We start from the raw sequence: 107,366 nt of genomic DNA, 5'->3' as shown, positions 1-107,366 counted from the left end.
AATCAAAGTATGATATCCCCCTTATTAGTATCATCAGCAGGACTCTGTTAATACATCTCAATGGACCTTATTACATATTTACCCTCTGCCAGAGGACAATTCTGTCAAATGGTTTTTGCTACACAATTTTTCTAAAATGCAAATACTAAATCAAAATATGCGCAAGTTCAAAAAGCAGCAATTAGTAGAATCCGAGCAATCACCTTAAAAACTTTCTGTATGAAAGAAAAATTAATAATTCAATGTATATACTCTAAGGAAATGAAATAATTAGGGCATAATATTAAATTCAAGTAGATGTTAGAGAGAGAGCCTCAACCAATTACTCTACTTAGGGGGATACTGCATATTCAAGGGTGTGTGTGTGTCATGCGAGGTCCCTGCACCCACATGACACATAATTCTCACAGCCTCTCGGGTGCCGTTCTTTACGAGAAAGGGACGTATTTTGCAAATAACGATGACACTCCTGAGGTTTAGCAAAACAGTCAACATGAAATTAAAAAGCCACCCGGTGGTACTTGTTCCCGTGTTGCTTTTTCATTTATTATTGACTGCTTTGCAAAACCTCAGGAGTGCCATCATCATTTGCAATATGATTGGAAAGATGGCACTGGGGGCAGTGGCTGGGAGGAAGTGGCTGGTGTCAGACAAGCCGGGAAGCAGGTGAGGACAGTCCGGGCTGTAGTTACCCTATACACCCGGCCAGCAGTGTGCAGACATATCTCCCTTGGGAGCTGCAGTGGCGGGTGGTGAGCAGCGCCACAGCGGGGATAAGGGTCAGCGCTGCAGCAAGGATCTGTGCAGCGCTGGCGGCTCGGAGCTTGTAGTAGTCCGCACTGTCCGGGAAGCGCTGAGTAAGTGAGCGTCGGACACCTCGGACAGCGGCCGCAGAATTTGATAATTCAAAAGATAGGCCAGACGCAGATTGGCTGCTCTCTCAGCCAATCAGCGTCCGGCCTATCAAATTCTGCCGCCATTGTCCACAGTGTCCGACCCCCACTCACTCTGCGCTTCCCGGACACTGCGGTCTGCAGACTACTACAACCTCCCAGCCGCCGCTGCCCAGTACCTTGCTGCGGTACCTTGCTGCGGTGCTGACCGGATCCCCGCTGTGGCGCGGCTCGCCACCCGCCACCCTCCACTGCAGCTCCCAGGGGAGATATAGCTGCACACTGCTGAGCGGGTGTATAGGGTAACTACAGCCCGGATTTAGACTATATAGTGCAGATCTGCACTATATAGTCTTGCCTGCCCTCTCTATCTGGCTGCCGATTTGCGCTCACACGGGAGCCCTAAAAAATTATGCAATTTGTATGCGATATGGCTTCCGATGTTCACTATATCAGGAACATCGGAAGCCAAATCTTACCATGTGAACACACTATAAGAGAAATAGAGCCTGCAATTTCATACCTGAGATCCCATCCATGCAGATCCAGTCCAGGTGTTTGAGCAATCACTTCCAGCAATCTGGCACATACGTGTCACGCTTTCTTAAAGCTCGTTAGTGCAAGGGCTCAGGGCTCCTGATGCCAGCAAGTGGCAAGGCGATAGAAGGTGGTAGGCCAGTGGGCTAGAGACAGGGAGCTGTTTGTGGACCGGTGCCTGGTTAAGGTACCTGGTAAATTTGCTGTGGAAAAGACATGTTTCATGTGCTGTAGAAGTAAACGGACTGCTTTTCCCCACTACTGTGGGAGTCTTTTCTGGTGGAAGGTCATTTGTTACAATATATATATATGTTAACAAGATATTGATCATACACACTGTGCGATATTATAAATTATATCACTCAATAGGGTCAAAATTAGCAATATTTTTTATAAAGTGGTGAGAGGGGGCATGGCGGGGCACTGCTAATACTCTGCATTATGTATAAAGGACATTACTTTACACTACTACTACTCATGCACATAGGGCCCTATTCAGATCTGAGCTCAGTACAAATTTGTTTGGAAAATGGGTAAAACCATGTGCACTGCAGGAGGGGCAGATGTAACCTGTGCAAAGAGAGTTACATTTGGGTGGGGTGTGCTGAAACTGAATCTAAATGGCAGTATAACCATGACGTGGTGTGGGCGATGACACGCTCCGGAGGCTTGATGACGCGCTCCGGAGGCGCGTCCATATTCCCTTGCCACCATTGGACCTTACTCTGTACACGCGACATAGGCGCGCCCTTACAATTTCGCCGTGATTTGATCGAACGCTATACGATTAGGTATTTAAACCCCCACAGGAACTGAGTCAGGTTGGCCCTGAGGGAGCTAAACTGCGAAGCGCGTGCCGGCTAGTGGTGCGCAGGCAGTTTGTTGCTGTTTGTTATTTTTCATATATTGCATTTTGATTATATGTGCTTACAGTGTGATGTCTTGGAAGCCCTTATAAGGGCTCGAGCTCGCATTTGTGCTCCTGAATGAATACCCTGTACTTAGGTTTCTGACACCCACCTACCAATACCCTAATACTTGGGCGATCTCTTGGGGCTGAGATCTCTCTGATTCATATGCAGAGAGACACCCCACTCCAGAGACACCACCAGTAGCTATACCTGTTTGTATTACTAACTGTTATTTATCTATTGGTCTCTTGGGGTCGAGGTTTCTCTGGTATACACACAGAGTGACACCCCATAATAGTGAGACCAGTCATAGCTACTTCTGACTGTGATCAATCCATCGCGCACAGCGCCCCACTATATTAAGTCAATGTCCTTTTCACCAACGGTGATCAGACATTCTGCCATGCATTGTAGGAGTTTTGACACTTTGAGCGACTAGAGGTCTCGCAACCCAGTCCCTCTGGGCACCCGATATTAGGATCTGTCAGCAGGGAGTGATTGGATCTTATTTAGATCACGATCTACCGCACAAACCTGGGTAGCCACACACTGTACAATCACGATACATGTTCATAATAATAAAGAATTGTTAAGCAACATCTGCCTGCCACCTTTGTTTTAATGTGTGCAACCCCACCCATAATTCAGCCAATATTTACCCTGCACAGAAACAAAATAACTCACACAAATCTAATTCTCCCTATACATATTACATCTGCCCCATGGTTTTGCCCATTTTCTGAACAAATTTGTACTGAGCTCAGATCTGAATAAGGCCCATACTCTGTGGCAGTGACCTATTCCTAGGAGCGCACACATATGCAAGAGCATATGTACATGTCCCCCCCCCTTCCCCTGAGAAGGTGATTGCCAAATGGCTATACCCAGGGCTATTTTTCAGCAGGCTCCAGCAGGAACTGTGGCCCTTATTCTAGTTCACTCTTTCTGACAAAATATTTCTTAGATGGACAAAACCATGTGCACTGCAACGTAGCTCTACAGTGCACCTGCAGAGTATATTGGCTGTATCTCAGGGGCCCTGCTAACACCTGCAATACAGGAGCCTCCCACCTCAACCTGTGGTGCGGCAAGCGATGGTGCACTCGCCACTGCTGCTGGACTGTGAGATAGGACCCACTGGTGAATGCTGATCCTGACCCTCCGGCCATTCTCACAGAGTTTACCTGGAGCCCTGTCAATTAATTGTGGGGTCTGACACACAATTTTTTCCCATAGCTGCCTACCCTCCTGCATTTACAGGAGACTCCCTGAAATAGCAGCAATCTCCCTCTCTCCTTTATTAGTCTAGCAATCTCCCTCATTTCACCTAGCCCACATTACACGGTTACATTTTTGGTGAAAAAAGGAATTAGAGCTAGATACATTTACATTGAATCATCAGCGCCATTTCCCAGCACTTTACCAAGTATAGTAGCTCTTACTAACTGCTTTGGGCTCATCTACATTTGGATATAAGTCATTTTAAAATATTCCTCTCAGATGTAGCAGTGCACACCCACGCTTCTAGGTGCCACGTTCAAAATCTCTTTTCACAATCTCTCCATATATGGAAATAGACATGCCCTTTGGGTGGAGTATGACACGCCCCCTCAATGGGGCGCTGTATAAAAATCTATTACCAACTATAATCTCCCTGAAACTAGTTTAAAAAAAAAGGCAAGTATGTTTTTCCCCCATTTTTTTTAAAGGCGGAGAGGTGCCAAACTCCAACTCTGGGTGATGGGGGGGGGGGGGGGGGGGGGTGTGGACTTAAAATATATCAGGAAATTACTTATTATTAGCCTTGGTGTCTATGGGGACCGTTTATCAATGATCGCATTAGCTATATGATTTGGGCATGATATTAGCACCCAGGAACATATTGCAGAATACAATTATATCGGGTGGATGTATAACTTGACATTGGAAGGGACATGGTCTCTGAAACAGCGGCATAACTATAAATTTTGCTCCCCCCTGCCATAAAGTTTGTGGCGCCCCCCGGGCTCCTCTCCAGCATGTTTCCCCAGCATGTGAAAGGAGAAGCTGAAGCAGAATAGAGGAAGAGAGAACAGCAGACACTGCTGTTTCCCTTGGCTCCAACGCATCCCAGACCACCCTAGCATGCCCATCTGCCCACCCATCCTGTACACAGTAGCCAATAGCCAGCTCTGTGTATAGTCAATTGAATCAGTAGGGGGATTTGTCGTCTCTGCCATGGCCGCACCTGGTCTGCGGCTGACTCACCTCCGGTGCTCAGCCAGTGGGCAGCGGCAGGCAGCAGCATGTCTGTGTGTCGAGCGGGTGCCGGCGCCCACACAGACCCCACTGCCGCTTGCTCCCCCAAGCGGCAGCTGGGGCTGCCTTACAGTAGTTACGCCACTGCTCTGAAAGGAGCTGTCCCTGCAATGTGCTGAGTGGAACATACAGTAGCTGTGGATCGTTAGCAATATAGCCAAAAATTTACCTGCCTGTTCAGCAGATAGTATGTATGTGTGTGGGGGTGTCCTTAGCAATGCATGGGAGTACCCATCGTTACCGATACTCAGAGTACATACTAGGGTCCATATGTATCAACCTTCAAAAGATAAAATGGAGAGTGATAAACAGCCAGCAAATCAGCATCTAACTACAATGTTACAGGCTGGATTTGAAAAATGACAGGTAGGAGCTGGTTGCTTATCACTCTCCACTGTATCACTTTTTGAAGCTTGATACAGGCCCTAGACAAGAATGTAAAACATATTGCTCAGAAGTAGGAATGGTGCCCATTGCAGCTGACTGGCATGAGCCACAGCCAATCCAGTCAGTTGTATTATACACCATATCAGCGGCGGCTCTTACCTCTTTGGAGGAGCGGGGCTGCTGCAACGATGCCAGTGAGGACCAGCACCTGTCAGACTGCATCTGGCTTCACACAGCGTCAGATTTTTCATAGGTAAATACCGCCACTGCACCACATTGTTTCCTTCATTCTATTAGCAAGAAAGAGTTTGGGAAAATACATATGGGATTGTGATGTAGAAATATTAAGGTTTATTCAGAAAGGAACACCGATGGCTGATTAAGCTAGAGGTGACATAAATCACCTAGGGGATTTCATGCTGGGAGGATCTAGCAGTGGGGACAGATAGGACTGCGGCTGGCAGCCAATGGGTGTCAAGGGAGGAGTTTTAGCAGGGTAGAGGGTCTTGTGACCAGGAGTCAGCTTCCTCTCTGGAAAGTTTTTCCTCCCTGGTAGGTCGCTTTAGCTGCTGCTCCCGCGGGGTTAGTACTAACCTTCCTTTCTCTATTCACATCTCTTTTTCTAAAATCTGTTTCCTTTATCTCTAAGCTGTCCCTCACACTTTTTACTCTGTCCCTAAGTTAGTGTAGCATCAGAGAGGTTTAAATTGTGAGAGCAGGGGGACGGAGCTTGGTGAAGGATGCCCCGTCCAACGCGCGCTGTTAGGCCCCCCGCCCGCCTGGCTGACGGCCTGGACTCACCTGCGGTGCTGCCCGCTGCCAGAGCCGACCAGGGCTTGCGGCGGGGTGCCGGGAGGGGTCGGGCGTCAGCCCGGAGTGCTGGCGCGGGTGCTGGACGGTCGCGCGTGTCCCCCGCTTATGACGCGGGCGGCAGCGCTGACGCGGCCAGGCCCGGGCGCTCGGGCGCGGTGGTGACACAGCGGGGACAGGGCGGGAGGGGGGCTCGCAGCCGTGCTGCGCGAGGCAGTAATATAACGTCGAGGCGGTCAGGGAGAGGCGCCGCTGCGGGCGCTAGGCCCGTGGCGGCGCATGCGCAGTTGGCGCAGGGGGATAATTCAGATCTGTCAGACGGCGGCACTGTAGATCAGGCGCCGGGGGGCAGGCAAGGGCAGGCACTGTGGGTTACCCCAGGGCAGGGGGTCCCAGGGCATGCTGCAGGGCGCCCTTCAGGCATTCCCCTGCTGGCTAGCCGGCTGGCTAGAACTAGGTCCACAGCCATGACAACTCCCCCACCTGCTGGCCGCCCATCGCAATTACCTCTGTTGGCCAGCAGGTTGAATAGTAGAGGGTTTAGGCTGCATCAGGTCCCAGGGGCCGCAGGGGTTACGGGGGAGGCGGTGAACCCGCCCCCCTCCTCGGCTAGTGTGGGGGTGTCACCTTTGCAGGCGGCCAGGCGACAGTGGTTGAGGAGAGCTAGGCTATTGTCCAGGCGCGGAAGGGGGGGGGGTACCCTAAGGCCACCTGTGCCACGGGCTTTGGCTCTGCCGGCACAGCAACCCAGAGAGATAGTTCCGGCGGAGGATAGGTGGCAACAGTTGGTGTCCGTACTAGTCCCGCTGCTGAGCCACAACTCATCGAGATCCCCCCCAAGGGCGCCTAGTTCCCCTACGCTGCTTTCCAGCGGGTCCCTACCGCGGAGCGCGGTTGCTACCACTTCCACGGCTGATCGGGTGACTCCGCGAGAGGAAGACGTGGCTACGCCTGGTGTCCCGGCCGTTTCGGGGGAAGCATCCGGCCCGATGGAACAGACGATGGCTGTCGCTGTGGCAGGAACAGCAGGTAAGACTGCGAGTAAGAAAAAGCGGCGCAGGCGGAAGTCGCGCACGTCCTCTTCTTCCTCCGGGTCCAATTCGGTGACGTCGGAGGAAGAGGGGGGCCGTAGGTCTAGGCGTAGACATCGGCATTCTAGGCGGCGACGCAGATATTCTCGGTCAACCAGCGGAGCTCTGGTTCACCATTTTTCCCAAAAGGGAACGTAGTGCGCTGCGAATACACGGCGGTATGCCGCGGTTTGCGCCAGAGCGTACGCGAACGGATTAATGAGGGAAAATATGTGAATTTTTTCACTCTGACTGCGCAGGCGGAAAAAGACTACCGCACGGCGAAGCGAAAAGGGGGTATAGGGGAGGCCGCCTATTGTAGTTATCAAAGATGGCAATCGGGGCTGTTCATGTTTGCCGCCTGCTACCTAGAGACAAGGCCGGAGGAGCACATGAACATGGTGCGTTATATGCATATGATACACGAAATGTTCATGTCGGATGGCGGCACGGCGTGGAAATCCTATGATGAGGACTTCCGACACAAGCAGTCGGGGTCGTTCATCATAGATTTCGGTTGCAAAGATGTAGAGCTGTGGGTTGGGAAGAGACCGGTATCCTCCGAGGCACCTCCCCCTCCTACCCCTCCCCCTCCCCCCACGCCGCCAGCTACAGGCGTGGTGGCTCGTCGGGCTAATGCGCCCTTTCGTGGTGGCGCGGGTGGCGCACCCGCGGGCAGATGTTTCGGATTTAATGGGGTGGGATGCAACTTGGGAGCGCGCTGTAGGTTCAAGCATGCCTGCGCCCGCTGCTGGGGTCCTCACCCGGTCAGGGATTGCAACAGGGGGCGGCAGGGGGGAATCCCACCCAGGCCTGGTGCCGGGGCTGCTCAGCAATAAGGCCCCCTCCCCGGTCCGGGTAGATCGCATGGCCAGATGGCTGAGCGAATACCCGGACAAAGCCAGTGCGGCCTTCCTGGGGGATGGTTTCCGGTTTGGCTTTTGCCTGCCCATTAGAGGCGAGGTTAACACGGGATTCCCCAGGAACTTGAAGTCCGCGGTGGACATGCCTCAAGTGGTGCTGGAAAAAGTGGCAAAAGAAGTTGCTTTGGGGCGGATGGTGGGACCTTTTGCGGCTCCCCCCGTCGGGGAGCTAGTGCTTTCCCCGGTGGGGGTGGTCCCAAAAAAGGAGGCGGGTAAGTTTCGGCTTATCCAACATCTGTCCCACCCACCGGGCTCATCGGTGAACGACGCAATTCCTGAGGAGTTGTGCCGAGTCACCTATCAGTCCTTTGAGCAAGCTTTGGACATTGTGAGGGGTTTTGGCGCAGGGGCGTTGCTTGCAAAGATCGACATGGAGTCGGCCTTCCGACTCATGCCGCTGCATCCGGATTCGTTCCGGTTCATGGGCTTTCGGCTACCCACGGGTTTTTACGTGGATAGGTGCCTGCCCATGGGCTGTTCGATCTCATGCGCATACTTCGAACAATTCAGCACCTTCCTGCATTGGTGTGCGCAAAGGGAGTCGGGGGAGCAGGGCCTAGCGCATTACCTGGATGATTTCCTATGCGTGGGTTCGGCTGGTTCACCACGTTGCGGGGCGCTGCTGGGGATAGTCCAGAGGTTGTTTGGGTTTTTCGGGGTGCCCATTGCTGCCGAAAAAACGGAGGGGCCGGCCACTTGTCTCTCTTTTCTAGGCATAGAGATCGATACGCTGTGCGGCTGCTGCAGGCTCCCCCTTGATAAGCTTGAACGGCTACAAGGGGCAGTCTCGGTAGCTCTGTGCGCGGGTAAGCTTAGGTTGCGCCAGCTGCAGTCGCTGCTAGGTTTGCTACATTTTGCATGCCGGGTGATCCCCATGGGTCGAGTTTTCTGCAGAAAGCTCGAACGCGCCATGGCGGGCATCCGGATCCCGATGCATTTTGTACGCTTATCCGCTGAGCTGAAAAGGGATCTACGAATTTGGAGCTCCTTTTTGGAACGTTTCAATGGAGTATTGATATGGCCGGCTCCGCGCCGTAGCAATGCTCAGTTGGAACTGTTCACGGATGCGGCCGGCGGGATTGGTTTTGGGGCCTACCTGCACGGGGCATGGTGCGCTGAACCATGGCCCGTGGAGTGGTTTGCCGAGGGCCTCACAAAAAATTTGCTGCTGCTAGAATTGTTTCCTATAGTGGTGGCACTTGAACTGTGGGGGGATAGCCTGAAAAATGCATCCATAGTTTTCTGGTGCGATAATTTAGGAGTGGTCCAGGCCATAAATCGTCAGGGCTCCTCCTCTCTTCCAGTGCTGCGGCTGCTGTCGCGTTTGGTGTTACGTTGCTTGCTTTTGAACATCCAGTTCGTGGCCAAACATGTGCCGGGAGTAGAGAATTCCATAGCGGATGCGCTTTCTAGGGGGGATTGGGCACGGTTTCATGCCTTGGCCCCTGATGCTGGCATGTTTGGTGAACCCTGTCCCCCTTATGTTTGGCAGATGATCAGGCCGGCATGGAGGGCTTAGCCATGCGGGCCATCGCACCCAGGACTTTGCGATGCTACCAGGAAGGGTGGCTTGAGTGGGAGAGTTTCAGGCTATCCTCCGAGCAGGCAGGTAAGACGCCTAGGGCAGCTATGGTGTCTTTCGTTTGGCATCTGTATTCATTGAATTATTCTGTTGCCGCTGTTAGGCGGGTGCTTTCGGGGGTTTCCTTTTTCTCTGCTTTGTATGGTCGTGCTGACCCGTCTAAGTCATTTTTGGTTTCTAGGGCTTTGAGGGGCTGGCAGCGGGCCACTCCGGTAGTCTCCGACCGTAGGCGTCCGATTGATATTGCACTGCTCCCACCGCTGCTGGGTGCCCTCCGGGACATATGCTACCCACGATACGAGGTGATGTTGTTCCGGATGGCATACGCAATGGCGTATCGCGGGGCCTTTCGGATAGGGGAGCTGGTGGCACCGCGTAAGAACGCCCCGTCGCCTTTGGACGTGGCCGATGTGGTGGTCCAAAGGGATTCTGTGCTGTGTCACATGCGACGGTCCAAGACTGACCAGGCTGGGAGGGGGCGGTGGCTGTCCCTGCTCCCATGTCCGGTGGAAGGGGTATGTCCGGTGGAAATGGCCCTGGCCTTCCAGCTGGTACGCCCCGACCACACGGGGGCGTGGTTGATGCATGAGGATGGGTCACCGCTTACTAGGTACCAATTTTGTCATGTCTTGAGCCGGGCGCTGGGGGCCTTGGGCCTCGATCCAAAGGAGTTTGGGTCTCATTCCTTTAGGATCGGGGCTGCTACGTCTGCAGCTGCGGGGGGCCGCTCCGACGCAGAGATTCAGTCTCTGGGCCGATGGCGCTCCGCAGTCTTTCGCAGGTACATTCGGCCAACTCTTGCTGTCACTTTACCGGATCATGGTTCACTGGATGCATAAGCACTCGCCAACCTACTATGGGGGTCTTGAGGTGTGTTCACATTTCCCCCGGGGGCACAATTCGGCTGATCTCTAATTTGTCAAGGCGTACCTGATAGATTACTCCGGGGGTTTGTGTGTTTTGTGCCTCAAGATCTGGTGCCATGGTCCAAAAAACTTTTTATCTTTTCCCCTCTCGAATGCTTGTGTTGAGTTTTGTATTTGTCGGTGATGTTCAATAATGTTATACGCTGTTGCAGGTTGGCGAGATGTCAGGAGCGTGTGGGTCATGGGCCATTCGTATGTCTATTGGGCAGCAAGATCGCCCGGGGCCTCAGACGTGTGCATGTATCCGGAAGCAAGAATGGTGCGGTGGCTGGGCGTGAGAGGCATGCGTTGGTGTGCCTTGCAGGAACACCTGTCAAGGGCCATGCAGAGCTATGGCACCCCCAGGGTGCTGATCGTACATTTAGGTGGAAATGATGTTGGGCAATGTACGACTTTAGAGCTGCGGTCCCTTATCATCCGGGACTTGCATATTGTGGCACAGGCGTGGCCAGACTGCAAACTAGTTTGGTCAGCCATGGTGCCCAGGCGCGTATGGAGGTCGGCACGATCTTGCCCTCGGGTGGATAGCTCTCGCAAAAAGGTGAATGCAGCTGTAGAGAGATATGTTTTGGAGAATGGAGGTGGTGTCATCCGGCATGATGGCATCATTTTTCGGAGGGAAGAGCTTTATAGGGAGGATGGTGTACATCTGAGCCCAGAAGGAATGGCTATGTTCCTGGCAGATTTGTTTTTGTGGTTAAGAGTTTGGTGCTGAGCGTTTTCTTGTGTTGGTGGCGGTGCTGCGGCTTAGGGCCTGGCTTGGCGGTAAAAAACGGTCAATTGTGTAGATGGAATGTGTGTAGGTTAGTGGGTGAGCTCTCCAGGCATCGATTGTCACGAGCCATACTTCTATGCACGGAAGATGGCTGCCACCACCGACCCGGGTGGTGGCTGGGAGAGTTGGGCACCAGCGGTGTGTGAATGGTATGGTGATCCTAACCCACCCCCCTTTTCTTTAATCTGACCGTTCTTTAGTGCCGCCACCAATATATATATATATATATATAGTTTAGTCTGTTGTCAAAAATAAATTTGACATTCATTATTTTGAAACGCCAGCACTTGTGTCCGTGTCGTTATTTTTAGATAAGTTAGCAAATTAAGTGTTAAGGTCTGTTAAGCATGAGAGTACCGATGGTGAATTTACGGAACACCGATGGCTGATTAAGCTAGAGGTGACATAAATCACCTAGGGGATTTCATGCTGGGAGGATCTAGCAGTGGGGACAGATAGGGCTGCGGCTGGCAGCCAATGGGTGTCAAGGAAGGAGTTTTAGCAGGGTAGAGGGTCTTGTGACCAGGAGTCAGCTTCCTCTCTGGAAAGTTTTCCCACCCTCCCATCCCTACTTTCTGTCTCTATTTTCTTCACCTGGGCGGCGGTAAAGAACGGTCAATTGTGTAGATGGAATGTGTGTAGGTTAGTGTGTGAGCTCTCCAGGCATCGATTGTCACGAGCCATACTTCTATGCACGGAAGATGGCTGCCACCACCGACCCGGGTGGTGGCTGGGAGAGTTGGTCACCAGCGGTGTGTGAATGGTATGGTGATCCTAACCCACCCCCCTTTTCTTTAATCTGACCGTTCTTTAGTGCCGCCACCAATATATATATATATATATATAGTTTAGTCTGTTGTCAAAAATAAATTTGACATTCATTATTTTGAAACGCCAGCACTTGTGTCCGTGTCGTTATTTTTAGATAAGTTAGCAAATTAAGTGTTAAGGTCTGTTAAGCATGAGAGTACCGATGGTGAATTTATGGATTTTCATCTTTTCTGCTACAACAGATTTCCCAAGTGCCTAATTTATAAGTTGATGTTATTGTTAATAAAACCATTTTAAAGCGTTTACATAGACCAGTCTATTTCTGCATACATAGATTAAACCCTGTTGCCAAACATTATGATCAGTGGCTATATAGAATTATGACTAATTTCCATATGATAGAAACTGTCAGAAATCCTTTTGTACAGCCTCAGCTCACTGTGCGTCCAGCATGACTGCCGTCTTGTAGCCATGAATTACACAACCCACGCGCTTAGAGATCCTGCAGCTCAGCTCTCACACATGGCTGGCTAAATTGGATAAGATCCCGCAGTTAAGACGCTCATGCTGACCCTCTGGATCCCTTCCAGCTGCAGTGCTCTTGCAGGATAAACCTACGTGTTTAGAACATTAACCTTATCTGTGAATTTGTGTTAAAATCAGTGCAGCATAGCAATGAAAGTATCAGAGCTAGATCGTGTCTATTGGAAGATTACATTTCCCGACAGTCCTTTATCAGATGTTGGCCAGGGTGGCTAGTCCGTTCTTACCCACACTGGCTTCAGTCTATGCTAAACCAATTAAATTCACTGTACACATTGATGACTGTATAGGGCAGGCATGTCCAAACTATGGCCCTCCAGCTGTTGTGGAACTACAACTCCCACCATGTATTGCCACAGTTTTGCTATAAGGGAATGTTAACACTATGGCAAGGCATGCTGGGATGTATAGTTTCACAACAGCTGGAGGGCCACAGTTTGGACATGCCTGGTATAGGGCTATTACATTTCCTTTTTTCAATAACTTATACTTTGACCTGTGACATTTTTTTGGACTGACCATGTTTCATTTCAATTTGGGGGGGGGGTCCCTGGTGGGGGAGATTACAGCTTCCCTGTGTGGTTCAGACCGTTACGGTTTTTATTACACCCCCGGACAACGCAAGGAGGCTGTATTCTCCCCCTTCTCCTCTCCCTGGTAACAGGTGTCAGAGCAGCCCCACTGGACGGAACACCCTTTGCAAAGCACCCACACAGTTTTTACCCATACCACAAAATCCTGTTTCCGTCCTCTGTAGCTCTGCTTGCTACTGCATACTCCTCCTTGCTGGATGTTGTTGATGGACAACCCGCTGCCTGTCTGAAAAAAATACTTTGGCACCTGTTGATCAGTGATAAAAAACCATCACCATGGATCAGCAAAATCGATTTAATGCATAATTGTTTGTTCACACATGGAATAAACATCGATGTTGTGACGATATTTGACCAATAAATAATTCCTGACCCATGCTGGGTATGCCTACACCAAGTGTTCCGTTTTTCATGGGACCTTAATGTTTTTTTGGGACTGTCCCTCTTGGGGCCATCAGAGCAGTAGTGAATAGATGCTGTGTGCATGTGCACAGCGTCTATTCCCAGATACAGAGGGGCTGGGTGCTGGCCATGCCCCCATAGCAGCTAAAATTGGGGCAAAGCCTCGCGGGAGTGAGGTCATACACCTGATCGCTACGCAGGCACGCGGCGATTTCCACAAATCAGATGTTGAGAGGTACACCAGCAGGCAGAATTTATATACTGATCAACATTATGACCTGTCTATGGGCCTGATTCAAAGTTGATCACTGTTGTGCGAATTTGTAAACCATTCGATTATTGGTATAGACCATAGTCTACATGCGCGATCCAAAATAGCAATTTGACTGACAGAAAGTCGGGTTTTGGAGGGTGGACACCGATGGCGAGTGAACTTATTTATTAGCTCTCTGGAAGGTTGCTGGTAGGGAGGCCAATCCCGGGGCATTTTTTCAATCCCGGGATTCGGGATTGAAAAATGCTCAATCCCGGGATCCCGGGAATCCCGGGATTGCCTCCCTAATAAATAAAAAAATGACCCGCCCCCCCCCAAATATCAATATAAATGCCCTCTTATTCGCCCCGCCTGCCCGCCCGCCACTCTTCCCCATCCCCCCTGCCCTGCACTGTCGCTTACAGAGGTATGGTGACAGGCAGCAGCAGGAGCGATGTCCGTCCATCCATCCATGCAGCGGCCGGGCGGGCGGCTGAGTGACTGTGCTTGTGCTGAAGTGCACTGACAGGCATGGCGGCGGACGGGCTTCGCAGCGTGGCGTGATGTCAGGGGTCACGCTGCGCAGCCCGGGCGCCGTCATGACACTGACAGCGGAGCGGACCAATCAGCCACCGGGGGGTACGCAGCAGACAGCCGGGCAGCATCTGAACCATTCTAAAGTGCTCAGCGCTGCCCGGCTTTGAAAAAAAAATTACATTTAGCACTGGGATACTAATCCCAAAATCCCGGGATTGAAAGCTTCAATCCCGGGATTCATATCCCGACGATTTTATGCCTAAATCCCGGGATCCCGCCGATCCTGATCCCGGGATTGGCCTCCCTAGTTGCTGGGGCACCATGTAAACCAAATGGGAGCACTGTATACGGGAATAAGCCCTCTGGGGTAGAGAAGGCTGTTTTTGCCTTATGGCTGTTAACGTAAACCTTTTGTCAAATCAAGTGTAGTGAGTTACTATTGGCTACATTTTCTACCAACTCTTCAACCCAGGACATAGGGAAAGAATCAAACTGGGACACTTGATTATTCCACTCACTGGTGGATTCCTCTATAACCCCTAGGCATAACATTTCTTCCACCTCCTGCTTTACCATTGCCCACTTTGCTTCAGGTATGCGATATGGCCTTTGTTTAATGACCACCCTGGGTGGAGTCACAACATCATGTTGGGTGATCTGTGTCTTTCCTGGAATGGCAGAAAACACATCTTGGCAGGGGCGGATTGATAAAGCGATCACCGATGCCGAGTCCTGCCACAGGAGCTGTCCCAGCCAGCTCCAGGTCCCCACTGATGCAGGAGTCGGGTGACGTTATCCTATGCGGACGCAGCATAGCCGCATAGGATGACACCAGCACCGGCCCTGATAGCAGGGTCGGCGGGCCGGCCAGGTGGCAATCTGGACCGGCCCACCGGGAAATGGCCCGGTTTCCCGGTGGGCCAATCTGCCCTTGCATCTTGGTAGCACTTCACCAAGTTCACCACTTCCTGTTTCTTTCCAGGAGTAAGGGTGACTTCAGTTGGTACCTGGCATTCTAGAACCTTTTTAGCTACCAAAGAGGGCTGACTGGCACTTTCCTTCCAGGGCTTTAACAGGTTTACATGATATATTTGTACCTCCCTCCTTCTACCCTCCCGTCGGACCCTGTAATTGACCGGTCCTGCTGCCTCTATGATCTCATAAGGGTCCCACCATTGTGTATACATCTTGCCTTCTGTGGTGGGTACCAGAAGTAAAACTTTGTCTCCTGGGTTAAAGGACCAGTTAACTGAGGCAACTTCATACTGTACCTTTGTTATTATGACGTTGGGCCCTTTCCATGTGTTCATTCAGGAGTGGCGCAATCTGCCTTAGACAGCCGTTTTCACTGTCAACATTTGGCCCTAACGACCTTTTGGCTGTCGACCAATAGTGGCCAACCTTATGAATGTGGACCTAGAGTCAATCTATCATGAGTCCGGATACCATGCTACTGTATCCCCTTGAAACTGATCTAAAGTTGAGTTTTGATACAAAGTTATTCCTGAATCTGGCAGTATGCCTAGAAGCTGTCTACATTATATAAATAATGATAAATAATCAGTGAAACACAACGTCATTAAGTTTTCTCATTTTTATTTAAACACAAATAAGACACAAATATTTCTCAGTTATAACAGTTTTAAAGATGTGTAAAAAATGTTACATTTTATTGTAATTAAATGTTATTTAAAACTTTCTATACTTACCTCTGTGCGCCAAGGAGACAATCTTTCCTCTCCCGTTTTTGACTGCTGCCCAGCTGCAAGTTCAGCAAACTTTATAGTAATTCCTCCATATTACCCTGCGCTTCCACTTTAAGGGCAAACCTTAAACCTTATTGCAAGAGCTGCCCTTTGCGATACTAATCACATATATTAGTACATATGCAACTAGTATCAATGCGATGCACGGTGGGATCTACTGCAATTGCTTGGTGCATCTGGGCGGCAGCTATTCTCTCACAGTCGTCTGCAAATTTGAAGATGAGCGATCAGGTCTGAATTAACTTTTTTTCTCTCACGTTTGATCATGTCAGAGTTAAATCCCTGACAGTATTGTGACTATCGACATATCGTTTGTTGATGTTTTGTCCCGACCATTTTGTTTTTCTTCTGTAGATGTTTTGAACATGTAGATGTATTGGTGTCTATGGGGTACATTTACTAAGATGGGAGGAGTTCTATTGGAGATCAGTTGGTCACCAGCAAGTTGTTAGACAGTCATACGTAGACACCATTAGGTCGACATGCATTTAGGTCGACATGTGTCTAGTTCGACATGCAGGAAGGTCGACATGAGTCTATGTCGACATGGGTTAGGTCGACAGGGTAATAAGGTTGACAGGGTTATTAAGTTGACAGGGTCTTTAGGTCGACATGGGTAAGGTCGACAGTGAAAAAGTTGACATGTTTATTTTATTATTATATTTTTTGAAAAAATTTTTACCCTTAAGTCGACACAGTCAATATAAACACTAAAATGTACCACTCGATATGCTCGGCACACTATTCTATCCTGCCACGCCCTAGTGGATGGTAGGGCATGAAATACTGCCTGTTGGCACATGTCGGCTCAGAAAACAGTAAAAAAAAAAACATGTCGACCTCTAATGACCCATGTCGACCTAATGACCCTGTTGACTTAACCCATGTCGACCTAATGACCCTGTCGACCTAATGACCATGTCGACCTAACACATGTTGACCTAAAGTCTTGTTGAGCTTACTGCATGTCGACCTAAAGTCATGTCGACCTAAATTCATGTCGACCTAGTGATGTCGACGTAAAGCTTGTCGACCTACTTGGTGGTGACCCAATGACCGTATCCCATATTCCTTGGGAGAAACAAAATCCAACTGATGATTCAGCAAGTGTAGATCAAGTGGCAGATTGCCTCCAATGCATTCAGTTTAGAGGTTAGTTATGCTTTTATTTGACAAATGTATTTATCATTGTAGTGTCCGGTCAGAATATGTTTGTTCTGTAATCATTTGTGAGAGTGCTCTACAGAGCCAGAACAAAAGTACAAACCAAAACATTTCCCAAGCGTAAAGGTGCATACACACTGGACAATTTTGAAAATCGCTAAATGCATACACATTGAGCGATTTTACCAGGGGTGGAGGACTTTCCATAGCAGGACACTATGGAAAGCCATCCACCCCCCCACTCATGTGGCGGCCCCTGGCGATGATGTGGGAGCGTGCATCACCACTCACCGCTGGCCCGTACACAGTGGCGTAACTATAAATTTTCCTCCCCCCTTCCAAAAACTTTGTGGCGCCCCCCCACATGCATAACGGAGAAGTTGCAGCAGGATAGAGGAAGAGAGACCAGCAGACACTGCTGCTTCCCTTGGCTCCGACTCACCCCAGCATGCCCATCCGTCCGTCCATCCTCTACACAGTAGCCAATAGCTGGCTCTGTGTACAGTCAATTGAATCAGTGGGGGGATTTGTCGTCTCTGCCATGGCCGCACCAGCGCTGCGGCTGACTCGCCTCCAGTACTCAGCCAGTGCTGGCGCCCACATAGACCCCGCTGCAGCATGCTCCCCCAAGCGGCAGCTGGGGCTGCCTTACAGTAGTTACGCCACTGCCCGTACACACTGGGTGGCTTTTGAGCTCAAAGCAGCTCAAATGCCAAAACTGAGCTGCTTTAAGTTAAAATCTCCCAGTGTGTATGGGCCTGACTGCTGTGCACACTCTTATATTCACACATGTACACAGCTCTGTATAGCTTTGGACTGATAATGGTATAAGGCAGGCATGTCCAAACTATGGCCCTCCAGCTGTTGTGAAACTACACATTCCAGCATGCCTTGCCAGTTTTAGCATTCCCTAATATCAAAACTGTGGCAAGGCATGCTGGGATGGGCCATAGTTTGGACATGCCTGGTATAAGGATTCCCTTTCTATGGTGAGATTTATTTTTGTTAACAGTGATGAGAATCCTGGGGCCTGGGACATGGGACCCAATTCAGACCTGATCGCATGGGTGCAAGTTCACATGCGTGCAGCCCATAGTACGCATGTCCGAGGCCATCCTGCGATAAAATCCTGCTACTTTTTTTTATCACTGGCCGAATGCAAGTTGATTGACAGGAATCTGGTGTATGAGGGAAGTAACCGCCCGTTTTCTGGCAGTGTCAGGTGATGTCAGCTCTGGGCTCTGATCAGCCTGTTTCTATCGCAGCCTCTGAGTAAGTCCTGGGCCATACACAGACTGCACACAGCCGATGCAACTAGTTTTCTCAAGCCATGGTAAGCAAATGCGGCAGCGTATAGCTGATCGCAGGGCTTCAAAAATTAGCAGCCCAGTGATCAAATCTGAATTGAGCCCATTATTTTAAGGAGTAATGCTGGGTACACACCAGGACGACAAGGGTCCGATCCCATCAATCTAGATCCAATTCCGACCGATTGGATGTAGATTGTGTGGTGATTGGGCCCTTTTCTGTCCTATTCTGATCCGATTCCGGTCAGTCGGTCGGTCGTTAATCAGATCCTACCTGCAGCAGGTAGGATCTGGACACAACCATACACCCAGGTGCGGGTCACGATCGGATCGGTACCGCTCACGGTGCACATCGTGTGCGGGTTGGACGAGACACTGAGGACCCGCTCACAATGTGCATCGTGAGCGGGTCATCCTGGTGTGTACCCCTCATAAAACTAGGAGCTCTATTGAAGATGGGATGTTGCTCATAGCAACCAATCAGATGCTATTATCTTTTAGAAGGTGCTAAACCAGTGTTCTTTAGCTAAAAGTAAGTAAGCAATGATCTAGAGCAGGCCTGTCCAACGTTGGCCCTCCAGATGTTGTGAAACTACACATCCCAGCATTCTTTGCAATAGTTTTAGCATTCTCTAATAGCAAAACTGTGGCAAAGCATGCTGGGATGTGTAGTTTCAAAACATCTGGGGGGCCAACGTTGGACATGCCTGATCTAGAGGACAGTGTGTGCCTACGCTGGCTCCTACTACTAACAAGCAACAATGTGGCCCTTATTCTGATTGACGCAGACTTTACCGCGTACTTACGGATCGCGTCTTTACGGCGTCTGCGCATGCGTGGAGAACGCTACGCGCATGTGCCACGCCTTGACTCGGTACCAGTTCGGGCAAATCCCGTCCAAAACTGTTCACCGCTATCAGTCGGGAAATAGGGGCGTATTATGGGCGTCATGCGGAATGACACATGGGCGTAGTTTCAAAGTGGGCAAAACGGGGCGGAAACATGGGCGGACACGGGGGAGTACACTTATGTTGGGGGGCGTACATTCGGAAACCACTCCGAATGCACGCGATCAAAAAGGGCAGAAATGTGCGGTGTCCACAAGTGTACTATTGCTTTGCGGACACCACTCGTTCATGCGGTAGGCGAACGTACGCCTAATGACTACAACCATTAACACCTGAACCCAATAGAATCTACTCCTTTACTCATTACTCACTAATAGGCCGCTTGTCAGTGCTTTAATTGAAACCATTGCTGCTTCAAGGAAACCTTACTAGTCCCCCACATATGCTGTACTTGTCCCACACTTAAAAACTGCTAACAATGGACATGACTGAATATTAATACTATCAATACACATGTGTATTAGACATGTATAATAAGTGGGTCATGTGATGTATTGCAGAAGATACTTCATAGTGGGTTGTTTGGCGTAAATACTCCGCTTACGGGCGGTAGCACCGCTTGGCTCCCGTTCGGATGCGGCATTTCCGAGCATACTCTGTAATACTCTGTAATACCGTGCAGAATCGGAGTGTTTCTCCCGCACACGCATGGTTTGTATGTCGTCCGTAAACACGCCCTGTTCTTAAAGAGTGAGTCCGTCCGAATGCGGAGGACACGTGGGCGTTTCTACGGACGATGGCCGCACGCGGCAAAACACTGTGGCGTGCGGACCGCACCGTAAGAATGCGGGAATATCCGCACCAACCAGAATAAGGGCCTGTGTGAGATGTGCTCAGGTAATGCGCTTTTCCCTGCATCCAAAAAACACCCTTACATGACTCAAGCAGCAGCCCACAACATATGGCAACAGAAAACAATAGAGTGTAACATCGGTGCTGGGTCAGATGTAAGATTCTAATGTGTCTCTCATATACCAGGAATAATCCAGTCAATTTCTAAAATAAAGTTTTTGTATTCAATCCAATTAGGAAAAAAATGTCCAAAGACCAGAGGACATTTTGTTTATAATCCACAATCTATAAAAGTATAATCAATAAAAAAAAATCATCACCAAGATCCCTTGCTGCATGTTGGATATCGAATATGATATAGGTAGGGAGGATTAACCCTTCTGGTGTCTGGAATTAACCCAGAGGGGGTTGGACATGGAGATTGCTCATTAATCCCAATAAATTCCAATAACTCTGAATATTATGTCCGGGACACTGCTCACCTCTATGGCTGGTATTAATGTGGGGAGTTGGTAATGCAGGGAGACGTAGAGGAGGGTATAGGTCATTAGGTTGACCAAATTAAGGTCAACGTACATTGGGTTGACCACTGAAGGTCGACAGGCTTAGGTTGACACAGTCAAAAGGTCGACATGCTTAGGCAGCAGGGTCAAAAGATTGACACAAGCATTAGGTTGACATTAGGAAGGTTGACCTTGTCATCCTCAATGGTGTCAACCTAACGACCATTTCCCGAGACAGAGGAAAGTACCGGAAATTACCTCCGCTCCTAAATCCCGATGAGCTTAGGGCAGTGTTTTTCAACCACTGTGCCATGGCACACTAGTGTGCCTTGAGTTGTTCTCAAGCGTGCCCCCAGATTTAGAGATGCCCAAACCAGTTTACAGCCACCACCAGTTCAACTGTTATTTACTGGTCTCTTCTTTTCATGTAAAGGGCCAATGTATTTTATTTGTGTTATCTGTGGGGACCAGTGTGATTGTTTTTTATATGGGGGCCAATAGGTTTGTTTTTATCTCAGTGGGGGACAATGTGTTTTGCCCTATGGTGATCTCATGGTGTGCCTTGGCAATTTAAAAATCTTATTTAGTGTGCCGCAAGGTAAAAAGGTTGAAAATCACTGGCTTAGGGTATCTGTGTACCGCCCAATGATGTGCAGGCCCCTACATTCTGCATGCTGTGTCCTCTCTGTGATGGAATAGAAGATGGCCATCTCCATGTGACTGTCAGCGGAGATGTGCGGCTATGCTCGTACAGCAGCCTGGGGAACTGGTGATGAGGCCCATAGACCATGTCCACCTGTAGAACCTGCCGACACGTTTCAATCTGCTAGGTATCTTTGTCAATGATTTTGTCACTGTTCTTTCATATCATTATTGACATATAATATATGTATAGATTGAGTCTACAGTAAAACAAATGTACTTCCATTTGAGAGTGTTATTTCATATCTACAAATGTACAAATACAAATTTTGAGTTGAATAATGTTACGGATTCAACTTTGAAATCATTTTTTCATGTTTCTCCCTTTCATCTTGGCGTAACAAGCTCCCAGCTGGTGCGGGGTTGATCTGCAATGAATATAATGAGTTTAGAGTGACCTTATAGCTGTTATGTAAAATGTAACTGAAATATTCGGAGTAAAGCCACAAATTCGTAATGAGTGGGGCGTATCATGCTATGCCGCTTCTGTCCCCAAAAGAAATAGTTTTACAGGGCTTTAATCTGTCACATAAATTTGATATGGGTGCAAACCGTGACTGTTAAGACATGTTAGTCACAGTTCAGGAACGAAATCGGTCATGTTCTCCTTCTGTGCAGCTGAATTTAATGATGCAGGAAAAAATGAGTAGACAAACCGCATATATTCCCATTTAATTGCTGTCAAGACGGTTCCTTTATTACGGTTGGCAGTTTATCACAGAAGAATGTTAACTACAGGTATTCAGTTTCTTATAGTTTGTAGGCAGAACAACAAATTATATTCTATAAACATTAATAAATATCGCTTACAGCAGGCATGTCCAAACTATGGCCCTCCAGCTGTTGTGAAACTACAAGTCCCATCATGCCTTGCCATAGATTTGTTATTAGGGAATGCTAAAACTATGGCAAGGCATGCTGGGATGTGTAGTTTCACAACAGCTGGAGGGCCACAGTTTGGACATGCCTGGCCTTACAGCATTTTATAACTAGGATTAACATATTGACCTTTTGACCATGTCGACTGTATATTGTCAATTTATTGACAGTCGACCTAGGAGTAAATTTGCTAAGATCGGAGTTCTATTGAAGATGGGATGTTTCCCATTGCAACCAATAAGATTCTATCTATCATCTTCTAGAAGGTGCTAAACAAATAAGAAGTAGAATCTGAGTGGTTGCTATGGGCAACATCCCATCTCCAATAGAACTTCCATCTGTGTAAAATTACCCCCTACCTAGACCTTGTCTGCCACCTATTCAGATACCGTCCATAATGTTGGACTTCAGCGACCATTGGGTCTGCTTGTGTATGTGAATGGTCTCATCCTTTTGCATCCGTTACTACTATTTCACTATTGGAATGACCACTTTCATGATTTGAAGATCTTTAGATGAACAAAATCTGCATATCACTTAATATATTAGTACTGTATAGGCACATATTGGTGGTTTGGGGATCCTTTAAAGCACGGAATAAATATGCAAAATTGATTAATAATTTTTTTTAGTTTGCTGGTGTATGAGCCCCATCACTGTCCCCCCCCCTTTGTTACCGTGTTTCCCCGATAATAAGACACTGTCTTATTTTTTTTCAACCCACAAAAAACACCATAGGCCTTATTTTCAGGGGAGGTCTTATTTTAATACATGCCCCAGTGCTCCTTGTAAACATGCCCCAGTGCTCCTTGTAAACATGCCCCCAGTTAAAGAGAGGGAACGTACCATAGCCTCCTTTACACACCTCTCCTCCTCTCTGTCTCATCAACGCCAGCGCTCCGTGCTCTGCTGCAGCCGCTCTGCTGCAGCCGCGTGATGTGCGCGGCGACGTCACGCGGCTTCCGCAATGCATCCCTGGGACCGGGAGCAAAGCGGCATCTGTAGAAGCCGGAGGTCTCTAAATACCTCAGAGGTGATTGAAGATCATCTGGAGGTTAGCGGAGGTTAGCGGGGTCTAGTATTTATTGTTTGCAATCCACAGGATTGAAATTTGAATCAGCCTTATTTTCGGGGGAGGTCTTATTTTGGACACATGTCCAAAATCTGGGGGAGGTCTTATTTTCGGGGGATGTCTTATTATCGGGGAAACACGGTAGTTTATACATGTATCCGTCCACTCCTCCTTACACTGAATTTGGGCAACTCTTTTCAGTTTTAGTAACAACGTATTGCCCCAATCCCCCATCCTGCCGGGATTAGGGAATCAGGGATGCCTATAAAAGTACAGATGATGGATGCTATGCTAATGTTGTTTGCAATTGAGCAAATATCAGTAAATGTTACTTCACACTGCACATATAATAATAGTGATACTGCTCGCAGTGCTTATATACACCCAGTCCAGGGGTGTCAGAACGTATTTTGACTTGGGGGTCAAGAGGGGAGGGGAGGTTGGGGTTAGGCTGCCAGAGGGGAGGTTAGGGTTAGGCTGCGGGAGGGGAGGTTGGGGTTAGGCTGCGGGAGGGGAGGTTAGGGTTAGGCTGCGGGAGGGGAGGTTAGGGTTAGGCTGCGGGAGGGGAGGTTGGGGTTAGGCTGCGGGAGGGGAGGTTGGGGTTAGGCTGCGGGAGGGGAGGTTAGGGTTAGGCTGCGGGAGGGGAGGTTAGGTTGCCAGAGGGGAGGTTAGGGTTAGGCTGCGGGAGGGGAGGTTGGGGTTAGGCTGTGGGAGGGGAGGTTAGGGTTAGGCTGCCGGAGGGGAGGTTAGGGTTAGGCTGCGGGAGGGGAGGTTAGGGTTAGGCTGCAGGAGGGGAGGTTGGGGTTAGGCTGCGGGAGGGGAGGTTGGGGTTAGTCTGCCAGAGGGGAGGTTGGGGTTAGGCTGTGGGAGGGGAGGTTAGGGTTAGGCTGTGGGAGGGGAGGTTGGGGTTAGGCTGTGGGAGGGGAGGTTGGGGTTAGGCTGTGGGAGGGGAGGTTAGGGTTAGGCTGCGGAAGGGGAGGTTAGGGTTAGGCTGCAGGAGGAGAGGTTAGGGTTAGGCTGCGGGAGGGGAGGTTAGGGTTAGGCTGCGGGAGGGGAGGTTGGGGTTAGGCTGTGGGAGGGGAGGTTGGGGTTAGTCTGCCAGAGGGGAGGTTGGGGTTAGGCTGTGGGAGGGGAGGTTAGGGTTAGGCTGTGGGAGGGGAGGTTGGGGTTAGGCTGTGGGAGGGGAGGTTAGGGTTAGGCTGTGGGAGGGGAGGTTGGGGTTAGGCTGTGGGAGGGGAGGTTGGGGTTAGGCTGTGGGAGGGGAGGTTAGGGTTAGGCTGCGGAAGGGGAGGTTAGGGTTAGGCTGCGGAAGGGGAGGTTAGGGTAAAGGGAGGTCAGGGTTAGGCAGTGGAGGGGAGGTTAGGCTTAGGCTGCACCTCTCCTATAAAGGGTGCCTTGCTCATGTTTGCCCCCCCCCCCCAATCTGATGCCCCTGACCAAGAGTGATGGTTAGTCAGACACCATTTGTGGGCATTACATATAGTCCTGACACGGCCGTGTTTGGGCATCTCTGTTCTGGCTGCAATACTGCTTAACCGTTTATTTAATTGAGCTGACAATTATCAAAGGATCTGAATGTATACACAGTTGCTCTGCCTTGCCATGGCTCTGTACTTTTACAGCTTGTTTTTTGCACATTCTAAGCAAGTACAATCATAGAATAGTATCGGTTAAATAGTTCACATGGCACTGTGCAAGCATCCCGCCACTGAAGAGGTACGCAAACCATATCAGACATCCCAACATTGGAGATGCTCACAAACTATCTCAGGCATCCCACCACATGTATACAAACGGGATGCAGTGTAAATCCCGGCGGTCGGGATCCCGGTGTTCAGAATCCCGACGCTGGAATCCCAATCGCCGAAATCCCTACACTTTCTCCCTCCGGGGGTGTCCACAACACCCCCGGAGGGAGAATAAATTAGCGTGCCGAGCGTAGTGAGGCACCGGGCCCGCTGCGTGGCGAGCGCAGCGAGCCCGCAAGGGGGGGGGGGGGGGCGATCCACATCCCCTTCCCCTTGTCGGGATTTTGGCGATCGGGATTCCAGCGTCGGGATTCTGAACGCCGGGATCCCGACCGCCGGGATTTAATACTGAATCCATACAAACCACTGCAGGCATCCCACCATTGTAAATGTACGCAAACCACTGCAGGAATCCAAATCCCTGAAAATATATAAAAACCACCGCAGACATCCCACCACTGGAAATGTACGCAAACCACTGCAGGCATCCCACCATTAGAGATGTACACAAACCACTGCAGGCAGGGCTGAGGATACAGCTGTATCGGCCCTGGCCTCTGGCAGGGCCCGGGCAGCTCATTTTGACCACCCCAACCCCCTTCCCCTGACTGCTGCCGGTGCGCTGCGCTCAGTGCACTGAACAAAGCAGGTCCTGGTGCGCAGGTTTATTCAACCCAGGATCCCGGCGGCCAATTAAAATGCTACACCGGCTTTTAAACCAATCAGAGCTTGTGTACCAGCAGCCAATCCGTGCTGCATTTTAATTGGCTGCCGGCATCCTGAGCTGAAGAAGCCTGGACCTCTGGGCTGCAGCTCCGCGGAAGAGGAGGTGGAGCAGGAGCCGGGTTATGGTAGTCAAGTGAGATTGGGGGGGGGGGGGGGGGGGCTGGACTGGAAATGAGTCCCGGGACCCAAAATTCCTGATGGCAGCCCTGACTGCAGGCATCCCACCATTGGAGATGTTACGCACACCATCGCAGGCAAACCAGAATTAGAGGAACCACAGTAGCTTATTGCATGTTATGTTTTGTCCCCGGCATGGTATCTAGGCTTTAGATCTACAGTGTCTACGTAGAAAATCAAAACGGTTGACAACTATTGGTCGACAGTCAAATGGTCGGCATGGCCAAAAGTTTCAGTATAAAAAAGGTCGACATATGTTTTTCATGGAAAAAAAATTAGCGCTATTGTGATAAAAGAGAGAGAGATAAAGACGTAAGGAAAGGAAAGATTAAAAGAATGAAAAACACCTGAAAATAAAAAGATGTTAGCGAGATGTTTATAGCTCTTTTGAGATAATGTAGAATGTATATGTTTTTCATGATTTTTTTATGTAAAAAAAAAACTATTTGTTCCTACTTTACCATCCACTAGGGCAGGGCTGGGCAACACCGGCCCTCCAGATGTTGATGAACTACACATCCCAGCATGCTTTGCATCAGTTTCAGCATGGCCACATAGCAAAACTAATGCAAAGCATCCTGGGATGTGTAGTTCATCAACATCTGGAGGGCCGGTGTTGCCCAGCCCTGCACTAGGGCATAGAGTTAGATTATAACAGTGTGCCGAACGCAGCATGGTGAGCGCAGCGAACCATGCAAGGGCATGTGGTACACTTATACGGAGTCCATGCCAATCTATGTCAACATAGATTGAAACATAGAAAACGGGAACTGCACAGATCATCACCATACACTGAGCACAGCACATAGCAGTGTATACTGCACAGATATGAATAATTGGCCTGCAATCTTCCAAGAGTTTAGAGAGGATCCCCACAAGCCCTTTCAATCCTTTCCAAAGGACCGGGACACCTCCAGCAGAGCACAAGGATTATACATACTGGACTCCCACTTTATCGCTCTCCAATCGTGCTGGGACTTTTGAGTGACCAGAGCAGGTTATACAATCAATTTCATATTGGCAGGCCCATATATTTTTTTTATCATAATTGCCATCTAGTGTTTTTTACCTATTATTATTACTAATACATATGTATTGTACAATATATTGTTGGTATCCTTAAAAGAGTGCTGCATACCCCCTCTTTGTTTGCTATGTCAACATAGACAGCAAAAAGAAATAAAAACAACATGTTGACAAAAAACACTCAAAAACCCATGAAAAAATAATTTCGACCTTTTTCAATGTCAACCATTTGACCCTGTCGACCATTAGTTATCGACCTTTTGATTGTAGACCTAGAACATGTAGATGTAAAGGACCTAAACCGTTCAGCATACATGAATAAGCTCAAAACTGCCATATATTGCCAGGAACTTCTAAATACCTCTAATATTGCCAATATGGTCTCTCTCACGTCAAAATCTCCAATTTTCCTATTTCTGTATATCCTTAATAGACTGGCATTTTCAAAAATCATGATTCCTTATTAAATTCAACTCAAGTTGGCATCCACAGTACAGTAGATTACATTTTTTTTTTAGAAAACCAGTCCAGCACTGTTTCAATGAATTAACATCCTCTCGATCTGTTGAATATAAATAAGCTGTTTGCAAATTTCTCAATGAATATTTGTTGTATGTCTTTTACTCTGTATCCTCCCTTTCCTGATAAATGCGGTTAACTCTATGATAAAAAGAAAACTGTCCCATCATTGATGAGACAATACAAAATGGACTCTTTAAAATGTTTGATAATTAGTATTATTATAACCTTTAATATGGATTTACTTGGTAATTATGAAATTATGCTATAACATATAAGCACACTGTTGCAGAGTCAGCATTCCCCCACAGGAAAGTAATGTGGAGGATCCAGACCAGGTTTTGTTAGCAGTAGCAGAAGCCCAGGTGTATAATCAGCAGCACCTGGGATGTCCTGATTTAAGGCTTCCCATGGCAGAGTCTCCTTGCTCTCGATGGTGGACTATCTACCTGAGTGATAGGCCAGGGATGTGGGTTAGACTAGGGGGCATTGGAGCCTTTTAGGAGTCTGCTATGTCTGTATGCTACTGCCTGTGACACCAACTGTATACCAATGTCACCTGCTATGCTGTACCTGCTGATGAGAATAAACTATGGAGTGGTGGGGTTTTTGGGCTCAGCACTGGGTTGTGCCCACCACGGGTGGGTGAGATCCAGAGAAGTCTCCCCACCTTATGGTGGGATTCGGCCTGTGTAGCCTTGTACACTGTTATTAAGCCCTAATAATGGGAGGATAATTTTTATATGTTGGTGGTGCTTCCCTGAGTCCAAATACAAGTATAAAGAAGAAGAGAAAAAAGAAGACTCTTTTGTGGGGCACTCTTGAAAAACGCGTAGTGTGAATAAAAGTTAAAACGTAACTTTTATTAACTGCTTGTTTTAAAAATGTTACGACAATAAAGCTTATAATAATTGACCAAATGTAGTTGCCAGTCTTGCAGTGAGCTTATTATATAGAGCTTATTATATATATGCTATGCTCAGGTGATTTGGTCTCAATTGCGATTCCCAGTTTGGCAGTGAGCTTTTTAGTACACGCTTTGCCACTAGGGTATTGGTTCCAAATCTGGAGACCAATTGATTGTATGATGTGTGCCTAGTGTGGCCTAAGGCTGTCTTGAACTAGAGCTCGTTTAGAGGCAAAAATACCAGTGCATGGCTGATGATATAATTTATGCTATGAACACAATATCTGCTTAGTGATACACAGGTACAGAGGTTCAAACCGGTTCATGTAGTAGAATGGTCTGAGAACGTGGTAGCAACACCCTTGCGCACAAACTGTAATAAGACTGTCAGTCAATCAAAAGTTGGCTTTGGGCCCAGTTTAACAGTCCTGTTGGTGTAGGGAACCTATCTATTATGGTAGTCTGGCCCTTAGGAAAGCAGAGATTACGACTGGATGCCAGAGTCATGCAAACGTGCCTTGGACTCAGGATGAGAGGATCCTGGCTGGGCAGCGGGGTCAGTTACGCAGATGAGAATAAACTGAGAATAAACTAATTTGTGTATTTATTTACGATATGTTTAACCTTTTCCTGACTGCTTATCTTATTTAAATGTTTGAAACAGCCTATACTATATACCATCTGTACTGTTAAATATCAATACTGTATTCCATGCAGTATCCAGTGTATAAGACAGATTTCCGGGGCTGTTACTGCTCCCCCAGACTCCCTCCAGTGGGAGGTTTTGTATTACATTTGAAAACCCCCCTCTAAAAATCCTGTGTTTGCCACTGCCAAGTCATCTGAGACCCTGTTTGGGATTTGTTGTGGTTCATTTAAATAACTTTTACCCTTGGTGATGAAATGACACTGTGGAGCTCAAATAATTGCCCAATTCAGTAGGAGATAAGTGTGATAGGAGATGATACTCTTCTGGAGAACTAAACCCTCTGAAAATGAATGAAATAGCATGGCAAAAAGTGCCTATAGAACCAAAGTGCAAAGGGAAGTGTACTAAAGATTCAAAGACTTGGAAGCTGGCAAGTTTTCTACACTGTAGAGATGGCAAAGATGGCAAGTTGAGGGATGAACAGGCCATCTCGCAGCCTTCCTTGCACCAGTGTGGGAGCAGTACAAATCACACCACAAGCAGTGGTGATTAATCACTCATGGTCATGCTGACTGTGCTCAGGAGCACTCAACAGGGACCATCTTGTGCCACATTGAATTGGAATACAAACCTACTGGGGACATCTGTAACTGGCGCTACTGGGGACATGATATGTAACTGGCACTACTGGGGACATCTGTAATTGGCACTACTGGGGACATGATATGTAACTGGTGCTACTGGGGACATGATATGTAACTGGCACTACTGGGGACATGATATGCAACTGGCACTACTGGGGTCATCTGAAACTGGCACTACTTGGGACATCTGAAACTGGCACTACTGGGGACATAAGTAACTGGCACTACTGGGGACATCTGTAACTGGCACTACTTGGGACATCTGAAACTGGCACTACTGGGGACATAAGTAACTGGCACTACTGGGGACATCTGTAACTGGCACTACTGGGGACATGATATGTAACTGGCACTACTGGCGACATGATAAGTTACTGGCACAATTTGGGATATCTGTAACAGCACTACTGGGACATCTGTAACTGGCACTACTGGGGACATGATATGCAACTGGCACTACTGGGGTCATCTGAAACTGGCACTACTTGGGACATCTGAAACTGGCTCTACTGGGGACATAAGTAACTGGCACTACTGGGGACATCTGTAACTGGCACTACTGGGGACATGATATGTAACTGGCACTACTGGCGACATGATAAGTTACTGGCACAATTTGGGATATCTGTAACAGCACTACTGGGACATCTGTAACTGGCACTACTGGGGACATGACATGTAACTGGTGCTACTGGGGACATGATATGTAACTGGCACTACTGGGGACATGATATGCAACTGGCACTACTGGGGTCATTTGAAACTGGCACTACTTGGGACATCTGAAACTGGCACTACTGGGGACATCTGTAACTGGCACTACTGGGGACATCTGTAACTGGCACTACTGGGGATATGATATGTAACTGGCACTCATGGGGACATGATATGTAACTGGCACTAAATATGTGCAAGAAAATGATTGCTTGGCATTTAAATTCAGTGTCTGATATTGTACTCAAACTTTGTTTCATGTTTAAAAACCTTGTTTCCTGCACGAATAAAATATACTTGTGTGCATTTCAGGTGTTTGATGTGTTTAAACAATATAAATGCAAGATACCTTATGATACCTCCTCAATATATAAATATTCAGAAATACAGAATAATCCGAAATCCAAAAAGTCCCGAGCATTTTGGATAAGGGATACTCAACCTGTATATGATGCCAACCTACAAAGCTCAGACATTTCCATCTTGTGTGGTCTCTGGAGAGAACCAAGCTTTCAACTTCTGTTGCAGGGAAGTGATACAGATGTACATCAAAAATGAACGAGGCACAAAAAGTTGTCTTGGAATGAAGGCAACCAACAGAATAATTCACGGTGCAGAACAAAATGTTCCAGCAATATCTGCTGTGTTCACACCAGAGATGGACAATTGGGAGGCCATTTACCTGAATAGTCAAGTCCTACAGCCTAGAGAGAGATGCCTCAAGGTTCATAAAGACCTATTTGTCAACGTACACATGCAGAATAATGTAACATACCCCCCTACATACAATATAACTGAAAGCACATATTAAAAAGTCAAGGAAAATTGAAGAACACAACAAGAAATTATTTGTTTTCTTTAGTTTTAATAATATCAGAGTGCAACATACACAAGACTGTCTTGAGGCAGCAATATTTAACAGGAGCAAGAAAATAATGTATGAAAAAAGAAACCATCACAATTATTTATTTTTACTAAAATATATAGACCTACAATACACTTGGTCTGCTGCGGTCAACAGAGAGAGGATCACTAAAGGTACTTTAACTGACAGTGAAAGTCCTAGCAGGTTCTTAAGATCTGCATAGGCCATACTCCTTGATGCAGCTAGAGTTCCTGAGACTTCAGTTGCCAGTACATTATACCTGTGTCCACCTCTCATCTCTGTGTCATAAGTGCAGCAGGACCTTTCATTTCCTTCAAGGAAAATTCTAGTGTAGAAACACCTGTTTCATACAGGTGACCGGTTCACTCTCCCACTAAAAGATGCACCCCTCTCCCCGCTCTCATTTTATTTCTCCTTTGAGTTTTCAACTTATTTAGGCCTTAAAGGGCAAATTTATTTTCACTGCATACTTTTTAAAAACTCTAATCAAAGAGAGGCTTGCAGCTAACCAAAGTGCTACATTTTGCCAGTCCTTCATATAAAGAAAGACTTCGAATAACAAATAGTGAATTAAAGAACCAAAGCTCTGTCTGTTATCATAGAAATATATCTTGTAGACAGAGAGCTAATTTAAAGTCTTTGCTTTTATTGAGTGACCAGGGAATTTCTCCTGTCTGCATATTAAATCTTTGTTCAGAATCACCTCTCTTGTTTTCCCCCTTTCTGGCTTATAGCTTTAATCTTACACATACAGGGAAGATTTTGGAAACCTGTCCCCAGTGTGTGCATGCATCAGGGATTAGTTTAAAAGTTTATTCATAAGTGATAGAGAATTGATGCTAAATGCATCTCTAACCAGTGAACGAGCCTGGTGCATAAGAGATACAATAAATACTTAACATTAAAAACAAAATAATAATTATAAAAATAACCACAGACACCCAGACAGTAAGAGTGACAGAAGCCTTTACAAAGACCTGTGTCATTGTCAGACTTCCCAGTCCCTTCACAGGCATGGAGATGCCTCAGAGAAGAAGTCCTATTTCCTCCTATGTGGGGGTGCATGGTTTGCTAAGTGCTATGTCTTGCCTTTGGAATACTGATAATAACAACATGCTACAAAATGAACTTCACTCCTACCACATATAGGAGGAATGGTATATTTTACTGTGTGCAGTACAACATAGAGTAGGGAAGGTGAGGAAGGGTAGCACTCCAGGGTTGATGACTGGAGCGGCCATTATGGCACTGGGCAGTGTGGGTGGGGCCCAGCCCTATGTGACTGTGCCGATGCCTGGATGATAAACCAAATGTCCTGTAAAATTTGCTATGAAGCCATTTTCTCCTTTGTGAGAGTGGAGCCTAAGTAAACCTGGCAAGGAGATGACTGCTTCCGTGGTTCTGTCTAACCCTCCCGGACACTGGTCCGGGGTTCAGCTAGTGAACCATGAATGATGCTGATAATGGATTCCACTCCAGTTCCTTCCAGGAAGGTGCGGTGATCCCCTTCTATAACATGAATGGACACCTTCCCATCACATACCTGTTGGAAGAGACAAGAAAAATATTTCTATCTACATTCAGCACATTAAATACCACAGACACACAAATCCTAGCACACACTATCGGAGAAGCATCTGAGAGGCAGAGAATAGCCATCCATTGGGATTAATGTTATGTGAATATTCTGCATCATAAAGGCACGATGACCGACCATATACAGAGTCAAAAGGGTAAATTTACTAAGATGGGAGTTCTATTGAAGATGGGATGTCGCCCAGAGCAACCAATCGGATTCTACTTCTTATTTATTTACAACCTTCTAGAAGTTAGATAGCTTCGGATTGGTTGCTATGGGCAAAATCCCAACTTTAATAGAACTTTCATCTGCACCTCATGTAATCTGTCCTACTAGATTGTAAGATCCTCAGAGCAGGGCTCTCTTCCCTCCTGTTGTCAAAGCCCTCTTCTCTTCACATTTCATTCCCAGCTCTCCCATACTACTTACATTTAAGCTGTACTGTGTATTGAATTGTGGCATTCATTTTACCTGTACTCTATTTTGTTATTCATTTACTGTAATGTTAAGTTTGTCTGCCTGTACTGTTCCTTTGTACGGTGCTGCAAAACACTTGTGGTGCCTTGTAAATAAAATTATAATAATAATAATAATAATCTTGGTAAATTTCCCCCAAAGTGTATTTTTGCATAAATGTTACTATTTATGTGCGTAGACCACAAACATTACTCCTCTATGCCTATGCAGAGTCAGTCGTATCTTGCACTTATGCCTCCTTATGTTATAGAGGTGCAATAGGGAATGGAGGGTGTATTTGCAGAGTACACTAAGAACACGTTCATGCACACGACAAGGGTATTGTTTTCCTTTATTGTTCTAAAAACAAATGTTCAAAATGTCCTATCTTACTGTCCACATGGTTATTTCATGTCTATCCTATTTGTTATGTTTTCCCTATTAGCATGCACATTTTATGTTAGATTTTTATTCAACTACTTTCACTCTTTATTGGGATTTTTAGCGCTGGTTTTATTTCTTGTTTTTTTCTTCAAAAGGTCGATATACCTTGTATTGCTCCAGTAGCTGCTTACACGGATGGTGTAATGGTTAGCATTACCGCCTCACAGCACTGAGGTCATGGGTTCTATTCCCACCATGGCCCTAACTGTGCAGAGTTTGTATATTCTCCCCGTCCTTGCGTGGGTTTCCTCCAACAATATACTGGTAGGTTAATTAGCTCCCACAAAATTAACCCTAGAACGTCTATGTGTGCATGTACATGTGGTAGGAAATCTAGATGTAAGCTCCACTGGGGCAGGGACTGATGTGAATGTTCAAAATATTCTCTGTAAAGTGCTATGGAATATGTGTGCGCTATATAAATAACTGGTTATAAATAGTGATGTCCTTATGAATCATTCATTAGTTTGAAACTGGGCTTAAATTGGATCCAACTCTTTTATTAAATTACCCTATTTAGGACATTCTTAACCGGTTTCCTGTAAAAAAATTTAGCATAGGACATTATTCGTGTATAGCAGCATTTGATGATTTCATGGAGACAGTTGTAAGGAGTGGGAAACTGTGTACTGAGGAGAGGGAATTGCACTGATTACCAGCACAGCAACAAAGGCCCTGATTCTGGTTGACTTTGTAAGCCGCAAAGCTTGCAGTTTACTGAGTCCCAGAGAGTCCGCCCTGCCATTTTCCCAGTGATTTCTTCAGAAAGACATCACCAGCAGCATATTTCTAAGAACATGGTAAAGGCGTGGGGGCCACAAGGAAAGGAAATTCAATGGGTGCAGAGTGTGTGATATGGGCTCCTCTTACCCAGGAGCCAGAGTGTGTGATATGGGCTCCTATTACCCAGGAGCCAGAGTGTGTGATATGGGCTCCTCTTACCCAGGAGCCAGAGTGTGTGATATGGGCTCCTCTTACCCAGGAGCCAGAATGTGTGATATGGGCTCCTCTTACCCAGGAGCCAGAATGTGTGATATGGGCTCCTCTTACCCAGGAGCCAGAGTGTGTGATATGGGCTCCTCTTACCCAGGAGCCAGAGTGTGTGATATGGGCTCCTCTTACCCAGGAGACAGAGTGTGTGATATGGGCTCCTCTTACCGAGGAGCCAGACTGTGTGATATGGGCTCCTCTTACCCAGGAGCCAGAGTGTGTGATATGGGCTCCTATTACCCAGGAGCCAGACTGTGTGATATGGGCTCCTCTTACCCAGGAGCCAGAGTGTGTGATATGGGCTCCTATTACCCAGGAGCCAGACTGTTTGATATGGGCTCCTCTTACCCAGGAGCCAGACTGTGTGATATGGCTACTATTACCCAGGAGCCAGAATGTGTGATATGGGCTCCTATTACCCAGGAGCCAGAATGTGTGATATGGGCTCCTCTTACCCAGGAGCCCATGTGCATCACACATCCTGCACCCATTATGTAGACCTCAGTGAAGAGCTGTAAAATGACGGAGTGGACACAATTTCTAGAAAGATAAAAAGAATAGTTCTACAACATATGAATAATAATCAAACAGGTATTTTTTTCCCTCTAATCACCTCTGACAATCTGTAGTCTGCACCAAGGCCAATTCCGTACTCATTTCTTGTCTTTGCCCTCAGCAGTGTAATGTTTCCATGATATTTATCCAGTGGGACATACTGGTCTGCAGCTTTCAGCTTGTAGTAGAAGGAGGAGGCTGCAAACTGTAGGGCCTCATGATCGATGGACTTGTGACTCTGTGTGATCAGTTGCACTGCAGCATTCACTCTGGCCTCCAAGTCCTTCTGGGGGAGGAGAGTTTCCAGGAGCTGTAGGCAGACAATGTAAGTACACATCAGTGATTGTGCATAAGCAGACTATGGGCATGATGCACTAAGCTTCAAAAGTGATAAAATGGAGAATGATAAACAGCCAGCCAATCAGCTCCTACCTACCATAGACGGTTTGAAAAATGTCAGGTAGCTGATTGGTTGGTTGTTTAGCACTTTCCATTTCATCACGTTTGAAGCTTGGGGCATCTGGCCATCTATCTTCTACAGTACAGTATGTCAAAGACAAGTGGCATAACAATTACCTTGTTATATTCAGTACCAGTGAATTGCTGGATGAATGCGCAGAGAGCCTCTGTTTCAGCCTCAGCATCACTGCCTGGAGTTAATTTGGCACGGTAGCTCTGGAAACAGATTAGAATAGATGATCCATTAGTCAATGCATAATTGGGAGCACAAATACATTTGTTTTGAATGAAAAGATGGTGTCAGATGACTAGTAAAAAAGGGCTAGTGTTCTTAGCAGCCAGTCCTGTGCTGTCAGGGTGCCGTAAAGGTTTACACTCACTGTACAGCAGGCAAAGCTGCAGACTACTGTAAATGAGCCCCGATGTAATCGGTCAATGCTTTTTATACCATTTTTACATTTAAATTTAGTACTAAGGTTACAGTGTGCTACTCAGTTTTGATTTTTGCGCATTGATTGCCTCAATGCAGGAGTGCCCCGCCCACATCCTGCCCTGTCAGTGGCTCCACCCACCCCTGCCTCACTGAACTGGCTGCCCTCTCCCGGAGAAGGCATCCAGGAAGTAGGCAACTATGGGTATCATACAGTCATGTTCCCTTTTAGGAATAGTAAGCACTGCTTACCCTAAATTTAGATAAAGTGCAAGGGGTGTAATACTGCTCACCCAATTTCCATGGACAGTAAAGGCCTCAGGGCTGGTCTGCTGCAGAACTTGATTTATTACTATATGATAATATAAGAATCCATAGAGCTAGCGCAGAGATGTGTGAGCAGAAACATGCGCCTCCCCCTCATTTTACGACTTCTGACACTGCTGCTAAACAGGGCTGAACAGATCCTTGTGACTCAAAATGTGTCCATTCATATCTATGTATATGTGTATGCAAAACTCGCCATTTGCAGCTGCGCACAGAGCTCTGTCTGCCTCAGAATTAGCATCAAAGTGTCACAATACAATTTATTCTAGAGTTTAATTAATTAGACAGGAATGTAATATACTGTAATCAGAATGTTAAGTGGTTCCCTTTGTACTGTAAATATAAATGTGTTACCTGTGTATGAGCAGCAACATAAGAATGTGACCCGTCGAAGAGGAACAAACTGTCAGGTGCATGTGAGCTGTCCCGCTGGGCCTGAAGTTGGGAGCACATCTCAAAGGCCACACAAGCTCCAAATGAGTATCCGGCTATCCAGTAAGGGCCCTCTGCCTGTACCTGCTTTACGCACTGTATGTAGAAGGCTGCAAGGTCCTGAATGCTGTTCAGCGGAGCAGCTGCAAAATAAGGCAACAATATCCAATGTTCCATTATATTCTCCTCCCCATAAGTATTCACTGACAATACATATGTCAACAGTCAGAATATCGACATGATTAAAATGTCGACATGTGCATAAAACTGACATTTAACTCGTCGAATGACAGTTTTTTTGTGTGCTTATTATAGCTGTACTATAAAAATAACACAAAAATGTACTGTTGGCATGTTACAGGCTGACACTGTGATCATATTGATAATGTCCCAGGCACCGCAGAATGATGGATGTAGTGTCTGGGGATATGTGAACATAGTATATGGTATTATATACTCGGCTCGGCGAGTGTGAAACTGCCTGATGCTGTTTGCTCCCGTGGTCTGCACATGCGCAAATACGCACATGAGCAGACCCCCCACCATCGACATAGGGGACAATCAATGTAGAATTGGGCCCTATACGTGTGCATGCACCCCCCCCCCCCCAGTACTGAACTGCAGCCTTCCTCCTCCCTAGCCCTCAGGAGCATCTAGCCTCACTCCCAGTGTTGCTGTCTTGGCGGTGGCGCTGGCATCCTCCAGGTGATGGTAGCAGGGAGTTCCTGCTGTGGAGTTTTGTCCTTAATTGCCACGCACAGTCTGCAGCCGCGCCGGATGCTCGTCCGCTGTGTTTAGAAGACGCCGGCATTTCTAACATACAATGCCGCAGCACCAAACACCCACTCCGGCACTACTGCTGACGAGCGGCCAATTCTCATTTCAGCTCAGCGGTGCTGACAAACGGCTGGCCCCCACTGATCACCAATGGTAAAGGAGGCTGCCGCCCCAAGGCATAGGCCGATGCCCTAGGCAATTGCCCAGTATGCCTATGCCTAGGGCCAGCTCTGGACCTCAAAGACACAGCTGGCATTCATTTTGCAGAGTAAACTGTTCCCAGCTGCATGCCTAATCTTCCAGCACGGCCTGCCAACCAATCAGAGGGCAGCCGGCGCTCATGCTGTCATTCCAGCTACTGAAAGTAACTCAAGCCAAAATAAATCTTGGCTCTGATGCTGCAGCAAAATTAATGTTTCCTACAGCAACACAAGGAGGGGATAAAACATAAGACAGCAGCAAATGTACTAAACCTTTAGAGAGTGATAAAGTTCAAGTCGATCAGCTCCTAACTGCCATGTTACAGGCCATTTCAGTGATCATTACTATTACTCAAAAACCATTAACGGCATTACCGATTACATAATATGTGATGTCATAGTTTACAGTATAGCACACTTTTTCAACCACCTTTGATTCCATAAATATAACTGTGTTTCACAAGACATCAACTTGATAAACTCATTACCTTTAGTACATTGAAGCCCATAGCAAGATATGTTGAGTTTGGAAGCTAAACTCTGGAATGCTGCAATTGACCCCTCAATAGGGTGCACCAGGAAAAGATGCCGGTCACTACTTTGCACATCATTAAGCTTGGTGATGGTGGAAGCATCAGGATTCACCAGGAGGTTGTTGAGGTCCAGGAAACTGAGATCTGGCTGCACAGAGGATTTCTGAGAGGGTTTGGATTCTAGAAAAAAGGGTTACAGAAGCAAATCTGTTATGCAAATCAAATAGCATGTCCAATAATACGATAGGTGAGCTGTATTGGTTGGTTTGTATATAGCCTTCTGCATTGTTTACCAAACATGTTTTTATTTTCTAGATTCCATCAATTTCGCTGGCCTTTATATCATCTAGGCTGAGTTGTACAATGGAAACAGCTTATACACATTATATGGGCAAATTGAAAAGCAACAAATATAATGGTCTAAAAACACTAAATGGTGATTCCTACCATACGCCTGCCTTGCTTGCGGTTTGTGGGTTTAAGCTGGAGTACTCATTTACTTGACTAAAAAGCAGTTTCGGCAAAAAAAACATGTCCCATGTTAGCAAAGTTGCATTGGACTTGGCGGCTCAGTCACACCAGGCATCTCATGCGGGTGCGGGCGCGATCCTGACAGTCATTTACCCAACATCGGGATCCCGACTGTCAAAACACCGACAGAAGGGTGCCCGACGGCCACTTGCTTTTTTCCCTCATGGGGGCCCACGACCCCCATAGAGGAGAATAGAATAGGTGGCGAGTGTAGCAAGCCACCGTGCCCGCAGCGAGCCCGCAAGGGGCTCTGTTGCGCTCACCATGCTGTCTGAGTCTAGGCAGTCGGGATCCATACGTCGGGCTAATGACTGTCGGGATCCCGACTGTCGGAACCGTCTACCACACCCTTTAATGCTGCATGGCATACTGAGGTGAAATGTGGTAGGACCCTTCTGTAGGAATGCTATTGGTGATGTGGGACAGTAGATCACTACATAACCCATACCTCTAACCAGTTAAGTCATGTCATTGATCAAATAAATGCACATCATACATAGCCAGCAACTGTGGAGAAGGATGTCAGCTTGCATAATGACATGAATAGTGAACATTATCCAGCATTTAGAGGGAGAAGGACTCTGACAGAAATGTCAGATGGTTACTGGCTGCTCTGACACATGAGAAATGAAGTCACGCTAATGGAGTGTAATGTTCCTAATGATTGGACGATGAAACCCAAGCCTTCCAAATACACTGGAGGTCATTGCAAAGAGAAAACAACAAGCCAAAAATGGCAGGTAAAATCCAAAGTCGCCATATATGTAATCCTATTATAATTATGGGTACTTGTGTAGTTTCACGGTGCCAGTATGGCGCCGTGGGTCTGAGTCCCTTGCGGGGCTCGCTTTGATCGCCCACGCTGCGGGCTCGGTGGCTCGCTACGCTCGCCACGCTATTTAAAATCAACTCCATGCCAACATGGATAGTGGGGTATGAACTATCCATGTTGGCATGGAGTTAAGTTACTTTTTTTAACATAGTTTGTGGCGAGCGTAGAACCCGGAAGTAGCACTGGCGCCGTGAAACTACACAAGTACCTAATTATGTTACACTGTTTTGCAAGCAGGAAAAAAGCTGCTGCTGAGCCTCAGCATCAGTAGTAGTAGTACGTTTATTTATAAGGCGCCGCAAAGTGTCCGCAGCGCCGTACATAGCAAACAAAAAACAAATGACAAGGTAACGTACAGGGTGTGTTGAAAAATACAGTATAAATAGGGGTATAGCTGGTAGAAATAAAATCAGCATCAGTTCAGAAGTAGGTGTCAAAATTGTCGAGGAGACTGAAGATGAAGTAGAGGAAGGGAAGAACAGGAGAGGAGGACAGGTGAGGTAAAGAGGTAGGGTGAGTACGTGAGGCAGGAGGACCCTACTCATAAGAGTTAACATACTAAAAATAGGTGGGTGGACGAACGAAAAACAACAGGATAAGTAGGAACGGAGGGGAAGTGGCCAGCCTTCACTGAATGAGTGACACTACAGCACATATACCCTCCTATGGTGATCCTTCATTTACTTTTACATGTCCTAACCACTAATCAACCTCTGCCCCACCCTTAGCCCACCATCATCTGCATCCTCGCTTTTGGTTGCCTTTTCCCCCTTTTCCACGATTAGCATTTTTTATTTCCACATTCCACTAATTCCACTCCCTTACTTGTAATACTTTCCTTCTTTGCTGATACCAATGCAAATTATCCTATTATCCACTTTCTCCAACTTCCACATCACGTAACACTGGGCAGTCACCATAGATTCTTCCCTTTGTGGTCTCCTGACTGTACTAGAACCACCTGCCTGTGGGGGTCCCATCTGACTTAAGCAGAGGTTGCTACATTCATTGCTCAGACCCCATTTAAGACAAGCAGGCACCTAGCCAGGCTACTGGCTACTCGGCACTAAGGAAGGGAGAGTGTGACACTCCCTGCTGCTTGTCAGAGTATTACTCTCCTGTAATGCATGCAGCAGTACTGATACATAACACAAAAACGTGCACATGACGTAGATAAATTAACAATGCCAGGAACTTCTGGAATCTGGCAGAACTCAAGAGAACTCCCCCTGTGCCTGTTTCGGATCAGGTTAGGGAGAATCATGCACCTTCAGTGGATACCTTATACTAAACTCACCAGACGACAGTAAAATGCCAGGAGAACCGATCCCAGTTAAGGTGGCCATACATCAGAAAGATATTGTACCCAATCATACAATCTCAACTGATTGTAAGATGGATTGTATGCAGATTGTGTGCACATCTTATGTACATAATCATACAATCAATCAGCAGATGGATTGTATGACTGATTGTAAGATGGATTGTATGCAGATTGTGTGCACATCTTGTGTACACAATCATGCAGTAGATGGATTGTATGATTGATTGTATGATCGATTGTGTGTAGATTGTGTGTCCAAAAACCACCAAGGACTGCCGGGGATTTCAAGGGAAATTGTACACAATCATGAGCGCAATCGATCTTAAGATCGATCTTTCTGATGTATGGCCAGCTTTAGTTACAGTATATATTACCTTCAGTATTTCCTGGTTTGGAAGAGAGCTCCCGCAACTTGTTAATTGTTAGTTGTCTAACTTCTCTCATTGCCATGACAATATCATAATCACGCTCCAGCGTCTGCCGCACCTCTACACCCATTAGAGAATCCAGTCCCAAGTCAGCCAATGTAGTATCAGGATTCAGACTGCTCACCTCTCGGACTCCTGGTAGGAATAACAGGATCAATATCTCTTGTTACAAAACAACAAGGTAAGCCTTGCAAAGAGCTGGCATTATTGATGCCCAATTATTGATTTTGCCCAATTACTTCTTGAAGACTTTGGTTTATAGCATAAAATTCTTACCTAAAATGTGAGCCACAGCTTCCACCAAATCCTGCTGCCCACCTCCTTTGGTTTTGACAGAGATGGTTTTCTCAGCCAGGACAAAACTGGACATAACAGGATGAGGCTGGTTTAGGAACTGGTCCAGAACTTCCAGGCAGGAACTGATCCTCTGAGGTAATGTTCCACCTATCACTGTGTCATTACTTCCCATTGTTTCCAACACGACTCCCACGTCACCAATAGCTCCCCACTGCACAGCCAAGCCTGGGGAGACAGGTACACACTACCAGTTATTATTTATGGCAGTAAGTACACTCCGACTGCAAACAAGTGATATACAGTAGGTAGATGGATACTTTAGGTTAGATAACGAGCAGTGCAGAGAAAAGTCCTTTATACCTGGCAGACGGTCCTGTCGTCGCTTCTCACAAATACGTTCCATTGTTGAGTTGGCAAATCCATAGTTGCTCTGACCAGCATTTCCTCTACCACAACTAACAGAGGAAAACACCACAAAATGATCGAGCTTCGGGCACTTTTCACGGCTGACCCTGTGGGATAACAATCAAGAATTGTCAGCAATACATAACGTTAGAGTGCACTCACATAACAGCCCATAAACGTGTTCATGAGCCAATTTGTCACTATAATGTAAACTCATGTAAGCATAATATGCAGACATGTACATCTGTATCTTTGGCATATGGGGCAGGGTTACAGCAGCCATAATAATCAGTAGGGCAGATGTAATAAGCCTTAACAAGAGATAAATGCAAGGGTGATAACGAGAGATAAACGTCCAGCCAATCAGCTCCTTACTGACTTTTTTCAAACACAGCCTGTAACATGGCAGTTAGCAGGTGATTGGCTGGAGGTTTATCTCTCTTTATCACCCTATCATTTATCTCATGTTAAGGTTTAATACATCTGCCCCAGTGTGTACTTCCACTGCACTAAATCATGCACCATACAAGCCATATTTCCACTTGTGTGTAGGTTACCACTCTTTGTAGAAACATGTTCCTACTGCACCTTATCTACAGGAGAACACCCCATCATTCACCAGTTCTGCTGATTTTGGGCACAAATGTAGATAGGAACTTAACAGCATGCACAATGCTCTGCAACTAGCTGTATGTCCAGCTCGTCCTCAGCCTCTAATCTGCAACGTCTTCATTACTATTTTTGGCGATACACAAAGGAGTTGCTGATTGGTGAAGTTGCGGATTGGTTGGTAGTTTATCTCTCTCCACTTTAGTTCTCCTCAAGGTTTGTTAAATCTCCCCCAAGATTAGCAAAGAGCTAAGCAACTGGTAAATGTGTGGCAGTTGCAAAATTTATTTATAAAATACGTAGGGAGACTGAAGAAAGAATGAGAAATGCAATTTACACATGTTGTGGCTGACCGAGTTCGGAGCCAAGGAAAAAAGCAATTCACTGTATATCTGGGTAAAACCATGCTGCTCTGCAGGTGGGCCGGATTTATAATATACAGAGATTTAGGGTTGGGAGGATAGTGTACTACCTGCAATATAAATTACAGTGTAAAACTAAAGCTGGCCACCGTTTGTAGGCCACATGCAAAAACAGACACTATTTACCATGCATGAAAAAAAAAACAATTTGCCCCCTTGCATCACATGATGGTTTGTTCCAGATGCAAAATAACTTTTTTGCTGTTTATTTTCTTTGCTCCAAGCTCAGAACCCACAAACGAGCATATTTACCTGTCCAAATTAAGAGTACCATCGTACTTTGGTTTGTTCACATCATGAAACAGTTTTGTGGATAAGTTTTCAATCATGGCATCTTTAAGAACCTGTTTACAAAACAAAATATCAAATTAAAACCAAGACTGGGATGTTCGGTTAAAAATCTATTTTAAAAGGAGGTTATCATTAAACGATGTCTTCAGAGCTAAACACTGGAAACAATGCAGTTCTGAATACAGCCTGTCTAATGTCATGCTTTAATTCCTGGGGTCCAATTCACACTCACTTGCAGTTTTGCAAACAAATTGCAAAATTGTTACTGCAGGGAGGCCGTCCAGCACCAGTTAGCAGCCCCTGAAATCTCATTCACCTGTTATTGCAGTTTCAGAGTATTATTTTTGCGCGCATCCGCAGAAGTGCAGAAATTGGCGAGTAGCAATTTCCACACTGCAGCATTTGTGTCTGAATCAGGCCCCAAGATCCCTGTAGCTGGGCAGTTTTCTCTGGTCTAAAGCATTGTTGTCCATCTTACAAATTCCATCCATCAAAATAGCAAATATCCCCCCAAATTTCCAGCATAGCACAAAGCCCCTTTAGTCCATAAATAGCATCTTCAGCAGTATTTTACAGAAGTATAACCTGCCCATCTGTCCAGAATCAGCCCCGTCCTACAGCATGCCATCAAATCCCACCACATGTGTGCACACTCCCTTTAGCACATACAGTACATGGACCCTATTTTCTTCCAGGAAATAAACACTCATCATTTCCAATGACAAGTGCAAGAACATATACAAAATATATAATTTGCTGACCTTTCACAATATATATTATTTTTTTTTATCTTTTTCATCTTCAATAACATGAACATTGTGAAACTAAGGTTGCCTCCAGACTGATGTACTTACCATGGCTAGGTTAAATATTCCACCCACAGGTCCTAACTGTGATGCTTCTTCTATCAGTTGCCGAGTACCACCTATGGAGGCTACATCTTTGGTAGAAACAATCACAGTAATCCCAGCTTCCTTCCAACTTTGGACTTGTTTGGCTTGATAACCTAAATGAAAAAGACAAATCTAAGTGAAGAGTCTAAATTCAAAAAAATGTAATCAAAATAAAGTTTTACTTATTTTTTTTAAATATGTATGCCTGTAACCAAAGATTACCATTTCGTATCCCTGATCGAGACGTTAGGATTAGATTTTGAGCACCTCTTTCAATTAACCACTGAGCCAACTCCAAACCAAATCCACCAAGGCCCCCTGTGATGATGTAGGACTTTGTTGGAGGGAAAGATGTCCGTGGAATTGCTTTTAGTAGAACTTCAGACTCCCGAGCTGACCCCACCTCTTCATCACGCACCTATACATATAATAATGGATTAGAATACAACCTATAGGGGTTAATAAAAACAAAATAATAATAATAACACCACAGGTTACCACATAGGTTTATTTATAAGAAACCTTATACACTGGTTTCTTATAATGGTGTTTACCTCACTTAACCTTTTGCAGTCAAATTTTTTTTTTTCACAATTCAAACAGTCTGGTTTAAATGTTTAAATTAATTGTAATATTTTTTATAAAAAAAAATTCTACATTGAATGTTGAACGATGTTAATGATCTTATTTTAAAGTGGCTCACCATTGAATCTGCTACTAGCGCTAGTACTGTTGAGCCTGACTAGATGGTGCTTGAAAGGAACAATACATCACCTTGCTGTACACCATGTACAATCAGTCATAAGATATGCTTAATGAAATAACACCACATTGTTTGTGGAATCATCCCATTGGATGACATCCCATATAGGACAATGAAATTAATTATGGGTGTAAAATATAGATTTGCTGTACACATTATAAGATGGTCATAAATATTGGTCCAAAGTACAGTACCAAAATTGCACAATATACTGTACCGTAAAGTGTGTGCCCACCTTTATACAAAATGTTACCCATGGGCAGTACATCACAGACAGGGAAACTGTATTTATCGACAACCAAAATGACAACAGTTATTATACAGACACCATAATGTTGATAGGCACAATTGTAAAGCGCAACGGGATATGCTGCGCTATATAAGAAACTGTAAATAAATAAATAAAATGTCAATATCCAATTTTAAGCCTAAACATAAATGTAGAATTTATATTGTTGACATTGCATATGTCAGCATTTTTACTGTGTTGACAATTTGCAAGTGTCAATGCATTGGGTATCTACATTATGGTTTTAACCTTTTGGCTGTCGACATGATGACTACACACCACAGAGAGCGATATAGATGTATACCTATGGATCACCTTATATAGTAACAACAGTGTTGGTTATCAAATGTGAATCTAACGGTGATATCAGTTAATGCTTATTACATAACAAGGCATATTGGTCATATAGGCAGTGAGTATCAATATGTAGTGATCCTCATACAGCAGTAGTGTTACTGACCTATACAGTAACTTAGGTGGGAGAGTTATCTGGAGTAAGTAAGTAGTACGTAGGGGAAAAGTCAGGACAACAATTAGTCATTTAAAAGTCAGAAACATCATTAGCAAATCAGCTAGCTCTGTCAGTTTATTATGTTTATTAAAGCAATATACTGAAGTACCTTTATGAGCACTTTGCCAATGTGCTTTCCTTGGGCCATGAATCGGAAGGCTGGCTCTACCTCATCACGGGTGAAGACAGTGCATTTTAGTGGCTTCACCACTCCATATTTTATTCCAGATTTTAACAGATCTGACACTTCTTCCCATTCTTTATTTCCATCTTCAAAGAGGGCATCAAGCAGGATTCCATGGAATGCCACATTCTTCAGGAACAGAGCCATCCCTGCAGAGTGACAGCATAGGGAGGACTTTGTTACTAGATGCTGTCAGTGTCCTGTCTGTCACAGAGGAGGAGAATGGCCCAGGCCACCTGACAGCTGGTTCTTACTTCAGCATTTATTTCATATTAGGTTATGTTAGCCAAGGGCTAGTCACTCTCAGTGCTAAAATGTTATGGCAGGAAACCTGTAATGCATGGCTCGTATATAATGGCAGTGTACACACTGTGCAGCCCAGACTTCAGGTGGTTAATTCACAGAACAGAAAAAGAGAAATGGGCACAGCATTATTTATGCCTATGAATGTGTTTATCCTGGTGTGAACATGGTATTGGCACTAGAAAAGGTTGGTCTTCTGGAAGAGTTAGTGCAGACACATTAGGCCTTGTGCCTGCTGGATTTCATTTTATGCATTTTACTAGCATCTGTTATACTACATGTAATTGGGTCTGTAAATGGAAATTATTTTTACTCAGCTTTTTCAGTTTCTATCTTTTATGTTTTTATGTGGAGGTAATTCATTGTGAAATCTCCCCTCCTCATCTCCCTTCCCTACAGTCACCCTTCTGTGTGTTCCTTCCTCCCCACCACAAGTGAAAAAGATCACTCCCTTATCTTATCCTCTCTCCCCTCTACCTGCCTCTTGGACCCTTTCCTTGCCTCTTGGACCCTTCTTGCCTCCTTCTCTCCCCCTTCCTCACAGACTGCTCTCACCTTTCTCTTGTCTCACCAATTCTTAAAAAAAACCTCAACCTTGATCTATCCCCAACCTCTAGTTACCGCCCCATTTCTCTTCTGCCGTCTAGTTCCAAAATACTCAAGCTGCTTGTCTACAACCATCTCAATGGCTACATCCCTGACAACTCTATCCTTGATCTTCTCCAATGTGGGTTCACCCCCTCCCCTTGGCCAAAGTCACCAATGATCCACTTTCAGCCATATCCATGAGCCACCTTTTTCTAGTCATCTTCCTGTACCTATCTGCATCTTTCTACACCATGTATAACCCTCTCTTATTCCACACACTTCAGATCATTGGCCTCTCTGACACGTCTATTCCTTTTTTCCCTTCATCAACTGCTCCTACTGTGTCTGCCTATGGTTTAACCTCACTCCAATATATCCTTCCCATGGGTTTCTGCAGGGTTCTGTCCTTGGCTAGTGTTCTTTTCACTGTATACCTCCTCCATGGCTAAACTCACCAGTTCTTTTTGCATCCAATATCACCTATATGCCCATGACACTCAACTATACCTCTCCTTTCCTGACCTTCCTCCCCTTCTCTCAAGCGTCAAATTGTCTCTACTATCTCCTCTAGGGTGTCCATTCCCTCTCTCAAGCTCAACATGGCCAAAACAGAACGTCTTGTCTTCCATCCATCCAGAGTTTCCTCTCTTCACAATCTATCACTGTTGACACCAGCACCATCTCCCCTGTTTGCCAATTCCTCTGTTTGGGTGTCATACTTGACTCCTTTGTCCCCCATATTCAATCTCTCACTCAATCCTGTCAGTTCCAGTTCAGCAACACTGATTGCATTAGACTACTTCTCTCCCAACTACTAAAACTATTGTCCATTCACAGATCATTTCTAATCTTCACTACTTAAACCTTCCCTCCTCCGATCTTGATCCAATCTATTCTCAATGCTGCTAGGCTTATCTTCCTCTCCTGCCGCTCCACATTCATTTTTACCCTACTGTATGTCAAGCCTTGCAATGGCTCTCTTCAGCTACAGAATAATTTTAAAACGCCTCACCCTTACATACAGACCCTCTAACTCTACTAGCCCCTACAGCTCCATCTTAATATCCACACAAACTCCCGACTGCCACCCAAGGACTGTTATCCTTCTCAACCATGGTTACTTTCATATCATTCGTGAATCAAAGATTTCTCCTGTGCTGTCCCCTACATTGGAATGATCTTCCTCATATTATAAAACTCCCTCCATCCACCCAAAGCATGTATTTAAATGGGAGCTGGAACTCAGAGCAGAACCATCCCCATATAAAGGTACCCGCAAGTAATTTACTCCAACCTCCTGCTTCAGCCACCTCTTTTTCCTGCCCTTTTCTAGCTCACTTCTCATGTTATCCACTTGTCTCCAAGGGTACACCCTGAATCCTGTTCTTACAGCCTTTTTTCTCTTGCACATCACCTACAACCTATACCACCTCCTTTGCACTATCCCCCCACCCTCCACTCTCTCGTAGCCTTTACATCTCTTTCAGCGGCTCTAAAACGGTTAGCTACGCCCACACTACTGGATACAGGTTTCATCCTATGCTTCCATTGCTTCCCAGCTGTATTATCTAAAAACTAGAATTGAAGATCTGACATTATAACATACTGGAAGCTTTGTTTGAACTTACCCAATGGACTGTTGTTAGATAAATCATATTTGCCGATTTCCAAGAAGCGGCCATGACGTGCCAGGCAGCGAAGACTGGCCTGCAACTTTTCCTCTGCCAGAGAGTTTAAGATCAGATCCACGCCTGTGAAGAAAGAGTGACATGAGTCTAGCGGTGGCCAGGACCACTCACCTATAAGTAGTAGTTTTAGGTGTTGCAGTTGCTCTCACCTCTCCCTTCAGTAGCACGGAGAACATGTTGTTCAAAAGAGGTGTTCCTGGAATTAGCAAAGCAGCCGGCATGAAGTTGTGGGAACCTGCTCTGGAGGTATTCCTGCTTCTCCGCAGATCCTTAGTGATACACAGGGGTATTTAATGGGTAATTCAACCTAATATTATACAGCTAAAAATATTAACCTATTGCCCATAATCCAGAAAGTATTACATTCTATTTCAATGCTTTAACATTGTGAAACAGAGGTGAATAATTTACGTTATATTTATATATCATTACTATATCAGTAAGGCTTTATAAGTGATTACTATGCCATGCTTCCCAAATCCCAACAGAGTCGCACAAGACATTTGGTAGAAGATCAGCGAATCATCTAGATCAGTGTTATTCCATATTTACAAGATAATGGATTTATTTATTTTACAACTATTTGCTTGATGATGGAAAACAATTAAAAGAAATTACGTCACATAAGGTCCGATTCTGGATGACACGCAGTGAACCAAATTTAGCACCTGCCCCGATGGTCGAGGTGGTGGCGCTGGGCCATGGGAATGCCCAGCGTTTCATTGGCTTCCCTATGAACACACTGGGCGTTCCCATGGGTATGTGGGCAGGCCGATGCCTGCAGGGGGCGTGCGGATGACATCACCTGACATCAGCCACCCGCCCTGTCTTCATCGTGGCGGTCGTAAATATAAATCAGTCTCAACGGACTTATATTTTCGAAGGCTGGGGAAATCATTCGATGGTCGCCAACCATCAAATTATTTCTCCTGCTGACAGCTGTGGGCACATGGATGTGTCTTCCTAACACATCCCCTCGCCTGGTTGTGAGGGGTTACGGCGTGGAGGGGGGGGGCTATTCAGTTGGGGGGCGGCATCACAGGGACTCGGTAAGCTGCAAATTTAGCAGCTTACAGAGTCAATCAGAATGACCCCCATAATACACGTTATGTATAATAGAGAGGCCGTGGAGGGCAGACAACCAGACAGCCACAAATTAACAAATGACTTGTGTTCCTTATCTTGATCATAGGTGATGGAAATAATTGCTGTCAGTTACACTATCACATGAATGTAGACAAGCTCTGTACCCTGCACATCTCCCACCGCAGCAGTGGCAGTTATCAGGTGGTCAAGGAAAGGCGATGTTTGCACAGTTTCCTTTTTGTTAGATGGCGTAATGTAAACTGTCAGTCGTGTATATTGGCATTGTGGGTCTTTCAGTTTTGAATGTCTATGTTTTATAGATCCAAATTGTTGAAAATTGCTCTATGATTTCTCCTAATTTCATTTGTGATTGCTATAAAATAATCTCTGAATAACTTCACAGGGCTTTGCAGGTTATACACGTGCAGTTTACGTACTTACTACTTATATATTAAGTATAATCATTTTAGACAGCACAGTACATACAATTATCTACACTCAACTTCCCTTGACAAGTTACGCTTACTGCAGTATTTAGTGCTTGGTGCAAACCACCTACATGAGACAACCTACCGACTGTGGTAAAGACACGGCACCCCATGCTGAGAGATATTGCTATGGCGGCTTGGCCAACACCTCCTGATCCAGAGTGGATAAGAACACTTTCACCCTTTCTTAAACGTCCTCGTACAACAAGGGCATAGTAAGCTGTGGCATAGACCACAGGGACTGAGGCTGCATCAGCCAAGGACCTACAACAAAGAAAGGATTTTAGGGCTTACACAGTGGCATTCCCCTTATTCTGCATACACAGTAAACAGTAGGCATATACGTAGGCCCACACACACTATCCTCCAAGTTGCAGGCACCAACACATTTAAGCCACTAAGATAAATCAGCAATAATTTAAAAGCCAATAACATATTGGGTTTTCCTTTTACATTTCAGCTGCTTTATTCAAGGTACATAATGGACAGATTACAGAAAGGAGCCATATTCTTTTCTGAGAGCTGATAAGCTCCTATGAACATATTATGTCAATGTACACACTACTCAAGTCCTTAAAGATCACTGATGTGCTGTTTAAAAATGCACTATGTTGGTCTGATCACATATATACTAAACTCTATGGGCCAGGTGCACTAAGCTTCAAAAATGAAACAAAGGAGAGTGATAACCAAGGGCGTAAATACCATAGGTGCAAGGGGTGCAGCTGCTATGGGACCCAGAGCTGAAGGGGGCCCATCTTTACTGTCGAAGTAATATATTTTACATACAATTATCACCATCAGTTGCTAAATAGGGGCCCTTTCAGGCTTTTGCTAAGGGGCCTATCAATAACTAGTTACGCCCCTGGTGATAACCAACCAATCAGCTCCTGCCTGACATTTTTCAAACATAGTCTGTGACATGGCAGGTAGTAGCTGATTGGTTGGCTATTTATCACTCTCCAATTTATCACATTTGAAGCTTAGAGAATCTGGCCCTAGGACTTTAATACTGCCTAATCTAATGCATTAAAGCTTGCTTACTATCTCTTCGGTATAACAGAAATGTCACAATCCATAACAATTATAGCATTTTGTATCTTAACTAATGCATATCTGCACTAATATATGGACTGTGTACATACTTTTATAGGTAAGGAGTCAGTACTGGACAAAGGCTGCGGGAGAGGATCAGAAGATCTTTCCTGCTACTATGCTTCCATAGAGTTTACCCCACATGAAGAGGATGTAAAGTAATGTGGCCAACTCTGAAAAACTTGTGTACACAGGGGTCAGATTGTAGCATCCTTGAAAATAATAGTGACTGTGATCTGCAGAACTACTATTGGTGACATCTCCTAAATCAGGCTATTAATGCATAGCAGGAATACATAAATGCATGCAGGACATGTACTTTCTCCATACGTTTATAAAAAAAAAAAAACATTGCTAAATAGGCCCTTTCATCTCTTGACTAATTAGGGACTTTAGCAAGTGCTCTCTTTGGTTCCAGTTGATAGCTTTACAGTGTATAGATAGACAGTCAATAGGTCTAGCCCAAAGGTCAACATGCAGAAGGTTGACATTGTCAAAATGTTGACATGAAAAAGACAGACACAGAAAAAGGTTTATGAGTTTTTCATGATTTTTTTTTTTTAACCGCCTTGTCTTAGTTTAACATCCATGTCGACGTAGAGGAAGAATATAAGTGTGCAAAGGGCAACGAGGCCTAATCATGGCAAGCGTATGCGTTACACTAATTAGGGGTGCATGTCAACAGCTGTCAACATTGATATCTAAAAAAGTGACACTCATGACGACCTTTTATGTGTCTTCACATGAACATTTTGACCCTTTTGACCTTTACCAAGTAACCTTTTAACCCTGTTGACCTATTGCATTGGCCACCTTTTTGGTGGGAAGAAAGATCTACATACTGTAAGTATCTTATTTTTTTCTCATATTTCTAAGAGTCTGTGAATTTTAATTTAAATAAAAGAAGTAAATTAATTTAATATAAGAATTTACCAGTCTTCTGGAACATTCCACAAAAATCGCTGGTCGGCATCTACGACAGTAGCGAGACCTTTTGCTGGAAGAAGCCCCATGACCCTTTTGCCAGCAGGGTCACGACCTGAAAACTCCATTCCCAGCATGCATTGCTGTAGTGCCAAGTCACCTGGAGAAAAAAAAAAACAGAATTATCATTAAAGTAAATTACTAAAAGTTCCATTCCATAATCTGTGATCATTATATTCCAGTAAGGAAGTATTTTTTGTATCCACACAAAACAGCAGACCTACCATAAGACAACAACTCTGGGAGCCCTGCACAGGGCATTACAGGTAACATATGTGTTAGTAGCACTACAGGAATGCATGCAACCATTTGAAGTGATTTGTATTATTTTCAGGTTCTTACCAGGGATGGCATCTGGGGGGAGCTTTCCAGTTGCCAGCATAATGTCACGGAAATTAAGTGATGCATAGTAGACTTTACAGAGTTTCACATGTGGATTGGTAGGCTGAAAGTTGCGTAGAGGAGAGGCTATCCAGCTTAAGGTGGAAAGGTCACCACGGGTCAGTACGTTCACAAAGGCAAAAGCTGTTTTATCCTGAGCTTGTTCTACAAAAGGAGAGTTTTATACAACAGAGAATTAACACCTGCCAATGTCATTAGTGAGAGTTCTTTATTATGTGAATTATGAACAATGGGCCTAATGAGAGAAAAATCAGTTGCCTGCAAATAAAAAGTCGCCGCCCAGACAGAAACAATAACCGACCCTGACAAAATTGAAAACACATTGCAAATAGCAATACATTGGCAGATCCATTTGCAAAAACTGAACCAATGAACAGAAAACATTCATGTTTACGCCCCTAAACATTGGCTTCCTGTCAATCAGACTGCAACTGCTATGGGGATGGATATTTGTTCACTAATTGGGGCCATGCATGTGCAGTGCGAATGCTGTGCACATGCATTCATTTGATAATCAAACGGATTGCAAATTCTCTAATTAGGGATCCATTCTGAATTAGGCCCAATGAAGGTTATTTACCAACATTGCTTAAATGTGCAAATATGCACCAAAACTGAAACAACCAATTAGCAATGTCCTTTCACTGTGTAAATAGCTCTTAATAAATAATATATTACTGCTGATTGGTTACTATAGTTTTAGTGCATATTTGCAGGTGTGTGCCAGTATCTGTCAATAGTCAGGTAATGAGCGATCATTATTATAGGGGTTCAGTTCAAGTAGATGCCTAATCAGCAGCGAGTAGGCGTGGCTATGTGAGGCACTTGCGGTACTTCCAGACACATGGATTTGTGTTCACAACCCCATAGGGCTGTGTACAAAAATCCCCAACCTGCGTCCCCACATCAAACTGAATTGACCCCTATCATGTCTGAGGTTTCTAGTATAATCTACAATTGTACTTACAATAAAAAAGAAGCAAAGGCTATTTAATACTCCAGTGCAATTCTAGAATTAAATCTTTCTTATTGCAAGTATAGGACCTACAAATATATGGTATCTCAAACAGTAATAGAGTGTATTGTTTAAAATACTGTTGCAGCTCTATATTTCATGTGGCATAAATTGTAGGTACCTAAAAGTAGATGATCCTGTTAACATTTGTACAGTATCTCCTGTAATTTAGTAGCATTATGCTACTTGATTCCCTTGTTGACCTGGCAAAGACTAACAACTGCTGAGAAATGAATAGAACACTTGCACACAAGCCCACACATACTGACTTTCCTTTTTCAGCCAATGAGAGAGACACTTGAGATTGCTCTTTACAAACTGTGTTGATAATCATTGGCACAAAGCACTTACATAGATTGTTCTTCACTTACCCTTATGAAAGGAGACGTGACGGAAAGCTCCCCACTTTCCTCCCCGGTAGACATTCATCACCAGATCCTTATGCTGCAGCTGTTGAAGCTCATTATCAGAAACATCATAGGATTTCACATCAGAATTAAAGATGCACCTGGAATTAGAATTGAAGACGCAATTATTTCTTCAGCACTTTATTTAATGAGACATTCAGTCCAATAATGTAACAGTTGCATATTGGCAATAGTGTGTTTATTTGAAAACACATATTAAAGGGCCCCACAAACTATAAAATATTTTACATTTGTGGTGAAAAACCATCTTGTAAGATAAATGAACACATCTGATCCCATCTTCCACTAAAGTGCTTGTTGATTTAACACCAGGGGCCAGATGCTGAACTTGGACACATTTTTAAAAAATAACAGCAAACATACAGTGGCCGCCTGCAGTGATGCAAGAATGCGGCGGGCGGCTTTTGAGCAGAAATTATTATTTTGGATCATCACTGCACAGGTTTGGATACTCTACTTTGTACTGCTTATATCACCACATGGATACCCAGATGAGACATCAGGAACATGTACCCATGCTCTTTGGCAAGGACCACCACCTTCACTCTGCCACTTCTTACCAACTGATTACAGAGGACAATGTGTAGTGTCTTTGCACAACATTTCTTATAAAATGTATCTTCTGTTTTTCCTACCTTATTCTGTGACCTGCAGGCTCCTGGCGCAGACAATTTAACATCCCAACTATACCAGAATTTGGTTGCTTCGTGGCTGTAAGCCAAATATGGTGATCTGTTGAGTCTGCCATAGCGTTCTGTGGGAAACAAACATGACATTAACGATAGTAAAGAATCCCACCAGTATCTAGATACCCCATCAAGACTGATTTATGAAATGATATACCTTCAATGATTCCACCCAAGTACAATCCATGTCCTCAACTGATAGTAAAATTGGCGTCTTCGCAGGAATACGTCGACGACATAAGAAAATGGCCGAGCTGTAGAAGGATTTTTTCAAAGCAACCAGGTCCATGGAGGCGCCGTCAAACACCTTCTCCCACTCTGCCTGATCAATGGTAAGAGAACAAACATCTAGTTATATTTTGTTACAGACAGAAATGCTATGGGACTAGTTAGTTATACATAGTTAGTTATACAACTATGTGTGATGAGTGACTCTTACAAACAGATAGGCATGTTTCTATATATGATGGATTGCTGCAGAAAAAGCTATAGATAAATGCTATCCATCTTTAGACTGATTTGCATACAATGAGGCTGATCCGATGGCACAATGGCTGTAGTATTGGGCAGCCACGGAAGCCAGGTGTCCTACTTTATGCTAATGATAGAATCTGTAGGGTAATGTGGGAGCACAAAGGAAACAGTTATTGTCATTGTGTTCCACCATGAAGTAGTTTAGGTATGAATCATCATAGTAACACATAGCATATAAGCATATATATAACAGGAAGAGTGTCATACCTGCGAGAGGAGACCATCTTTTTCCTGGAGGTTTTGTGTCCTCAGAAAGGCAATGGTTTCTCCAAGAGTGTCGCCTTTAAGAAGAGTGTGAAGCAAAACAAAGCCTCCTTCTTTCACAGCTGCTGCCATATTCAGGAGAACCTGACTTGGATCCTTCAGCAGATGAGCTGAACTGTTACACACCAGCAGATCAGCACCACCTAAATTGCTAGGAGGTGGGTTCAAAGGGTCCCACTGCTCTACTGAGACCCCAATTTCTTTTAGATTGTCCTCCAATGCTGAAAGTACTTTCAAAGTCTGGTCAGTGGCTATGTAGTCTACCTGTAGCATTGGCTGGGTATTGAGCAGACTTAGTACACAAGAAGACAGACTACCATTTCCGGACAGCGCCTGGAGAAACAAAAATATATATCAAACAATATTTGAGGCTATTTCTGTTTTTGAGGGTTAGCTACAAATATTAAGCATGCCCTGGATGTATGTAGAAGGGAACACAGAAGATATCTCAGATGATCTTGGGTGCTAATATCGCTCCCCGATCAAATTGCAAATGCGATTAATGAGAGCTGTATGTCATGTATTTAGTTTACACAAAAATCACATTTAATCTTTATACACCCTGTCCTGGAATTGTCTTTGTTATTCTATATTGACCAGCTGGACATGACACAATTTTCTGTTGGTCATTGACAACTAGCCGGCATGACTTCTCATGATAAGAGGTAATTAAAGCTGCACTAAGAGGAACACTCTACAAAAAGTTGTTTTGGGTTTGATAAATAGCTCCTGCCCAACATATCTGGCAATTTTATTCACATTTTTACAACTAAACAGTCTTCACAGCAATGCTAAAACACTCACTTCAATAATCTTCATTTTTTTGGCATTGCTGTTCTCCAAGACTGTATCTAGACATGTTTTGAGATTCTGAGAATAGAGCAGCCCATTGAGAAGAGGGTCATCTCGGAGCTGATTGTCCTTCTGCATCAGAGTTTCTTCCAGTTCAGAGTGCAGGTTCCCGTTTAGCTCCAGGTTGCAGATCTCTGTGAGCACATGTAGAAGGCCATGGTCTGCGTTGTTACTAATCTTGCTGTCCTTTCTGTTCCTTCTGGTAGTCTTGGTGCTTGGGATACCGATTTTTAATCCATGCTGTGCTACTTTTGACTCTAATTCATAAATCTTATCTGCAAGATAACACAATGGAAGTTTAATATTGTAGTTTAAGAAAATGCTTGTGTATTGTGCATTTTTGCAGATCTTTTTTTGTTGTTTATCTAAACACTATTGAAGATGGGATGTTGCCCATAGCAACCAATCAGATTCTATATCATGGTTGCCTACCTGACCCTCTCCTTCAGGGAGAAAATGCTCTGTTCCTGGACTTCCCTGGTAATGTAGGATTGCCAGCACCTGTGGTGAAACACGTTTCTTATCAATTACCTAGCTCCCCACAGGTGATGGTAATCATACAGAGCATTTTCTCCCACATGGAGAGGGTCAGGTAGACAACCCTGTTCTATTTACTGTCTTCTAGAACAGTGGTTCTAACCTCTGTCCTCAGTGCACGGTTTCCAGGTCACCCGGCAGGTGCACTCATTATTCACTGACACATTTGAAAAGATCCACAGGTGGAGCGAATTATTTCACTGTGAATCTGTGTGGAGACCTAGAAAGTGTGCACTGTTGGACCGAGGTTAAGAACCACTGTTCTAGAAGGTGCTTAATAAATAAGAAGTAGAACTTGACTAATTGCTATGGGCAACATCACATCTTTAATAGAGCTCCCACCTTAGTAAATGTATTTATTGATTATCAGTTATTTATATAGTGCACCCATATTCCTCAGCGCTTTACAGAGAATATATTTGAACATTCCATCAGTCCCTGCCCCAGTGGAGCTTACGATCTATATTCTAGAATTAATTTGTTGGGAGCCAATTGACCTAGCAGTATATTTTTGGATTGTGGGAGGAAACCGGAGAACCCGGAGGAAACCCACGCAAGCAATGTACCCCTTATGGTGAAACTATTCAGTAAGTAAAAATGATTCCATACAGAATCTGCAGAGCAGAACTAAATTACAGATCTGTGCAATTACAAACATGTCATATTCTGCCCATCTTCAATTCAGAACAAGATGATTTGGAAAGTATTATTATTATTGTTTAATTTTTTTATGCCTGTTGAAAGAAATCAGAATTGACAGGCAGCCATTATAGGTCCTACTGATTTCATAAAATACAAGACTAAAGCCCCGTACATACGGGGTGACGGGGGAGACGCACTTAAGCACACATTGCTGCACACCCATTATGTGTGCTGAACGTTCTAGTGGAGCAGCATATTGGTTATAGGCTAAACTCTGCAATCTTAGCAGGACAGACAGTGCGGGAGATGGCGACGCATCGCCATTGCTGGTGAGCATACACACAGAGCGATTCCTGCTATCCCTGTAAGTGATCTAGTCAGATCAACTGGAAAATTATAGAAAAACTCTATATTACCATACTAATACTGTCATTAGAAAGCATACAGTGACATGTATCTATCTCTCTATCTATCTATCTCTCTATCTATCTATCTGTAGAATTGTACTGTGACCCTTTCATTTGAGTGCACAAGGTTCTAGACATAAACATACATAGTGTCTTAGTTGTAAACCAAGTATGTTTCCAATAGAGAAGGTGTGTCAAATCGTTACGGAACTACTACCGCTGTGGAACTACACATCCCTGCATGCCCAGCCAAAGTTTTAGCACTCCTTAATAAAAAAAAAATCTGTTGCTGGACATGCTGGGATGTGTTGTTCCACAACAGCTGGTGTGCCGTAAGTCTGACATCCCTGCAGCAGAGCTTTTAGACATAGACTACAATAAATAAAGCCGGACCTAACATGGCAAATGCTTTATAATGGAACAATATGGACATATATGGAAACTGTGGTATACAATAGTACCTGTGCATTGCTCTAGAAGAGACTGTAGGTCATGGTTGTCTTGTAGACATCCATCTTCAAAGTAAGGGGTGAATATGAAGCGCTCCAGGGTAGGTGGAGTTTGCTGCTGCTGACGCCGGGGTGCTGTGGTAGCATGGAGCCCCGATATCTGAACTCCTCCAGACACTATTTTTTCTAAACAGGTGTTTACAGTAACAGGAATAGCTGGAATGATAACAAAATAGACATTGGATGCAGCAAATACAATTGGATAGACATTGGATGCAGGCACAAAGGGGAATGGCAAATGCTGATATTCTATACATCTCGTGATAGAATGTGTTGTTGTTTGCGGCCCTATAGATTCACTTCATACTAGTACTTTTCCATAATCAGGTATTTGCATACAGTACCTTCTACTGTACATGTGACCTGAACACCTCAAGAACATTATACTAGTTAGTGGATTATTGTCCCAGCTAAAGTCACCTCAGTGCTCGGTCGCTCTGCATAACATGGGGCCAGCTGAATGCAATGGTAGTCTTAGGGGTTTTTAAATTAGGGTTGGGAGTAATGCTCTGATTTGCAGTCTCATAGGCAGGATAGTGACTGCAATATGATTGCATCAGTCAGTCACACACAGTAGTTTTATCATAAGAAGGTTCCTCTGACGTAACTGTACATTTACACATCCATTTGCATGTGGCAGCACAGGATAAAAATCATTCGATCACCATTAAATTATATTTTTCCGCTTCATCGATAAAACTCAGTCTAAACTGACTTTTAATCTGGCTGTAGATGGCCAAAATCAGGGTCGGTTCTGATGTCATGTGACGTTAGCCGCCTGCTCCAAGCAGGCATCGACACACCTTCATTCGCTATGGGGGTTCACGCATGACCATCAGGGGCGGGGACAAAGAAAAGAGCAACAGGTTCTGAACCAGCCCGATGATATTGGTAGGGAAATCGGTGTAACAAGATCAGTCTATCTGCTCACTAGAAGATCTTCCCCTTTACTTTCATTTCCCGTGCACATCCCGCAGAGTTCTAGAGTCTCTGGTGCCACTGTGCCAGTCCTATAGAGAAAAAAGTCTCTCCGGTGGCAGCGCAATGAGTGCCCTAAATTATGGGATGTTATTTAGATAACACCTCTACTAGAAAGTACATTTTGATAGAGGACTTGAATATAATTATATATCACAGCCTGGATAATATCATTTTGCTGATTACATTTGTTAGTAATGGGCCTAATTCAGTATGGGTTGTAATTTTGTAAGTAATCACCAAACTACAACTTCCGCAGTAGCATACAGAGAACTGCTCAGCACAGGGCAAGGCTGCCGGGCATGACAACACTCATATGGGGGAAATTTACTAAGAACGCCAATTATGGACAATCCCATGTATGAACGGGTATGACCGTGAATGGCCTGAAAATAGAAACGGAGTATACAGCTGATTTACAAAGCTTCTGATGGTGAAGTGATATGTATTTGGCTGCTGAGTTTCCCAGCAGCCAACTACGGACAAGCATGAAGCATTGCAAGCTTTTGGTGCGTGGTGTAAATAAGTGGGAGGCTTCTGTGTACACAAACATGAGCTCCTGCAGTAGTTAAACAGATACTTGAATAGCATAAAACAGTAAAACACTCTTCAGCGACTGCCCACAACTAGTGTGTGTACGACTCAGAACCTGCCCTAGGATGTGGCACACTCACAGAGGGTACAGAAGCCAACTGTGGTGTTGAGTGACCAGCCATTTTGCCTGCCAGGAAAGGAATGCCAAGAGATCACACATGTAAAGTAGGGAATGGGTACATGTGGACTGAAGAAGTGGGTATGAGGTATATACTGAGGAGAATGAAAAGAAACATTTTAGAAATTTACCTTGTCTGTTATCTGGACACACACATGCTTGTTCCTCATGTATTGCAGGGTCAATGCAGACAGAGAGGATCCTTGTTGGTAAACGAAGGCTGCGGCCTTTTATCCCTAAAACCAACATCTGCAGCATGTTGTCCAGGAATGTCACCCAGTTCCCAGTCCACAGTAGTTTTCCCTTGTCCCCTGGGTAATATCAAGAAGTGATTAGTTACTTAGGAACATGAAGCCTGAATTACACAATTAGAGTTACACGAATGTGCATTTGTGCAGCATCATGATACATCTGGACACTGGGCTTACACACTGCTTGTGAATCACTTTGAACTACACGTATCTTGTGGCCCATTGCTCTTAATTCCCTCCTACATGGACCAAGTACAGGTTTTAAGTTCATGGTGATTGACCAACTCTACATTGGAATTATCCTGCTTCTGCCTCCATTGGCTCAGTTGGGCCCCTCACTGGCACTCCTGTCAGTGTTGCCAGTGCCGGACATTGGAAGTGGCATTGCATGTGGGGATGTAAGCTCAGTCAGGTCTCCTTTGCAGAGTCTATGAACCAGAGTACTTGGTGGGACACGACTGTGCCATAGTGACACTAACCTGAAAAGCCTGACCTCCCCCTCAGACACCAGTGTGCGCTCATCACTTACTATGTAAGTGCACCGCACGTCAGTGCTTAATGTGATGTAGGCCATAAACAATCTGTAGGGGGATAAGTCATCTGGAATCCTAGCCGTATAACAGATTATGAGGATTAAAGAACAAACTGGGACAGTACCACAATTCAAAGCATTCTTCCCATGATAAGACCCATGCAGAAACTTCATTTGTTTAATACAGAACAGGTTACACACAGTGTTTTCTTATGTCGTTATTGTACAAAACTGGTATCTTTATAAATAATACATTTAAGATACTAACCTTATCCCTCATTATCTAAACCAGTGATGGATAACCTTGACACTCCAGATGTTGTTGAACTACACATCCCAGCATGCCCTGCTACAGTTTTGCTAATTGGCCATGCTAAAACTAATGCAGGGCATGCTGGGATGTGTAGTTCATTAAAAGCTGGAGTGTCAAAGTTAGCCATCACTGATCTAAATGCACTACTAACGTGCCTCAGTTCATTTCACATTTCTGGGAGTTCCTCCTCCGCTGGTGATGGAGGCACAGATATAATAAGCTTGAAAAGTAATAAAATGGAGAGTGATAAACCACCAGCCAATCAGCACCTAACTGCCATGTCACACACTGTATTTTTAAAAAAATGACAGGTAGGAGCTGATTGGTTGGTGGTTTATCACTTTTAATTTTATCACTTCTCAAGCTTAGTACATCTCGTCCCGAGTGAGAAATGACCTGAAACGCGCACTGCACAGGAGAAGCCACGCATCTCAGTCACCCATATACATAGCCTTATTGTGTGCAACACAAAGCACTGGCAAGAACCCACCTCTGCTGTTGGACTCTAGAATTCCTTGGAAAGTTGGTCCGTAATCATATCCCCGCAGCCGCAGTTCTTTGTAGATGTCTTTGTCTGACAATAAGAAATCTTCCTCTTCATTGCCATTGGTCACGGAATCACACAGCTGATTCCGGAAATCATTCAAGCTATTTTCTTCCATGATAGAAATCTTCCCTAGGAAAAAAATGTAAAGTGAATTTGTTTTATTATTTTTGCCAATGTTAAAACATAGAAAATGCAAAAAATGCAAAGAAACAATGCTATCTAGATGTTATTTCAACCCACCACTAGCTGTCAGATTTCCATTTTCGGAGACCTCAAACCTCTTCGAAGCTGGCGTGAGTCGGACCTCCAGCTGGACAATTCCTGCAGCGAGGGGACAAAGATAGTATTGCTCTAGGTTGGTTTAACAACAGTGTAAGGGCCAGATGTACTAAGCTTGAAAAGTGATAAAATGGAGAGTGACAAACCACCAGCCAATCAGCTCCTACCTGAGATTTTTCAAACCCTGCCTGTGACATGGAAGTTGGTAGCAGATTGGCTGGCGGTTTAGCACTCTCCATTTTATCACTTTTCAAGCTTAGTACATCTGGCCCAGAAGCAGGGATAATGGGCCTGATTCAGATCTTATTGCACGACTGCGGATTCGCACAGTGGGCGATTATCGATGTACTGTGCTTGTATACTGTCCACAATGCACATGCATGACACCCAGCTGTTATCAAGTCCTGCATTATTTCTGTTTGCTGGCTGTTTACAATGACATGGAGCGGGTGTGTGGGGGAGGGAATTGACCATTTCAAGGGAGTGCCAATAAAAACACAGGGCATGCTGAAAACAATGCTGAGAGCAACAGAGAAAATGCTGACATGCAAAAGCCTGTTGGGGGAAGGGGGGCTTGACGTCAGTAGCTGCCCAGATGTCCCTGTATTCATCACAGCCGGTGAGTAACTCCTAGGTTATTCGGCGGCTACGATGACGGGTGCCCAGTGTAAAAATCATTAGATGGCGAGTGGCTTTCAATGGAATTTGGACATATTTGCTTGGGTGCAAATGGATGTGCAGCTGTACACATTAATTCACAAGGCGGGATTTCACTGGAGTGGGGCGAGGCTGAACTGATTGCTGAACGTGTGAATTTGCGGCAGTGCAATCAGGTATAAATTGGGCGTAATGTGCCATGTGCTAAATAAAGGCATTTTTTTCCTCACATTGATCACTGCAGATCTATGACCTAACCTACCCCACTTTACCTGATTTATTCTTAATAACAACAAATATTAAAGCAGTGTAACTATATGACATTACACAACAATAAAATGTCAGTCTACATGACATGCTGTTTATACAGGTATGATACTCAGGAATGGGCACAGTAATAGCCAATTCATCAGTGGTAACTGTAGTATTAGGTGAGGTACTAGCTTTACCCAAATTACACCAATTAGTCAGAAGCACAAAGACTGTTAAATGATGTGTCCAATTCCCCCAGAAACCACTATGACACCATCATTGTATCAAACATAAAAAATATTTTAGTCTATCTTCTGGTCCTGCCCTACCCTTGCCCACCTCTGGTCAGCAGTTTTCACTCTCATATCTGACATCCTAGGCTACTATATACATCCATTACCCAAACTGTCACTTCTACATATTTATTTTGGGGCTCTCCCTACATCTGACAGGTATGTGATGGGACATATATTATTAGCGACCAGGTCACTGATCGCTCAATACTGGCGCACCCCCCAAATTCCCACTTTATTAGCAGTCGAACACGCGGTCCAATCCCACTACAAATATGAAATGGCAGGCCTACTCTTCACGGGAAGCACTCCCAACCAGGCCCTACGCTGGTCCGCCTGGCGCACCTACAATAAACCCTTGACCAAACAGCCACTCTAAAGAACCTCCAGGAGGTTTGCGCCTAGCTGACATGAACTCACTAGCTGCACGCTAATATTACAACAGCCTAACTATTACGGCACCCGGTCCCCTGGTGCAATTGACCCCGTAAACACTCCCTGATGTTATGCCGTGATGTTTCATATATTGATTCCTCTATGTTATGTGACAATGCTATGTAAATGACCACGTGTTTGTATCTCTATTCCCCACCACCCCATCCTTCCCTTTTTACCATTCTGTACCCCTTCCCTTTAACTGTTTTACAAAAAACCTAATAAAAATCTAATTTTGAAAAAAAAAAATTTTTAGTCTACACAAAGAAAATAAAAGAAATACAAATAAATTACCATAAGAATTTGTTTCATAAAGAAATCAAGTATGATATTACTTTTCATGGTGTTAACTAAGGAATTTGGTTCTACTTTACTGTGCAAATTTTACACTGTTAAATGCTGCAGATTTATCAGTATTCATATTTTTTATGCTCTTTGTGTATGGTCGTTCATGATTAATTAATGCCCATACACAAAGCGATAAACTTTGTTCGTTTTGAACAAGATTGCATAGCATCTAGCTGAGAACGCATGCAATGGGTTAAAGCAGCATGCGTTTTGAACTATATGCGATGTAATCTAGTCCAAAGAGTACCGGGCAGCACATACTTTATGTGCTGTAGCATTATAAGTGGAATAGAATCAAATATTTAATAACGCTGCCACAATTGTTTCTGCTACTGATAATATTTTCCAGGAACGGCACTATATAGCTAGGATTTTACAGTGGTATCCTTTTGATTTATATTGAAAACAGTAATAATCTTTCCCAGGAGCAGCAGAAAGCATATTGACAGCTGCATACGGATCTGGTACTGTCTAGGTGGGAATCGCCTGTATTCTCTAGCTGTATCAATCACCTGTTTTGGGGAGAATTGTTGCTCTGTGGATTGTAACCTCTTCGAAAATGACAGGTGTCTGTTCCATAACAACACCCATGGATCTTGCTAGTGTTCTCCATGCCAAAACCAAATATCCTGTAGCTGGGTACAGAACCCGACCATCGATGCAATGACCATTCATAAAAATATCAGGAGAATCAGGGCTCATATCTGACAAAAAAATGTATAATAAACTATCATGAGTAACCTGAGACAGATTTAAAAAAAAACAACAGCTGATAATGACTACACAATGCTATTTGTAAACACAATGGGGGAAATTGAATTGGATGAGAGATTCAGAAAGATTTGGTAAGACATCTCCTGTTTTTCTTTAAAGCGGCAATCATTTACACTGCAAAACCAGTTGGATTTTGAAGTGTAAATGATTCCCGCTTTAAAAAACTGGAAATGTCTTACCACATCTCTCACTTTATGAATCTCTCATCCTATTCAATTTCACCCAATATGCTGAATTTACAGGCTGCTGGGTGTAAGCAATAAGGCTATTTACTTACCAATGTTATAGATGGTTGCAGATGATGATCCCCCTGAGCCAGCAGGGAAATCTTCAGGTTTGGGGACATCCCAGGTTTGGCTGTGATCCCACTGAATAAGCGGGGAGACGAGAGGGCTTCCGGCAGGAATAGGATACTCCACTGGAGGGTAGATATTATTACTATGAACATTAATTCTGTGAAAAGAGAACATAGGACAATGTATACTGTATTCTATCTATACCAAAGGAAAACATTTCCCTTATGTATATCTTATGAAAAATGTCGTACTTAGCTCTAAAAACAAAAACATCTATGGTAAAAATGTATAATGATAATCACTAATGTTTCATACCCATTCAAGTAGACTTTTCCGATGTTTGTAAGGAAAAACTCTAGATTGTTACTATGCCCTTTTTTCATTAATGGGAGGATTGTGTTGGTTGGTTTCAAACTTCTCCTCAATATTGCCTATAAAAATCAGGATATAAAACATCGTAGATTGAGATTGAAAATCAGCACTAAATGTCTGTGTATGTTGAATAAAAACGAACATAAACATCTGTGGTAAAACAAAGCTAGTATTTTTTATTAGCCAGTAGATGTCACTGTTGCCTCATGTTTTATGTGCTAGTCTTTAATTATCGTTCAACCCTTTTCTCATCTGTTATTCTTTATAGAGCAGTAGAAGAATCATTCATTTTAATTATTTTTCTATATTGTACATTTTACACTTTACTGATACCAGAAGACTATTATTTGAACTTTGCTGCAACATGCTAAATGGCACCTTTAATCTGTAATACAACGTGTATTTAAATGTTTATATGTGTACTGTATCACTAATAAATTAGTACTTAGGTCTTGTGCTATGAGAGCAAAAACTGTAGCAACACAAAACCAAATTTCGTTTGCAGTTTCGGCATCTAATATGTGGCAGTCTGCAAACTACTTAGAAAACAAACTAGGTGCTGCTTAGGAAGTTTTCCTTACAACCTTCATATGAAGTTACCTGAAGAAGGGCATGGGGGGCAATTTCCACCACCACAGCATTTTCGGGGATGCTCTGTAAGCCCTCCTGGAACAAGACTGGACTGACTAAATTATTCACGTGGTACTCGGCCGATGAGAACTGAGCAAGGTCACTCTGCCACTGAGACTCAGGGATAGAAGTACTGATCCAACGATGGGAACGCCGTTTTGGTACATTAATGACCTAGGAAACAGTATTAACAAGAAATAAGACATAAATAATGAAATAGTACTATTTTTTAAATGCGCATTAAAAATGTATGTGCAAGCTAAGTTAAGAAAAAGGTTGGTGAGGGGAACCTGCCCTATGTGATCAGGAAAAAGTTGATGCTGGTATCAGATGAAAGAGTTGGGGATATAACTGACTTATTAAAGGGTTAATCCAATATTAACATCACATCCCAGCCTCAGCCATGTGGCTGTTGCTTAGTATGTGTGATGGTCAGTGGTGCACTCCCGAGTTGTAACAAGTTTAATAGAAAAAAACAAAGAGAAAAAGAAACTCGGGTGGGGTGCACGCTTAATCCCCAATCTTGAAATTGCTCAGATGCTTTTATTTAGTTTTTTACTTTTATTCTTGTTTTTTATTTTTTGATACTAGGTGTATTACTTATAAATTATGTGGCTTTGAAGTCCAGTGTATTAAAAAAAAAGAATTATTGCATCTATCCCTACAAATTTAAATAATTATTATTCAAATAATTATTGTGGGACTGGTATAAATGATATATATGTGTTAATTCTGTATTAAGCTAAATTAACTCAAGACTGACTGGTAAACAAATAAGCGGCCCTGATAACAATACTCAAATGGTCATTTTATCAACAAGTTTTGCATACGCAAATTTGGTGCTCCTGTCAATCAGCTCCTTACTGTAATCTTTATCAAAAAAATAATAGTTGGGATCCAATTCGCTGGAGCACAATTTATCATACACAAAGAGTTTTAAATGGCTAACACTCATTGATAAATGGGCCCCTTTATCTCGTGTGTGGTATAGCGGTCTGACAGTCGGGATCCCGACAGTCATTAGACCGACGTCGGGATCACGACTGGCCGGACTCAGACAGCATGGCGAGCGCAACAAAGTTCCTTGCGGGCACAAGGAAAAATAGCAGGTGGCAGTTGGGAACCCGGCTGTCAGTGTTTTGACAGTCAGGATCCCGACATCGTGTAAATGCCTGTCAGGATCTCGACTGTCGGGACCCCGTCCGGCACCCTTTATCTCCTGGGAGTACGTGGGGGGGGAGCTGAAAGAAGTGAGTGTGCTTTAGTGATAGACTGCAGACTGGTGCATCTGAGCTCTTGGCTGCTGGTGGGAATTAGGAAAAGCACAGTAGACTAGCCCTTATACAAACGTGATACAGATTTGATATCTACTTTCAGATCTAATTCTCTAGATATTAGGTGAAAGTGTTATTATAAGTCAGGCAAACTAGTGGGTTCGCTTTGACAAAAAGAGACTCTATGCTGATTAACCTGACAATATATTTTATTAGACATGAATAAACATAGGTAACTTAGAACACGACAATGACCAGAATCCTCCTCACTTACTTTCTTCAGGGCACTGAGAAGAGACGGAGCAATAGATGCCATGTAATATGAGTGAAAGGCCACCCCCGCACTCTGCACCTCTTTGGCAAACACCCCATCCTGCTTCAGTTTTGCAACAAAGTCTCGCACAGAATCCTAAGACATAGGGAAACAAGGAATGTTATAGCAGCAGGGAGTTCAGCAGCTATGTCTCACAGGCCAACACTGGCTGCCAGTGATTAGTCGCTGACTAATAGCATACAGCAGAATTATTACCTTGGGACCGGATATGGTGACAGTGTCCTCGGAGTTATGGCAGGCAGGTACCACTCCCTGTGGGCACTGAATTTTACATTCCTCCCAAGTCAACCCTGCCAAGAGTAAACAATAAAAATTTTAACTGCTGGCATATTCCACCAGTATTAGCAAAAGGAGCACTATGAATATGTGTTTAGGCAATGATAGCAGATAATTATCAGAACTAAGTTTAGTGTCTAAAACGTTAGCATATAGAATAAAACAAAAGACACATCGCTAATAAGCCATTAACTGCTTTGATTAAGTAAGTAGCTCTGGTTGCCAAAAAAGGAGACAGATGTAGGTTAAAAAAAGGATAAAATGGAGAGCCAGCCAATCAGCTCATGTAGCTGACTGTCATGTAACAGGCTGGATTTGAAAAATGATAGTTATTCCCCTTTCACATTACAGCTAAAAACACAGTATATTGCCAATTTCGAAGGGGTTTAAAACAGTTCTAGCTTTAATGTGAAAGGTCCAGAGTGAATTTACTGGTTTTAGAATACCAGTATTTCAAAATGGGTTAAAAGCAGGGTCCTACCCGTTTCAGAGCCGTTTCAGTGTGTAGTGTGAATGGCTCTGAAACGGTATTTACAAGTCATGAGCAGGTCACAGAGGGTGATAGGCTAACTCCCTTGTGATCTCACCAGGAACAGGCAGGAAGTAAAAAAAGTAGTTCAGTCTCAGTGCATAGTCATACTGTGCAGAGAGAGGAGACTGTTTTACACCAGTGCATACTGTGCAGAGAGAGGAGACTGTTTTACACCAGTGCATACTGTGCAGAGATGAGACTCTATTTTTACCTTATTTATACTTATTTATTTTACCTTACTTTATTTTGATTTTTACCCACCCCCTCCTTTTTATGCTGTAAAAACATCATATGTGAGCAGGGATACAATCCATTGATCAACCAAAAGATGGTCGACAGCCATTAGGTCGGCATACTGGATGGTCGACAGGTATCTGGGCAGACACGGCACAAGGTCCACAGGTGGTTAGGTCGACACAAGCATTAGGTCGACATGGTCTAGGTCGACAGTCAAAAGGTCAACATGGGGTTATTGTAACGCCGCTGCAGTGTCTGTGCTGTGGCCGGGACCTGCAGATTTACTTGTCTGCGGTCCTGGCTCCCCTCAAAAGCTTTGAAGGCTAGCCTGCTACCTTCTGTGTTTCCTTTTCCTTCTTAAAAATTAAGGATAATAATAATAAATTGGTTCAACAGCAACTTTTGTTTGTGTTTCTTAGTAAGCGTGGGAGCCACGATTGTGCCAAAGATGAAATCAAGGTAATTACAAGAAACAGACACATCCATAGCTCTATTTTGACAGACCTTCAATACTTAGGTTACACAACAATGTCGTCTGAACGTACCAACTGCAGCCATTCCACCTGGCGGAAGCTTTGCCTCTTTGATGCATCGACCTCTCCAGTAAGCGGCAAGGATGGCTTCAGCATGGCTAAGGGAGTCATCTGCGTAACCACAGGCTAATTCTCCAACAGAGTGTCCGACAATGCCATCAGGTTCCAGTTTCATTGCTTTCAGCATGTCAATCTGAGCAATCTGAAAGACAGGGTGATGTTCCATTCATCTGTGATGAGATGCAGACACAGAGGAATCTGCCCTGAGTGAGGTGATCGGTAATGATGCAAAATGAGACAACTGGGAAAGCTTCTGACGGCACAGACACTAAGGAACTAGTTACAAGATGTGATTTTTCTTCTGGAAAAATAGGTTCTGCATTAGTAGGAGATTTAAGAGACAATGGGGTATATTCAATTGCTGCCGAAACTGCCGTCTTGCCGAAAAGATGGCATTTTTCGACATGAATAGGTCAGAAGGGGTTCCGATCTATTCAATGCTAGCTGACAAACAGCCGCTAATCCATCTGCTTTTGACCAGGTTTACAAAGTTTTGGCCATGTTTCCGGCAATCTCAATCCGACGTGAAAAGAGGTCGGCCTGAGGCAGGGAGGATGGCATTGGGTGAGCAGCAGCAGCTTACATGGTGCCATCCTCCTGCCCGCCACCTCCCATATCCACCCACCACCGGGCCCGGCGAGAGCAGCTCACCCGGCCCCATCTCCCGGTGCCTCCCCCCGCCAGGCTCACCCGGCCCCGCACCAGCCAGGTGAGCATTAGCCAAATCCTACATCAGGATTTGGAAGCTGCATTGATCAATGGATGACGGATCCATTCTGTCAAAAGAATTTTAGAATGGAGCCAGCATCCATTGAATATACCCCAATGGGGGTTATTCAGACTTGATTGTTGGGCTGCTAATTTGTAGAGCCCTGCGATCAAGTAATCACAGCCTTGCCAAAGTCAAATCCTGCCCTGAGCAAGCTAGCGAAAAGCTATTGTTGCAGCCCTACGATTAGTTGCAAATCCATTTGCGAACGCTCACTATCGAATGATTTTTCCAGCGCGTGCTGTCTGTGCGTAGCCCAGAACTTACTCTACCAGTGCAATATAAACTTGCTGTCCAGGGCTAGAGCTGATGTCACAGGACTTCCCTGAAAACTCCTAAGCACTCTTACACCCACAATCCTCAGCTTTCTGTCAATCAGCTTGCATAGGGCCAACGATTCAGAAAAGACGCTGGATTTTATCGCTAGATGGCCTCATGCATATGTACTGCGAGCAGTAGGCATCTGCAGTTGGTCGAAGATCATTCGCAGCCGATCCAGTCTGAATAGCCCCCAATATTTGTTGTATACAGCACACACTATGGATATACTGTAAATGTGTAAGACATGAGGTGGGTGCCTACCTGAATAGCAGCAAGCCCAACAAATGCATGTACTGTGTCCTCAAAGGTGCTGTCATCAGCATGGAGCAGAAGGTCTGACACCTTTAGTCCAGTTCCTTTTAATGCTTCATCAGACCGCATAATGGACTCACGGAAGGCATCTAGGTTCATAAGACTATGTCCCATTCCTTTCCATTGTGTTCCCATTCCTGCAAAATATAAGGACCTTTAGATCTCTTGGCACTCCTGGTCTGATCCAGAGGCGGACAGTAATCATAAAGCCACTGAGCCTTTATATCAGGGCTGGGCAACACCGGCCCTCCAGATGTTGATGAACTACACATCCCAGCATGCCTTGCATCAGTTTCAGCATGGCCACAAAGCAAAACTAATGCAAAGCATCCTGGGATGTGTAGTTCACTAACATCTGGAGGGCCGGTGTTGCCCAGCCCTGCTTTATATGCTCTGTGATATCATGCAAAGGCCTCAAGAGGCATCGTAAATAAAAACACCCCCACTTTTTCTTTAAGATGGTCCAAAACGCATCATCGGATCACCAATCAGGCAGGCATTGCCGGCTGCAGAGGTCAGTTTATATGCATCAGAAGAATCAGGCAGGCACTGGCCTCAGCATATCTTCAAAATGGTATTGACGACCCATTTTCTGAAAACTCCCAGTCACAGACCTCTAACTGCCCTCAAATGGCTGCAGCCTGTCAATCAGGTGTGGCTTTCCAGAGCACTGCAACTGGAGCCACGGTACCATTGATGGGCATGCAAACTGCAGCTCCAGCAAATTCTCAGTAACAGGATAAAAATCCACCTCTGTATCAGCCTCTCTGCTTCGTCATTACATGCTTTGAAGTTTATACAATATTACTATTCATTAGCATTCATTTTGTACATTCATTTTTATGTAATTTATTTGTTTTTATTTAAAAAAAAAAAACAACAACTAGCCTTACACAGAACAAAATCCTTTTTACTTCTATAAACTCAGATGTCAGTTTACCTCCACCTGATACCTCAATGATCAAAGACAACACAAACTTCAGCAACGCTTTATAGACATGGCCCAGTTCTGTAAACATTTCACATCAGCTTTATGGAAATGTTACAGATAGGTCTGATAGGAGGAATGTTTTACTGTCCATTGTCTCTGTTTCAGAAATTTTAGTTGATGTATTAGTAATAAAGGGGCAGATGAATCAAGCCTGGTGATAGGGTGAAAGGTGATAATGCACCAGCCAATCAACTGTCATTTTTTAAACCCAGATAATTGGCTGGTGCGTTATCACCTTCCACTTTATCACTTTACCAGGCTTGATACATCTGCCCCTTTATTACTAATACAACTTCTGAAGCACCGACAATGGACAGTAAAACATTCCTCTGATCAGACCAATCATTAAACCCATGAAATTGTGAATGTCCACAGAATATGTTGCTGGCGATAGTGTAGTGCTTGTGATTTACCCATAGAATGCTACACTACATGCAAACAACTACCATCGGTGGCTGCAGGAACAATCTGCAGGAAGTTCCTTGATTAGTTTTATTTCTAATAAGAATTGTGATGACAACTGCTTGTTACCTGAACAGATGTACCAAAGGGGTCTGCCGGATGCCTGTGTCTGCTGGATCTCTTTCACGTTACTCTCCGTGCCCACAAGTGTGTAACCCCGGTATGTCATGGATGAGGGGGAAATCCCAGAGATGTCATTCAACAAGTTTACAAATGTGGCATCTGTGGCAAGTTTCTGGCTCTTCTCTATCAGATACTCAACTGCCTCCTGTGTTCTGCCACAAACCTGAACCAGATGGGGAAGAGATAGAGTCTCCTCGCTAGAGGTCAACCTCTTCTTGTTTGGTCTCAAGATCACATGAACATTCGAGCCACCAAAACCAAAAGAGTTGATGCCAACAATGCCGCCTTTAACTGGGATGGGCTCAGTCACTACTTGGATTCTGCCATCTTGCAAAGCTGGAATATCTTGGTTTGGATTCTTGTAGTGTAGATTTGGGGCCCAGACACCATGTTCCAGGGATAAGATGACCTATTATAACACGTAAGTAAAATATCAGATATTTAGTGTCATAATACACACTAGGTGGAGATGTACTAAGCTTTGGCTTGAGATAACATGGAGAAGTTTACAAAGCAACCAATCAGTATCCGTCATGTCATAGCCTGTGCTAGATAAGTGGCAGTTAGAAGCTGGTTGGCAACTTTGGGCAACTTCCATTTTATCTGTCTCCCCCTAACTATGAACGGTCTCTACAACACATTGCGCTCACCATGCTTTGGGCACTATTCTATTCCCCCTCCACACCCTAGTGGATGGTAGGAAATGAAATACCGCCTGTCGGCACATGTCAGCTCAAAAAAAAAGTGAAAAACCCATGTTGGCCTTTTAACTGTTGACCAATGCTTGCGTCGACATTTTGACCCTGCCGACCTTAGGCATGTCGCTCTTTTTCATGTGTCGACCAAGGGCCCGTTGACCTTCAGTGATCGACTTTATGTTTATGTCGACCTTAATAGTGTCGACCTAATGACCGAATACCATACGGGTTGCCAGATGCACTAAGCTTCAAAAAGTGATAAAGTGTAGAGGGTACTTATATGTTAGTTGGGCGCCCACTAAGCTATTAGCTTAGTTTTACGCGTCCGCTCGCCACGCTTAGGGCTCGGTAGCTCACCACACTATATAAAATCAACTCCATGCCGACATGGATAGTGGGGGTATGAGCGTACTAACTATAGTGGGCGCCCAACTAACATCTAAGTACCGTGGGGAGTGATAAACAACCAGCCAGTCAGCTCCTACCTGCCATTTTTCAAACCCAGCCTGTAACATGGTAGTTAGAAGCTGATTTGTTCTTCATTTTATTATCTTTTAGAAGCTGATTTTAGCATAAAATCAGAAAGAATTAAGGCTTCTCAATGACACATTAAGACATGCTTCAGAATTAGTAAAGGTTTCAGTCAACTCTCAATAATAATTATTATAAATGATATATAATTAAAATGTTATTGGCAAAGTATCAGTATTATATATATATATATATGGACTCAAATTCCATTGCACTTTACAATTGAAAACCGTGATAAAACATACTGGGTAGTTAAAGACAATCAAAAAGGTGGAGGGTCCTGCTCACAAGCACATGATCTATAGGGAAATAGGCATTGATACACAAGGATAGGTGTTATCTATTGCATTAGGCAAAGGTTCATGATGGGCTGTATGATACGGGGACCAAGCACTGTTGGCAAGGGGTCAGGAGGATGGAAAAATTAAGAGAGAGTATAAGTGAGGATGTGATTAGATAGGGATGGTATATAAATGTTAAGTGTCTGGTTCTGGAATTTGATAAGCTGCCTGAAGAGGTGAGATTTCAGGGAATGCTTGAAGGTTTGCACACTAGAGGAGAATCTTATACTGTATGCGTGGGAGAGCATTCCACAGAGTGAGTGCAGCCCAAAGAAAGTCCTGCAATTGTAAATGGGAGCAAATAATGTGTGTGCATGAGGGACATAGATCTTATGAGGAGCAAAGAGGTCGAGTTGGGAGATATTTTGAGATAAGCCAAGACATGTATGTTGGTGATATTTGATTTATGGCCTTGTTTGTAAGTAAAAGTATTTTATATTGAATACTAGTGACCTGGCCCTGCTTAGCAAGGGTTCAAGGCCGAGGGTCACATTCCTCTCCGCTTTATATACTGTCACATGAGCCGCGATGTGAGCACGAGTGGCATGTCTCAATGATAAACTTGATTCATAAAATCATTATTGCTCAGCTCCCATACAGGATAGTCCAACGGTTAATATACCGAAACCTTCTTCGAGAACTAAACTACATAATGGTGAAAAACATCCATATATTTTCAAGATTAGCGCATTCAGACAGATGCACTTTGGGTACTTTCTTTGGTATAATACAGGTAACCAATGGAGGGAAGGACAAGCAGTTTTGCAGACAATGAATATCTGGCAAGTAAGATTAGCCTTGCAGCTGGGTTCATGATGGATTGCAGTGGTGAGCGTCTGTATCGGGGAAGACCAGTAAGGAGACTATTGCAATAATCAATGAGGCAGATGATGAGAGCATGGATTAGAGCAGTGGTAGCCAACCCTAGCCCTCGAGAGCTACCAACAGTGCACATTTTCCAGACAACCTAGCTGCTGCACAGCTGCACTCATTAATCACTGACACATTTTAAAAGATACACAGATGGAGCTAATTAGCTCACTTGTGATTCTGTGAGGAGACCTGCAAAACATGCACTGTTGGTAGCTCTCGAGGACTAGGGTTGGCTACCCCAGGATTAGAGCATGGGTCTTCAACCTATGGCCCTCCAGATGTTGTGAAACTACATGTTCCAACATGCATTGCCACATTTTTTCCTATAAGAGCATGCCAAAACTGTCAGGGCATGCTGGGAAATGTAGTTCCACAACATCTGGAGGGCCACAGGTTGAAGACATGTGGATTAGAGTTTTAGCAGTGCTTATGTAACATGTGGTTGTGTTTTGAATGCTTTTTTAAATGCATGTAGCATGAATTTGACACATATTGAAACAAAGGACAGTTCAGAGTCAAGAATGACACCTAGGCAGTGAGCTTATGGGGTAAGATTGATTGTCGTATTGTTAACAGTGATAGAGATAGCAGGTTGGTATCTACTTTTTTCATTTGTGGAAATATAATTAATTCTGTATTTTGAAATATTGAAAACCCATCTCTCATTTGATTTTGCATTTAATATTATAGCAATTACTAGTTCATACATGCGCCACAAGCTTTTTACATATTATTAATACATAGTGAGCAACTTATTTACACATAACTGAATAATTCTAAAGTGCAGACTCAGAAAGATAAGACAGGGTGATCTGAAGGGGGTAAATGGTGAAATGGACTGAAACTTATTTGTCTGGATATAATGATTATTGATTTTAGCCTGTAAATGGTGCATATGTTCTGTAGCCTGTCGCTACCAGTCAGATAAGGTATTTCATTAGGATAAGATGATCAAGATGAATGTCTGAAGGCGCAACCACACCAAGGTGTTTGAGGACAGTTCTATAACTGCGCACTGCATAAATAATGACATCACTCAGAGGGTGCATGCCTTAATGTGCTGGCAACAGTCCAGGAAGATGGATAGCTGTGAGACAGCTATTTATACCAATATGAATAGAGCACTGATGTTTTTTCTTTCCTTTTTATATTTTAATTGTATTTGGGTATCCCAAAAGTTCTCCTTTCTCTCTCTCGCTCTATAATTATGTGTATATATAGCTTCACAATTGGAAATAGTGATAAAACAAACTGGGTAGTAACAAACCAACATAGATGTAGGCGGGCCCTGCTTGCAACATGTATACACTACTTTAGATGATGTGAGCATGATTGAGACGCACAGGGCATTTGCAACTTTTTCTTTTTTAAAGGAGAGACAATGGGTGAAATGTAATAGGATGAGAGATTCAGAAAGTGAGAGATTTGGTAAGAAATCTAAAGTTTATTTAAAGCGGCAATCATTTACACTTCAAAATCAAACTGATTGCCGCTTTAAAAAAACCTGGAGATTTCTTACCAAATCTCTCATCTTATTAAATTTCACCCAGATATTCTTAGAGATCCTGTATAAAGAGATGAAAGTCCAGTGCAGACATGTGCTTTAGATTTGCAGGTGACAGAACACAGAAAGGAGAACAAAAGTCTGTTACTGTAGCAGCTAGCGAAAACTCCAGGAGCATGACTCTCACTACAATGAGCATGGGTAATCTGCACTGCAACTAACTACAGCATTAGATGACATCATCACTTATTACGACAGGGGTGCGGTTGTTGCCAAGATGACAAAAGTAACATTAAACATTCAGAAAAGCTCAATACCACACCTGCTGTTCTACTACAATGCCTGCATTAACCAACCATCAAGTGTGTCACATTACTCTTCCCCAGTCTGTATCTAACATTAACGCAAGGGGCTCAATACAATTTGAGCCTACAAGTAAGTATTGCTATATGCTGACCTAACGGTACCACCACACTCATGGATACATGGATATCTCAGCCCCATAGGGCTGCCTACAAATATCCACAAATCTGGGGAGAGATTGGGCTACAAGGTGGGCAAATGCCACTGTTGTTTCTACACCTTTCACAATAGCAAGTCTGTTTTGAGCAGGGCCCTAGTACCATTTGACTGGGTGCCCCCTTCTCATTATCCACTGCCACCTTCACACATTAGTAATGATTTCTTATGTGTGAGAAGAGGATTATTACTGTGAGCAGGACATAGTGATATAAATACCCAGCGGTACTTCCTTTTGGTGACAATTTAGTCTTGCAATATTCTGTGTATCTGAATTTATCAAGATTCCGTTCAGCATGGGTGGGTTTTAGTAAAATAAATGGTGTCATATAACATTTGATGCCAATACATGCACGTATGACCTGACTGGCTGATGGAATAAATGTGTGTGGACATCTAAAGCCATACTTCAAATCACACCGATGATTATTTAGGTTGTTTTTCATTTCAAGACAAAAGAATTTAGCAATAGGGTTTGCTGCATTACTAACACGCAGCAATCCCCTATATATACAGCGGCCTGACCCATTCAGCATAGTAATTACCTTATGTTTTAGAACGTACCTTAGCTAATGCCGCAAGACCAGAGGAAGGCTCTGGATGACCCATATTTGACTTGGTAGATCCAATTAACAAGGGCTCTCGCTCTGACTTGCAGAAAACATTGACAATCCCATTTACTTCCTGCGGGTCTCCAACCTGTGGATTACAAGATTGTGCAGTTCATTAACATGCTGAGCTTGTAAAGTTTATAATTTAGTACAGTTCCATCAGTATACATTAGAATAAGATATGTTTGACACCAGAGATACAGAGGCAGGTATTCAATGCTTTGGGCAATTCCCCCCTCGCTCCATTTTTTGAGCGAGGGGGAATTGGCGTATGCGGCTCCTGAACCAGCGAGACTAGCAGCTAAATACAGCGAGTTTCCTGCATTAGCCGCGGGTCTCGCTGTCCTGTGACGGCGAGGATTTCCCCAGAACATTGAATAGAGCGAGCGGCTGGCGCGGGGGTTAAACAGCGAGGATTGCTGTTTTTCTGCAATCCTCGCTGTTTAACCCCCTCGCTCTCCGCTCGCCGCGGCATTAAACTCGGTCGCTCATACTTGTCATTTTTTTTTTTTGCTTTTATAAAGGTTTATGCCATTTAAACACATTGCTGAACATATGTAAATTATGCTGCATCTTTTCTTTTTGTGCATTGCCAAGTTTTTTTTTTATTTTAAACTTTTTATTTTGAACAAAGTGAAAGTACACAGTATGAATGATGGAACATACATGTGACATAAACATAAACAGGGGTGCCTTCACAGATTTTGTATTTAAGCAAATCAGGAGTATAGATCAAACGGTAGGTTCACTTACAATTTTTTTGGGGGGGAGGAGGGTGAGAGCATGAGAGGGGGGGAATGGAGGGGCGGGGGGTGAGAGAAAGTAGAGAGAAAAAGAAGAAAGAGATGAGTCCCAGACGAGGGGAGGGGGGGGAGTCTCAAGGCTTCTTCAGATCGGGGGAGAGGTGTCACTTGTGTGTGGGGTCTAATTGCTGACTGTAGGGATGGTTGTAGGGGGGTAGGCCATCGTGGCTGTCCAGGGGTTCCAAACCTCGTCAAACTTGTGGGGACAATCATGAAGGAAATAGGTTATCTTCTCCATCTGGGCTATGTACCATATATAGTTAGTTAGTAGGGCCACTGGGGGGGTGACCGGGGATTTCCATTTATCAATTTTCAAGCTTAGTATATCTGGCCCATGGTCTTAAACTGAACTATGATGAAAACTTGCAACATGTGGACACAAGCCCCTGGATTTGCGCACAGCATAAACAAAATGTAAAAAATAACACATTCTCCTCTTGCAGCCACATTAATCACGTACCTTAGTGCCTGTGCCATGTGCTTCCACGTATTCCACCTCACTGGTCGGAATTGCGGCCTCTCTGTACAATGAGTTCAGCAACTGCTGTTGCACCTCTCCTGATGGGAAGGTCACCCCTATTGGCAGAATACAGAAAGTTTAGCCAGGGAAGACAGCACAGCAGAATACAGATGAGATGGCGGTCATTATTCTGCAGTGTTCTGCTGTACAATGACCACATTTACACCAACACTTCCCCCCTTTCTGTACATTCCAATCCCTGAATAAGAAAATATAACAGTTCTTATTTCACAGGTCTAAACTGCAGTTCAAGGCATGTTTAGTTTTATACAGATCGCTTTCAGCAAGAGACCCAAGATTCCTAATAAAGGACTAAAAGAAGTTAAATATGACACGAAATCCATATTTGAGAGTATTACAGTGTAGTTTCCAGGGAAAACATTGCTGCACCATATTATACCTTACAACATCTGAACAGCAGATATCGGTACAAATTTGTAAAATGGGACATTGAGTGGCCGTGTAACTAGCTTATGGACTGCCTATTATCCTTATTCTCAATGATAAGTTAATAGTACATCGGCAGGCATTATAACAAGTTATAAAAGCCATAATAAACAGGAATCAAAAACACACATTGAGCAGATCCAATACGCTATTGTGAAAAGCTGATGCCGACCAATCAGGCATTCCAACACAAGAATTTGGAGAACTGTTAGTTTTTTTTTTCACAGATAACCAATTATTTGCTACTGCAACAAAGTTCAAAAACTTCTACAGCGCATGTGCTTTCCTGACTGTACGACTCCATATGCTGGTGAATACATGGTCGCTTGTTATTAGAAAATGCTAGGCAAAACCATGGTCATTCCTGGGTAGGACTGGGAGGTAGCTGGAAGTGATAGTAAAAAAGGATGCCTCATGGGCGTGATGGGTGAGAAGCAAAGGCATGTCAATGCACACAGCTAAGTTCTCGGGTGTTTTCGGGGATTTAGCTGCAAATATTGAATGATAAATGGACCCCATAACAAATACTCCAGTGTGTGGGCAGAAATAAGTAATTATCTCCTGAATTAGGTTCTGATACTTGGTGGAAATGAGAACATCTCATAGACGTGAATTTACTCTAAACATAAAGAATATAAAACGGTATTTTACTTAACTCTGAATTTACACTTTTAACATTAGTTACATTTTGAAGTGTGGTCCATTTAAAAAGCAAGTAAATGTGGGGCAGCTTTGAGTAGCAGGATGCAAAAGTACATTTGGAAAAGGTTCTCTATACAGCTTAGACTAGGTCCATACACATTGGACGATTATGCCCAGCGTGTATGGACTGCGATGACCGTTGTCATCAATGGGGGGGAAAGCCGCTCAGTGCATACACACTGAGCAGCTTTCCCCCTGCCCGACGCTGTCAGTGGGGGGCGGCCGGATTTGCATAGTATAGCGCTATGCAAAGCCGTCCACAAAGCCATTCATCTGCTGGTAATACAAGCAGATGAGCGGCTTTCCCGGCAATGTAGCCGGAGCGCGCATCACCGCTCATCGCCACTCATCACCAGGCCGTACACACTGGGCGGCTTTGAGCTGAAAGATGCTCAAACTTGGTGTTTTCAGCGTCTCTCAGCTCAAAATTGCCCAGTGTGTATGGGCCTTCAGACAACAATGATGTACCATGTTAGCATAGCAGATATCATAGGAACACAGACATATGTGTGACAGTTGTCCTCTTTGAAGATACACACCTTGCTCTTTATAGCCATCTGTATTGCTTCCAGCATTTACAATAGTAGCATAAACCCTTTTTGCCATAGACTTCTTAGTGACCAGGACAGCGCAAGCAGCTTCAGAACGACAATATCCATTTCCTTAAGCAGAGAGATAATGGTGGGTGTAAGTGAGAGCATCAAACACATTAGACAGACATGTAATCCTACTATATACAATGTCATTTTACAGGTTTTAACTTGTATTCCTAAGGTGCTTATACAGCACACAAGGAAAACAATACTGCTCTTAAGAGAACTTTAAACCTATTTAACATCATCACACACATTTAGTGGTAGATTCAATTTGAGATGTTAGCCCCCGGAATAAGTGCCAGCAGTTCATCAATTATGTTCCTCAGTAAGACTGTGGCTGGAGCTATGCAGTAACCGCCTGTGGTACAGTTGCAACCAGCCAACACAGTATTTCAGGAGTATGCAGGGAGAAATCCATGTTAAATTCATCCTTTAACAGTAACTAAAGCCTCATGGTAACACTGAATATCAGGGAAAATGTATGTCATATGCTCAGAAATGGACTTTCAATGTGTTTTTTTATTTATTTATTTTTAATTGCTGAATATAAACATTATTATGGGCCTTATTCTGATCGGTGCGGCCCGATCAGAATATGCGGCCGCGACCGTGCAGGCGAATCCCCGCCTTCCATACGGATCACCACCTGCCGTCCGAATGCGGATATGTGGCGATCCGCATGAAATTGGACGGGGATACGCCTCCTCCGTCTTGGGAGCAGCCCCTGCATTCGATGGTCGCCGAACATCGAATGCAGGGCCGCACGCTCCACCAGGTCCCGCAACACAAGACCACACGGACACTTGTCCGTGTGAAATCATGTATGGGGGCGGGCAGCTGACATCCGGCGATGTCAGATGCCCGCCCCGTACCCACGCGTCACGGCCTCATTACCATGCATACGCCCCGCGTTTGCATGGGAACGCCCATGAAACGCGGGGCGTGTGCATAGGGTAATGAGGCTAAGTAGCCCCTCACGCCCCTCTACGCCCCCTGTGCGGCGTATAAAGAATCCGTGCAGCGAAATCGCCTGCACATGCGCAGAGTGACCTCTGCACATGCGCAGACGATCAACATCGGCGGTCCGTCCGCATGCGGGAATATCCGCACCGATCAGAATAAGGGCCTATATGACATAACTGTTCAGTCTGAATTTTTTTTTGGTTCCATCAAATAATCCATGTTAATAGTGCAAAAGGTAATCTGATTTGCTTATATCAAACATAAGGGAGCACAACAAATTACTAAGATGTTTGCCGCGCAAATCAGTAGTAATCTGAGTTTATGAACGAAAGAAATCTGCTGTAATTAAGTTGTTAACCTTATTATTAGATATGCAGGTTTGGATTTACCCAGATCTCAAAACAGGATCTTATTGGCTATCGGCTGTCACATGTTTTGGCTCCAAAACATGTGACAGCCGGATAGTTAATAAGATCCCGTTTTGAGATCCGGGTAAATCAGAACTTGCACATATGTACTTATTTTATAAGGGTACAAATGGCACTGGCATGTAACAAAAATGCAGCCATACTCTATTATATTAGAGCATCATTAAACAAAGAGCCATTGGAACATATCCCACTTATCCACTATAAATAGATGCCCTCAGAGCTGGAGTAATGGATGTCGAAATTATATTCTTGTTTTCTTGAAACCATATCATAGATTCTTTATGAAAAACTGGACAATAAGGAGCTCTAGCGATGAAAACACAGTGCTAGGTGCACTGTCCATTCGGGTGTGGTATGGGACTCCGACAGTCGGGATCCCGACAGTCATCATCCCGACGTCGGGATCCCGACTGGCCGGAGTCAGACAGCATGGCGAGCGCAAAAAAGCCCTTTGCGGGCTCGGTGGCTCGCTACGCGAGCCACCTATTCTATTCTCCCTCTATGGGGGTCGTGGACCCCCACGAGGGAAAATAGCGGGTGTCCGTCGGGCACCTGGCTGCCGGCATTTTGACAGTTGGGATCCCGACGTCGGGTAAATGACTGTCGGGATCCTGACTGTCGGGAACCCGTCCGGCACCCGTCCATTCAGAGGAAAATACAGAAGACTAGAAGTGCTTTTTATTTACTTAATTTTTTAAATTTTTCTGTGCTGAAAGCTTAGGTGTCCATGGCAGTAACTGATTACATGATATGTACCATTCCCCTAACAGGGTGTTTCCATGCATCAGCCTAGTGTAGCACAAAGTGAAGTACAATTCAAGTCCTATGAAGCATCATTTCTGACAGTTACTCTTCACTCACCTGAGGCATCAAAAGACTTGCAGGTTCCGTCAGGACTCAGCATGCCCAGTTTCATGAACTGTACTGATGTGTTGGGTTTTAGAAGTAAGTTGACTCCGCCTACGATGGCTGCGTTGCACTGCCCATGGTAGATTGCTTTGTATGCATTTTCTAATGCCAACAAGCTAGAGGAGCATGCAGTGTCAATAGCCAAACTGGGGCCTAAAAATAGACAACATGCCCACTGTTAATAACTAAAAACCATAGAGCTCAGCAATCACCATAATAACATCATTTTATACACGCATGCGCGCACACACACACTATAGTCTGATCATACCTTTTAAATCAAAAAAGTATGAGATACGATTTGCAAACATGGCACGTTGGCATCCAGTCATGCTGTACCCGAGCAACTCTTCTGGATCCCGACTAAAGGCTTCACCCGCTTCTGATCCGCTGACACCTACCCAGACCCCTGTGTTTGTGCCACGCAGGTCTGCTGGGTTAATACCTAGATGAATAAAACAGGTATATCATGGCAAGGAACTTCTAATACCATTGTACAACACATGATATAAAAACAATACATACAATTAACTAAGTACTCTTTTCATTGATTAGTCGACAATAACTATTCTGAGCTACAATCACTACCTTACTGTATCAGCTATTCTGTAAAAGTAATGACATACTGAAAGAGAAAAGGCTGAAGCATGATGGAACTCATGTGAAATAAAATCCTAAAATGGTTGCTGCATCGTTGCACTTCATATACAGATTCAGACTCAGTTGGACACAAAGATGGGTTGGGCTGAAGCGCTGCCTCTATGTATAATAGTGTAATAATAAAAAAGTGAGGAGAGGTGATTTGTAAGATAAATAAATAAATGCTTTTATTTGAAAAATGTGCAAATAATCACTGTAGAAATGGCATGCGTGATGGGAAAAGGGTGTTCCCAGTCGTAACTGGAATGTCTTTTCTCCCAGGTGAATACCCGTCTGTCTGTCACTGTTTAAGAGCCCCGAGGGGAATGAGGGTGTCAACGGACCCCTTTAAACCATAAGCCCAACTGGGCTTATGTCTCTTTAGGCAGTTAAGTAATGACAGTTTTCTGGGTCAAGGGTGGTATAGTCTGGCACAAAGGTGCTTAAGTTTGCAGAAGTGTGGTATAGTCTTGCACAGAGTGCTTTAGGTATGCAGGAGTGTGAGGTAGGTACGTACTGGGATTCAGCGAGGTGCGGCGTCCTGCTTGCTCGCTTCTTACCCTGTGTGTCCTGTAGCTGGAATAGCCTTCCGTGCTCCTGCTGTGTTGGGCTCTACCCCTCTGTATGCGCAGCCGCGCTAGATGGGGGAGCCTGTCCGTGGGTCTGGGGCGACGCTGCAGACGCAGCGCTCAGGTACCCGTTTGTGGATGTGTGCCTGCCCGGCTCCACTGGCGTCAGTCTGGACGCGATTTCCGGGTCTCAGATCTCGCGAGATTAGCGTTGATACCCGGAGTGACATCAGACAGTGCCGGTGCGCTCGACTCCCGCCGGAGGAGACTTCGCCGTCGTTCTTTGGTCTGCAGGGGATGTCGCTTGATGTAAGGTGCTGAATGCCTTGTGTCCAACGCGTTTCAGCCAGTAGGCCTTTTTCAAGGATAATGTCAGTGATTGCTGGTCTAGGTTTTAAGGCTCTGGTTGCAGTTGATTGGTTGCTTTTCCCGTGAAGGTATTGGTCCTGTGTTTCAGAGGGAGGTAGTATGCAAATTGGTCCTCTCTGATAGGTTTAGGTCCGTTTGCTATGTGTTTCCCTATTAGCTTGTCATGGGTTTTAACTATTGCATGTCATGTTGTTTAATGGATTGTTAGGGCTTGCCTTGCGGGGTAATAAACTGATCCTGATTCTAATGGGTTTAAGGTGGTGTTATTGCTGTATAATTCCCTGTAGTTCCGTTAATGGTGTGTTAAAGTGATGTTTCCTGTGGGTGTCTTGCTCTGGGACTGTCTATGTATGATTGGTTGTGGTGATGAGGTGGAGGATGATCGGTGATGGTAAAGTAGGAGAGATAGAGTACGGGCAGATATCGCTGATGTGGTATTAATTGGTTTAGGTAATCCGTCCTCTGCTGCTACATGTTGGATTTGGATATGTCATGGATTGTTGTACATAACAGTGTGTTGCTCTGGGTGCATATTGTTATAGTCAAGGCGTTCTTACTGTTTATGTCCAGCTGTTTCTGAGAGAACGTTTAGGTTGTCTAGGGTCCCTGTTGTTACGATCATGTCGTCATGCTGTGTCATCTTTAATGTATTGGATTGGGACTAAAACGAGTCAAATTAACGTGGTGGTAATGTAGGAGAGATAAAGTACAGGATGTGATTGTGATAGATGGACAAGAGTTTCAGAAGTGATCTGTATATGCTGTATTTACATGATATTCTTATGTTGTTGTGTTTAAGCTGATTTGTCTGATGTTTAGTGTGATGTGGTAGGGAGTGGTAAAGTTTTTTGCATGTTTCTAATACTTCAGATTATTGAAGCGATGTTGAAGTCTATGTTTAGACCTTTTGGTTCTAATGTTTTTAATGTGTATATCCATTTTAACTCCTCACGGTCTAGTGTCTTGCCGAAGTCCCCCCCCCCCCCTCCAGTTTGGTGTTATCTTTGTGATTATGCAGAATTGTAGGTCCTTGGGGTCTTGTGCGTGTGTCTGTTTGAAATGTGCAGAAAGGCTGTGTTGTTCATAACCTTTACGGATATTTCTAATGTGTTCTGCCAGGCGGGTTTTGAAGGGTCTGATGGTGCGGCCCACGTATTGTAGACCGCATGTGCATGTTATCAGGTATATGATACCTTTGGTGTGGCATGTGACTTCATGTTTTATGGTAAAGGTTTCTTGTGTGTTTGTGGATGTGAAGGTTTTTATGGTTTTGTGTGTTTTACTGTTTTGTGTTTTGCATCCTATGCATACTCCACAGCGGTGGAATCCGTTTGTGTTTGGTGAATTGTCTAGTTTGCTTTGTCTGGTTTCCTTGGGTGGTATGTGGTTTTTCACTAGCTTTTGTTTTATGTCAGGTGCTCGTCTGTAGACTACTTTGGGCTGTGGTGGCAGTATGTCCGCTAAGGTTTCGTCCTGCAGTAAGATACTCCAGTTTTTGGTGAACATTTTTTTGATTTGTTGGGCTGAGTCGCTAAATTGTGTGATAAAGTAAATGTCATTATTTGGTTTGTCTGATGTTCTTGGTTTTGTTTTTAAAAGGTCATTTCTGTCTGTTGGACACATACTGTATGAACAAGTGTTGAATATGTTATAGTTTAGTTTAGTCTCTTGAAACAGTTTTGTTACATCGCATGCACATTTGAGCAAAAAAAGATGATTGGCTGAGTCACCCATGACCTTGCGCACCAAGAGGGGGATGCTTGGTGCTACTGCAGCAATAATGTAAAAGGACAGATATGTATATATGGCTATATTTCAAGAGGAAGTTACTGAGTAGCTGAAATAAAGAATTAAAGTGAAGAATAACTTGAACCCAACCAAATGGGAAAAAAAAGTGGGACTTAGAGTAATATGCAACATGTGTTGCTTTCTTTGAAATTAATTTATTATTGAAATGTAAAATGTTCTCATTCCTATAAACATTATGGGCGGGTTGTTCTAACATCTGCAGCCCTCTAACGTCCCCCTTCGCCGGGTACCGCATTGTTAATAATCGCATATGCTCTAACATAAAAGATTATTAATGCAAGGGACAGATCTTCCGATAAGAAGATCCCTATGCAGTCTGAGACCCAGGAGTCCATCTTGCCGGGTGCCGGACGGGTTCCCGACAGTCGGGATCCCAACAGTCATTTACCCGACATCGGGATCCTGACTGTCAAAACGCCGACAGCCGGGTGCCCGACGGCCACCCGCTATTTTCCCTCGTGGGGTCCACGACCCCCATAGAGGGAGAATAGAATAGATGGCTCCCGTAGCGAGCCACCGTGCCCGCAGCGTGGCGATCGCAGCGAGACCGCAAGGGGCTTTTTTGTGCTCGCCATGCTGTCTGACTCCGAGCATTCGGGATCCCGACGTCGGGATAATGACTGTCGGGATCCCGACTGTCGGAGTCACATACCACACCCATCTGGCCGTAGGACATGCTGGAGGGATCCGTGACGGATCCCTCACACAGTGCTGTGGTAAGAAGCCCATAGGCTAACACTGCGGAGGGGGGTAAGAGAATACAGAAATGCGGTAAAAACCCTGATAACCAAGATTCCGACTGTCGAAAATGTCGAAAGTCAAAGTTAACATTCAATAACCCCTATTCCTTAATTATATTAACACATTTTTGTATTAGTAAAAAAAGTATGGTTAGGTATTTGTTTGACTGAGGCTGAACACAATTCCACCATTCATCATTAAAAAAGAGAGAGATAAAACTATTTTAGAAATGCTTTGACAATCGCCATTAGCTCCTTAAATAATCCACCCCAACTCATAGTTACCTCACCTCCATCTACTATGGCCTCGTAGCAAATTTCCAGTAGTAATCGCAACTGCGGATCCATAGTGTGAGCTTGCTTAGGATGAACACCAAAAAATGAGGCATCAAATTTGTTGATTTCTTTAAGTTTTCCATTTCTCTTTGGTAATCCATACAGTCCTGATGGAAATAAAGTATATATAAAATGCCATGGAAAACAAAATCACAATAAATGTGAACACCAATCCAAGCAGGTTTCTGGTTCAGTGTAATCCAATAAATTGCTTATTTTTTCTTCTGAAACTGGATGTCAGATTCTGTATGCTTCTGTACAATGTATTTTTTCTTATGTGATTATATAAAGTGAACCTATAAATGTGTATTTTTAAAGCACAGCCGGGATAACGGCATGAGCCTTCGGGAAAAAAAATAAAAAGTCTATAGTAAGAAGTATGGGGAACAGTTACCGCCGGTTATGTGTGGCCAGTCATCGGGGCATGTACACCTCATTTTGTGAGGAAAATAGAAATACAAGTTGGATATGTTACAGAGATGTATATTAGGATGTTCCTAATGCTTTTTCTGTACAAAAGAAACTGGGAAATGCATTATTTATACAGTCACCAAATCCCAGTCTAATAGGCTTAACCAGTGGTTCCTAAAATGTGTGCCGTGGCACCCTGTGTGGTCAAACAGATGAAAATCGTAACCCTTACCACATAATTTACCATAACATAACATACAGATATAGCTGCGCTCATCATTGCTACGCCATGGCCACTTGTGCCTGTTTAGCGCGCTGATGTCGCACTTGCGATGCACAATCGCTATGCCACGCCATCACAGTGGATCGACTTAGACGCACACTCGTGGTGACTGGATCGTTCCAATCGCCACGTATGTCGCACATGGCGATTGGGGTGGCACAGTGAGCGTGGCTACAACTGTGTAATCACAATTTACTTAGTTTCATATTTTAGTCTAAATTTCTCAATTACAAACTTAAAGCATAGAGGTGCCGTGAATATTATTCTGATACTCTGGGGAACCTGGATTAAAAAAAAAAGTTTAGGAACCACTAAGTTGAACTGTGACACTTACCTGGTTTCCACCTTCTGTCGTCCTCTGTTACCATGTCCACTCCTCCTATGAGGTTTTCCCAGAATTCCTGCAGATTGTCTGATTCCGGCAGCCTTCCCGCCATTCCTGCTATTACTATGTCCTCCATGTCCACTCTGTGGATATTAAGCAGTAGTCTATCATTTATGAATCCCAACAATCACCACATTTAAAATGAGTTGTTGCCCCATTTAATACTAGCATGGATATTTAGTAATATCATAGTTACCTATAATGAACCAGTGATATTACAGCAATAACACCAACTATTATGCCATGGTAGTATGTAAGGGTATATGCAGTGTTATAATAATACTATAGGTTACTAGTCAGCAGCAGCTGGGTCAATTCTTCAAAACAAATGGAACCCTGAGCAACAATACAAAGCGTTAGGCATCTATTGTTACAGCTTGTAGCAGCAACCTTGCCTGATGAACCGGCTATGCTGACTGTGCCTGTACGGCAGCTTCCTGGTTCAACTTCAGTTCATTAAACAGCTTGGTCCAGATGCAGCTTCAGTAGTATGCACAGGTATCTATCTACAAGTATGTCCCATATTTAGGATTGTCGTACACTCATACATTTATATGATAACCAGGGGGAGATGTATCAACCTCAGAGATAAAGTACCAACCAAGACTAATGGGCCCTACACACATGCCGATGTGTGCAGGGCTACCTAGCTATGCTAGGTCGGGCTGTGCTGCGCCGCTATCGCCTAGCACACAGAGCTGACAGCCCACACACAGAGCGAGCTGTCAGTTCTGTGTGCTAAGCGATCAGACAGCGCCAGTGTTCTCCGGTGGGAGAACACTGCCGATACCGAGATTGATGGACACTGTCCATCAATCTCGGCCAGCGATACAGCCCCCACACATACACCGATGTGAGGGCATTTGCTAAGCGACTTTGCGAAACTAAGCAAAATCGCTTAGAAAATGCCTTAATATCGGCATGTGTGTAGGCCGTATTATATGCAGAGAGCTTTATCTGGATCCCAGTCAAAATGCTATATCCACTTGACATAAAAACATTTCTCTATATCAAGGTTGAGCCCCACACACACTAGGCAATATTGTGAATAATATCACCTAGTGTGCACACTCCATGTCGTTAACGATGTGCACTCCCGCGAGTCATTAATGATCCCCTCCCTTGTCCAAACATAACTGGACGAGGGAGTCCTCATTAACGATGGTCATGCTGAAGCCGCGGCATGACTATTGCTCCCCCCGACCGTCACTCCCTTACATCGCCGGCATCAGCAATTGTGTATGCACTTGCCGATGCCGCCACCCCGCCGTGTCCCCATCGCCGCCAATATCGGGACTCATTAAGAGTGTCGAAGCATGGTGAGGGCATGTCGACATTGCCACCCAAAAACTTTAAAAACACATGTCAACCTTGTGGGTGTTGACGATGCCCATGTCAACCTTAAGCTTGTGTCAACTTTCTGTCAATGTCGACAATTTCAAAGTGGCGACCTAGTCACTGTCGACCATTAGTGCCGACCTAGTGACTGTTAACCTAGACATTGTCTATTTCTTATACCGTAACCTGTCTGACAGTACTGTCGCTGACGCGGATTCAGAATTGAGGGCAGAGCAAAAAATAGCAAGTGACTACATCTTGGTGAAACCATGGTGCACTGCAGTTCTGAAGGTTGGATACCTTCAATTTAAAGCAGCTTGTGAGATGCAACCTCCCGAGACCACAGTTGCAGGAGCGTCGGAATACATTTATTGGCTACTGCTGCTGCATACACAACTATGATATTATCAGGCCGATCACACCTTATCATGTGATCAGCACAATAATTACACAGGTGTGTGCCCAGCTTTACATGCCCCACTGACTACACTAAAGGTCCATACACACTGTGCGATATTACCCAGAGTGTATGGGCAGCGATCATTGCTGGGGGAAAGCCCCTCAGTGCATACACACTGATCAGCTTTCCCCTGCCTGGCGCAGACGGGGGGGGGGGGGGGTTTGCATAGCGCAACACTATGCAAAGCCATCCTCAAAGCCACTGGTAATAGCAGATGAGCGGCTTTCTCGGCGATGATGCGGGAGCCTGCAGCAGCGCTCATCACCGGGGCACACACACTGGCCGGCTTTGAGCTGAAAGCTCAAAGCCTCTCCTCCACCCTGATCACTGCTTTCCATGCTAGAGTACAGGACTTTGCCCTTGCTGCACCCCTTCAGTGGAACGCACTCCCTCGCTCCATTAGACTCTCCCCGACCTTGCAAAGCTTCAAACGGGCACTGAAAACTCACCTATTCATCAAAGCGTACCCTTCCACTGCATAAACCAGCTGGTTCTCCGACCCCTTGCCTGTTTCCTGTTTACATCCTGCTATCTAACCACCACCCCCTCGCTTGCACCTCTTGTAATCTGTCTGTCTCCCCTTCCTACTAGATTGTAAACTCCTCCGAGTAGGGCCCTCTTCCCTCACCCTCTTCTCTTCACTTTTCACTCACAGCTCTCCTATACTCCAACACTCAGTGACCATCTTCGTCTGCGTACTCATATCCATCATTGCCATCTAGCCTCTAGTTGTATGTTGATTGAGACCTCACTACTTACACATACCTCCCAACTTTTGACCTGCATGCGCACAGCGTCTATTCTACTAGATTGGGGGGTCTCCCAACTGCCACCCCCCGCAGCGGGACAATGCCTGCCGCGGGTGGGACAGCGGGACAGGACCCGAAAATCGGGGCTGTCCCTCTAAAATCGTGACAGTTGGGAGGTATGCTTACATCCAAGCTGTAATGTGTATTGATCTGTGGCGCTATTTATTTGTACTGTATTTTTGTTATTTATTCAATGTTATGCCAAGCTTTGTCTCCCTGTATTATTCCTTTGTACGGCGCTGCAAAACACTTGTGGCGCCTTATAAATAAAATAATAATAATAATAATAATAAAAGCTGCTCAAACTTGCTGTTTTGAGAGGCTTTCAGCTCAAAGTCACCCAGTGTGTATGGGCCTTTACTGATACATATGGTGTTTGATGAATCTTTATATGTCTATTTTTGGACTTCTTAAATCTGTTTACCGTAATTATTTTGTTGTGTTTGATCATGTCTGACTCATAACTCTTCTCTATTTACAGGGGAGGAGCAAGGTTGGAAGAAGGGACCCAAACGGGCACTTGTGGGCACGCTTTGCTCGCCACACTTCCGGCACGCTGGCCCGCTTCACTTGCCACCTGGTTACTAAAGTTAAACAGTGGTGAAGCTGCAAGGTCCCTCGGCCTTGCTCCTCCTGGGTGAAAGGTCCTTTAGCCCCCTTAGATTTAGAAACCACCATGAGACAAGAGGTCAGAGGCTGAGGGGCATGTGCTTGAGCTCTGTTTGGTGAAGCTCATCACATGCTTCTCAGGCCCTTGGTGGACAACAACAACAACAGCAGCAGCAGATGCAGCCTCATCATGGGAGGGTTTTTATCAGAGGCAGCGCTGAGTCTGTGAGGTCTCCTACAGAGTAAGGTACAGACAAACACAGGCTTTTCACGTGGTGTGTGTGTGTATATCCCCCCCCCCCCCTGCAGTTACCCATTGACCATTGATCCTTTAACCTGAGCCCCTTGTGGGCACTTCCCCATTTGAGCCGCCCTAGCCTTCAGATTATCAGCCTGTTGTAAATTCTAGATCCAGCAAGACATCTAATACCAGCAAGTGTGTACACACTCTCCCACATCATTTTTTCCTAATCTTTCTGACCACCTCCAGTTGTAGACCACATATACTATAGGTACAACTCTCTGATAATCCAGATGCCCTGGATAGCATGTTTACCATGGAGTTTACATGTACTCTCCCGGCAACTTTGTACTCTTAGCGCAATGTTCCTACCTTTGCTTTATAACACATCCTTACATTTGAACTTACCTCCTAGTTTATTTAAACTAGTCAGTGACATTATACATATGTATGATCTACATGTGCTGCTAATATTGCCACTTGCTTTTATCTGCTATTTTAGAGAATCTTTAAGTTTATACTGCCTTTACTCTGTGTTATGACAGTGTAATATTCTCCTGTGCAGTTTGCGGCCAGTAATGACAAAAGTGAGAGGGCCCCCCTGTCTAAAGTGACTGATTCCAGCCCCTTTAATGCTGCTTTCCCACTGCAGACCCGTTTTAAGTTACCGGTAATCTTAAATGGTATTTAGCATTCCCACTGCAGCAGATTACAGTTTTAAATGCCATTTAAGTACCATTCCCATTGCAGGTAAAACGTTTTAGCTCTTCAAAACGTTTTTACAGCACAAATGCTGGCCTGTGCCAGCAATGTATATATTACTGGCTGATAAATAATAATTGGTGTGCAGTGGTACCAATAATATATACATTGCTGGTCTGTGCCAGCAATGTATATATCACTGGCTAATAAATAATCATTGGTGCACAGTGGTACCAATAATATATACATTGCTGGTCTGTGCCAGCAATGTATATATTACTGGCTGATAAATAATCATTGGTGTGCAGTGGTACCAATAATATATACATTGCTGGTCTGTGCCAGCAATGTATATATTACTGGCTGATAAATAATCATTGGTGCCCAGTGGTACCAATAATATATACATTGCTGGTCTGTGCCAGCAATGTATATATTACTGGCTGATAAATAATCATTGGTGTGCAGTGGTACCAATAATATATACATTGCTGGTCTGTGCCAGCAATGTATATATCACTGGCTAATAAATAATCATTGGTGCCCAGTGGTACCAATAATATATACGTTGCTGGTCTGTGCCAGCAATGTATATATTACTGGCTGATAAATAATCATTGGTGTGCAGTGGTACCAATAATATATACATTGCTGGTCTGTGCCAGCAATGTATATATCACTGGCTAATAAATAATCATTGGTGCACAGTGGTACCAATAATATATACGTTGCTGGTCTGTGCCAGCAATGTATATATTACTGGCTAATAAATAATCATTGGTGTGCAGTGGTACCAATAATATATACATTGCTGGTCTGTGCCAGCAATGTATATATTACTGGCTGATAAATAATCATTGGTGCCCAGTGGTACCAATAATATATACATTGCTGGTCTGTGCCAGCAATGTATATATTACTGGCTGATAAATAATCATTGGTGTGCAGTGGTACCAATAATATATACATTGCTGGTCTGTGCCAGCAATGTATATATCACTGGCTAATAAATAATCATTGGTGCCCAGTGGTACCAATAATATATACGTTGCTGGTCTGTGCCAGCAATGTATATATTACTGGCTGATAAATAATCATTGGTGTGCAGTGGTACCAATAATATATACATTGCTGGTCTGTGCCAGCAATGTATATATTATTGGCTTTGCTTAAAAAGAAACCATTGGTGGCCAGTGTACGCTCCTCTTCCATTGGTGGCCAGTGTACGCTCCGTTCAGCAGGCGGGGGGGCGGGGCGAGCAGGCTGGGAGAGGCGGAGCGCCCAGCTTGTGTGGCCGGGTGGGGGAGCAGGACTGCCGGGCGGTGAGTGACAGCGGGACGGAGCAGGTGAGCAGCAGTGAGTATATGACGCTGCGGGCGGGGAGGGGGGTGGCAAGGGAGGAAGCAGACAGCTGGACTGAAAGCCGCGGATCTTTCAGCCCGGCTGCTGTATACACATTCAGCGAGGATGGCTCAAATATGAGCCATCCTCGCTGCATCTGCTGGTAAAACCGTTTAAGATGCATTCCCATTGCCTCTTAAACGGTAGATTACCGTTTAAAACACTGCTTTGTAAACGGGTTGAAATACTGTTTAACTTTAAACAATATTTCAACTCTGGCGCTTTCCACTGCAGCCTTAAACGGTATTTTGCCCTCAAAAATCGGCAATATACCGTTTTAAGGCTGCAGTGGGAAAGGAGCATAAGTTTGGTCTTTGGAGGAGAGTATATGTATCCACAAATGGGGCCCAATGTAGAATAGTAAAAAGTGTAGAATCTGGAGTAACTGAAATACATTTTTCTCATTATCATACAACTGTCTTTAACCACATCATGGGGTATATTTATCTATAATTGCATTCTCAATGCTATCTGGGCGCAATATTAGTGCCCACAATTGCATTTTAGCATCTTGGATAGTGTAATGGTTAGCATTACTGCCTCACAGCACTGAGGTCATGGGTTCAATTCCCACCATAGCTCTAACTGCGCAGAGTTTGTATATTCTCCCCGTGCTTGCATGCATTTCTTCTGGGTACTCTGGTTTTCTCCCATAATCCAAATATACAGTATACTGGTAGGTTAATTGTCTCCCAACAAAAATGAACCCTACAATGAATGTGTGTGTGTGTGTACATGTGGCACATCAGCCCCTGCCCCAGTGGAGCTTACAATATAGATTTGAACATTCCCATCAGTCCCTGTCCCAGTGGAGCTTACAATAGCTTCAACTATTCTCTGTAAAGCATTGCTTTATGGGCCTGATTCTGGTTCACTTGCAAAAGCAAAATTCACTCTCTAATGGACAAAACCATGTGCACTGCAGGTGGGGCAGATGTAACGTGCAGAGAGAATTAGATTTGGGTGGGGTTTGTACTTCAATCTGATATCTAAGCAGCCAGTATTTACCCTGCTCAGAAACAAAATAACACCCCCAAATCTAACTCTCTGTACATCAGGCATGTCCACACTACGGCCCTCCAGCTGTTGTGAAACTACACCTCCCAGCATGCCTTGCCATAGTTTTAGCATTCTTTAATAGCAAAACTGTGGCAACACATGATGGGAATTGTAGTTTCACAACAGCTGGAGGGCCATAGTTTGGACATGCCTGCTGTACATGTTACATCTGCCCTACCTGCAGTGCAGCATGGTTTTGTCCATTAGAGAGTTAATCCCCTTTTGCAAGTGAACCAGAATCAGGCCCCATGTGTGAGCTATATAAATAACTACTGTTATTATTATTATTATTAATAATAATTGGTACTTGTATTATCTGGGCTCCCATGTTAAATGCTCCCCATTTTTTCATACCCCTACTATCCAACTACGCATGGAGTTGATTTTATATAGTGTGGCGAGCGCAGCGAGCCACCGTGCCCGAAGCGTGGCGAGCGCAGCGAGGGGACGCGCTCTTATAAGAAAAACGGGAGCCCAGATATTACATAAGTACCTAATAATTTCAATTCTATTTCTATTTTTGCATCCCAGCAAAAAGCTGCATATCCATTTGTAGCTCACTCACCAATGAATTATTTCCCCACTGTGTGCAGTCTCTGAGTAGCCCAGGACTTACTCGGCAGTTGCAATAGAATCAGCCTGATCGAGGCCTCGCGCATGCGTACTGTGACCCGATAATAGTGATTCGATAATCACTCGGCCTGCAAATTCACAGCTGTGCGCTCAGGTCTGAATCAAAGTGTAGGCCATATGCTACAGCAGGCTAATGCCATGTTGAGATGGGCTACTCAGAGCTCTGGAATGGCTTGGTAAATCTGACAGCATCGCATCACCCATGGAAACCTAAATGGAATGTGATTGCAGTAGGGAATGCGGAGATGGCAACAAATATTGGAGATATTTGCGGAGAGCTCCCTGTGACACATTAGGTTATACTGAATATCTGTGGTTACCCCCCAAAACACCTGTTTCGGGGAACAAGCTACAAATATTTAATTATAATTGGGCTTCTATGTAAGGGCCACAGAAACAGAGTGCAAAAATTCATGTCAACAATTTCATGTGTCAGTCATTTGTCGTCCTAACAAGAATATACCCTTCATCTGGGGTAGCCAACTCCAGTCCTCGAGAGCTACCAACAGTTAATGTTTTCCAGATCTCCTCACAGAATCACAAGTGAAGTAATTAGCTCCACCTGTGGGTCTTTAAAAAATGTGTCAGTGAGTAATGAGTGCACCTGTGCAGCAGCTGGGTTGTCTGGAAAATGTGAACTGTTGGTAGCTCTTGAGGACTGGAGTAGGCTACCCCTGCCCTACATCCAGATTCCATAGTTTCCAACATGACCCTCTCCAGGAGGGACAGAATGCTCTATTTCTGGACTTCCCTTTTAATTTAGGAATCTCATCACCTATGTTGAAATGTCTTTCCTATCAAGTAAACGGTTTAAGACAGGTGATGGCAATCATAGCTTACGAGGGAAGTCCAGAAACAGAGCATTGTGTCCCTCCTGGCGAGGGTCATGTTGTGACGTATGGTATTCTGATATATCCACCATGCAAACAATGTCTTACAATATCAGCTGTTCTAAATAACAGACACGTAGCCCCTGATAAATCATCAAGTCTTAATAAATAAATAAAATTCTACTAGGGCGGCAAAATAGAAAATACAGAATCAGCTTTATTGGCCGGGTATTCTTGCGTATACTAGGAATTTGTTATGAATTGCTGTGCAACAGCCAGGTAGGTTACAAGTGAACAGTGACAGTGCAGATATATAACACATACAGATATACACTAGATGTACCTTGGGGATGGTGATGGACAAGGACAGGGGAGCATATTTGGCTGAGCTGCACAGCTCCTAGGCAGCCATCAGAGGCGCCATCTTGGTCATTGCTACTCACAGGGCAGCAGCAGGGCCTAAGAGGCCATTTTCCTTATCAGCATTTTAGAGGAGTCAACCAATGTGAATTCTTCCCGAGCAGAGGTGGGATTCAGCCATTTCTCACCGGTTCTGCAGAACAGTTTGACAAGGAGCGCCGCGGACGCTCACAAAGTACTTTAAGCAGCTGTGACAGCCGGGCAGAGAGCTGCTTGCTGCCCGGCTGTATACACAAAGCAGGTCCATAGCTATTTCGAATGCTACTGCTGTACCACGAGCCAATAGGAGCTTGCGGTCAGGTAGACAATAAGGAGCGGCATTGGTGGCTCCTTATTGGCTGCCGGGCCATGAGCTCTTATTGGCTTGTGGTCCAGGGGAAGAATTCAAAATAGCCGCGGACCTGCTTTCAGTATACAGCCAGGCAGCACAAAGCTCTCTGCCTGGCTGTCACAGCTGCTTACATATCTTGTGAGCCTCCGTGGCAGTAAGATCCGGTAGCATTTACTCCCCCTTGACCATGAGCAATTTACTACCCCTTGGCAACCAGCATGTATTCCCCCTTGGAATCCAGCAAATTACTCCTCCTTGGCAACCAGCATGTATTCCCCCTTGGCATCCAGCATGAAGCCCCTGGCATCGAGCATGAAGCCCCCTAGCAATGAGCATGTAGGTAAGTGGCACTTATGTTTCAAATATGTGATGGGCATCGTGGTGTGCGGCATAATGAGTAACTGGCATCATGATGTGTAGCACAATGTGTAATGGCCATTACGGTTTGTGGCCTTATGTGTAATTGGCAATATGGCGTACGGCTTTATGTGCAATGGGCATTAGGACATAGAACCTGTTAATTTATTTGAATCCCACCACTGGTCCCGAGGTTATCCTTCTGTGAAGCTGAAGCATAAACTCAGCATCTGTCAGAATGACCATAAGTAAGACTGTATTTATTTTATTATTGCTACTTTGTTAAAACATCACTACAAGGGGAAGATTGTGAGGTGAACCTGCTAATCTTTCTCTTTTCTTTCTCCTTTACTACTTTTCAAATAGTGTTGCATTACTCACATACACTTAGAACAGTTGGTACTCGTTTCCTAGCATGGCGCCCACGATTTTGAATGTATTGATCGGGTCGGAAAAATCGCGTCGATCGCATCGCATGCCAACGCAATCGACCCGATTTTTACATTGGAATCAATGTAAAATGGTCCCTGAGACCCGATTTTAAATTGATTTAAATATAAAAAGCCCCAAAACCCCCCATTTTAATAGCAAACCCCCCCTGATGGGTGAAATGGCCCTCCATTGTTAATGCCACCCCACTATTGATGCCAACCCGAAGCGTGGCGAGCGCAGCGAGCCCGCGAGGGGCGGCAGTACGCCTCCTCCGACCTTTTCATACCCCCACTATCCACGTCGGCGTGGAGTTGATTTTATATAGTGTGGAGAGCGCAGCGAGCCACCGAGCCCGAAGCGTGGCAAGGGGATGCGCATAACTTCACAGGTATACGCCTGCGCTCGCCACGCTTCGGGCTCGGTGTCTCGCTGCGCTCGCCACACTATATAAAATCAACTCCACACCGACATGGATAGTGGGGGTATGAAAAGGTCGGAGGACGCGTACCGCCGCCCTTCGAGGGCTCGCTTTGCTCGCCACGCTTCGGGTTGGCGTCAATAGTGTGGTAGCGTTAACAATGGGGGGGGGGGGGGCATTAACCATACTTTCTAACCATATACAATGAGAAATTGGCCTTATTGGCCCATTTCCCATTGTTCCCTATGTAAAATCGGGTTGATCAAACAGATTTTAACTTTAAAAATAATTTAACATTATTCTTTATGGGAAAATTGCGTTGATCGCATCGCGGGCCATTATAATGAGCCGCGATAGACCCGATCAACGCGATTTTCTCTTTCACCGGCAAATACACTGGTGATTGACATAAAATCGGGTCCATCGGGTACCTTAAACTTAAGGCATGCGATCAACCCGACGGGCGCCGTGCTAGGAAACAAGTACAGAACATTTTACGGTATTCTTTTGCTGTGCTGTATTAAGGTCCATACACACTGAGCGATCATGCCCAACGTGTATGGACAACATTGATGGGGAAAATAGCTGAGCTGAAAAATGCTCAGTGCATACTCACTGAGCGTTTTCCAACCCTTTTCAGGATTTCCCCGGGGTGGATGGCTTTTCATAGCAGGCTGCTATAGGTTTATATAGGTTGCAGACTTTGTGACTTTGCTCAAGTAATAGCACCAACAGGAAAAGATGGTTTGGGAACAATTTTACCGGAACAAGTAAGCCTCATAACATAACATGGAGGATTAAAACCACTAATGGGTCCATTGCACATGCGGAAAAGCTTTTCTGAGCTGTTATCCCACACTAGATCATACCTAACTATGTAGGGCTAAATGGACCCAAAAGAAAAATGGGCCCCTAAGAACATAAGAGAATACACTTGCACAACATAGACATAGTACACAAAGCTCAGGACATGTCACCACATACTGGGGTAGATTTATTAAGCTTGGTGAAGTGATAAACTGTCTGGTTTTTATCACCAGCCAATCAGCTCCTTCCTGTCATTTTCAAACCAAGCCTGTAACTTCACAGGTAGCAGCTGATTGGCCGGTGATAAAAACCAGACAGTTTATCACTTCACCAAGCTTAATAAATGTACCCCTATGGTGCCTTCAGTAAAGTAACTCAGCCTGCAGCTATACTCCAACATATATTGTAGATGGATATTCAGACGGCTGACAAACAATGTCTAGATAGACCAGGCATTCCCAACCACGGTCCTCAAGGCACACCAACTGTGCAGGTTTTAGTAATATCCAGGCTTCAGCACAGATGGTTTAATCAGAATCCCTCAGATACTAGTTAAGGCCCTTATTCTGATCTGTGCGGATATTCCCGCATTCTTACGGAGCGGTCCGCACGCCACGGTGTTTTGCCGCGTGCGGCCATCGTCCGTAGAAACGCCCACGTGTCCTCCGCATTCGGACGGACTCACTCTTTAAGAACAGGGCGTGTTTACGGACGACATACAAACCATGCGTGTGCGGGAGAAACACTCCGATTCGGCACGGTATTACAGAGTATTACAGAGTATGCTCGGGAATACCGCATCCGAACGGGAGCCAAGCGGTGCTACCGCACGTAAGCGGAGGATTTACGCCAAACAACCCACTATGAAGTATCTTCTGCAAGACATCACATGACCCACTTATTCAATTACCTATCCTCATAAAAAACTGCTTATTTGGAATTGGAATCAATTAGATTCCAATATATCCTTACAAGCATGCCTAACACATGCATAGCACACATTAACCCTTACAGCAATTGAAGTGCAATGGTTTCAATTAAAGCACTGACAAGCGTCCTATTAGTGAGTAATGAGTAAAGGAGTAGATTCTATTGGGTTCAGGTGTTAATGGTTGTAGTCATTAGGCGTACGTTCGCCTACCGCATGAACGAGTGGTGTCCGCAAAGCAATAGTACACTTGTGGACACCGCACATTTCAGTCCTTTTTGCTCGCGTGCATTCGGAGTGGTTTCCGAATGTACGCCCCCCAACATAAGTGTACTCCCCCGTGTCCGCCCATATTTCCGCCCCGTTTTGCCCACTTTGAAACTACGCCCATGTGTCATTCCGCATGACGCCCATAATACGCCCCTATTTCCCGACTGATTGCGGTGACCAGTTTTGGACGGGCTTTGTCCGAACTGGTACCGAGTCAAGGCGTGGCACATGCGCGTAGCGTTCTCCACGCATGCGCAGACGCCGTAAAGACGCGATCCGTAAGAACGCGGTAAAGTCCGCATCAATCAGAATAAGGGCCTAAGTCACCTGTGCTCAAGCCTGGATATCTACAAAACCTGCACTGTTGGTGTGCCTTGAGGACCGTGGTTGGGAATGCCTGAGATAGACAGTTAATAGTTAAACAACATATTGTTGACATACATACTGTCAACATGATCAAAATGTTGACACAATTAATAGGTCAACATGACAATGGTCAACACAAGTTTTCAAATGTTTTTCTTAATTTTTGGACTTTTGCATACTTAACCATTCCCAGTCAGAGTCTACGTGGATGGCAAAGTGTGGCAAGCGCTGTGGTAGCATTGAATCGCACATGGCCCGAAGCAAGTCATGTGAGAGGATGGGGTATGTTCAGGTATCGATATGGACACCAAAAAATACACATGAAAAACTTTTCATGTGTTGTACATGTAATGCTGTGTACACACGGGGGCGATAGGGGCTGAAATCGCTGGGAATATGGAATAAATCGCCGGGTGCGCGCTCCCGTTTTCAGCCCCTGAATGGTCGCTGGTCGGAGGAACATGCTCCTCCGACCAGCGACATCCCCTGCCTCTTCACCCAGCAGTGTTTAAATTTTCATCTGCGACCATCTCTGGTCGCAGATGAAAACGGGACACGGGGCAATATGATTGCTGAGCAATATATTGCTAGCAATATATTGCCAGCGATCATATTGCCCTGTGTGTACGCACCTTTAACCTTTTGGGGTTGACATAGACATTGTTGACCTCCTAGACATTGTCAACCTACTATACCATATCCATGTGTAGGTCACCAAGATACCCAGACATTGATTGACCATAATCTATGGATCTCTTATAGATTATTTTTTGCTTAAATGATCACATATCTAATCTATATAATCTGGCGCATTATCAGTGTGGTCAGATTGGCCACAGATTATGCTGTTGGCTGATTAGGCCTACTGAAATGACTGCAGAAATATGTAGCCACCATTCCGGCTGAAATGTAGAAAGAGGCATGGAATGTACTTCTGCTTAAATACCAACTACGTGTCCACGTTTAGCACATCCGTAGCTGTCCAGGCACTAAAGATAAAACCAGAGAAAGTAACCTTATAATAACATATATTTTAGATGTGGTTACAGACACTGAACAAGTTTATCCATAAAGATCTAAGTAAGACACACAAAAGAAGAACAGGAGGCTTTCATACCAATAAGGCACTTGTGGGAGATCTGGTTATTTGTTGGTATCCTGGCACATCACATTAAACTTATCGTCCAACTTAAACAACTGATAAGTGACATATACTAACTAAATCTACAGTCACTGCACAAGACATACAAGCAGATACAGATGGAGTCGCTCTCATCAGAGCGGCTCCCGGCATGATTATGGCCATGCACCCACCAGAATGGAGCATTCGCACGTCAAGACGCTTGCGCGCCCCATTCTTGGCAATGGACGCACGAGTGCGTGTAAGACGCTCATGCATCCATGTCCTGTCCCCATCCGCCAGATCCCCATCCACCAGAAACCCGCGGATGGCGTTCTGGCGGCAACAATTTGAACGGACCCATCTGTAATTATTAGAATATGGAAGTTATCGGTTCTTTACATGAAAACCAGACAAAAGCCCTAATTTACTTTGCACAGGGGTGCACCACTGACGGTCAATTAAACAGACACAACATGAAATAATAACTTCAAATGTGCACCATGATATATACCTTAAACTGAGGTCTATGTCAGTTATCACAGATGAATAAATGACCAAACTAATACTATTAAAGTGTCATTACACCACTGACCAGTGCGGTATTACTCTCAAAAATTCCCCTATAACTTATTGAAATCCCTAATTTGTCAGACAGAAACATTTGAAGGCTTGACAAAAAGCAGACACGTGTAAATCCTGCATAAACTGAATGTACTTCTGCAAAACACAGTACTAAGCCTTGAAAAATGAAAAAGTGGAGAGTGATAAACCACCAACCAATCATCTCTTATCTGTCCGTTTCCAAACGCAGCCTGTAACATGAGAGTAAGGAGCTGATTGGCTGGCACTTTATCACTCTCTATTTTATCACTTTTCAAGCTTATTCATTCTTTGGCACTGGCAAGAAATTAACTGTAGTTAAGTGAGTAGTTGGGGACACATTCAGTAAATATTTTGAATCATAAATAATACTAAATACCCAATATTAATAGTAGTAGATAATATTTTTTTTAGGCAGAATTATACTGATGTTTGATTAAAAAAAGCACCTTTATGTGTACACAATAAAATAGAAGCAGGGTTAATCTACATTAACTATCATATCTCATACCATAATTCTGATACACTCATTTAGAAATACAGTATTGCTAAAATACAAACAGCCACACTGTAAATATTGGTACTGTAACCCAGAATCCTACAAATGATGTACCCCTGGTAGAGTTTTTGCTAAAATGGTAGGTAACATAACTGAAGACAGATTTACAGAGATGAATATTAAACTATTATTTTAATCTAAAGCGGAAAAGAGAGACCCTGCCATAGGACCAGTAATACAAGAGGGAGAGGTCTACCCCTTCAAGGCCCGTCTGAAATGAACACAAAGCTTTGTTGAATTAGCAGTGGGGCCCTGTTTCTCATGCTCTTGCCTAGAACTGTGAATGAGAATCACCAGGAGAATGGGAGCTGGATTCATGCACCTACTGGAACGGAAGGCATTTTGTATCTCGTTGCATAAGGGTCTGAACACCATCTTAGCATACACATGCTTCTAGATGCCATACGAAATACCTTCACCACAGAGCTACAGGCACTGACGTTATGCAGAAAAGGGATTCAGCTGAGGATTAATCGTGGCCTACAATGCCGTTCTGTTGTGTACTGCGTAGACCTTTATGTGATGGAGGGGGTGAAGTGATTACCTCATTGGGATAGGAAGTGATTGTATTAGAAAATAATATGCTGTACCTTGCAATACATGTATCATCTATGACATCTCTGTCATGTCTTAGTCTATATGTGAGACAGTACATAACAAGATGTATTTAGGAGTGACTTCAATGGGACATAGAGCAGCTATATTTAATTTGCTGAGCAGCAAAGGGTTTAACATGCGAATAGATGGACTTCCTCAATTCATGGTTCACTCCAAAGATCTGTACATAACCTTATAATGTGACACACAGTTACCTACACCTGCGCTTTATTCCTGATTGCAGCTTCTGTTACATATGCTGCATAACTTCAGGGGGGTTTATGCACTAAGATGGGTGTTCTGTTGAAGGTAGGATGTTGCTATGGGCAACAAATCAGATTATTTCTATTATATTCTAGAAGGTAGAAAGTGATTGGTTTCTATGGGCAACATCCCAATTAAATAGAACTCACATATTAGTAAATAAACCTAAATTTATTATTTATAACAGTATCCTCCTTCACTCAACTACTGAGACTGAAGGGGTCCCATGTTCCATACCCCTATAGTACACTCAGCACGGTTACTGGCATCACATGGGTAAATGGGCAGATCTACTAGCTGGAGAAAGTCACTTCCTCCCAAATACATAGAATAACATAAGGTACATACCCACTGACAGGGCCGGACTAGCCATCTGGCACATGCCAGAGGGGCCGATTTCTTTATGCAAGGTGGAGGCTCCACCTCCCTAGCGGCGCACAGAGAGAGCCGCTGGTCTCTCGGTGAGTCTGGCGGCTCTCTCTGTGCACTGCTGAGGTCGAGGAAGCTGGGAGAGGCAGCACACGCATGCCCGGTACATGTGTGCGCGTGCACAAATGCCAGTGCCGATTCAGCGGCCCAATCCATCGCTGCCCACTGTTGTAACACTGTCCATTAAAGTTTAAAATTATGTTTATGTAAGCAGGTGCAAAAATAGAACTGGAGCTAATGAGAGCAGACAAATCAGCATTATAATGTTCCCTTCACAATATTGCAGTAACTTATCTTGAACACTTCCTGTCCCATTATAGGGCATTTGTGCATTATACAGTTGATAACTTACATTCCTTACAAGAAGAATGTGTTGTGAACCTAATTATAAGTGTGACTGCATTGAACAGTAGATCAACATCCTGTTTAGATGCTTGTTAAAGACAAATAGAATTAAATGTACTGCAAACGTACAAAAATGCAATGTAGTATACTGTATATGCATTTATTTGTATTGTAACATTCCAAATCCTTGTGTCTATGTAGCCATAAAATGGGCTGTGCAAGCATGCCTGGGTTCCATTTTTGGGGGTTTTAATAGTATGTAATAACTATTTGCAAACATGGACACTACTCTTTAAAACACTGAGTAACAAACTCATTGTTAACGATAGACAACTTCCGGACCTGTAGGCCAATATTACTCATGCTGTTTGCACCCATCGTTCAGTGTGGATGCACAATATCTTTCAAGATCAGATCAAGGGAAATTGTTCACCAATATCTTTCGTCTTTCAAATCTTCTAGTGTGTATCGGCCTTAAATTGACCAATTTGGGTCTGTTTTCCATGTTTAGGACCAAATGGTCAATTTTCATTTGCTCCCAAAAATGTCCAGATTTTCATTCTAACCTGCCAGATTGGAATGATAACCCTTCCACGCACACTAGACTCTCCTCTAGCCTCCAAACTTTCAAGCGTTCCCGGAAAACTCCCCTCTTCAGGCAAGCTTATCATACTCCCCCACACAACCTCCAGTAGCATTTATATCTAATTGGATCCCATCATGACTGTCTTGTAATCTGATGGGACTGCCATGCTATGGAATTCTATCCTTATGTATCCCTCCTATTATCCCTATAGATTGTAACCTTGCGAGCAGGGCCCTCCTACCGCCATGTCGGTTTATTTAATCAGTGTTGTTTCCAATTGTAAAGCGCAACGGAATATGCTGCGCTATATAAGAAACTGTAAATAAATAAATTCTAGTGTGTAATCCCTACAATGAAACAGTTCTGCAACAGCAATGGAGAAGGTGATAGCTCAGGTGTGATCTATCAATTCATTGAATAAGGTTATCTCAGAGCACCACAGAATCTGTTACCATACATTACACAAAGCAAGAGGTCATCTTATTTCTCTACATTTCATGAATATTTCCACATATAGCATTGCACAGAGTATCAGACCACAGTGCTTGCACCCAATGACCCTGTTCTACACTATACATCAGTAATGTAAAGTGCCAGCTTTTCACCAATGGGTGACAGTGAGGATCATCTCTACCAAAGGCAATCCAAACTGCATCACATTTACATAAGGCCACCTAGAAACCAGGCATGTGTGCCATGTGCTGAGATGCCCACCTCTAATCTCCCTGAAATTACGTGGCCATCCCCAGCAGAGTGTGGTCCATCCCTGGCACGAGATAGATGGAACATCTCCGTATGCGCATTATCCTATGTAGCCGAGCTGTCTCTCCTCCCTCCATCTTCCTCCATTGTATACTGTACGCAGGGTGAGCTGGCATGATGGTAGTATGCCCCAGTTGCAATCTCTGCAGCATCAGCCCTTTATGTATGAGACATGATGGGGAAGGGACACTTACCTCTGCCGCAGAGCCTGCTCCTTGCTGGTGAGGATGACTCTCCCGGTGGCTGTAATGCCTGAGCAGGTATAATTATCCCTCCTGATGCAGCAGCTTCCAGCAGTCTCCTCCTCTCTGTCTCCCCTCCTGTGTGATCTCTCTCCTCTCCCCTCCCTGATGTCTCTCCTGAGTGATCTCTCCCCTCCCTGATGTCTCTCCTGAGTGATCTCTCTCCTCTCCCCTCCCTGATGTCTCTCCAGTGTGATCTCTGTCTCCGGGTTTCCACCTCTCGGTCTCCCTCTAGTTCTCGCTCCTAGGACTATTTAAATGACAGACATCCTATGCCGGCCACGCCACATGGGCTGACAGCTTTCCCCTGCTAGCATCCAATGAGAAGGGAGGCCGGGCATCGGGGCTCGGCCGTGGGGTGATTCCACACCCCCTCCCCAAATGTGAGGAGGAGAGACAGACAAGGGTGAGAGTCATAACCTGAGGGGAAGAAGCATTTACACAAACGGCACACGCTTATTATATAGCAATTAAAATGAACGCATAAAATGCACATCACACAAATAGGACTTTATTATAATAGGATGATGTGCTGCACTGAAGCATCAGATAATCTTTTAGATATTATGCTAGAGAGACCTTGTCTGCAGAGCTTGCACTCACTCATCGGACAATGGGGCAGATGTATTAAGCCTGGAGATAAAGTGGAGATACAGTGAAAGGAGATAAAGCACCAGCCAATTAACTCCCAACTGTCATTTTCAAACATAGTTCATTGGTTGGTGCTTTATCTCCTTTCACTTAATCTCCAGTTTATCTCTTCTCCAGGCTTAGTACATCTGCCCCATACTGTGATA

The 107,366-nt window shown here is 44.5% G+C and overlaps 1 protein-coding gene across 1 annotated transcript; it reads right to left on the bottom strand.

Annotated features, from left to right (window-relative positions):
• Positions 1–31,259: 31,259 nt before the first annotated feature.
• Positions 31,260–106,846, bottom strand: FASN (fatty acid synthase). The gene is made up of 43 exons (XM_083148678.1): positions 106,522–106,846; positions 88,601–88,734; positions 87,527–87,679; positions 83,382–83,555; positions 83,063–83,263; positions 80,751–80,873; positions 79,003–79,118; positions 77,693–77,827; positions 72,609–73,071; positions 71,036–71,223; positions 69,637–69,826; positions 68,242–68,336; positions 67,987–68,121; positions 66,409–66,612; positions 65,752–65,867; positions 65,418–65,593; positions 64,879–65,070; positions 62,343–62,423; positions 62,046–62,231; positions 60,591–60,770; positions 58,722–58,925; positions 56,627–56,949; positions 55,766–56,155; positions 55,182–55,346; positions 54,974–55,092; positions 54,282–54,418; positions 52,836–53,039; positions 52,443–52,593; positions 50,500–50,678; positions 48,990–49,109; positions 48,781–48,903; positions 46,187–46,410; positions 44,737–44,932; positions 44,476–44,627; positions 43,583–43,674; positions 42,255–42,406; positions 41,874–42,119; positions 41,544–41,732; positions 38,438–38,662; positions 36,895–37,115; positions 35,901–35,999; positions 35,383–35,634; positions 31,260–32,843 (listed from the first exon to the last, which is right to left on the bottom strand). The coding sequence occupies exons 2-43, from the start codon at positions 88,725–88,727 to the stop codon at positions 32,706–32,708; spliced, it is 7,536 nt and encodes a 2,511-aa protein (XP_083004804.1). The 5' UTR covers positions 88,728–88,734; positions 106,522–106,846; the 3' UTR covers positions 31,260–32,705.
• Between the last annotated feature and the right edge of the window lie 520 nt (positions 106,847–107,366).

This window comes from Crinia signifera, chromosome 6, assembly GCF_055691185.1.
Source record: "Crinia signifera chromosome 6, ASM5569118v1, whole genome shotgun sequence".
NCBI classification, from domain to species: domain Eukaryota; kingdom Metazoa; phylum Chordata; class Amphibia; order Anura; family Myobatrachidae; genus Crinia; species Crinia signifera.
This window is presented reverse-complemented; position numbering and strand designations above follow the sequence as displayed.

Bases quoted from the DNA above. Each gene is read 5' to 3' on its own strand.
- FASN (XM_083148678.1), bottom strand. From the start codon at position 88,727: ATGGAGGACATAGTAATAGCAGGAATGGCGGGAAGGCTGCCGGAATCA. The intron at 65,868-66,408 runs GTAACTTCATAT...TGATTTTTATAG, and splicing joins CCCCCCATGCCCTTCTTCAG to GCAATATTGAGGAGAAGTTT. The intron at 62,232-62,342 runs GTGGGTTGAAAT...TTTTTTTCCTAG, and splicing joins TGGAAATCTGACAGCTAGTG to GGAAGATTTCTATCATGGAA.